This window comes from Vombatus ursinus, unplaced genomic scaffold (genome assembly GCF_900497805.2).
Source record: "Vombatus ursinus unplaced genomic scaffold, bare-nosed wombat genome assembly UNPS02014852.1, whole genome shotgun sequence".
Classification (NCBI taxonomy): Eukaryota; Metazoa; Chordata; class Mammalia; order Diprotodontia; family Vombatidae; genus Vombatus; species Vombatus ursinus.
Genome location: NW_020954630.1, coordinates 2,022,810 through 2,166,988, shown reverse-complemented (window position 1 = coordinate 2,166,988; position 144,179 = coordinate 2,022,810). Strand labels below are relative to the sequence as shown.

General features: G+C 37.9%; 2 protein-coding genes across 9 annotated transcripts in view; both read left to right on the top strand.

The window, feature by feature from the left end:
* Positions 1-14,816, top strand: part of PRKAG2 (protein kinase AMP-activated non-catalytic subunit gamma 2) — a 452,810-nt gene extending 437,994 nt beyond the window's left edge. For 4 of the 8 annotated variants that reach the window (XM_027840942.1, XM_027840944.1, XM_027840943.1 and 1 more), the window contains 5 exons: positions 2,225-2,390; positions 3,216-3,253; positions 4,337-4,483; positions 10,224-10,317; positions 13,637-14,815. In XM_027840942.1, the coding sequence (XP_027696743.1) occupies positions 2,225-2,390; positions 3,216-3,253; positions 4,337-4,483; positions 10,224-10,317; positions 13,637-13,668 (477 nt within the window). In that variant the 3' untranslated portion in view covers positions 13,669-14,815. Of the gene's footprint in view, positions 1-2,224; positions 2,391-3,215; positions 3,254-4,336; positions 4,484-10,223; positions 10,318-13,636 lie in introns of all 8 variants that reach the window. The other 4 variants (XM_027840948.1, XM_027840949.1, XM_027840946.1 and 1 more) reach the window with 3 other exon arrangements.
* A 38,439-nt stretch (positions 14,817-53,255) lies between these two features.
* RHEB (Ras homolog, mTORC1 binding) lies at positions 53,256-116,521 on the top strand. Its single transcript, XM_027841067.1, has 8 exons — positions 53,256-53,397; positions 79,896-79,967; positions 95,649-95,716; positions 102,706-102,788; positions 112,753-112,809; positions 112,924-112,971; positions 113,647-113,728; positions 116,018-116,521. The coding sequence occupies exons 1-8, from the start codon at positions 53,346-53,348 to the stop codon at positions 116,108-116,110; spliced, it is 555 nt and encodes a 184-aa protein (XP_027696868.1). The 5' UTR covers positions 53,256-53,345; the 3' UTR covers positions 116,111-116,521.
* The last annotated feature ends 27,658 nt before the right edge of the window (positions 116,522-144,179 follow it).

Sequence of the window (144,179 nt, the reverse complement as noted above, 5' to 3'; positions counted from 1 at the left end):
AATTTAGGGGTGTAAATTTGTGGGCTACATTTGGTGGCCTTTGAAATGAGATGATCTCAGTTATAGATACATGCCCACTACTTAAACTCCTTCAAAATTATCACTAAGTGGTGGTTTGGCAATCAGAAGAAAAACACAGAAATAATTCGGGAGCTTGACTAGTTATGAGTGATTTTTTTGAAAACCTTCTATCATTAAATTTGAAAATATAAGCAATATGGTAAGCATAAATAGTGAGAGTCTTAGTGATAGTTCAGAAGAGTTAATGTAAGTCATGAGATATTAATCTGCTACAAAAATGCTTTTCTAGTCTTTTTCACCTGAGCTCCATTTTAGAAAAAAAGTCCATCAAGCCAGTGTGAAACGCCCCTCTCACTGGGATCTTTCTGGTTACCCGTTATCATCAGGATTGGAGGCTTAGTGCTTGAGAGAATTGCTGGAAAAGACATTTTGTTATTGTTCATAATGATAATGGCTCTCACTTAACTAACACTTGTCTGTTCACAAAGCTCTTTCCTCACATCCATGTGAGGTGATGCAAGCACATACCCCTTTTACATATAAGGATGCTGACGGTCCTAGAGTTTAAATGACTTGCCCAAATTCACAATGGTATCATGCGACAGCTCTGCAGTTTGATCTGATCTTCTGACTCCAAGGCCAGTGCTTTTTCTCCTTTTTTCCATGGAGCCTTTTTGATTTGCTTGTGTTTCAAACCAAGCTTGGGACCAAAACCTTCCTTGACTTTTGCCATGACTTGACTAAAAGCTCAATATGCAAATTTTGCTTTTTATATTTAAATGGATGCTAAAGAGGAAAATGAGAAGGATTAGAGAGATTTGTAGAACATTAAGCTTAATAAAGAAATGTGATATTAAAAAAAATTATACAAGGAAAGTAGATTACTCAGTATTCCTAAAAGAGAGTGCCTGTCTCCTGGTAAGCAAAGACTTTATTCTAAGTCATTTTCTAAGGAACACAGTAGAGCTTAGTAGTTGAAGTTTAATCAGATGGCCAGGTTATAAAGTGTTTTGGGTGCTGTAGTACTGTGAAAGGAGCAAATCAAAGTTTAAAAATCATTTTATATGACATACTTATACCACATTGTATTTGGGCTAATTTGGTAATTAGGTAATCATGGTTTTTGAATTAAAATTAGGAGTTAGATAAAATTCAAAAAAAAAAAAGAAAATATAAATCTAATGAAACATTTTGAGCCTAATCTTTACCAAATTAAAAGATAATTTTCTTTAGGTGATATTGCCCCTTTGTATATTTACCCAAAAAAGCCCAAGATATCATATAGTGTACGGAACAATTCCTATACTAAGATGGACTAGATGACCTAATAGGTCTTTCTTTTTTCTCTAAATTTCTAGGATTCTCATGCTTTGAATATTGATGAACTCTTTGACTTGAACATTTTGTTTCTTCTAATTGTTCATCTTTTCCTGATAATTATAAGGTACACCAGGAGGATGGAATCAACTGTACCCTTTCTAAAAGGTGGATTTTTCAAACAGTAGACCTTGTTTTGTTATAGTCAAAAATGCCCCTAGGTCTTTCTCTTCTGATTTCTCCCTCCTCCTATTACTCCTTTAAAAATAGCCCACCTTGAAAGAAAAGTTATTTTTTTAAGTCTAAGTCCTGTTTTATTCTCTGAGGTAACTAGCTCATCCATGTAAGCTGATAGCATTCAGAAGAGAATTCAGTGTATAGAGGTGGAGTGGTATGAAGATTAATTTAGTTTATGCCTAGAATAGCCACCAACAGATGCTTTGAGTAGTAGGTATGTGGGCCCTTACTAAGTAATATTTGATGCTGACAGCAGGATCAAAATAGAATTCTTAGCAACAAAGGAAAATTGGTGGCCTACAGGTCTTAATTTCCTAAATAAAGCTGTTGCTTCCTTCTTCTACCCACCATTTTTTAGCCAACTAAGAGAGAGGGGAGAAAACAATATTAAACACCTGATTTTATTCAATATTTTATAAAAATGTAACAGTACCAAATATCAGTATTTAATATCTTAACGTAAATTTGTTTGAAGAAATGATAACATTTTTATGTGTAACTTTTTCATGTTAATTCAGACATACAGTTAGATTGTTAGAAAAGACTAACTTCAATTTGCTTATACCTACTTTTTCACTCAAATCTGGGCATTTGAACACAAAGGTGTATTTTGGTTTGCTGGAGCATCTACATTTATCTTCCTGTCTAGGTGTCTGAGATGCCAAAGCCTGCCTTCATGAAACAGAACCTAGATGAACTTGGAATAGGAACATACCACAACATTGCCTTTATACATCCAGACACTCCTATCATTAAAGCCTTGAATATATTTGTAGAAAGACGGATATCAGCTTTGCCTGTTGTGGATGAGTCAGGTTTGTATATTTAACCATGGCAATGTGAATAGAAAAAACTTTATTATCTACAAATGGAAAACAAATGTTTAATTATAGGCCACTTAGTCCTAAGCATCCTTAGGTACTTAGTACATCAAATAAAGATTTATTAAATATATGTAGAACATGAAATCTGTCAAGTATCAAATGAAAGGTGTTCACTCCCTTCTCATATTATATTGTATTTATGTGCACATCGCATTCCCCACAGTGGAATGTAAGCTCTTTCAGGGCAGAGCTTAGGATAGTGTTTTATACATAAGGAGTTTGGGGGTTCTTTTGGTCTAGACATGTAATTTCATTGGCACAGGGAACTCCAATGAAGAAATCCCCTCTACCAAAGCAGATTGGCCTCTGCTTTTTAACTTGTGGTCTTAAAATGTTGTCCAAGGTCCTGAGTGGTTAAATTGACTTGCCCAACCAAGGTCTTACAACTCATATGTATCCGGAGAAAACCTTGAACCCAGGTGTAAATGATTCCGAGGCAGTTCTCTATCTACTATCCCATGACTTCACTGCCTTATGGGTATTAAATAAATGTTTAAGTAAATTGAGTTAAATTTTTCAATTTAATTTGTATGTGGTAAGTAAACCCTGAATCCAAATAAGATGACCAGGAAAATAATCATATTATCTCCTTATTTCCATATTCTCTACTAAGATATGTAATTTCATGACCATTTAAACATATTTAATTTTTTATTCCTAGTGATCCTATTTTGACGTATCATATGAAGACTATTAGGAAAATGAGCTTCTGATTTGTGTCTAATACATTTTTCTAATGTGCATTTTCACTTCTAGGAAAAGTTGTAGATATTTATTCCAAATTTGATGTTATAGTAAGTATTTTTTATTTTCTCACAACTCAGATCTAGAATGCATTTTAAAACCTAATCTAGTCACTAATTTATGCTTTTTGCTGCTATTCACTTCTTTTATAAATGAAAATAGCCAATTTTATTAAATGAAATAATGTTAAAGCCCATTTATTTAAAACTCCTATGTTTTGATAATCCATTTCTCCATGCGTTCTTTCTTTATGTTTTTTATGAAAAGGGGGGGCTCGGATATATGTATTCCATAAGATGCTATAATGGCATACCATTTTTAGTTGCATTGTTGGCTCTGTTTAACCAATAGAAGGTTATTGAAAATACCTTAGCAGTTTTGTAACTGTAGGCCTTTCTGGCTTAACTCTGAGACAAGCCTTCATTGGTATGTATTTGAACCAAGGACCCTTAAAGACCACAGGGAACTGCCTCCAGGGGCTCTATTCTTGATTAGTCTAGGAAACCCCAGGGTGGTTATAGGCAAGTTTGTCCCCATTCCATTGTACTCCCACCACTAAAGTTTTAATCCATTCTTTTGCTAGGAGCTTTCTGGAATTCATTAGAAGCCTCCAAGGTCATTCAGATCTCCAGGAATTTCCTCCTGCCCTTAGCATTATTGTTGGCTGCATATGGTTCCCCAAGCCTTCCACAATATAAACCAGCACCCTTAGAACAGTTAAAATTACTCCTAAGCAAGTGAATGATCATTTGGCACTCTGGCCCCCTGACAGCTTTCTGGCTAGTTAAGTTAATCCTGTGTATACCTATTGGTCCACTGGTCCATATTCCATCAGAGTATGATACTTTACTAGCAGCCAAAAAAAGGAAACATTAATTTTGGGGTAGAGGAAACAGTTGCATTAGTATTAGACACAAAATAATATATATTCTCTAGTTATTATTGATCACAGCTATGCAGTAACAATAATTTTGGCTGTATTATAAATTGGTAGAAACATTTTGTTCTACTTTGGTACTTAATCATCAAAAAAACTGTTGCATGTGTAGTTTAGGTTTTTTAAGTTACTAATTTTTTTTATCATTAGAGTGATTTGAAATCATAGGATTTGACTCTTAATTACTTTTTCATAGAACCTTGCTGCTGAAAAAACATATAATAACCTAGATATCACAGTGACGCAAGCCCTTCAGCACCGTTCCCAATATTTTGAAGGTGTTGTGAAGTGCAGCAAGCTGGAAACACTGGAGACCATCGTGGATAGGATAGTAAGAGCTGAGGTGAGATCACTTTGTATCTTTCTGTAAAACCTTTTTTCAGGTCAGCATGCAGGAGGCAGTGCTAAATAGTACTTCAATTCCTTCTGAAACAATACAGACTATGGAAGGTAATCTTCAAAGTCAGTTTGGGACAAATCTCTTTTCTTCTCATAGCAGAGTTGAATCCACAATATTTAAAAGATTCTTTTCACAGTTTAAAAAAAAGTCCTTGAGAAAAATAGTTACAGCACATATACATTGCATCAGGATATTTAAAAAACTTAAAGATATAAAATCTCAGAATTGGAAGAGACCTCTGAATCTGGCTCCCACCTAAAGCATAAGTGCCCAACAAGTATTCATTCAAATTCTGCTCAGAAACCTCCAGTGGTAGTGAGATATAATGTGTGTGACATTAACTAAGTAAAGCATGACCCTAATCATCTCCCAACAGTTTCTTCACCTCTAAATCTGGTGTAGTATATACTCCTGCAACTTATAAATTCTACAACACTTAGCAACTGCCTATGAATATAGAGAACATTTTGAATGTTCTTTTCACTTAAGGGACTTTCAAAACACCACTCTTTTCATGTCAAACCTGAGAAGAAATTATTTTTCAATGTATCATAATTCTAAAATATTCTTAAAACATAGTGCTCAGGAGATAAGACCTTATTATCAGCCATTGGAGGAGGGAGAAAAGTATGTCTCATCTCCAGCAATTCATTAATTAGACAAAACAAATAATAATAAATGATGTAGTATGCTGTTTAGTCTGCTTTGATATCCCACTGTAAATGCCTTCCATCACCACAATAGAATGAGACTAAATGGAAAATTTCTAAATGGAAAAGTAGCTAATTATTTTTCATGCTAGTAGCTTTACATGGAGCTAACTTTTAAAATCTGTCTCTAAAAATGAAACAGAATATATGCTTCAGACAAAATTCAGTCATATCTTTTAGGAGTCTTTTGCAATCCATCTAAAAACCTTCCACCACACTTAGGAATTTTCATGAGTTAACAAATGAATGAAGACATTTTTTATCAATGTACTGTGTGCCAAGCACTTGCATGTCTTTAAGAACTTTAGTCCAGATTTTCTTAGTTTGAAGTAATTTCTATAGTCTTAAGTTCATCTTCTTGAATGTATTTAATGATAAATGGTATGTGATTTTTGCCTTTACCAACTTGAATCCAGTACCCAGAGCTACTTATTTTCCATTAATTTTTAACTGACTAGGGTTGTGTTTTAATTTTTCATTAATGTCCTCAGAGATAATTGCATTAATCTGAAGAGAATAAGGCATCTCCAACTGAAAGCAATAGCTCATTCACAGATTCTCAGAGTTTGAAGAGACCTCAGAAAACATCTAGGCCAGCCTCAGTTACCAGAGCAGTCACCCACATCTGCAAAACACTCAACAAGTGGTCATCCATCTTTGCTTGCTTGAGGACCTCCCGAAGTAGCCCATCACTGCCCACGGCAACCCAGTCCACGTTTAGACACCTCAAATTGTTTGGAAGTTTTTCCTTACATCCAGCCTCCATTTATCTCTTTACAATTTCTACCTGTTGCTCTGAGTTCTGTCCTCTAGTGCCCAGCAAAACAGATCTGTCCTGTCTTCCATGTGGCAGCCCTTCAGATTCTTAACCTCTTACCCCTCTAAGTCTTCTCTTTATTAATGTTAAGTGTCCTCTGTTCCTTCAAACAGTCCTCCTGTGGCATGAACTGAAGGTCTTCCACTATTCTGATCACACTCGTCTTCAGTTTAATATTGCCCTTCCTAAACTGTGGTGCCCAGAATTGAACATGGTATTCTAGAGGTGACTTTACCACGGTGGCACTATCATCTCCCTACTCATTGACAATATATCGTACTTGTTTTCTTGCCTGCAAGATCAAACCATTGACTCATGGAGCTTGCAGTCCACTAAAACCCCAGGATCTTTTTCAGACCAACTGTCTACACACACCTCCCCCATATTATACTTCTGAAGTTATTTTCTGAGCTCTAAAACTTTGTATTTTTCGTATTTAATTTAATCCTGTTAGATTTATCCCAGTGTTCTACCCCATCAAGATCTTTTTGAATCTTGACTCCATAATATTAATAGGTTATATTAATATAATACTTTAAGGATTTCAAAATGTTTTTCCTATATCATCTTGTTTGATCTTCACAACCCTTTGAGATAGGGGCTATTATACTCATCTTAATAGATGAGGAAACAGACTTAGAGAGGTTAAACAACCTCCTTCATTTCCAAAGCTAGTAAGCATCTGAGACAAGATTTGAACCCATGTCTGAGACTCCAGGTTGAGTGCTCTGGCAATTATACTATGCTATCTATTGTCCAGTGTGTTAGCTGTCCCTCTCAGTTTTGAGTCATTTGTAGATTTGATAAGTATGCCACCTATACCTTTAAGTCCCACAGAATTAGCATAAAAAACTTTTTTAAATGCTTTGCTAAGGTCTAGGTAAATTGTATTTTCAACATTCCCCTGATCTATAAGTTGAGTAACCCTGCAATAAAGGACATTATATTAGCTTGGCATGACCTGTTCCCATCAAAGCCATGATAGCACTTTATAATCCCTGCTTCCTTTTCTAGATGTTCCTTTTGTTATATTCCAAAAATTTGCCAAAAATCAAAGTCAAACCCATTGGCCTTTACTTTGCAGATTCTAATCATCTTCCCTTTTTTTTTTGAAAATCAAGTTCATTTACTTTTCCACAGTGCTGTGGAACCTACACATTTCTCCAGGGGTTTTCAAGGATCAACTTCTACCAGTCCGTTCACTGCCCTGGAATGTAGTTCATCTGGGTCACATGACTTGAGCTCATCAAGGGCAGCTAGCAGCTCTTTTTATCTCCTTTCTTCTCCTGGGTATAAAGAGATGAGTCGCTCTGTCTCTTCTTTCTTGTCCATTCTCATTCCATCTACCCTGAGCAACAGCAGCTTCTTTTGAATGTCCTTTGTGTCCAGAGTGAACTGAAACATTCTTCAGTTTTGCCATTCCTCTCATGCCATATTTTTTGCACTCATCCTTAGTTAGCTTGTTTCCATATTCTGTACATCTTTAAAATCTCCGTTGGTGAGAAAAGATAAATGTTTGGTAGTTGGGAAAATTTTAATTTAAAAAAAAATCTAATTTGGTAGTTGAATTTCTTGTGTATGCATATTACTCTCTTTCGACTTTTTTTTCCTCATGAGAGTTGTTGCTCTTTGTGTCTTGAGAGCTTCCCACCCTTCCAGGGCTTCTGTAATCCCTATAGAATTTTTATCTATGGGATTCTACCTTTCCTTTGAATATTTTGAAATCTCTCCCAAAATAGCAGACTAAAGCTGACTTTTCTCTATTACAAATTCTAAGATGAAATAGTCAATTTTCCACAAGATTGCCATCATTATCACTGCAGCAACCAATTTCTCCTTATTAGTGAAGACTAGAATTGGATTTCCCCTTGTTGTTTCCTCTACCTTTTGAAGTATGAAATGATCATCAAGGCAAGTTAAGGAATTATTAGCTGCTCTATTTTGGTCAAAAGCTCTGGCAGCTCTCCAGATAATTAAAGACACCTCTATGCCCAGCTTGTGATCTGTTTTCTAAACTCATGTATTTCCTCTTTCTGCCCAGATAGTCTATAATGTACACTGATGACAGTATCACTTCTTGATCTTCACCTAAATGCTCTCTCTCATGCTTTTCCAGCTCTGACTGTTGGATTTTCTTACAAGTATATCTCTGTAATATACAATATTTTTTTCCACTCTCCCCCCCCATTGTTTCCTTTGAATGAGGTGTGCCTTTCCAGAACTGTATTCTAAGAGTTGTGAGCCTCATCCTACCTAGTCTCAGTGACACCCACTAGATCAGATTTGCTTATTACCTGCATTGAGATCTTTAGTTCACATTGTTACCTGTTGATCGAGTTCCTGGCTCCTCTTCTGGCTTTTATCTGCTGTGAATTTCTGGATATCTCTAATGCTTTGTCTTCCTAGGTTGTTGCTAATCTCTGTGGTATCTAGTTTGGAAGACATATTCATAGATATTTTTCTCCATTTTCCTTTCCTTTTCAGTTTAAAGTCTCTTTTGATAAGATTTGCAAGACTCTAGGAAAATGCATTTTTACTAGCCTTTGTTCCCTGGCCAAGAACCTGTGTTAAGCATATTAAGCTCTTCACTTGATGATTTTTTTTCTGTGGAGTTTTAGACTTTCTGCAAGATAAAATTGACCAGGAATAAGATATCTTAATAAACTTAATAAGAAAGAATTGAATTTTTGCCTAAAGTTATCAACAATCTTGTCTTTTAGTGCTTAAGAATCTTTTCTTCACTCTTTTGATGAGCTAGAAAAAGTAACTTTGCAACAGTAATTTAATTTCTAAGTAAAGTTGCTTGATTTCCACAATTTGAAATACTACATTTCAACCGAGTAATTTACATTCTTAGATGTCTATGCTGACATTGAATATTTGGCCAATCAGTGAATATTGCATACATGTGAATCTAATATAAACATGGAAAATTTCTAGCTTGGATAAAAATAGGAAATATATTTTGCAGTCAGCTTTAATTGGTGACATAATAAATTCTCTAACTGGGACACTTACCTAGGACTCTTCAACTCCACTAATTCAAAGGATAATTACTCTAAATAATTATAATAATTATAGAATCTTCAAATAGTCTACTATGGGGAAACAATTTAAAGTTTTCCTACAGCTCTTCTGTCCTGTCTTATGGTTATTGAAGAACTTCTTACTTTTGAGATAAACTTGAGAGAAATTTTGTGGTATTTGGCAGGAGAATGATCACCAAGTGATTAAGTATATTTTACCCCCCCCAAAAAAAACCTATTATATCAAAAGCGTCACCAACATCATATTATTAGAGAGAAATATGTAAAAAAAAAAAAGAATTTCCCCATTTCTTTCTGTCTCTTCCTGTGTCCCCCATTTTGTATCAGGTGGGTATGACTGTTCAAATACAAGAGAAGAGGATCTCTAAGGTACCCTGACTAATGCCTAGTTACCTCAGTCCTAAAGTATTAACAGTTCTTTGAGTCAGAACAGAGTTAGTGTTTTGTACTCCTGTCCTCATTGGTAAGGATTTCTTTATTTTGGGTAGTGCTTCAGAATATTGTCCAGAACTGGGAAAGATTTTTGTAGGTAGTTTTTTTTTTGTTGTTGTTTGTTTTCTTAAGGCATAAAAATGACGGTCATTATAAACCATTTCACTTCATAATGGTTAATCAAACATCTAAACAACAAATATCAGAGAACTTATTCTCAATATGTGAGTTTCTTGATAGAAAGGCAATGTAAAATCAAGTAATGTAAGATATTTGATACCTCTTTCCCATGTAAAAGGGTATACTGTTGAAGCAAGATACCATTTCGTGGAAATTAATAGAGGAACACATGCACTTCAAAGGAAGACAACTATATCTTTTTTGTTCTGTGTATTAAATTATAATGTTTATCTCCTTTGAAGTTTCAAGACATCTCAAATATAAATGTCAACTACATACTCCTAGCTAATTTTCTTACAAATGAATTCAAGTAATCAATCACCATTACCCTTAGACCTGAAGCCCTTTCTTGTTCTGTGAGTTATTATATTCCTGAGTTGGTGGGAATGTGTTCACCAGACTACACTGAACTAAAGAATTTCTTTTCATTAGTGCACATTTTAAAATAAAAAATAAAGCCCCAGTACCCACAAACCTTTTTTTTTTCTTGTTTACAGGTTCATCGGCTGGTGGTAGTAAATGAAGCAGATAGTATCGTGGGTATCATCTCACTCTCAGACATTCTACAAGCCCTGGTACTCACACCAGCAGGTAGAGATGCTGACTTTTGCCTTTTCTCCTAAGTTTACAGGTGTGACTGAATGTAGCGTACCATGGTGTTCTCATATTGTTGTAGCAAATAACTTTCCCATAAATCCCACCACCTATAGTTGTTGCTTTACTTTGACAAAACCCCAAGTTTTTTCTCATTTTTTTTGAGTTCCATGCTTTATATAGATGTAAAAGAAAGACTTACACAAAAATTCTAATTTTCAAGTATTAGGTTGATACCCAGAAATTCCTAAGTGGCCTAAAGTATTTTTAAGATTTCTGTCATACTTGTTCCCATTAATAATAACTCACCTTTATATAGCAAATTCAGGTTTACAAAACACTTTCATTGCAACAACCCAGTGACATGTGTGGTATAAGTATCATTGTCCCCATTTCACAGATGAGACTAAGGTGAAATGATTCATCCAAAGTCACATACTTGTGATATAATTGTCAGCGCTCAGGTCTCTACCTCACACTGACTTTCACCATGCCATGGAGTCTTAGGTCTCTTCAGTTTTATTTCACTTAGGAATGAATGCTAGTCGGAAAACATGAAAACCAACCCTATTTTTACAAGAAAAAATGGCTTGGTATATAATCAGAATGTCTACTCACATTTTTTTCCATAATAAAATTTAAGGTACCCACCAGACCAGAGATAATTATTACTTATCTCAGGAATCAGTCTCATTTTCTGGAGTAGCAAATAAATAGAAGGGAAGTGTTAGAAGAGAGCTGGTTTTGTCTTGTTCCCATAAATTTAAAAGCAGGAGAATTATTTTAGAGATCAAAAGACCAGCAGATCTTTCTATCCCCCACTTTCACCACCACTGTATCAAACTAAAAATAATTCTAAGACCATAATATGTCCACATTAGTTGGAATTGTAAAACAGAACAGAACAAAACAAAAAAACAGTAACATCATAAGAACTTCATAAAAGTCAAGGATTTCTGTGTATTTTTATAGCATTGGTTACCATTTGTTAAGAAGTCAGTAGTAAACTCACTCAAGAAAAATAGACTCCTACTTGTGAACAGCCCTTATGTGCAAATGGATGGCAAGGGAGTCCCAAATCTAAAGCCCTATTCTTAGTGGAGGCAGCTGCCTTTTTGTTGCCCAGTTCATAACAACTGGAGAGTGAATGACCCAGAAAGGTAGAAAGTTAACAAGTTGGTGACTTTCACCTGAAATTATTTACCATCCTTCCCATTTGGTAGCACCCAAAACCAAGGAGAATCATGTGCCAGTAGCTGGACCTTGACGGTATTTATCTCTAAGAAACAGTGTTATGAAAAGTGTTTAAGTAAAGGTAAAATGGTATTATTAATATTATTACTTCAGGTACATTATGGATTAATTAAGCTTTTGTGGGCTTAACTGGAAGCCATGTATAACATTTCTATAGGAAAATGAGTTCCATGTTCCAAACCAATCTACTTAGAATTTAACTTAGAGAGTAAGAACCATGTGTAAGTTGTGCGTTGCCCATGATGAACCAGCAGTGACTAAAGTGTTTTTGCATGCCCTTTGGTGATAATTATGGTTGTAAATTTTTTGAAGAATATCAAGTACTCTGCTCATATAAGGTAGTATTTGGTGCAGGTACAGCACCCTGACACATAGTAAATACTTAATTAAGGTCTGTCAAATTGAAAGGAAAAGTATAAAATTGATAACTGTGTGTAAATTACATACTTTTCACTAGACAAAATACACAACACTCCAACCTAGCCAGGTTTTCTTTTCAGTTTTAAATAGAATATTCAAAAGTAGGCTAGGGAAGAGAAGCTATTTGTCAAGCTCCTTTTAAGAAGTCAAGTCTTTTTGCCAAAAGATGTTGTACATTGTAATAGCACCTTTACAACATCACCAAAAATCTCCATTTGAATGATAAGAAACCTAACTCCTGAGGCTGTCCAGTCTGCTTTTGGACAACTCTACTTGTTTGGAAGGGTTTTTTTTTTCCCCTTTCATCCTATCAAAATGTACCTCAATGTTGCTCCCCACTATTCCTAGTTCTTCTCCGTGGGGCCAAATCAAGTAAGTTTAAACCCTGTTCCACTTAACAGCTTTTCAAATTGCATGACAGAGTCAGAATCCAAAAAGATCTTCACAGGCTAGAATATCTCAGTGCAAAGGACAGATCCCTGGGGCATTCTGCTAGAGACTTCTCAACAGTGTGACAATAAACTATTAATAACTAATCATTGGATCCATTCATGTAAACAGTTCTAAATCCACCAATCTATAATATTATCTATATCACATTTCTGCATTTTGTTCACAAAGATGTTATGAGATATTTTTGTTGAATATTTTGCCTAAATACAGGTATACTATGTCTATGGCATTGTTATCTACTAGCGAGACTAGCCTCATTTATGTACTTTTTGTACAGTTATTAGATATAATTTGTTCTTGAAGAATATATTTATACTTACATATAACTGCTTCCCTTTCTAAATGGTCAGAAACCATCTCTTTATAATATGTTCTTTAATTTTTCCAGGAACCAAAGTCAAGTTCACTGGTCTATGGTTACCACTCTTTACTTTTCTGAAAATCAGGACTGTATTTTATACATATATGTGATACATATGTTACATATAAATAATTTAAATACATAATTATAATACCAGATAGAATGTGAAAGTACAGTAAGAGAGTACAGAGTCCTATGGTAATTCAAAAGAGGGAAACATTACTTTCAGCTGGAGGGATCAAAAAAAGTTTCAGGGAGAAGACAATTTTGAACTGAAAAAAGAAAATTAGATGGATGGAGCTGAAGTTAGTGGGGGCATGAAGGAGACATCATTCCAAATAGAGAGAACCATGTAAGCAAAATTATAAACATAAGAAAACAAAGTTTTATTTTACAAAAATGGGTGGAGAATAGAGTTGGAAAGGGAGTCTGGGCCCAACTATGGAAGGCCTTGAGGATCAGGCTTAGAAGTTAGTACAGTATTTGGTGGTAGTGGGGAGCCATTGAAAGTTTTTGAGCATAGATTGATGTGACGAGAGCCATATTTTGAGAAAGCTAAATTTTGTAGAGAAAGCATTTTGGAGCCTATTTGAAATATCCCAGGTGAAAAATAATGGGAGCTTAAATGCATATGTTGTCAGTGGGGAATATGGGGGGGGGGGTTGAGAGAGAGGAGGGAGATGGAAAGAGCTCCAAGGTTTGAGCCTGAGTGCCTGAGAGGCTAGAAGTGACATAAATAAATATGTGTGTTCACATTACTTAAGACAGTCAAGTCATCAGAGACGTTCACAAAATACCATAAAACTCATTTTCCCTGTATAATAACAGGTGCCAAACAAAAGGAAAGTGAAACAGAATGACCACAGTGAACATAGAAGCCTTCAGTGAATGTAGGAGAACGTGAACAAAGTTTCTGGGTCAAGTTTTTGCCTCATGAACACTGACTGCAATAGAAGAGAGTAATGGTTATGAGAATGTTGATCGCGGTAGAGTGATGGGTAATGAATCTTTATTTTCCCCAGTGATGTCTAAACTAAGCATGACAAAGAGAGCTTGATAGGTTTAAAGATTGTCTTCTGTTAAAAAAATATATGCATATATATATTTCCAGACCTTTTCTGAAAGATTTAATATGCTGTCATCCTTTAAATTGTACTATGTCCTGAAATTCTATCATTTTTTGCAATCAAAAGAGCTCATTGATAGCTAAGAACGTGACATAAGGTGAGTGTATGGCATATTCCTAACCTAGTGCCTTATGTCAGAATACAGCAATATGTCATCACTGTTGCCCATCACTGTTGGAGAAAGTATTTGTGTGAAGAGAAAACTGTGTTTGAATGTGAAAGTCTTTGAACCTATTACCAAATCAGTTTAAGTTTTCAATAGATTTGTCATAAAAGCTGTACTTTGAATATAAATAGATTTACTTTAAAACTTTAGTTTTGTGTTTAAATGTTGCATTCTGGACTAAGATGTAAAACAAGACTGATTTTAAAAACAGCTTTATTTATTTTTACTTTCATGGCAATTTTTTACACATCTTTTGGTGGATAGTTAAAACTTCACCATATCCATTAATAAACTGTTGATTGTTATACAAAAAAATGGCAGATTTCTCGTTATTTGTTTGGACCTGAAGAGGATATGGCTTCCTGAATAGCCCTTATTAGACTTAAAAGTTAAAAGTTTCTAAAAGCATGCATTGAAACTTATTATTCTGTACTGTATGGTAAATAGGCAGCAGTTATTGAGGAAATGAAGTGCCAGAGAAATGTCTATTTTTTTCTTGTGTATTGCAATGTAAAATCATGATGTTTGTATGACTGCTGATACAACTTTTTTTTTTTGTAAATTTTATTGTGGCATATACAGTATTGTCATACAGTTGCAAGGAGAGGAACATTTCCTAATGTAAATGCTCTGAAAATGTTGAGACTATATAATTGTAGATTTTCCTTTGCAGATTGAAGAAATTAAAACAAGTCCTACTATGTCATTTTGTTAGAGAAGTTCTTAAAAAATAATCACGTATTTCTGCATGTATTGAATAAGATTCTACGTGCCTTTTTTCACTCAAGTATTTATCTCCATTTAAAGCAGAATTAGTCCTTTTGTCCTCCCTCCCTCCATCAAAAGAACCTTTTATTGATTCCTTAATTCACAGTTTCTTTACCTTCCCATTATAAAACATGATTATGTTTAGTTTGAAATTGGCAAGAAAATTTTCTTGTAATAAGGTGCCATTTTTTCTTTTCTTAGTAGAACAAATCTTCTGTTTGCGTCTCTGTTCTCAGTGTTGTGTTTGTCTGTGCACATGAGTCTATGTGCATGTTTGCTCTCACCTACACATTAATGCTTTGAAAAATAATCATAGCTATTTAGGCTGAACAGCACTTGCATCACTTACTCAACTTGTGGATCACAGAATACCCATGCCACTCTTTGTGAAGAGTAACATTTTTGTTTGTACAATCTGGCAGAGACTGTATGGTCCATCATTTAAATGTTGACTTTCCTTCTATGAGAAATGTTAGAACTATGGTGGTTTTTTTATTAGCTTTTTTTTTAGCTTTTTTTTTTTTTTGGAGAGAGGAAGCAAGAAAGCCAGGAAGCTGACACTGAACAACATGGTCTTGAAGCCTGGACAGTGCCTTAATCCAGATTTACTTCTGTGACAGCGTTACAGTGTCCCTCTCCCCCACCTCATGCCCCTAAATTGATATTACTCAAAACCTATAGTTCTTGTTTTTTTAGGAAAGAACTGAAGATTTCCCACTGCTGCTGAAGTAGAGAAAAGTCTCCACCTCAGAAAACTGAAGTTTGAGCCATCTAAAAAGAAATCTATTAGCACTGACACTTTCCTTACCTTCCACATGGAAGTCACAGTCAGCAGAGGGCTCTTAGTTTCTCTATGTTTAAAGTAGTCATTCGATCTAGTAGTTAACAATATCAGGCTCACATAAAAGTATAATGAAGATTTGCAGAAGTTATTGAGAATTGTCTTTAAAGTGAAGCATTTTTTTTTCCATTAAGGTCCATGTTACAAATAGCTATTACCTTTTTTCTCCAAGAAAAGTAATAAGGTGTACCACATAAATGGTAAGGACAACACATTTTATTCATCTTGTTTAGTTGTGCATCTCTGGAAGATGGATGAGTTTGTAAATATTTGTGCCGCCTCCTCCCCAAGATTGTTTTGAGTTATTTGGGTTTATGTGCAGGCCTATGCCCTTAGCATGGCTAAAATTATGTTTGTGTGTTGTAAACAATAGTTTCCTCCAGGTTTTAATTTTTTATTCTGTCATCATCACCTTAAGTGACTAGGACAAGAGTTCAAAACCTTTCTTTGTGTCATAGGTCCTTTTGGCAGTCTCATGAGGCCTATGGACCCCTTCTCAGAACCATGTTTTTAAATGCATAAAATAATACAAATTTACAAAGGAAACCAATTACACTGAAATTCAGTTATTCAGATTTTTTTATTTGATTTGATTTTATTTTTTTGGCTAGGCAATGGTGTTAAGTGACTTGCCTAAGGTCACACAGTTAGTTAGTATTATGTGTCTAAGGCCAAGTTTGAACTCAGGTCCTACTGACTCCAGAGCCAGTGCTGTATCCACTGTGCCACCTAGCTGCCCCTTATTCAGATTTTTTTAAACAAGTTCATGGACTCCAGGCTAAAAACCCTTGGTCTGGAGTCTTAAAGTGCATATTTTTGAAGACTTGTACAAAACAAGTTCCCTGTATATCAAATACATTTTTAACAACTCCACAAAGCCAGGCCTAGACAGAGCAGTTGGAAGCCAAGTGGTACAGTTCCCCAGTGAAGCAGGGCTCTAGAGAGGGTCATCCACGTTCTTTACCTACCCTGAAAGATGAAGTGCTGAGTCGAAAACAAAAGTTCTCACCATCACCTTTAGCAGCAGAGCATAAAGAAACAGGCATGGAATCTGTGCTAAACAAAGATCAGGTTACTCCCATGTCTTCTTGCACCTCCAAAAATAATTTTTCCTCTTCATCTCTCTGAGCCTCAGTTTTCTCATCTATGAAATGAGCAGGTTGTACTAGATAACCTCTTATGTCCCTTCCTTCTAAAGAAGTCTGTGAATCCTGTGAATTAATGTTGTGTTAAACTTTAGTGAGCTAGGCATAGTGTTGATAATACACATCAAATCAAAATGTTCTGAAAAAAACAATATAGGGACACTTGCAAACCATGGCTTATCAATACAAAAATCACCAGGCAGTCTCTGGGGACGTTACATCCTAACTACTTAACTAAAAAAATTCACTTCCCCCTGGAGGGAGAAAGCTATCAGAGAGCCTCTAGAGGAAATGGAGTCATTGTGGGAACAGGCCAGAGATGAACTCTTTGGGTCCACAGGGCCATAACCTCTTATATGCTTTCCTGTTCTCTAAGCTTTTTCACAGGATTTCTACCCTTTGCATTTCTATATAGAGACAAATCTTTCCCTCTAGTGTGGACACGCTCTTAAGAGAAAAGTTCCATCTGCAGCCAAATCCTTTGGGAAATATCTGGAAACCAGATAACAAAATCCACTCTACAATATTTTTGTCTTCATGGAATACTATAAAACAGACACAAAGATCGTTCTTTTTCACAAGAGATTACATTGCAAGAGTTCAATTTGCTGATTTTTAAACAAAGTAGACTCGTACTTATATAGCATACTTTTAAAAAATTCCCTTTAAGTTTTTTTTTCTTTTGCATAGTAAAGTGATAAGTATAGTGCCCTTTAATAAAGGATGTTCATATTTTCTTCTTGGTTATGTCATTTTTTTTCTTGCACAAAACAGTATATTAATTTTTTTTTATCTTTTGATGGCCCCATTATTGTGATAATTGCTCCAAAATTATGTTGTACAAATATTCACTAATAAAGTGGAATGAATTAAAATTATGGTAAAGCTTGTTTGGATTGATAAGTGTCAACAAATATATTGAATTGAACCCAAAGAGGATATCAGGTTCCTAGAGAGATGATCTCAGTAAACAGGAGGGGGCTTCAGAAGGCTTTTAAAAGGTCTGACATCAATAGTAAAAGGATTCTCCCTAGGTGCTGCTGAAAAAAAGGAAGCATGGAAGAGTATCAGCCTTGGATACTTATAACCTCCACGTAGAACATTTTTGTAGGTAAAAGTCATATACTGGTCACCTATTAAATGAAGTGTATTCTTCTGGTGGACATCACCTGGCTACTGCCTAATGGTATTTTACAAAGTTTAGGTCCATTTCCTATCCAAAATACTTTTCACTTTCTCTCAAAAGGTAACATTTTTCAAAGATCCCTCAGATTTTTCCTTAGGTTCCCACTGTGAATGCTAAACATTGCCAAAGAAAGGAGTATAAGAGGTAATGTGATGATGATGAAAATCAAAACTTCCTCGTGAATTGGTACCAGCTACACAGAACCACTTTCCCAGGAAGCTTTTCATCTGAAATTAGAGGTGTAAAAAAACAAAAACAAACAAACAAACATGGAAATCTCAGAGACTATACCAGAATGATACATTCAATGAAAAATTTACCAGGCCTTATCAGAGCCAGAACCAATTAGGGATACGCTTCCTGCCCCAGCACTAGCTGCTGGATTGCTGGATACCCATCCCAGAGCTGTCATCTCCTCCTACCGCTAGTCACTGATAGGACTCCACCACCCCTACTACATTCCCCTGATGCGGAATGCCTAAATCAAGTTCAGAGATCACAAAGAGGGCATGTACTAGCTATACCAGAAGGTGCCACCTTTCTCCCCATGGCCCTAATAATAAACTCATTACTACTCTGCCCTAATCCTACTGTTTCCCCAACACCCCCTGTGTTGGTGCAATGGAAAGATGCCTGGATTTAGGGTCAGAGAATCTGAATTCACTTACTATCTTAGGCAAATAATCTTTTGGGGACTTGCTTTCTTCCTTTATATAGCAAGAGGATTAGGCTAGGTAACCTCTATAATCCCTTCAGCCTTTGAATCTGTGACCCTGGAATCCATGATCCTTCTTTGTTCCTTCCATATTCTGGTGCTCAATGAAACTTGGCTTTCTTCTAAAGATAGCCCATTTTATAGCGCTGCCCCCTTGTCCATTCTACCTCCACAAGGCCTCCCATTTGTCCCCTTATCTCCACTCACACCACAACCCCCACAGTGCAGGCCCTCATCACCTCTCCCCTGAGCTACTATAATAACTTCTGGTCTCCATGCTTCAGTTTCCAATCTACCCTCCATACAGCACAGGCCATGCCTACTATATCACCCCCTCGCTCAGAAAGTTCTAGGCACTCCTCTGTTCGGCGATTTCTCTTCTGCTTAACTGCCCAAGATGTTATACATTGACAGTCTGTGCCATCGTCCACCTTGGTGCTTTTGCACAGACTTTTGATTGTGAATAGAATGTACTCTTTCCTTACCTCCACCCTCTTAGAATCCCTACCCTTTTTCAAAACTCAGCTTGTTCCGTTCACCCTCCCAGATGACCTTGGATCGACTGTGTATTTATTTTGTGTTCACTAACGTGTACGTGTTGTCTCTTCCTGTATAATGTAAAGTCCTAGAGGACAGGATTATTTTATTTTATGCCTTTTATCTCCAGCAAGAAGTACAGGGCCTAGCTATATGTTTAAAACACCCAATAGCTGATTTTGAAATGATTCTTGATTGATTGATCCACTGCTAATTGCTCCTTTTCTCACACACCCCTGATAGCCTGGGTCAAGAGGAAAAGCTGACATATTCCTTGTTTCTCCCCTATGACATTTTCAGATCCTCTGGCACCATCACCCAGCAAGCACCTCTTTTCCTTTAATATTTGTTCTTTCTAATCCAGATCTTGTTACTTTTATTTGTGAACTACTAGATCATGGTTCTACCAATCTACCTCAACCCAGGGGTATGCCGGAACCAGTTCAAACCAGCTCTAGACAGCCAATTGTTAAATTTTCAGTATGAACATTTATAACTTGGGAATTGGCAAATGCTGCAAATCAGGACTTGATGTATTGTTTTGTTGATTTCTAGACTTAAAGTGATGGAAAAGATGTTAATAATGCAAATTAAACTTAAAAGTATGTCATGTGTACTTTTTTTTGATAGCCAGTAGTTAAATATTTACCAACATACCCTTGTTTCAACCACACACAGTAGTTAGTCATACTTAGGCACTACCACCACCACTTCCAACTCCCTTACCTGAATTTGCCCCAACTTCCAGAATTTCCTAATTACAACCCTGAGCCTCTAACATAAGAAGTCTCAGACATGCCATTTACACAGATTAACTGTGTATCGTCAAGGTAAGAAAGAAAATCATAGACTCAGAAATCATAACACATAACACATGTAAGTAACCTTTTTATGTGGGGGAAGAAGGCCTTTACAATTAAGCTCAAAGAGATTTGGGGTCTGTTAAGTTCCTGAGACCTACTTCATCTTTCCTTATCAAAGTCTGGGGTCAGATTAGAAGTACAGTGGGATGGGATGCATATCTACCAATTCTGCTCCACCTTCCTGAGGGAAGGGGGAATGAATACCGCCCCCCCCCCCATGCCAGGTGAAAAAGTAAAAAAAAATAGGGTTGGGTTTGGAAGCCAGGAAAACTTGAAGGCATAAATAGAACTCCAAAGCTCCAACAAAGAGTGGAAGATTCCAAATGGCATAATTCATTTATAATCCTCTAGGTTTTCTAGGAAAATATTAGCATGTATGCACTTCCCTTTGGTTTTATTCTCCTTTTAGTCCTACTTTTTTTCTTCCTAGCCCTCCTAGATATCTGCTTTAAGGATAGCATCATAAGAAACACATTAGCTATGGAAATACATTCTCATCAGAAGCATGAAGAAGGGGGGGGCCAGAGGTAGAAAGGGAAAAGTTTCTGAGGTGCTCAAGAGAAAAAGAGTGTTCTGGTGAGCTGATTGTGTTTTCCTGGATAAATTCCTTAATTGTCCCCAGGCAGTTCTCTAAAATGGACCAATTGCAATGGCATTGGGGAAACAAAGATGAAAATAAAATAGTTATTGCCCTCAGGAAACTTTAACTTTCTATCAAGGATGCACATATAAAAGAATATACGAAATATATATATAATATAAATACAAGGTATTTTGGGAGGGAGGGCGTGGACAGCTGAGGGGACCAGGAATGTCCTCATGTCGAAGGGGTCATCTGATCCCACCAGATTCTCTTCAAAAACCTACTTATTCTTTGAGCATGTTTAAGAAGGAGGAAGTATGAACTATTGCATCAATCCAAATTATGCCTCACCACTCTCTTCTTCCAGCAACTTCAATAGAAATATAAATTCTGGCAATAAAGATCAAGAAAAAAAACAAAGGAAGAAGCATGGTTGGGTCTGAATGTAGTATTTGGAGAGCAGGATAACACAAGTTTCCCAATAAACCTAACCTCACCTCCCAAAAAAATGTTCGTAAAATAGGCCTGAGATAGTAATTAATAACTGACTAAAGGAGAGTTAAGACTCAAGACTTTCATGTGGTAGTGACCATTTCTTCCTTTTGTAGAACCACGCAATACTAACCCACATTTATATAAACTTCTAAAGGTTTAAAAAGTGTTTGCCTATACAACATACCTGTGAGTTAAGTAGTGTTATAATTCCTGTTTTGCAGATGGCAAACAGTCTCAGAAGAGGGCATATCACTTAGCCAGGCTCATGCAGCTGTAGGTTTCAGAACTAGGACTCAAGCCCAGGTCTTATGTCTGACCAGCAGATAAATTATTACTTTTTAACACCTTGAAAGGTAAGTTGTTTATTTCACTATTTTTCAAATTCTTATTATGCTGCTGCATTACACCAAGTCAGGGACAGACCCATATCCTCAAGAATTACATAACTGAGGTTCATTCAAAGCAAATACATCATACATTGAAACACTTTTTTAATGAGGGATAATGGATACATTATAAGACAGTGCACCTGGAAATTCTATTTATTGTCCTATAAATTAGGTGTCCAGTTTGTTTTTTAGAAGAAGGGTGTGTAGGGGTTTACAAGTATTATTTTTGAAATGGGTGTAGGATGTACTTTCTCCTAGGATTTGCAACAGGCCTGGGAAAAAGGACATTGCTTTCTTCCAACTGTGGTAATAAAATTATAGTCTTAGTTACTAGGGAACAGACTTTGGATAAGATAATGAGATGCTGTTCTAGACAATAGTTCCCTCAATAACTGTTTCCTCCTGCTACTGAGATTGCTGCCAAAGCTGCAGCTTGCTTTCAATTGAGTAATTATTTTAAAATGTGAGCTCTGCTCATCTCCTTGGGTATAATTCATTTAAAAATAAAATTAGCACTATCACTTTGTGTGACCTTGGACAAGTCACTTCACATCTCTAGACCTCAGTTTCCTCATCTGTAAAATGAGGAGGATGGACAAGATAACTTCTAAGGTTCTCTTTAACTCATGTATTTAGAATTGAAAGGGGCTTGTACCTGAATCCTATGTACATGGCAACAAGTCAAAAGGCATTGGGCATAGTGGATAGAGTGATAACCTCAGAATCAGGAAGTCTTGGGTTTAAGTCCTTTGTCCCACACACATTGACTGTGTTTCTAAGTCCTTTAATTGTCCTGAGGCAATTCTCTGAAATGGAACAAATGCTAATCTACATGGGTAGATTTCCTCACTAGGAATTCTATACCATGAAATCACAGGGCTGGACCAAAATATAAAATGCATAAGACTAAATATCTGGAGGGAAGGTAAACAGGAGCACCCAGACATGGCCCCTGCCCTTAAGGAGTCTATAAGCTAGTAGGGAAATAGGTCAAATGCACAAATGATTATAATTCAAAATAAAGCTTGGTACATGCATATGAGAGAGAAGGGAACAAGGATCCTCAAACGCTGAGGAGGAAGAAATCATTTCTGACTAATAAGATCAGAGAAGGCTTCAAAGATGATATGATTTTGAGCTAGGATTGGAAGGATGGGTGAGATTTCAACAGGCAGAAATAGGAGTAAGGACAACATACCAGGTGGAGGTAAGGACATGAGCAAAGAGAAGTAGGTGGGAAAGCATAGGCCATGTTTGGTGTGTGGCAAATAGTTTAGCTTTGCTGAGATAGAGTCTATGTGTAGGAAAGTTAGAAGAGAAAAGACTAGAAAAATCGGTTGGAACCAAATTATGGACAATTTCAAAAGCCAGCCTGTTAGCATTTGGACCTTATTCAGTAGACAAATGGAAAATATTAAATGCTTTTAAATAAAAGGGTAATAGGATAAAATTGTGCATTAGGAAGATTAATCTGGCAGTACTGCATAGAGCTTGAAAGATTTGTTAGGAGGTATTATAATAGTTTAGGCAACTAGGTAGCGCAATGGATAGAGCACTGGGTCTGGAGTCAGGAAAACCTGAGTTAAAATCTGGTCTTTACTTACTTTACAGCTTACTAGCTGTGTGACCCTGGGTAAGTCACTTAACCCTGTTTGCCTCACTTTCCTCATCTGTAAAATGAGCTGGAGAAGGAAATGGCAAACTACTCCAGTATCTTTGCCAAAAACAAAAAACAAACAAAAAAAAAAAAGACACAACCCTATTACAGCAATGGCAATAGCGAAAAGGAAGAGATTTCAGAAACATTTCAGGCAAGTAATTGACAAGGTTTGATGGCTGGATGTGAGGAATGAAGTAAGAGTCAAAAATGATTCTGGAGTTTTAAGCCTGGGTAACTGGGCAAATGACACAATCCACAGAAATAGGGAAGTCAAGAAGAGGCACACAGACTTTGGAGGAAAGATGAAGAGCTTTGTCTCATAATATACTGAGAATGAGGTGTCAGTGGGACTCTCAGGTAGAAGTGTCCAGGAGACAGTTGGAAATGAAGGCCTGGAGCTTTGGGAGAAAATTAGAACTAGAGGTATCAGTTTGGAAATCAGCCATTTAGAGGAATTAACTAAAGCCATGAGAGTAGATGAGATCACCAAGAAAGAGGATATGAAGAGACCAGTTGGGAGGTTAAGGTCATAACCTCAGGGAGTATCCACAATAAGGGGACAGGAGGAGAAAGAGGATATAGGGCAAGGGGTGGGAAAGCAGTCAGGGAGGTCAAAGGTGAACCAGGAGAATACAGTGTCACAGAAGCCAAAAGAATAGATGGTATTCAGGAGGTACTTATCCGTAATGTCAAATACTATCAGATGTGAAAGAGAACAAAGAATGAAAAAGGGCTGTTGGATAAGGTTGGTGCCTCGGAAGTCATTTTTGATCTTCAAGAAAGCAGATTCAGTAAAATGGCAGTGAAAGAAGCTAGATTACAAAGGGTTGAGAAATGAGTTGAAGAGTGAAGAGGTGGAGGCAGTGTAGCCATGCAGTGTCTAGTACTCTCACAAGACATTGGGGGGTGAAAGGAAGGAGTGTTGGACAGTGGTTTAAGGGAGTAGCAGAGTCAAGGACGGATGTTTTTAAAATGTTATAGTTATGTGAACATGCTATCATGGAAGGGAAAGAGATCATGGAGAAGGAATGAAGATACAGGAAGAAGGGATATTGATCAGACAAGGCCCTTGATGAAGCCAGGTCCCAAAGGAGCTAAAAGGAGATGCATTCAAGGGGACAGTTAAAGGAGAGGGATAGAAGACAAAGAAGATAGGATGGGTGAAAACAAAAAAAGCAACTTTGGAGAAGAGGACAGAGGAATGATTTTGATCTCAGTAAAGGAGGAGAAGCCTCATAATAAAAGTTAACATTTTACAGATGAGGAAACAGAGGCAGACAGAGGTTAAGTGACTTGTCTAGGGTAACACAGCTGGTGACACAGAGGCTGGATTTGACCTCCGGTTTCCTTAACTCTTGGTCCAGGGCTCTATCCACTGCACCACTCAGCTGCCCTAGTGATGTTTCAGCTCATCTGCTGAAATTGCAGGGGGCAGGGTTAGGATTGGGGATTTTAAGATAGAAGAAAAGGTTTGGAATGACACTGTGGGGAAGGCTAGAACCAGAGACTTAGGTTACAGCAAATTTCCTTTCAGACCACAAGGGTAAAAGCCACTACATCAAGTTAGACATTGACTCCACTCAAGTTTGATTCTAATACCTCATCAAAGCAAACAAATAATCCCAGATTATATGAGCAGAACATAAATTCTGGCAGGTTTATAGTATGGGCACAGTAGTGGTGGGCATTCCCATTATCCAAGGGCCAGCCTAGCTAAGTTCAGAAGTTTTGCCAGGAAGCCAATTTTTTTTAACCCTAGCACTTCATGAATCTATTTCCTAAGGCATGTCATCTGTTTCTGTAGAGAGAGGGATTCACACAGATGAAGCCACATGTCCTTGAATTATCAATATTTTTAAAAATTCTTAATATCTTATGTGCCTAGGAAGTCCTCCTCCTGTCCCCAGCTCAGCTGATGAAATAACAGAAGAGAGTAAGCAAGAGAGCCGAGGTTTCAATGTGCTAAACAAAGTATAAAGATATGTCTGTACTATTACCCCTTTCCCAAATGTAAAGGAATTTTCCCTGGTGGAATTAGAGGATTGGCTTGCCATTGGCTAGCAAAAAGATTAGTCATTCCCCTGGTGATCTTAAAAAGCAATCTTGGTCAGCCCTGAGATTCAGTAGAGGCAGGAAGCAGCTTTGTGGATGGTAACCTCTGTGCCTCTATCAGAGGGCAACAGTGGGGACAGGGATTTCTCTTTTTTCCTTTCATCTCATAAAAATGGTGTAGGAGACATCATATCCAACTCTGAAGTCGGAGGGAAAGGGGGGGGTAGGTGGGGGAAAGAAGCAAATTTAAGGAGTATGATTCCTGTCAGCAGAGTATTCAAGAGAGAACTAGTCCTAGCAGATGGCAGCAGTCACAGAAGATGCTGTAACCTACAGGGAACAGTCCCAAGGAGCAGAGGAGATGGCTCCAAGACATGCAACCATTGGCATCAGGGGAGAGAATCAGTTATAGAAGAAGGAAATCAGCTTTGTGAGCTGTGGAGAGGAGAGGTCCATGGAGCGCAGCTGAGTGACCTGTCTACCCAAGATGCTACACCCAAGGGGGAGCCGCATGAAGACCCCACAAGATCAGAAAGAGCCCTGGGGCCCTACAGTGCCATAGCACTGTGGCCTTAACCATGTGTGTTTCCACCTCACTACCAGTGTACTCTGCCCACTCATTCCATCCACAGACATGCTGTGCACTTGTGGGACAGCACACCCCAGATTTGTGGGACAGTACACCCCAGATTTGTGGGGAGAATGTTTTGTAGCTATTGTACTTACCACACTATCTTAACAAACTGCCTGTGCTTTGAACTTTGGATCACCTGGCTGTTAAAGGCAGGTGCACTGTTGATGGAGGACACCCAGGCATAAAGACACACAGAGTACCTGAAACCTAAAGGAGCAGCTTCTCTGGGCAACCTGGGAGTGCCATCTTGGGGTGCTGCCCTTCAATTTGAATGTCACTTTATTGTTTTCAGAGCACTTTTCTTCACACCATCCTCACTCCCAACAAGCCGGGAGGCTGGCAATTCATGGATTATACCTGTTTTCTTGGTGAAGAAACTGAGACAGCAAGTGAAGGGAATTGTGCAATATCCCCCAGCATGTTACAACCAGGGTTATAGAATATTAGAGCTGGAAAGGACCTTTGAGATCAGCCACTTTAACACCCTCATCGTACACTTAAGGAAAATGGGGCTCACAAAGGTAAAGTGATTTGCCTAACATCAGTTAATTAATGGCAGAGTCAGGATTAGAACCCAGGTTTCCTGACTCTAAACCTAGTGTTCTTTCTAGTACACAATGATGCCCCTCACATGCCCCAGGTCTTTTCACTCCTAGCTTTCTGTTCTTTTCACTACACCACCCTCAGATCATTTCGACTATAGCTACATATTTTTAAATACTTTCAAAATACTATTTCCAATTTTATGTAGTCAACGTCTTCAACTATTTGGAAAGAACATACCTTCTTTGGACAGTCAACTAGCATGACAAGTTTTTGCTCTGTTCCATTTAAAGGCTTCCAAGCTTAATAAAACCTAAACAGAAGGCACTTATGATAGGAAATGTAAAGACAGTGGAACCACTGTGTCTGTGCACGTGTGTTGGTGGAGGAGGGGAGGGCAAGGAGAGGCTGTTCATGGACTTGAATGTTGTCTCATATAGGCTGACTTCACAACCAGTTGCACTGTGTGCTTCTTCTACCAGTGTGACTTCTTAATACAGCTGGCAGCAGAGAAGAATGTTCAACTTGGATACAGGACAAAGAAGGAGGGGAAATTTAACAACTAATCAGAGAGAAACTAAGAATGGTAGAAGAATTTGCCTAGTGGTGAGTCATTTGAACTCTCTGTGCACGGAAGCTCTCTAACTTTGGTTCCATTGATGAGAGGCCAAATGTGGTATTTCAATACAAACCTAGAGGTAAGAATGTATCATAAAATTGACAGTCAAATAGCTTTTACCAGAACATTTGTAATAATTAGAACAAACTAGTGAGATTAAGGCTTTTCTCCTATTATCCCCACTGACAAATATGTTTAAAAGCTGAGAAATAAAAAAACTGGGGAAAGAAATTTGGGGGTGTTTGAATTCAGGCTATCAGGTCAGGCAGATCTCTTTACTGTTAGTTCATTTACTTTTCATTTATCGTAACTTTAAAAAATATCAACCACACTTGTCCCTCAAAAAGATTTCTTTCTGAAATTTTATCCTGATCATTTAGGAAGAAACTAAAATAACTTTCCCAGGTATCTAGAACATATAGTTTTAGGTATACAGATCACTTTCATTTCCACTCTCATTCCATCCAATGTCAAATTATATCTAACAGCCTGCATTTACATACACTCAATTTTTCCCTGACCTTTGTTGTTGTTGTTCAGTCATTTTGGTCAAGTCTGACTCTTCATGACCCCACTTTGGGGTTTTCTTGGCAAAGATACTGGCATGATTTGCCATTTCCTTCTCCAGTTCATTTTACAGATGAGGAACTGAGGCAAACAAAGTTAAGTGACTTGCCCACAGTCATACAACCAGTAAGTGTCTGAGGTCAGATTTGAACTCAAGAAGATGAGTCTTCTACATTCCAGGCCTGGCACTCCATCCGCTAGGCCCCTAGCTTTCTCATTCCTTGACCTTAAGAAACCTCAACCTCAGTTCTAAGTCTCCTGCTGTAGCACAGGCATGTTAACAGAGTACGCCATTTCTCATCTATTGAGGAAAGCATCATATCGTTTTACAAGGAGTATTGGACTGGTATCCAGGTTTCTAGTCCTGGCTGTCACCAACAAGTCATGTGACCTTAGGTAGATCACTTCAACCCTCTGGGCCTCAGGTCCTTTATAAAATGAGGGGATTGGACTTAAAGAATGTTAATATCCTTTTTCAAAAGATAGAGAGACCATTGTGAAGAATTGCTATGCTTGACCTGATTCTGACCATTGAGGAAGAATGCTCTGCTTCCTCACTTCTGTCTCTATTTTTTCTTGGCTTCTTTAATACTTGGCTCAAATCCCTGCTTCTGTAGATCTTTTTCACTCTCTCCAACTGCTCATACCAACCCCAGATAATTTCCCATCTGCTCTGGATATATCTTGTATGTACCTAATTATTTCCATGTTGTTATTCTATGTTGTTTCCATATTTCCCTTTAGAATACAAGCTCTTTTAGGAAAAGTGTTTTTGCCTTTTGTATCCTCATTGCTTAGCACAGTGCCTTAATAAGCTCTTAATAAATGCTTACTCACTGCCCAAATAGAAAAATGGAAACTTTGGGAAGAATGTCATATGATCATCATAGAATCATAGATTTAGCATTAAAGAGACTTCAGAGATCATTTATTCCAGTTTACAGATGTCATTTTACAGATGAGGAAACTGAGGTCCAGGTACATGAAATGACTTGTCTGAAATCCCACAGGTAGCAAAGCCAGTACTATACCACTTTTATATTCATTTCTAATTACTTTGCTTTTATTGTCTACACTTTCTTTTTGAAATCTCATTTGATCAACGAATTCCTTTTAATATGCATTGTTCTTTTTAGACAATTCTCCCTTTTCTTCCTCACAGAAATTCTTTGTTTATGTTATAAGAATTTTGTTGTTGAGAGCATCTCATCCTTCTTGGGACTACTTTCCCTATAGAATTTTAGGCCATAGGATCCAATCAACATCTCTTAAACTCTTTGAGATTCTTTCTCCCATAGGTTCTCAAAGTAGGCAATACTACCCCCTGAGGGGCTGCTGGACTGATGCAGGCAGGGGTGGGGTGGGGTTTGGGAGTGTGCTAGTAGCCTCGGGTGCAATTGGGGGGTGTTGAATAAAAATAAGGGGGCAGTAGAAACATAAGGAAAGACAAGAAGGTAAGAAAAATTTGAGAAACCATTAGTACATGTTTCATCTGTGTTGCTACAGAGTTAGAGTGGTAGTGATTACATTATTTTCCAAATAAACACAAAATGCAAGTTATAACAGATCAGTGGTCAAGTCCGCTGACATATCTTAACAAGCAAGTGTTGGCAGGCAAGTGTGTCGCATATTGTTGGGAAGTCCAGTATGCACTGGTAGGAATATATGCATGTAATGACTTGTTTATAATACAATACTATATGGTTACATGATGCAATGTTGTGTCATCAAAATTTCAATGCAGAAAAAAACATAAATTATTAATGATTAAATTTATATGCATCATTTTTAAAAAATATTTTATATTTTTAAAATGACACAAATTTCAAAAAAAAATGTTAATGGGCTAAAGAAAGTAGATATCCAGGCTGACACTGAGTAATTTTTTTTAAAGGGCCAAATAAGTTTGGGAACCTCTGATCTAGAGTGTATGTCAGACTATGTCCACCGTTCCTCTCCTTATCTCAAATTCTAAAATAGAGTATCAGTGTAATACAGAAAGAGTGCTAGATTTGGAATTGGAAAAACTAGGTTCTAAACCTGATCCTGTCTCAAAAATCTGTGGAATAACTGAATGAAGCAAAAGATCTATTTATGTGTCAGTTCTGAAAAACAGATATGCGTTCTATTTTCTACTGCCAGGGTCATGAAGTTCTAGTACAAATGAAGACTCAGTAATTCTGAATTGAAATGACTGTCCCACTTATAGATTTAGATTTCATAACAATCATATAATTTCAAAGAACCTCTACTTTTTTGCTCTCCTCCTTTGGTTCATCTTCCTCCTCCCAACCTCTAAGTGAGGGTGAGTCCCAAGGAGAGATCTTCCTCTATACCGTTTCCCTCAGTGATCTTATCTGCTCCCAGGGCTTCAATTAGTGTCTCTAAGGAGGCGATTATAATAATCCAGTCCCATATCTCAAACCACCTGCCAGATGGCTACACCTGAATTTTCTTCCCATATCTCAAATTCAATATGTCCCAAACTGAAGTTATCATAAACTTGTTCCTAACTTGTCTATTTCTGTTGCTGGCATCTGCCACAATCCTTCCTAATCACCCAGATTCAAAATTTTTGAATTATCTTTGACTGTTTCCTCATTTTCACACACTCATGATTATTGACTGATATTCACTAGCCAGCTAGCCTCAATTAGCTTTTAGAAGAGGTGTTTTGGTAAGAGTTGGTACAAAACATTCCCCCAGAAGTCCATGACCTACTCTTCCAATAGGACATAGAGTTCAAGGGAAAGGGGCTCAAGCTTAGAGGGCATATGAAACAAAGGAGTAAACTCACAGCTCCTGAAAGTCCTTTTGCGAGAATATTTAAAAAGTTCCCTTCAAGGATATACAGTGAAGGTTTTCTTTTGGGCTCTTGGGGGAGCTTAGATTCTGTTTTACTCATTTTATGAAGTCTGTATTTAGCTCCCAGTGCAGACACTGCGACCAGCTGTTCTAGGGACACTGCTTAGGGTGCTGGTAGAGAGATGGGAGGCTTAAAATCCTGTGGATCCTTCAGATCTCACAAGATCTTCTTCTGACCAAGGAAGTGTATAGGCGACTCCTTTTCAGGGTAGCTCTCTCTCCTCCCCACCACCAGAAACTTGATTTTAACTGGTTTTTATGCAGGTTCCAGAAAGCATGAACTAGTCCTTCAGCAAATTTTGAACAGATTTCCTATCATAACTAAGGAGATCAGCCATAGTTCACACCTACTGAACATATGAGCTATGTTCTCACTAGGTAAAAATGTATCAAGGCTAAATAGGTTGACTAAACGAGGTAAGCTAGGTGACACAGTGAATAGAGGCTGGACTTGGAGTCAGGAAGACTCCTCTTCCTGGGTTCAAATCTGACCTCAGACACTTACTAGTTGTGACCCTGGACAAGTCACTTAACCCTATTTGCCTCAGTTTCCTCATCTTTAAAATGAGCTGGAGAAGGAAATGGCAAACCACCCTAGTATCTTTTCCAAGAACACTCTAAATGGGGTCATGAAGAAGAGTCGGACATAACCTAAACAACTGAATGATTTCAACCTCACCCTTACAGAAGTACTGTATAGAGATTCAAGTTATCCCTAGCCAGTGAGGCTTTAGGGGGCACCATAGTGCAAACAGGGATGTGTCAAGTTCAATCGAAGCTCCATCCAGCCTCAAACTCATCCTAGCTGTGTGATCCTGGGCAAGTCACTTAATCTCTGTTTGCCTTAGTTTCCTCATCTATAAAATGGGGAAAATAATAATACTTACCTCCCAAAGGTGTTGTGGATAAAATGAGATATTTGTAAAGCTCTTTGCAAACCTTAAATCACTTTATAAATGCTAGCTATTAATATTACTTCTGGATATGCCAAGGGAACAATCAGATAGGGCTGTTTCTTTTCTTTTTTTAAGTATGACAATGGTATAGGCTGTGGAAGCAAATATGTAGTGGATGTTTCAGGTGACATTTGGGGGACTGCACTAATGAAACTAACTCAGAGAGGCGGGTAACCTGCCTCTGTCAGCCTACAGAAAGAAAGGTTGTTACTTTACCATTAATCACTAAGGGAATGTAGTTTATAATTTTGTCTATCATGGGGCAGCTAGGTGGCGCAGTGGATAGAGCACCAGCCCTGGAGTCAGGAGGACCTGAGTTTAAATCCGGCCTCAGACACTTGACACTAATAGCTGTGTGACCCTGGGCAAGTCACTTAACCCCATTGCCTATCAAAAATTTAAAAAAATTATTTTGTCTATCAGGTGTTATGCCTTGATGTACATGCAAAAGATCCTCTCTAGGCATACTTACAAGCAGTCCTATTTCTCCAAGTCTCTTGTTTTCAAAGAGTTGGGGGAAAAAAGAAACCCTGAATGAGCCAAGTTCTGAATGAATCTAGGGCATCATGTGAAATATGGTTCAGGATTATTAAAATATGGCCATCTCTAAGGCAGTAGCCCCAATTCTGCCTCTGGCAAACCTCCTACTCTTTGTCCATTTCTTTATACTGATGATTCACAAGCAATTCTTCTGTGGCCACATGGTTTACTAAACACTGTGAAGTAAAATTCCAAATAAAATATCAACCACCTTGAAACCTCCTCCTTCTTGCCCTCCCATTTCTTTGGTGTGCTTTAGGGAGCAGTTTCATACCACCTCCTCATATAAGTAATGAAAGGGATAAGGAAGGTATTGCACAGGACCACTCTTGGGGGCAGGAACTGCACTAGAAGTTAGGGAGAAATGCCAGGGGTTGAAATTGTCTCTGAACCTTTGCCCCAGTCACTGAGATTTTTGGGAACTACTCCTGCTCACTATCCAGATTTAGCATTCCACATTCTGGTTCCCTATTGGCTGCTCTAATTCCCAGTCTGATCCAGCTCTCTAACCAAGGCTCTCAGCATGGAGAGAACACAAGTCCCAGTAACCATTCAGGAGGCCAAGAACTCTCAGCTGACTTTGAAATCATAGAGTCCTGATTCCCAACATTAGTTGGGTCCATTCAATGGCTCACCTTCACCCAGCAGCAGCTAAGTACATCCATACCACCACCACCCTCCGCCCCAGCCAGACTCTCTACCCCAAGCAAGGAAGAAAGTACAGTCCAGTCCTGAAGGGGAAACCAGAGGAAGGAGCAAGCATTCAAACCGGGTATACTCACATACAGACTTTGACAGGACTCTACGACCAGCACGCAAATCTCTTACCTCTCTCCTGCTTCATCCTTTCTCAAGATTTTTGCTGGGGCCATTATTAACTCTAAGACTCTTGGGTAGTGGAAAAAAAATGACACCAGTCAGAGATCAGACACCTGATAGGGAAGGGGAGGGAGGCGGGATCCTCGGTAGCATTCTGTCAGTTAGTTATCTGTCTCCCCAAAACTATGATCGCCTCGGGCCCCAGAATAAATGATAACTAGAGAGAAGATAAGGAATCCTGGCAGAGAAACAAATGTACCTTCCCCAGAAAAACTGGGGAAGGAGAGCAGCTGCCAGCAGCTGAGGACAGCACTTGCAAGTGTTTTTAACATGAAGTTGGTCTGAAGTCTCAGGAAGATTTGACTAGAAGATATGATTGAGAGTAAATGAGAAAGGAGCGTTATAATAAAAATCTGGAGTTATAGTGTGTTATAATACAAGCCTGGAGTTAATTAAGTGGTGATTGATAATGATTAAGGCTTAGTGAAAAAGGTATTGAATTGTATTTAAGGGTTCATTTCTTTAAAACGCTTCTGTTATACACAATTACCTATTTGGCTGTTTAATATTGATAAGCTTGTTTCAAATAGTTATATTTTTGTGTAGCACCCCTCCTTTAGACTACTCCCCCAATTCTCCAGTTGGGTCGCAGAGAGCAGCAGCTAAATGCCTTGAATTCTAAGTGTAAACCTTTGGGTCTGCGCTTCTAACACCATTTCCTGAGCCACCACCAGTGTGTTTTCCATTCACAATAAGTCAGCAAACTCAATTAGCTCTTAGCCAAGTAAGAAAAGTAGTTACAAAATATTCTGCTCATCCACACATGCCACCCCCAAACCTGGGATGCACTTCCACAAACGTAGACATCATCCATGGAAAGAGTGAGCTAAAACTTTGAGTTCAACAGTAGTGAGGTTCACACGCAGGATACATGCAGCAAAGGCAAATCACAACTCTTGATACTGCAGCACCTGGACATCCTTTCTCTCCTCAGAGTCAGGGGCTGCTCCTCTCCATAGTCTAACTCTCTTTTCTGCTTCCAGTGATCATGTTCCTTCTAACTGTCACCTCTGTTGAGTGCCTGTCTGTCACTGTATTCATATCGGTCTGGAGTATATGTCTTTGCTCCTTGCTAGATGTGGTGTCTGAAGATGGTCCCTCTTCAAAGTTACACGGCCAAGATACAGGGAGAAAGAGAAGGAGAATTTCCTTCTTCCCCTCACAGGCATCTCAAGACCTCCACAGGTAGCTCTGACTTGCGATCTCTCTCGCTCTCAAACTACTGAACTTAATCCACAGTTTAAATATTTAAAGCCTTCAGAGTTGTAGCTAATGTATTTATCAGTCAATCACATTTCTCCCTTCTTGACTCAATCAGAGAGAATTAACTATCTCATAAATGGATTGTAGGGTATTATTCCTTGTTAAAATCTCAACAGTATGACTATATTCTATGACTACATCAACGAGGGCAGAGGTTGCGGGTCGGTATCAGGGGTAAGAGAATAATCACTTCTTCTCTTACGTTTACAAAAGAAAAACAGTTAAAAAAAAAATCTAGTCGATTTCCGGTAAAACATGCACGTTGAAGTTCTGAGGGCCTAAAAGTAGCCACAAAAGCGACGTTATGATAATCTACTCTAATTTCAGTAAATGTATCTGGAAGGTTGGTATAGGGAAGAAACATCCTCTCAAATGCTAAAACTGCAAATGTAAAATAATGAAGTGATAGCAAATTTCATAATAAACATCCCTTGCTAAATGGAAATTTACTTTAATAGAATTCCAAATTTAAGAAATAAATAAATTAAGGTACAAATTCTAAGAATGAATACTCCTGAAATTCATAGAATTTAACGATCTAATACTGTAGTATCATTCCTGCTACTAACTGCTAGCTAGACTGCCCAGTTCTCCATATTGTATATGTAATGGTTGCAATCTCTCAATGTCAATGAACAACACTACGTCAGGCTTAACAAATAATACTAACAAGGCCCTAATGAGGACATCAGCCATCTGTTAAATAAATAAGCTATTTGGTTGGGAACAAAACCAACAATATGGGTGCAATATAGTAATTTCCAAGCTACTCTCTGACATTAGCCCTTCACAACATGGCTCCAAGACCTACCTTTCCATATTTATTTCACATTAATTCCCTTTCACAGTCATTATGGTCCAGATAAACTGGCCTACTAGCTGTTCCTTGAACAAAGCATTGCACCTAACATCCATATGCTTTTCCAAAGGCTATCTCCCAAGCTGGGTGTGAACTCCCTTCTCCCTTCTCCCTTCTGTATCTTAGAATCCTTAGCTTCCTTCAAGGCAAAGATCAGACACCACCTCCTATGCAAGGCTTTTCCTCTGGCTTCCATTTGTGATTGTTCTCAGGTTCCTAGAATAACTTTGTATTTCATGTTGTGTACATCCAGTAGACCATGAACTGTTGGAGGGCAGGGCCTATTTTATTTTTCTCCTTGTATACGCAGTGCCTAGTACAAGGCCTTGTATATACTAAGTAATCAATAAATGTTTCTTGAGTTGATTTAGTCCTATTCTGAATTAGTCCTATTCACAAAAGTCCTATTCTGAATGACAAATTATGATGTGGAAGCAATGCTAGGTTCTCAAGGACTGATACTTGAACACAGGCTCTAGCAAGTTCTATTAAGCTGGAAACGTTCCTAGTGACAAATTCTCTCTGCTGTATAAGGGCCAAACCAAGCTAAATAAATAGGTTGGCCACTAGGTAAAAAATCTTTGCAACTCAAAAAACAAAGAAAAAATACAGTCCTACCCAGCCCCCATCCCTAAACCTCAAGGAGGTGGCACAGATGAGTGGAAAGAACACCCACCCCAGAGTCAGAGGACCTGGGTTCAAAGCCTGCTTCCCCACTTACTATCTCTATGACCTAGGACGAGTGATTAACCTTCCTGGTTAAGTTCCAGTTTGCTCATCTGTCAAAGGAAGGAGCTAGACTGGATGGTCTCTGAAATGAGGTGTGCCAGTCTTGGGGTCAGGAGAACCTGAGTTCAGATGTGGTATGTGACCATGGGCAAGTCATTTTACCTCAGTTTCCAGCAATGAGTGTGTCAACCTCATCATCCCTGGAAAGTATACTGCTAAAGTAAATGAACTTATCCACAGTATTCAAAATTTCTCCATTTGCTGTAACTGATGGTTCCACATATGGATGGTGTGGTGCTGGCTGATAGAGAACCTATGTTTTCTTGGTGTTCATTGTTAGGCCAAAATTAGCACAAGCAGCAGAGAATCAATCCACACTTTGTTGCATCTCAGCTTCAGAGGCTGCATTGAGTGCACAATCATCTGTAACAAAAAAATCACGCACCAACTCTCCCTCTACTTTAATCTTGGCCTGTAGCCTTTTTGAAGCTCCAAAGGAAAGTGTGGGACAGAAGAGGTATTAGACTGACTACCAAACTGAAGGTCTACAGAGCTGTTGTGCTGACTTCATTGTCGTATGCCTATGAAACCTGGACAGTCTACCAGTGCTACGCCACAGTTGGACACTGTCCCTTGACTCCAACATAGTGATGTCATTTTGGTGACTAATATAGTGATGTCTGAGAATGAAGGACAACAACAAAGCAACCAACTTAGTTTCCTCATCTGTAAAATGGGGGTAACAATAGCATCTACTTACCAGGGTTATTGTGAGGATCAAAGGAGATAATAATTGTGAAGCACTTAACACAGTGCCTGGTACATAGTAAGCACTACATGTATATTCACCAGTATCACTAATTTATTTGTTGTTTATTTTTCCAAGCTCTAAATCTATAATCCTACAAAAGGAGTCAGAATTCCAGTTTTAAAAACCATCTAGACACATACATTTAACTGTTGTACCCCAAATGTGAGCTATCCTTGTCCAATGACCAACAAGTCACACAGCTAGTGTGTGTAAGAGGCAGGACTTGACCTAGGTCTTTCTGACTCCAAGACTGACAAAACGCTACACAGTACAACCCTGGAACTGTGGAGTCAAAAAGTTCAGTAACATCTTTATGAGAATGACCTACGTATAAGTCAAAGACATTCAATGAAAGTATAAGAAGGGAGCAGGCAAATTTTCAAAAATATTTTCTTGAGCAAACCACTCAGTTGCATGATGACTGAAAGGCATAGAGAATATATACAAGAACCCGTTGTGCTTATTATTTGCTAATAACTTGGTATGCTGAAATATAGGCTAAAAGAACCTCCTCTAAAAGTGACTTCCCACGTATATGTTTAAAGAATATAAGATCGTGGAGTGATCAAACCAAATAGATAACTTCTGCTCATCAGTATCAGGCAAGGTATCCAATACAGAGAGGTATGCATGCTAATGGTGTTCACCATTGACATGAAGTATTCCATCACTGAAAGGTCCTCCTGGTGCTGATCTTGAAAGATATTATGTAAGTCCCAGAATACGGCTGGGCCTCTTCAATGGGATTCACTCAACTGAGTTCAACGTAGGAAAAGCCAAATGGATGATGAATGTTTATTGTCTAGATTACAAAATGCAGTTCGATGGGCAGCCCATTGAATTAGGTCATCAGTACATTTATCTTGGGCAGTCACTACCAATGGACCATGGGTTCATAATTGTATAGAGTGAAGAAAGTCACGGATTGCATTTAGGAAATTATACAGCAATCTTAATAATACCAAGATTTTCCCTGACATACGCAAAAAAAAATTTTCAACGCACTTTTTTTAAATCATGGAAAAGTTTCTGAAGAATCAAAACTGCAGATGATTCAAAGGGCCAGAAAAGAATGGTGAGTATAAGTTTCAGTACATTACCAACATTGTCTTGAATGGCAAAAGTGGCTTGAAAAATATTATCTTGGGGCAGCTAGGTGGTGAAGTGGATAGAGCACCAACCCTGAAGTCAAGAGGACCTGAGTTCAAATCCGGCCTCAGACCAAACACTTAACACTTACTAGCTGTGTGACCCTGGGCAAGTCACTTAATCCCAATTGCCTAGAAATGAAAAAAAAAATAAAAAAATTAAAATTAAAAGAAAGATATTATCTAGGAAATATATGATGAGAAAAATAAATGGACTAGTCATTTAACAAGGGTGAACAGAACAACCCAAGTGCCACTTTGATACTCACAGAATATCAAAAAACCAAAAGTAAGGCCTTCAGAAATTGGGTAAATCCTTTACAGAGGATTTCTGGGAGGATATGGACAAGAGTTGTATGGGATGAGCTGCCTGCAGGTGGTTCTAATCTGCATTGTTGCAAGAATTGCCTACCTGGATGAAATCACAGATCCATTGAAGTGCCAACCTATTTGCTGATAACTTCCCAGTACGTTTCTATGTCCAAGCAAACACTGAGCAGCATTTCATTATTGGCTTTAGCAGTACCTATGATATCTAAGATGTCTGTTTCATTTGTTTATTTCTTTGCTTGATTCATTCATTTATGATTTATAACTCTCACTTACTTCCAAAAGGATTTCAGGCAGCAAGTAGAGTTAAAACATATAAAATGGGTAAATTTCAAAACAAAAACACAATAGGACAAAAAATAGTTTAAAAAAAGCCAAGATAAGTATGTCAGACACCTGGAATGCAACTGTACACTGAATGTACTTTTGAGCTTTCTCGAAGCTGAGGCAAGTTAGGTTATATAGTTTTTATTACCTGTTAAGAAGAAAACATACAAGGAAATGCATCTGAGAGAAAAGCTACACACGCTATTGCATTGTTCAATAGGTGACCAAAGTTTAGTAACAAAATTCCCTTGTTCAATTATTTTACAGTTCAGTAATTTATAAAGGTGCTTGTGTGGCACACCAAATTTTCTGGAACTATAAACAATTAGCTAATATTTTACTTGCAATTTATTTTAAAAGTCTAATCCTTTTAGGAATTGACAGCCAAAATCTTTGTTTATACAATGACCAATCTATAACTTCTTATTTGAAGCATATACTTTAAATTAAATTAATTTAAACTAATATTTCATCTCTCCCATTAGTGTATCAGGGCATATCACTACTTTCTATCCCAAACCTTTTCCTTGTTTCACCTTGACATTGGTAATCCTGGCATTTGACTCAGTGAAGGGTTTACAAAGCCAGCTTGGATCTGCTGATTTCAATGGAAGGCTCTTTGTCTAGTACACTGAAGTCACACTGCTTTCTTCCACTTACCTTGTACTGTCTCTAAGACATTTCTTTGGTTTCTCTCCAGTTGGCTGTACCCCTCTCCTCTCTATAGCTGGCTCTCTTTTCTTCTGCGCTGCCTCTTTTAAGGTCAAGGTGGTAGGAAAACTTCTATCTTTAGTAGTATAAGTTGGGACCTACAGTTTTTCCTCTAGAGCCAGAGGAGTGACTGGTATCTGTTTTGTTTTGTTTTGTTTTTTTAAATTATAAAAAAAAAAAAGAAAGAAAGGCTTAGGCAACACTTTCTTTGTCAAAATCAAAGGCATAAGAAACATATAGGAATAAAGCACTGAAACTTGAAAACACATACACATCTTCTCTGTAGACAAACTGATAGGAAATAAGATACTATTGTAAAAGAGAATTAAGTTACATAGAATATTTTGAAAACCAAGTCTAGAAGAGATCTCAAAATCACAGTGTTATAAGATTTACTAAGTCTCACCATTAGGGAGAATTCAAATAGGTAAATCAAATCCTTCTAGCCTTTATTCTAATAACTTCTGGAAAATATCCAGTGAAGAAGTTATGACCTTCCTAATAAAGTGTTTTGTGAACTTAACTGAAATAACTGTCAAACTTTTGCTTCAGTGTTTAAAAACAAATACCTTTTGTTGAAGTTTGAACCATCCATATCTTGTCCTTCCTTCAGACCTGGCAAATAAGTGATATGCTTTAATCCTACCCTGTAAAAGTGAGAGGTGATGCCTGTCTACAGACTTTACAAGAATATTCTCTCCTAACAGTCTTTAACAAAAAATCTTAACAATTGAATTCAGAATGAAAATGAAGAATTCTACTTGATGTTTTTTCCTAATCTCATAACTGCTCTAACCTTGCTTTGTAAATACAAATTTGAAGACAATTGGCTCCACATTCCAATTATTCTGGGGTATAACTATATGAGGAACTTGTTAGCATTGCTAGTTTTATGATCACAGCTGTATTGCTAATTCTAGGTCATTAAAAGGACTAGGTGAGAGGCTATAGAGGATCAGTCCAAATATGGCACTGCTACCAAGAAAACAAATGAAAGGTTGCAGCTGACTCACAAACATCCTACTTGTGTACAAAGGACAGTGTCCATTATTAGAGCAATTTCACTTGTTTTTAATGAATGTATCAGACTTGTTAAAAGTTAAAGTATAGTAAATCTACCACTTCCCTCCAGAATGTGGGGTCAGTTATTTTCTAAAACAAATTAAATTTGACATTATTTCTTTTGACCAACTTGTGTAGGCCATTAATTTAGCACCTTGCTATTCCTCAGTTCCTTGCAAACTGATTTTCCCCAAATTAACTGTTATAGTTCTAGTTATAAAAAAAAATCTGCTATCTCATTTCATATTGTCTTTTTTTTAGAAGTTATATTTAGTTACCACCTGAGATGTAGTCAGTATTCCATAAATCAATTCAATACACACATTTTCATTTCCTCTGTATGTGCTAGGTGCTATGGGGGATGAAAAGAAGCCTTTATGTTCCCTGCTCTCAAGTGACTTAACAACCTAATTAAAAGACAAAAAGTAAAAAGTGAAATAACAAAAAAGAGAGTAAACAATAATTAAGAGCAACAATGGAATAGGGGCTATAAAACAATACAAGATTAATTGCCAAATACATTATATGGCTAATAGTTGTTCTAACTGGCACAGAGTAGGGCTTTGATAAATGCTTTATCAAGAAGAGGTTAGAGAAAGGAAAAGTCACTTCATCCTAGGAAAGGCTTTCCCTAAGAAGAGGTATTTGAGGCATGCATTTTGAGAGATGGGTAGAATTTCGTTAAGGAGGGGAAATGGCATTTCAGGTGGGCAGAAGAGTTATAAACAAAAACAAAGCAGCAGGAAAATGGAAGTCTTTTCAACAGTAAGTGTGGATCAGCCAGGTAAAGAGTTTGGGCAGGGGAGAGTTGGAGAGAAATATAAAGAAGGCAAGGTGGAAACAGGCTAGGCAGTACTTTGCTATGATTTAATGAACCCATTTTTAAAAAAATAACATTTTATTGATATCTTTTGTTTTCACATCTCTTGCATTTTTCAAGTAGCTATCAGTTCTTTCCCCTTTGTGTCCCTTATAACAAAGAATAAAAAACGGGGGGAAAAGGTTAAATGAAACTAACATGTTAAAAAAAAAGTCTAACATTACACATTATTAAACCAATTCTTATTAACACCACTGCATAAATTTCACTAGGCCTACCTGGATTAAAAGAAATTGTTAATCATGCTTACCAGGAAAAACCAGAAGAAAAAAAACTAAACATTATTTTGCAAAATAAAAGATTGAGATAAAAAAAAAAGTAAAGCTTTTTAATTGAGTGAGGAGGGAAAGGGTCCTAAGAAAAGTAGGTTTAGGAAGAGACTCCCTTCATAGGGTATCTTTTTAATATAGGGCTAAGGCGTAGTTATCTATCATGGGTCACAGATTCACCAGAAGAAGAAAAAACACTCAGGGGCCCACATATGTACTAAGCAACATTGACTTTCAGTAACTATTTTTAAAAATAAACATATAACATTTTTAAAGCACATAGCATTTGGAACACATATCTTTAAACAACTTGAAGAATCATGTATAAAATAGAAGATAAGATAAAGAACAAAAAAAAGAGCATTACTATAGGCAATGTAAAACTTTGTTCAATAAATACAAAATGTAACATATATATGTTTGTTCATGATTTATACAAGTCTTTAAGGGAAAGATAAACAAAGATAGAGAAGGAAAGGGTGCAGTAATTACCCTGGTTAAGAATAGCTATTATAAATGTCTTAATCAAGCTAGTAATTATTAAACATCAACTGTATGTTAGGCACAATACTCAAGTCTGGGTTAGAAACACAATTAGGGTTAGAAATTTGTTTTTAGAATCCACAGGAATTTTTCAATATTTTTTCTCATTCAACCTCTTCTCTCCTTCCCCTTTGAACTATCCTTTGTAACAAAGAAAATAAAATGACTAACAAAGCAACCAAGTGTGACATTTGATACATTCTATATCTCTAACCTTCTACCTATCTATAAAGAAGAAAAAAGTATGTTACATCCTCTGTTCTTCAGAACAAGATTGTTGCAATTAATTTAGTTGTCTTGTAGTGATGTTGTCACTTACTGCCGCAATTGTTTATATTGTCTTCTTGATTCTATATTTTTTAATTTGCTTTGCTTCAAACAAACCTTCCCATGCTTCTGTGAATTCCTTGCATTTGTAGTTACTTATGGTGCAATAATATTTCATTATGTTCATTATATCACAATTTCACAGAATCATAGAATTTCAGAGCTGGATCTCCATGGCCATCTCGTCTAGCCCATACCTGACAAAGAAACTACACTGAAGTCCTCCTAACAAGTGGTCATCCAACCATTACTTAAAACCCTCCATTTAGGGAGAAATTCATTATCTCCTAAGGTATCCTATTTCACTTTTGAACACTCTTTAAAGTAAACTAGTACAGAATGCTAGTAGGACTCCACAATGTCCTCCTTCAACACCCTGTTGTGACACGGAAATGACCCTGAGTTCTCAAAGGCAACAAGAGGCTGTGTCTGCTGCCTGATGTCCAGGATAGCTAAAGATGTGGTGGCTCATCTCCAGCAGGTCAGCTACTAGGAGATGAATTATTTGGCCATAATGACCCTTGAAACAAAGCAAAATAAAAAAAAAATCAGCTCTTCGCAAACTCCTTATACTTTCACAGCAACAGTGGTAGACTCATGGAAAAGGAAGAGGTGAGTAATAAGGAGGGCATAACTTTGACACTGTCTCTAAAAGTTAGTTTAACTGTTGCTACATCAAATGTGAGACCTTAGTCCCCACAGTAAACAGGTTGGCACACTGATGAAAGAACTTAAATACATTTGTATCAACATTCTCATTATGAATGAAACTAGAAGACAATAAAGAAGCTGCAACTAAATAGAAGGTAGAGTTTGTTTCATCGAGCACTTAAAGGCAAAGAGAAACCCATGAAATGATACTTTTGGTCATCTTTGATGATGAAAGTAAGTGAAAAGGTCACTATGAAAACAATCGCAACTTATGTGCCAACATCTATTGCAGGAGTTGAAAGAGTAGATATACTCTACAAAGCACTCAACCTACAAGTCTAGCTCTCTCTCTAGTTACTTAGTAACTTCAAAACAAAGGTGGGCACAGGATGTGCACCACAGTGAAAAAACAGGAATATGTGTGTGTGTGTATATTTGTATGCATGTATGTATATGTGTATATATATATATATATGCATATAAGTATATGAGGTTAAGTGCAGAAAGGAAAGGCCAAAGATTTATAGACTAAGAAGTTTCATGCCTGCATATCCTGAATATTTTCTTCAAGAAGACAGTAAGAAAGTGCTGGACACGGCAAACATCTTATTACTAATATAGGAATCGTTTCCCAATTATCTGTCTAGGTGAAGTCAGATCATCAACTAGTAGAAACAAAGGTCAAATACTTACATCACATTAGAAGAACGGATAAAGGTATGAACACAAGGTACCATTGTTATCTCAGGTTCAGTATATGGTGTTTTGGTTAATCACATTTATTTAACAGTGGAACAATTAACAAGGAGCTCACAGAATAGTCTGCCTCTATCTGTAAAAATAAACAAATAAACAAACATAAATAAAATAGGTAAGGATAAAGAAGACAGAAGATTGCTGATATTAATTACTGATCAGGTCTAGAACTAAATTATGAGTCAAATGTAACAGAAAATGAACTAGTTTCTTAAGTGAGAATTATGCAATGGAAAGCCCCTCAGGGAGAATGGTAGTATCTAAAGTTAAGAAAATAAAAACGCAAGAATTTAAGAAAAAATTGATTCCAGAAATCTCCAGACTAATATAGGAATCAAACTCCCTTAAAGGAAATTTATCAAAGTTGAGAAAAACTGTAGTAACCAGCAGTCAGGGGTCTGTGAATATGAAGACATAAGGGTGATTTTAGTGTGTGATGATGATATTTTTCTGGCTCCTGGTTTCAGCTTAATGCTCAGGTGCTGATGTATCAAGTAATGAAGATAATTCTAATGATCTCTAATGTCACCAATCTTTATTAATCATTCAACAAGCATTTATTAAATATCTATGCTGTGCCAGGCACTATTATGAACTGGGAGTGGGGGGAGGTAAAGCAAAATAGTCCCAAGAGAACAAATAGCTTAATATTGTACTCAAATTTAGGTCTCTCTAACATTCAGATCTGGATGAAATTTAGTGTAATTTCTGTACCAGCTCCCTATTCTCCTTCCTCCACCCCTTTTTCCTTTCCCGCCCCAAAATATAATATTTCATTATCCAAAAAATAATCCAACTCTAAGTTAGAAATAAACCAAAAAAAGTTAGCTGCTTCCTTCAAATGTTTCACTTGTTTAGATATGCTGCAAAAATTGATGGACTAAGGTCTCTTTCAGTTCTAAAGGGTTATAATTCTATATCCTCCAAAGAATGATTTTACTAAGCAGTTTTTCAAGTAAGAATGGGGATGGCAATGATTATAGATTCTTCTTTCTCATTTTAATCCAGTAAAATAAAGAAAGTTCAGAGAACTAACTCTTGGATTCAGGAGAACAATATCTTGAAGCACAATTTGTACACATTACAAGAAAATTTCAGAGAAAATTAACAAAATTTCTTTTCTGCTGATGGCTCCTTCCCACCCCAAGGGTATATAATTACTCTGAAAGTAGTCTCTTAAACACTTAGTGCCCAAGACAATGAGAGGTCCAAAGGAAATCAGCCAAAAAGTGATAGGAGTAAAATAGTTTCTGCATATCCCAAAGTTCTGTTAGTCCAACAAAGTACATTTAAAGACTGGTATCTAAGTGTTTATGAGATATTGCATTATATAATACCTATTTATTGAAGATCAACTATTAGCTTGTTGAGGATGTATTACTTATTTTCAACTATAACAACTATAATAACTCTGGTCTGCATGGAGGAAAAGCAAAAGTGGAAAATTAAAAGTGTCTAAGTAAAGGGGACAATCTCTTCTAGTTATGTGTTGTTTTTCTTGTCTCAGGGGTAAATATTGCCCAGCTAACCTCTGACCTGCATGGGCGATATGTGGTAATATAGGGTAAAGAATAAATATGTGAATGTTGCATCTGACAATGGTTAACTTCTGAAAGTTTTAGTTTGTATGTGTGTGTGTGTGTGTGTTTATATAGACTTTCCACTACCCTGAAAAAGTCTCTACAACTAAAGACATACTGCCTCTGATTTCTGACAGTTGTGAACCTATTCAATTAAACAAGTATTAATTAAGTATATGTGCCAGGCACTATGTGAGGCACTAGAAACACAAAGACAAAAACAAAACAGATAGTGCCCTCAAGAAGCTTATATTCTATTGGGGAAAAACAACATGTATACATAAAGTTAAATACAAATACAAAGTAATTTCCAGGTAGAAGGCATAGGTCTAATGTTAAAGGCCAGTTTACTGACAATAGAATTGATGTTACAGAAAGCATAATGAAAGGGTGAAGAGGGATAGGGATGTGGGAGGGAGGTGGATAATATAGATGAATATGAGGTAGTGGGGAGGTATAACCAGGAAAAAGTTTTCGACCTAAGTGGTAGACTATAAATAATCAGAATTACCAAGAGTCTAAGTAGAGTCATAGCAACAATGGTAATGGCGAGAAATTTTGTTGTATAAATGAAGAAATTACAGCACCCTGACCTAATTAAACAAACTTTTGACAGTAAAAAAAATATACATTTATATATATATATATATATATATCTGAAATGGATAAAAGTTCATACATTGATTGAAAGTCATCATTTCCTAAGAAAATCTACCTAATGAAAATCAATAACCACAATGGGAAAACCAAAAAGTCTAGAAACCATCTGACCCAGCACACATTTAATGTGCCAGTTGATGAGATGTGGTAGCCAAGGATAATATTGGCATAGTACCCCAAGGTGGGTCCCGTGAAAGACAATCTTGTGATGCTACATCCTGCATACTTGGAGAAACATATGATTCTAAAGTGGCTGAAACACATTAGAGAGGAGAAAAGTGTAGCAAGGAACAAACTTTAACTGGCTAACAGGTACTTGGAAGAGGCTGGTATCCCAACATATCCTAGTGCCTATATGCCCAGACCATGAGAACAGATATCTTGGGTGAGATTGTTCTCTCCTCAGTTGAGCTGAGACTTCATCTTTCTCTTGAGTCACAGAGCCCCTTCACTCCTATGTATTTTATTGTCTAAACTAATCTATATAATAATTTCCCCAATTACTGTTTCACTTCTTTTTAATTTTCTTGCTATCCTTGAATATCTTTTATGTAATAAGTATTTGGTTGGAGGGGAGCTAAATGGGCCAAGATTAAACTAACTGTTCTTACCCTCCTGGCCTAGAGTGGGACTATTTCCCACCAATCCTTAGCGCAATGTCTGCTAGATAGCACCTGAAAACTGTTTATTGATTGATCAATCTGAAGAATCATATCCTTATACTGAAAATACCTGATATGTAATTTTGTTGTTGTTCATTTCAGTTGTGTCCAACTCTTCATAACCTATCTGGGGTGTTCTTGGCAAAGATAAAAATAGCCATTTCCTTCTCTGGCTCATTTTATAGAAGAGGAAACTTGAGGCAAACAAGGTTAAGTGACTTGTCCAGGGTCACACAGCTCGTAACTGTCTGAGGCTAGGATTGAATTCGGGAAGATGAGTCTTCCTGCTTCCAAGCCTGGCACTCTATCTACTTTATCACCAACCTGCCCTCTGATTTATTATGGATAGATATAACTCTGGTCTTGAAATGCCCCTCTTAAAAACAGAAGAAAAAAGCAACAGTCATAACCCTCTTACTACTCTCTATAAGGATGAAAATTGCAGTCTCCCTTGGGGAGACGAAGTGGGGCATTCCAGAACATATTTAACTAAACAAATCCCAGCAACATAGGCTTGTCTGATCTCTATGGCCTTGTTTAAACTTTCACACTGGTTTAGAATATAAACTCATTGTAACAATCTTTGGGCTTTAGCTAAAGTAGCCCTAAGAGAAAAAAATGTTTTATCTGAAAACATGTAGCAACAAAAAAGGAAAAAAGGAAACTAAGTATTGGGAATACAATTTAAAAATAGAAAATCAACAAATCAACAAACCTAAAAGAAGCACAAAATAAGAATATTTTTAAAATATGTAAATAGATAAAAATTAAAAATTAAAAAATCCAGAGAAATAACTAAAACCAAGAGCAAATTTTTAGATTAACAAAATTCATAAAATGTTAGCTAATAAAAAAGAAAGAGGGAAGTCAAATTATTTAAGTAAAAAAAGTGAACAAGACAAATCTACAAAAGAGGAAATTAAAATAAATATCAAATACTATCATATACAATTTATGCCAGTAAAATTGATAATTTAAAAGGAAATCTATGATTATGTACAAAAATATGAAATACTAAATTAACAAAACAAGAGAAATTTTAACTCAATTTAAGAAAGAAAAATCAATTAAATCATAGGCTAACTACTAAAGAAAATTCCTCTAGACCATATGGACTTCACAAATGATTTCTATATATAAAGCCTTCAAAGAATAATTAATACTTGTACTACACAAGTCATTCTCAATAACTGAGAAAGAAGGTACTCTACCAAACCCCTGTTTATGGGACAAAAATAGTCCTGACAGTAAAACTAAGGAGAAAACTACAAATCAATTTAGCTACTGAATTTTTTTTATTTTAAATATAATCTCACTCATTTCCCAAATATGTAGAGAACTGAGTCAAATTTATAAGAATACAAGCCATTCCCCCAATTGATAAATGATCAAAAGATATAAACAGGCAGTTTTCAGATGAAGAAATAAAAGCTATCTATAGGCATATGAAGAAGTGTTCTAAATCACTTTTGATTAGGGAAATGCAAATTAAAACAACTCTAAAGTACCACCTTACACCTATCAGATTGGCTAAAATGACAAAAGAGGAAAATGATAAATGTTGTAGAAAATGTGGGAAAACTGGGACACTAATACACTGTTGGTGTAGTTGTGAACTGATTCAATCATTCTGGAGAACAATTTGGAACTATTCCCAAAGGGCTATAAAAACTGCACCCTTTGATCCAGCAACCACTGCTAGGTCTGTATCCCAAAGAGATCATAAAAACAGGAAAAGGACCGACACGTATAAAAATATTTATAGCAGCCCTTTTTGCGGTGGCAAAATATTGAAAATTGAGGGGATACCCATCAATTGAGGAATGGCTGAATAAGCTGTGGTATATGAATGTAATGGAATACTATTATGCAATAAGAAATGATGAACAGACAGATTTTAGAAAAACCAGGAAAGACTTGTAAGAACTGATGAAAAGTGAAATGAACAGAACCGGGAAAACATTATACACAGTTAACAGCCACATTGTATGATGATCAACTATGAATGACTCAGCTCTTCTCTCTAAGCAACACAATGATCTAAGATAAGTACAAAGGACTCCCGAATAAAAATGCTATGCATACCCAGATAAAGACTTGATGGACTCTGAATGCAGATTGAAGTATATTTTTTCATTTTATTCTTTCTCACGTTTTTTTCTCCTTTTGATCTGTTTCTTCTTTCAAAACTATGACTAATATGGAAATATTTTTACATGATAGCACATGTATAAAATATAACAAACTGCCCACCGTTTTCAGAAGAGGGGAGGGGAGGGAAGGAGAAAAATTTGAAATTCAAAATCTTGTAAAAATGAGTGCCAAAAATTTTTCTTGATATGTAACTGGGGAAAATACTATTTAAAAAATAAAGACAATCTCAGCATAAAGATTATAGAAATTTTTAAAAGCTCACAGAGAAAAGTTGTTGAAGATTATAAATATTATACCCTCATAAAACATTAAGAAAATGGAAAAATTGAATAAAGGGGAAAGTGTTCAAAGAAAGCATGGCAAGTGACCCAATTAAGCAAAATCATTTAACAATGAAACTAGGAGGCCAAAAAATAGATTAAAAAGTGGAAATGATCCATCAAGATGACTATAACAAACTATTTTCTCTGTCAATTACAATGGATCTATCACCACATGTGAACTATAACATCATTCTCTGACATACTGCAAGAAGTAGAAATAGCAGCAAAGGAAAAAAAAAGATGGTAAGAATAGCTGACTGGAGCAAATATAAACATAGGAGGTCCATGCTGGAGGCAACACAATTTTGAGGACATTGAAGGATCAGTTCTCTATATCTTTAAAAGAAGAGGGGATACCAAAGGTTTGGGGAAAATCTCAGACTTTTTGGTGGGGGGGTGGGCAAGACAATCAGAGTTAAGTGACTTGCCCAAGGTCACACTGCTAGTGAGTATCATGTGCCTGAGGCCAGATCTGAGCTTAGGTCCTCCTGACTCCAGGTCCACTGCTTTATCCACTGTGTCACCTAGCTGCCCCCAGCTCATTTTATAGATGAGGACACTGAGGCAAACAAGGCTAAGTGACTTGCCCAGAGTTACCAGCTAGTAAGTATCTGAGGCTAGATTTGAACTCAGGGCCCAGCACTTTATCTACTTTGCCATCTAGCTACCTCAATAATTGTTTAGCCACATGCTTATTTTCCCATTTCTATAAAATCTTTATAAAAATAAAAACATTTAGAGGGCATCCTTGATGAAGAAATAAGAATAAGAATAGCATTTATGTGGTGTTTTAAGGTTTGCAAAGTGCTTTACAAATATTATCTAATTTTATCCTCACAATAACCCTGGGAAGTAGGTGCTATTACTATCCCTGTTTTACATAGGAGGAAACTGAGGTAAACAGAGGTTAATTGATTTGTTCAGAACCACACAGATCATAAGTATTTAAGATTGGATTTGAACTTAGGTTTTCCTGACATAGACTTTTATAAATGATATTTTATCAGTTCACATCTCTATATTCACTCAATTGACTGAAAGGTGCAAAGAAGACAAACTTTCACTGTGCTCATTTGTTTGCATTGAGTAGAGCAAAAAAAAAAATCTCTCCTACAACAAATTTTCACTGATGCATATGCAGGCTATGGCATATTACCAACAAAGATCTATGCAGGGGAAGTGGTGTGAAGGTTATGGTCAGATTGCTGTATGACCAGATGAGAAGGATGTAAAGAGAACAGAAGATAACTGATAGAAAACCTGTGTGGTTCATTAGTATCTATAACATTAACAGATCCAGAGGAAACCTTCTTTTTTGTGAACACATGAACAAAAATTGCACAGGATGAGAAAATGTGCCTGTATTTACAAACTATGATTGGAGGGAGTACCCACATCAACAAATCACAGATCCATTGAGGTATCAGACAGTATTCTTATTTTAGGACAGTGGCTCTTTTTGGTCTCAGGACACCTTTATACTTTTAAAAATTGTTGAGGACCCCAAAGGGCTCTAGTTAAATGGGTTATATCTAGCAATATTAACTGTATTAAATTTAAAACCAATAAAATTTAAAAATATTTATTTGTTTAAATAATACTCATATTTTAATGTAAACATTTTAATGAAAAATTTATTTTCAAAAATTCATGAGCTCAGTGGCATTGTTTACATATTTTTCAAAATCTCTTCAATGTCTGGATTAATAGAAGATAGCTAGATTTTCATATCCACTTCTGCATTCATTCAATCTGTTGTGATTATGTTGTTTTGGTATATGAAAAGAAATCTGGCCTTACAGCAATATGTAACTGAAAAAGAGAAGAGTATTTCAATAGGCAAATATGTCTTAATATTATTGTGAAAATAGTTTTAAATTCAAGGACCCCCTGAAAAGTCTTGGGGATACCATATATCTACACTTTAAGAATCACTGTTTTAGGATAAAACTTTACACTTCTCTATTGCTCTTATGACTTCACATTTTTGGCTTCTCTTTTTTTATTCTTTATTTGAATTATGTACTTCTGACTCATTCTCACCTGTGCTACATGAGAAAATTCAGTTCAATTTAATTCCACAAACATTGAGTATATACAGAATGCAAAATATTCTGGTAATGTCTAGTTTGATACAACAACTAGCACTGCTATAACTCTGTGGTTTGCAAAGCACTTTATGATGTCCTGAAAAAGATTATAATCTAGTTGGAAGGGGGGAATGGAAAGGTATGATGGAGGGGGCTGAGAAAAGAGAAGTACATAAATATTTACATGCAGAATATCATAAATGCCATGAGAGGTACAAAATGCTTAAGAAGTCTCATAGAAGGGAGAGATGATTTGTGGCTGCAGCTACCATGGAAGATTCATGGAGCAAGTAGTACTTGAACTGGACTAGATAGGATTTTAACACCTGAAACTTCCAAGAGAGTGTTGAGTACTCCAATCCAAGGGAATAGCAGGAAGAAAAGTATAGAGATTGAAAAATGTTTGGGAACAAAGAGAAGCCTGATTTAGTTTTATAATTCTGGAATACACTTAGCATGTAATAGTGCATATAATATTAACTACCTTGAGGATGAACACTGTTTCCCACCTCAATTCCCTACTCCTCCCAGGGCCTAAACGGGAGGTTCGTACAAAGCAGGTGGCATAGCGGATAGAGTGCTAGGCTTAGAGTCAGACAGAGTCATCCTACTGAGATCAAATCTGGCCTCAGATACTTATTAGCTGTGTGACTCTAGGCAAGTCACTTCATCCTGTTTGCCTCAGTTTCCTCATCTGTAAAATGAGCTGAAGAAGGAAGTGGCAAACTATTCCAGTATCTTTGCCAAGAAAACCCCAAATGGGATCTCAAAGAGTCAGACACAACTGAACGAGGTGTTTAATAATTTTTCTTTAATTGCATGTGAGGGGTGGGGGACATAAATTTAACCCAGGGCTATCTCTTGAAGGTTCTTGAATGGCAGGTGGAAGCTCAATTTCGAGTTTATTCGATGAGAAGTTTACAAGAGAGACACAGCTGGAATTCTTGTTTCAGGAAGCTTGATCTGGCAGAGTTGTGCTCGGGTTATTAGGGGTAAATGGAATGAAGGCCCAGGGAGACTGGAGAGGCTCGAGTTAGGGAGGGCTCTAACTGGGGAATGGTCCAGCTTCTTTATATGCATTTGCCCCACATCCTGGAAGACAAGGTTTGGAGGGGACTTTCCGCTCAGAACGAGGTGACTACATAAGAAGCTAGTTCCAGATAGGCGTCCTAATAAGCCTGATGTGGCCTACGCTAAGATCCACGTTTGTCGCCATTGGTATTGGTAAAATTACTAAACAGCACCATCGCATCTCCTCCCACTCCCCTACAGCCAAGTCTGGCTTCCACACGTAAACCAGCTATTTTTACAAGACACCGAGCAAGCGAACGCCCAACGATCGAAAGCGTCCTCATCGTAGGAGCCGCGCGCCGGGAGCCTTTTATGGACTCACCTGGCGCGCGCCGAACCAACCGCCCAACATTCCTCTCCAACCACCGTCGCGCTCGCTCCTCTTTGCCCCGCCCCCTCTGCTCTCCTTTCGCCAATCCCAGAGGAGCTCTTTTTTACCCCGCCCTTCCCTCTCGCTTTTCAAAGCCTACTAACGCCACCGGCGCCCCACCGCGCGGCTGATGCCAGGAATTTATTTTTAGCTCGGAGGTGTCGAGACCAACTCACCGCCCAGTCCTCCGACACCGCCTCCTTTCCGCTTGGCTTCCCCTAGCCCAATGGGAGAAGGAGTTTCCGTCGCGTCATTGCTCAAGTGGGCGGAAGGATGCCCAATCAGCGCTCGGAAAGAAGAAGCGTAATTAATAAGCGGCGGAGAGGAGGAGGGGGGTTGATGACGCAGCGAGTTTTAGTCGTGACTTTTTCTAGAAAATCTTAAGCAGCTTTTTTTTTTTCTTTTAAACCCAGCCCACCTTCCATTTGGTGGAAAAAGGAGCGGGCAGGGGAAGAACGTTTGAGTTGGGGTGTGTGTGTATCTGCGTGCGGCAGTGGTGGTGGGGGAAGCCTGACACTCGGGTCACGTAGGGGAGGGGCCTAACCGGGAGGGAGAGGGTGGTGTCACGTGTGTGTGTTGTGGGGGGAGGGGGGTCGGTGTCTCGCGGTCGGTTCCGGGCGGTTGGGGGGGGAAGAGAAGCGGGGGGAACTCAGGAGCGGGGGAGAGAGACCCAGCCCGAGCCCGCGCCAGCCCGCCCGCCGTCGCCGCCGCTTTTCCTCTGTATGTCGCTCTCCCCGGCCGCCGCTGCCGCCGCCGCCGCCTCCAGCACCAGCAGCAGCCGCCGCCGCCGCGGTTGATGTGGTTTGGGCCGGGGCTGTGGAGTGTGAGAAGATGCCGCAGTCCAAGTCCCGGAAGATCGCTATCCTGGGGTACCGGTCCGTGGGTGAGTCGGTCACCGATCTTGCCCCCTCCCGCCTCCCGCTATCTATCCCGCCCCCGGCCCAGTGTGTGTGGGGTGTCGGTGGGGGCTTCTTCTCTTGGCACTCCCGGCGCCCTCCTCCTGTCCCCGATCCCTCCGGAGGCGGCGTTGGCGGCCCCCGGGAAGTTTGCAGCCGCGGCGTGTCCATGTGCAGGGCGGGAGGGTGGGAGCTGAGGCCGCCTCCTGCCTCCACCCCCGGGCGGGGGCTGCAGCGCGTGTTTCATAACCAGGCGGCCACGGCAACCACCATTTTGAGGGGAGAGTGGCCGCGGCGGCCCCGGCTCGGGGGGAAGAGCTGGATCCAGCCCCCGTGCCTCGGGTCTCCTGCACTTCCTCCCCGTCCCAGGGCTGTGGTAGCTGGGCAGCCCTAGGCTCCTTCCGCCTTTCCTCGCGTCTGGCCAGACAGGTGGCGGGGCCGCCCCGGGTCGGCCTCGGGAGGCGGGGTGGGAGGAGGAAGAGGATGTGTCCGAGGAAGGGGTGGGTGTGGAAGAGGAAGCTGCGGGGGGTGGGGGGGAGGCGAGTGGTTGGTTAGGGAGGGCCGGTGGAGGCACTCGGGCTCGAGCTGTCTTAGGGTCGCTAGGATTTCCACCCCTCACCCCCCCCATCCCCCAGCTGCTACTGAGTTTTGGTGTTTCCCAAAAGGAAGAAATCACTCTTATGTTCTACAGATCCCTTCTTCTGGACCCCACTCTAAAATCCTTTCATCCCTGGCGACTGCTAATAAGTTTTGAGTTACAGAAACCCGAAGGATTTTAACAAAGATTTTTGTAAGTTGTTGAAGAAAGGGACATATGTCCATTGTACATTTAACAAATTAAGTGACCTGAGACTTTTCTTATATTAAATGGCCCTTGGCCCATTGTGCTGGTTTAGAGTGGTTTTTTTGCAGGCCCCCAAAACCCTTGCTAGATTTAAAAAAATTTTTTTTTAACCTGGGAGCTACTTGGATGCTACCAGATTTAAAATCTGTATAATATATAAACATTTGAATAGGAAAAAAAAAATTCTGGTATCTGCAATAATTAAAAGGTAAAATCTATAATTCCTCGACAATAAAATTATTTTTTCCTTAGGCATACTTTAATAAGGTCAGATGATTGTAACCAGGTTGACTTGAAATATTTAGAAAGTTATTTTTAAAAAAGAAGTTGACATATATTTGAATCTAGTTCTGGAAGTTGCCATCTTTCTCAGTGAAGCTACTTTGTGCTTAGGTGCTGAAGATCAGAAACCAAACACGTTTTCTACCTTTGTGAAACTGGTGTTTTAAAGTCAAAATTTTAGCATGGTTTGTATAAAAAGTATTCTCTGGCTTAAAAAAACAACTTTATTTACTTGAGCACAGTTTATGTTCTTTAGTTTACAACAGTAACATTCTCAGAAGAAAGCATGTAACTGGTTCACTTCTTCATTGGATGAACTTATCTTGGAGACAACTTCATACTAATTTCTCTCCCCCTTTTTTTACTCTGCTCTCTCTCCATAGCTTTCTGGGTTCTTTGGCTAAGATATACTCTTCATAGTTATTCATGCCTCTCATCTTTCAATGAATGTGCCCCCCCCCCAAAAAAATCATGGTGGTGTGGTATGTCATTGGGACTCAAGAGGAATTGATTCTACAAACCTTCAGGTTTTCTTTCACTCCTACGAGTGACTTTGAAGGTGATGCATTGCCTAATCATGGAAGGGAGTCTTTTAAGTTGCAGCCTTAATGAATCCCGAAGAAAATCTTTTAGTACTCTTACTACAATTGAGTCAGTCAGTAAACATTTATTAAGCACTACCAGGTGCAGGGTAGTGTGCTAAGCCCTGAAAATACAAAAAGAGCTCAGGGTTTAATGGGAGAGATAGTAGTGCTGACAACTATGTACAGTCCACTCTGAATTCTGTGAGAACTGGGGGTTCTAAATTTCAGCAACCTGAAACACTTGGATACCTAAAACATCCTTCTTTGAACTTTTTCATTTTCATCTTCCCTTCTCTCCTGTTCTCTCTTTCTCCACGCCTTCCATCTGAGCAGTGATTCTACATTCTGTAAGTTGTGTTACTATTACTTGTGAAGTGGCTTCTGGCTAACTCCCCGTGTTCCATTTAACAGTAATGGTCCACAATTAGATGTATAGTCTATCTTGAGAACCACCTGAAGGTGACATCAAAGAATCATGAAGTTAGAAGAGAACTCAAGCTTTTGTGACCCATCCAGCTCTTTATCCTAAAGCAAATCAGTGTCTGAATGATGTGTTGTTGATGCTTCCCTTCCCCCTCTTTGGAGCACAAAGTACTGGAGCTTCTACAATATCTCTCTGGAGGCCATTTCAGGGTTTCCGCATGCTGCTGCTTAAGTACTTTATATTCAAGGGCAATATCTTCACTTTCAATTTATACTCTTTCCTCTTACTTAGTTTTTAGTGAATATGTAAAGCCAATTTCCATAAAAACCCAGATGGTTTTTCATTCTCTATTCATGGCATTTGAGAGTCTACTTTTTTGTACAGTACATGGCACTGTGAAGAATACAATAGGAACTGTTAGACCTGTTTTCTGTCCCTTTTCGTTTTTGTCACGTATCTTGGGACAATCTCCAGTTTCTATCTTTTTTCAAGTTTGATGACTGAAACTGGTTTCACTGTTCTAATAAAGTTCTGACTAATCCCAGTCCTTGCATTCAACTAGTATGTTTACGTCAGATATACACTGCCATCCCAAGTAGCTATACTTGACCGTGACCAAAAAAAAAAAAAATGTGATTATAACAAATGTAATTTTCATGTGGCGGCTATACCAAAAATAGTTAATAGCTATGAACTTTTGGGGATTCACTGACATTATTTGCTAATGACTTTATACTAGAGAATTAACAATAATATTGATTAACTGTTCTGTAATACAACAGTACTAGCAGTAACGTAACATTGATTAGAAGTATTGCTTTAGGAATACAGGTCTCCTTTTTAAAGGTCCCAGGTTAAACTAGGCAAGTTAATTTCTATATAGTTAGTAATGACTTTGCTTTTAAGTTCTAAATATTATTTCTTAAATTGATTGTTACTAATTATAAGGTACATAGGTAATTTAAACATTGCCTTTTTTCTCTCCAAAGCTAACAGTCATGTCTTAATTATTATATTTGATGTCTTTTTCTTAATCCTTATCCTTTTCTACTTAACTGTAGCATTTGATTCTCTTGGCCACCTTCTCCTAGATGGATACTCAATCCTCTGGGTTTTTATAACATTGCTCTCACTTGGTTCTCTTAGCTGTCAATACCACTGTCTTGACAAAGTCTACTTTACTGTATCATTAGCCACATCACGTCCCCTAACTATGGGTATACCTCATGACTCTGTCTTGGGTTGACTTTTTTTTATATTCTCTGTGATGTTATCAGCTTCCATGGCTTCAATTATAATTTCTATGCTAACGGCTCCCATATTTATATATTTAATATTGGTCTCTCTTCCGAGCTCTTGTTGGACATTTCAAAGTGATTTTCCTGTAGACATTTCAAACTCATTATGTCTAGAGTAGAATCCCATTTCACAACTTCCCATGTTTCTGTGTAAGTCACTAATATCCTTCTAGTCATCCAGGTTTACAGTTTGTCATCCTTGAATCTTTACTCTCATACAACCCACATATCCATTCGTTTGCCAAATCTTGTTATTTCTGTCTCTCCAATATCTCTTAAATTTGTCCTTTTCTCCACATTAACACCATAGTTCAGGCCCTCAGCTGAGGAGCATGGTGCTTGCTACTAGTGCTTGGTGTTGCTACTGTTACAAGCTAAGATTTCATTTTAATGACCTATGTGGTTACCACCATAATTCAGGCCATGATCATCTCTTGGCTTGTCTTTTGAGATGATATCATCTCTGTCTTCCCCCAGTCTGTCCTCACGTAGCTCCCAAAGTGGTTTTTCTAAAGCATGGATCTGACCAAGTGTCCTCTCTATTCAATAAATTCCAGTAGCTTCTTACTGCCTCTAGGATTAAATTCTTTTGTATAGTGTTTAAAGCCTTTCACAACTTAGTCTTAACCTATCGTTCCAGCCTTATTGTACATTATTATAAAAAAGTCTTCTTGCTGGTCTTGACACAGTGTACTCTGTCTCCCATCTCCACTTGGATTGTCTCCTTTGGCTGCAGTGTACTCCCTTTCTCTCTTCCCATGTCTTAAAATTCCCTTTCATGCCTTTTCATACTTTTTTCATACCAAGACTTTTCTGACCTCCACCCCCAGTTGCTTTTCATCCAGCCTTCCTAGTATTATGTATGTTGTATATACACTTAAATGAACATATTGTCTCTCCAAATAGACTGTTAAGTGCCTTGAGAGCAGGGACTATTTCATTTCCGTCTTTGTATCCATAGTGCCTGGCAAGTAAGTAATAGGGACTTAATAAATGCTTCTTCATTGACATGTAAAGTTAGTTTTGAGGTCACCTAAAATTGTGGCTTTTATCCTGTGCTTAATTAGTAGTTGGCAAATTTACCAACTATCTTTTACTACACACAAGTATTCTAGTATCCTTAAATAGTTGACATCCTTCTAGGATGTTATAAAGAATGAGTAGAAACAAAGCTTAACTCATTCTTCAAATTTGTGATATCCCTTATGTAGGTACTCCAATCTCTGTGGAAATCATTTCCCAGCTTTCCCTCCTTAACTCTTCCTGTATTAAAGAAAAATAAGTAAAACAAATGGATAAAGCGTATTTATGTTTTTACATAACTCATCCATAGAGGTTTCACCTAATATCATCAGGACTTAAGAGGAATTGATTCTACAAACCTCCAGGTTTTCTTTCACTCCTAGGAGTGACTTTGAAGGTGATGCATTGCCTAATCATAGAAAAGAGTTTAACTTACAATGTGGTTTATTAGAGGAAATAGTTCACAGAAATGTGAAAGATAGGGGATCAAATGTAGTGAAATCCTTTTGTGCTTAATTCAGTTCCATAAACATTAAGTGCCTACTATGTGCCAGGCACTGTGCTTAGAGCTGGGAATTTAAAAAGAGGCAAAAGACAGGCCCTGGCCTCAAGTAGCTTATGATCTAATGAAAAATTACCACTTTCTCCCTCCAAATTACTAAAATTATTAGCTTGCAAAGAAGACCAAAATCAGATGGTGGGGGAAGCTGGTAGCACTGACTCATTGGGTATTTTAATAGGGTCAATATTTTACATAATATAGACTCTTCTGAAGTTACTAGGTGATTGAAGAGTACTATAATCTAAACTAACAGCTTCTTCTTATCATGGAAAAGATGCAATAACTTGAAAGTAGGTGTTTTTAGAATCTCTTCAAAGTGTCTCATTTTTCATGTTATTCCAAACCTTTAGGTTACATTTAAAGTTATTATTAAGTTATTAAAATTAATCCTTAATATTTTTTTTCCAAAGTGTAGTATGCTGTGATAGCAGTTATCTCATAGTTTCTTTGTTTCTCCCATAATTTTTTTGGGGGGGGGCTAGCCAATGGGGTTTGACTTGCCCAAGGTCACACAGCTAGTAAGTGTTAAGTGCCTGAGGCCCAGTTTGAACTCAGGTCCTCCTGACTCCAGGACTGGTGCTCTATCCACTGCACCACCTAGCTGCCCCCTATAATTTCTTGATACTGTCATTTATGGGACAGCTCTTGGGATTGCCAATTTTCCTTTTGTCATAAGGAATGTAGGCTTCCCTCCTCCCTTATTGACAAAAGATGTGACTTTGGTACTAGATCTTAGATTTGCTCAAGGTCTAATCAGACAAATAGAAATACAGGTGATCATTTGGAGGTTTGTTTTTTGTTTGTTTTTTTTACTGAAAAGTTGCTCTTAACTCTGCTAGCAAAATATTCTTTATATTGGTTGGTTGGATTTTTAGTGTTTTATTAGATAGTTAGCAATCATCTGATGGTTTTTGTCACTACCTTAGTGTCTTAATGGGGAACTGAGAAGAAAACTGGTATTATGCTGCTGAGTATATTTACCTTAATACAACAGTTCATACAATCAGAAATCCGTCCTAGCTGACCTTTTTATGTTAAAAACTGGTCAGACTTAGTGTTTTTTGTTATCTGCTTATGTGTATCTGCCTAACTTCCTTGTTGGTATCTGCCAAGCTTCCTTTGCCCTGATTGTTTCCCTCCTACCCTTCTGGGATAGTAATTATACCCCTCTTCCTTCACCTCCAGAGTATCCCCAACCCTCTGGAGGAGCCTTATAGCAGTGTGCTAGAACTTTAGCAGCATCTCAGCCTAAAGTGCTTAAACTCCAAATATTAAACTAGAAAAAGAACTTCAAAATAAATATACTGCCTCTTAAATAATTGTAAGTCATTTCTCTCTCAGATGGTAACTTCGTGTTCATTCTGAATAGCAAGAAGAAATAGCCAAAGAAAGGGAAAGAATTGTTGTGTCTAAATTTTAGCAAACTTTAATTTTACCTCTCACTTCAGGGTAACTCTTGACGAGTTACTCTTCTTGGGGAAATGGGAGTAATAATTTCAGACTAATAAAAATTTTCAAGGGTAGCACCAAGGTAAGACTCAATATAATCTTCCTCTCCCAAGTTTAGAGTGAGAGTCTGGTGGAAAAAAGTGGTAAGTGAGGAGTTTACTCTTTACCATGCAAAGAGAGCTTAATTTAGAATCTAAACATCTGAGTTCTAATCCTAGTCCTGCCATTTACTGTGTGACATTGGGTGATTACCTTCATCTCTCTGGGCCTCACTTTCTTCATCTGTAAAATTAGGGGGTTGGACTGACCTCTGAGGTCTTTTTCAGTTCCAAAATCTGTATGAGAGTCGTTGAGTACAGTAACTTAATCCACACTTGAAAAGTGGGTGCATCTGGCTAGGTCCTAGATGTAATTTGTGACTTCTTCCCGCCAAGAATATCTAGCTCTTTCTACTTGGTCACCAGAAATAGTCTCCTTTCTTCAAGTTAATCCACTGAGATCTAGGTTGCTACTTTGTAAATTCATAGAGGAATATGAAAGAATAAAAAGTATGCTGTGTTGTATTAACTGTGAAATCAGAATAATTTTCTAGGACTTGTAGATTTTGTTGTTCAGTTGTGTTTGACTCTTCATGACCCCATTTCGGGTTTTCTAGGCAAAGGTACTGGAGTGGTTTGCCATTTCCTTCTCCAACTCATTTTTATAGAAGAGGAACTGAGGCAAACTGGTTAAGTGACTTGCCCAGGGTCACAGAGCTAGTGTTTGAGGCTGGATTTAAACTCATTAATATGAGTCTTCCTAATTCCAAGCCCAGTGTTCTGTTCTGGCCACCTAGCTGCCAGGATTTGTAGGTGGATCTTCTTAAATGTCTTCAAAATATATTTAAAAATTGGTTAGGTTTTAAACCCAGAAATATACCAGGGCCAATATATGAATAACTCAGGTCGTATTCTTATATTCTGTGCACAGGGTGCACATTTAATAGTGTTATATTCTGTGCAACTTTAATAGATGTTTATTGAATGGAATTTTTTATAAATGACCTAGATTAAGATGTAGAAGACATGTTTATAAGTTTGTGGCTTTGTTGGAGGGAGGAGAGTGGCAGATAGGTAGCCCAAAGGCTGCTGATGATCCAATTTTAAAATTTCAGCATGTTGGAATAAAGCAGTTCCACCAAGAAAATGGCCTTTAATAGATATAAATGTAAAGGCCTGCATTTGGATTTAAGAAAATGGGACTAAATAAGGGAGAACTTTCTTGGTTCGTGAGAAAGATAGGTGATTTCAGTTAATAAAAACTATTTAATTCATTATGTATTTGATAAAGTGCCTCACTGTTCTGTTTACTTGGAATGTAAAAGAGAATAGTCCTTGTTCTCAAGAAACTTAGATTCTGCTACCATTTGGATAGTGCTTTACATTTTGCAAAGCACTTTCATATATAATTTTCATTTGAGCCTTGCCACAACCTTGTGAGATAGGCAGAGGTATGTAAAAGTACTAACAACTTAGTTCACAAAGTACTTGAAGGTTTACAAAGCACTTACCTTATGAAAGCATTTTTTTTTTTTTAAGGCAATTAGGGTTACATGACTTGCCCAGAGTCACACAGCTAGTAAGTGACAAGTGTTTGGTCTGAGGCCAGATTTTAACTCAGGTCCTCCTGACTTCAGGACCAATGCTCTATCCACTGCACCACCTAGCTGCCCCATATAAAAGCATTTATTAAGCACCTATTATGTACCAGGGATTAAAAAAAAATGTTTTAACTTACATGGGGGAAGGAGGAGGAGAAGATAAAGATATTCACAAATAAATACAGCCTGTATATAAAGTAATTAAGTGGTAAATTGGTGGGTGATCTGGGGAAGAGCTGGGAATCAGGAAAGGCTTTTTGAAAGAGTTGAGCTGAGCTTTGAAGGGAGCAAGGGGTTCCAAGTGAGGACAGTGCATTCCAGGCCCCATGTGTGGGCCATTTCTGACGGTCTGGAGGAAGGAAATAGCGTGTAGCGTAAAGGGAACAACAGGTTGATTGGTACGTGGAGTAACTGGGTATAATGGACAATAAGTCGAAAACAAAAGCTTCACCAGGATACAGATAAAAAATGAAGACAGTTGCTTCTGTTGAGCAGCTCACACACTTAATTGTATGGACAGCACATGAGAGAATTCAGCTGCAGGGTAGATGAATAGGCTAGGAATGAAGCCAGATTCTCAGCAACTTTAACCTTGGTCAAACCAAAGAATTTGTGTGTGCGTGTACATACACATACATACATAGTGGCAGTGGAGTGCCACTGAACTTTCTTGAGCAAGGTCTGACTTGTCCTTTAGGAATATCACTTCAGCAGCTGTGTGGAGGAAGGATTGAGAGTTGTCAAAGAAAAAAATGTATTAATATTTTTCTCTTACAGCATAGGCACAAACCAGCTAAAAACTTTTTATTAATTTAACTTTCTGTGAAATGTGAAGAAATGTGAAGAAAAATCATGTTAAAATAAAGTTTTGAATTAATATTTTAGAACAGTAGTTGCTAACAACAATCACTTATCTTCAGCTAGAACTATTAAATTCTTTGTTTGACCACTCCCCTCAGGAATTGAAAGGGTCTCCTCCTTGGAATACTCTGAACAAAAAAAGGTTTTTTGGCGGGGGAATCTTCCCTCTGAATGGAAAAGAGGGTACTTCCCTACTTCCTTCTCTCTAGGTTTTCATGACATTGCTCTCTCTGGTTCTTGCTCATTTTGGTGGTTCTTCCTTTGACCACCCCTTCTCAAGTCTCCTTTGTTGGATCTTCAGTATCCAAGTTATAGCTCCAGCCTTAGTGCCTCAAAAGGCTTTGCCTTGGGTCATCATCTTTTCCCCTCCTTTCCTTTTTGGCTTGGTGATTTCTTCAGCTGCATAGATTCAGCTAACTTGGCCTTTTTGCATTCTAAATGGATAATAGTGTCAAATTTGTTGACTTGGGTAAGTCACAGGCAGAGGCAAGGTTCTTAACAATGTAAGGGTTGCTTTTTTTCCCTCTAAGTTTGGTTTCCAACCTTAATCCATTTTCCTTAATCCTTTTGTTCTTGACCTAACCCCATCTTCTTAAGGGGAAGTGTCTGGAAAGGGTTTTTAATTAGAGAATTTATTTCTTGATGATTTATAGAGAAACTGAACAAGAGGTTTCCACAGAGAGGATATTGAGTGTGGGAAGACCAATTAAGAGGCTATGATGTTGAGAAGGTAGAATTGCCAACAGATAAGTAGTATGAACATCACTGTCATGATTTTTAAGATGAGGAAGTTGAAACTTAGAAATTGTGGCCTGCACATTGCTGCCTCACTTGGTTATTGTTAGAGCCAAGAGTCAAACACAGGTTTTCTGACTCCAAGTCTTGCGTTCTTTCCACAAAACTCATACTGACTTACGTTTCTCTACAGGTGAGGGAACTGAGGCTCCAATCTGTCAAGAAACTTACCTGAGATAAGATTGCCAGTATGTGTCAAAATTGGGACTCAGTCCTGGGCCCTCTTCTTCCTCAGTACTACTTGGTGATATCATCAGTTTCCATTGTTTTAATTATAATTTCTGTACAGGTGATTCTCAGATCTATTTATCCAGCCCTAACCTCTCTCAGCTTCGAGTCTCACATCTTGAACTGCTTATTGGACATTGAACTGGAGGTGCCATAGATATCTTAAACTCAACATACCCAAAACGAAACTCATTGTCTTTCCCTCCAAACCAGCCCTTCCCTCTTTCCAGCTTTCCTGTTACTGTTTAGGTTACCACCAGTCACCCAGGCTTGAAATCTAGGTGTCATCTTCAATTCCTCTTTCCCACCCCCTCCATATCCAACCTATTGCCAAACCCTTTCGATTTATCTTCATAATATTTCTCATGTATACCGCCTTGTCTCCTCTCACACTGCCATCACCCTGGTGCAGGCTCTCATTCCCTCACACCTGGACCGTGGCAATTTTAATAGTGCCTACTTATTGATTTCCCTGCCACAAGTTTCTCTCCACAAACATGCAGGTCTGATTATGTTACCCTGCTACTCAGTAAACTCCAGTGGCCCCCTATTATCTCCGGGATCAAATATAAAATCCTTTGGCATTCAGAGCCCTTGAGGACCTAGTCCCTTCCTATCTTTCCAGTCTTCTTACACCTCTTTTCCTTCCCCCTACCTGCTCTTTAATCCAGTAACACTGGCCTCCTTGCTATTCCTTGAACAAGACACTCATCTCAACTGGGAATTTTTGCTGGCTATTGCCCATGACTGGAATTTTCACTTTTCTCCTCTTTGCCTCCTGGCTTCCATCAAGTCTCAGCTACAATCCCACCTTCTGTAGGAAGCCTTTCCTGATCCACCTTGATTCTAGTGCCTTACCTCTGGTGTTTATTTTCAGTTTATCCTGTATGTCTCTTATTTATTCATAGTTGTTTGCATGTCGTCTCATCCATTAGATTGTGATCTCCTTGAGGGGGAGGACAGTCTTCCCTTTTATTTTCATTGCTTAGCACAGTGTCCAGCATATAATAGGTACTTGCTAAGTACTATTTGGTAAATTTTTACTTAAATTCCAGTGTTCTTTCTACTTATGATTCCTCATTTGTTGTTTCAGGCTCAGTTAATAGATGTATTAACCTCCAGAATAAGAGTTCTTAATTTTTTTTTTTCTGTCATGGACCCATTCATCAATCTTTTGAAACATGGATGCCTTCTCAGAATATTTTTTTAGAAATTTCACAATTGAAGAAAATACAAAGTTTAATTAGAGGTCAGTGAAAATAAAAATGTAACTCTTTTCCCATCCAAGTTCACGAATTCTCCCTCTGCCAAATCTGTTTATGGATATTTGTGGACCCTAGTTACAAACTCATGATATAGATCATCCTCCTGTGCATCACCATTTCCCTCATCCTTGGCTGCCCCAGTCATGAGATGGCTGGACAGGAAGTGTTTGCTACACAGCAGTTCTATAGTCCTTCTAGTAAGGTGGAGGACCACCAGCGGTCCTGTCACTAGGTTCATTCAGCAGCTGTCATCTGTCCCACTGCTGCAGCCTTAGGACTGACTGGCCTTTCCATCCACCCTGCAGGTGAAATCTCTTATTTGTTGTCCTCTTTTACACAGACACAGACACAGACACACACACACACAAAATTAGGGTGTGAGCTCCTTTAGAGATAGGAACTGACTCACTTTTTTCTCTGTGTTCTCTCTCCCTCCTCCCCCTTTAGACAGTGCTTAGTATGTAGTAAGCACTTAATACATGCTATTTTACTCATTCTTTGGATTCTCATTGTCATGTCTCTAGTTTTCAATCATAGGCTTTCCTTTTGAGGGTGCTAGTGTGCACTTGAGATACTATCTTGTTGTTTCATTCTCCTTTCATGACTAGTCCATTTAATGAGAAGAGAAGACATGGAGTGATTTTGGTCTGTATTGGTGTGTGCTAATGCTAATGAAATCAGGGATGCTTGGAAATACTAACGAATTTTGAACTGTTGTGAAAGTCCATGCTTTTATGATAGTAATAATTAAAATTCACATAGTGCAGTGTAATGGAGAAGAATTTATTAAGTACTGAGGTATCAAGCATTGTACCGGGCACTGAGAATACACATAGGAAAAAATAAGACAGTCTCTGTTCTCAAAGACTCACATTATATTTGGAAGAGACACCCCATTGGAAAGTTCAACTGCAGATTACCTGGAAGGGCCTGGTGATCTTTAGACCACAGGTGACAAGGCCCAATGGTTTTTGGGGCTTAGATTTATAACCTGTTCTCCTCGCAGTAGGTATATGGTAAAGATGATTGGGTAAGGACCCCTAGAGCCTAACACAATACTGTATACAGTAGGTATTTAATAGAAATGTTGGTTGAATTGAACGACATAATTTGAAGACCCCCTTGTTCTTTTCTCTCTCTTTACTCTTTCAATCCAGCAAATGTCATTCTTTATTGTAACTAAAATGTTTAATTTTTAGAATAATGGAGCTGGGAGAAATCTACAGAGATTATCTTGTCCATATTCTTGGCAAGCATTCATCTTTATTATCTTAGATGACTATCTTATTTTAAAGGCTCTGGGAGACAATTCCACATTCTTTCTTGGTAATCTTTTTTCACTGTTTAACATGATTGACAGTAAAATTCTTCTCTGATCTAACCTAAATTCTTCATGCCTCGGTGTAAACTCATTTCCTTTTATTTTCCCCTGAGGAATATAGTATACTGGGTCTGCTTATGTCAACAGGAATTTGGAGGTACTTCACTATGATGCCTCGGGTTTTTCTTCATCTCTGATTATCGGAGCTCTTTTAATGTTTACCTGTCATCGTATTTTTCAGCCTTTAATAATTTTTCTTTTGCCTTGTGGACAGATTCTTCACATTCTTTTAGGAATAAAATAGCTTTTGTTTTCACATTCCTCTTCAGTTCATAAAAATGGAGTATTGTAGAGCTGGAATTCACCTTAGAAATGCCCTTTATTTTAGAGATGAAGAAATTGAGGTATACCTAGATAACATTTATATTGTGCTTTAAGAATCACAAAGCATTCCTTACAAGTACTTTGGTTTTTTGTTTTTGTTTTTTTAACATTTTTTTTCCTTTTTGGGCAATTGGGGTTAAGTGACTGCTCAGGGTCACGCAGCTAGTCCGTGTCAAGTGTTTGGTCTGAGGCCAGATTTGAACTCAGGTCCTCCTGACTTCAGGGCTGGTGCTCTATCCACTGCGACACCTAACTGCCCCTACAAGTAGTTTGTGAAGTAGGTTTTATTATTATCCTCATTTTACAGTTGAAGAAACAAGCTGAGAGAAGTTAGGTGACTTGTCCAGGGCCACCAAAACGAGACAGTATTTGAACCCAGATCTTCTTAATTCCAAGTTCAACATTGTGTCTGCTATGTTACCTAACTACCTCAAGTGCAGGGAAGTTTATTAAGCAAGTGATGTGTAGCTGTTTCCCATCAAGTTCCAAGCAGATTAGTATTTTAATTAAGGGCTTTATAGACATTGAGTGTAGTGAATTACCTCATCATTCATCTGTTTACATAACCTATTGTTGCTTTTTTAAAAAATACAGTAGGATTCCTTCTTATGTAGGCTTATGTAGCTGTCTCCAAAGAAACCCTATCTCTCCTCAGTTCCCTGCAATTTCCCCCATTGGCCCATCATCTTTTGGGTCATCTGTTACTCTGATTACATCCTGTATTCCTGTATGTGTTGTAGCTTCCTCACACTCACCATACACTTCCCTCTTGCCCTCTGAGTTATCTTTAGCTTATTCTTCAAAGACTGAAATGGGCTAGTCATTTATAAAACATAGCAGAAGAATATTGGTATTAATAAGATGCTCCAAATATCACCTTATTTCATAGAAAAGAAAAAGAGGCTCAGAGGTTGTGATGTGAACTTGCCCGTTGCCACAGTCAGTGTCAGAGGAGGGGCTTCCTCATTACAAAGTCAGCCATCTAAACTCTGAATAATAGCTAAGTGGTAGGCAATTCTAAAATATATTTGGACTGAACAATTGGCTTTTCAGATTCTTTGTCTATTTTGTAAAATTTAATTTTGAAAGCCTGCTTTTTGTTTGCGTTACATGCATACTCTTGATTATCAGGACCTAGAGGAGGTATAGATACTCAATAATTGATGAATATGAAAATGTAAGTGGTTATCAGCAATACTTTCTCCTCCTCTTTGCTTTTGTCTCAGCGCTTTGGAGAAACATCTGCCTTTAGGTCCCACTCTTCTAATTGGTAATTTTCTAATTGGACCACCATTTCTTTCATTTCACTAAAGCTTGGACTTGTTCTCCAGACTTTTCTTTCTCCTTGCCCTTTGAAAGCTCTCTTATATGTGTTGTCTTTCCCTGTTAGAATATAAGCTCCTTAAGGGTTGGCATTAGCCCGTTTGATTGTAAGTTCATTATCTGCTTTTTAGAAACTAGTATAAGGAACCCTTGGAAGACAAAAAGATATTAAAAATTGTGCTGTTGAGTTATGAGAACGTCGTCTTATCCACTTCAATTGATTATAAATCATTAAGATAACAGACTTAGAACTCATTGATGAAATTTCAGATTCTTTAAATTTTTCCTGGTCACTTAAGATGATTGCTTTGGTAATGCTAAAAATGCAATTATTTACAGAATGACCACATTTTAAAATGTTCCCTTTTTGGCCTTTAATTACTGGGACTAATATATTTGATGTTTTAATTAGCTTTGTTGGGGAGTGGTAGAAAACATTCATTATGACCCAGACTAAATTATAAAACTATTTTCAGTTCTGACAATGCCAGGAACCATACCTTCTGAACTAGCAACCGAATATTTGGGATGTTTTTCAGGTTGTCAGTTTAAAGATGAGTGATTAAGCATGTTTTTCTTTACTCGTAGTACACATTAGAAAAACTTTGTAATTGTTTGATATGAACAACTTGAGTCTCTTTTTAAAAAAAAATTTTTTTAGTGTTCTTTTTTATTTTTAAATTTTGTTTCAGATTCTCTCCCTCCTTCCAGCTCTTCCTATACCCATTGAGAAGGCAAGCAATATGATATCAGTTATACATGTGAAATCATGTAAAATACATTTCCCTGTTAGCCATCTTGCAAAGCAAGAAAAATAAAGTGAAAACATTGTACTTCAATTTATACTCAGATCTCATTAATTCTCTCTCTGGCAGCAGATAACATTTTTTCATCATTAGTCCTTCAGAATTGTATAGATCAGAGTAGCTAAGTCTTTCAGAGTGGATCATCATTACCATATTGTTGTTACTGTGTACAGTGTTCTCCTGGTTTTGTTCACTTCACTCTGCATCAGTTCATATAAGTCTTCCCAGGTTTTTCTGAAACCATCCTTTCTTACAGCATTTCTTATAACACATTATTATTCCATCACAATCATATACCACAACTTGATCAGCCATTCCCCAGTTGGTGGTTATCCCCACAATTTCTGATTTTTTTTTTATCACAAAGAGCTGCTATAAATATTTTTGTACATAGTCCTTTTAGAGTTCCTTTTCCTTAAAAATAGATCTATAATTCTACTGTTTGGCTTCTTTACTTCATTAGTTTTTAGCGTATCAGATACTTATTTGGAGGTAGTGTGATAAGCTAGTAGCTAGTAAAATTAAAAAAAAACAACAAAAATCCATACTCAAAATGCTAGGTAACATATCGTCTCTGGTTACTTGCTATTGTTAGGAGAAAGCATGGTATTAGGGATATCACAATAAATTTGGAGTTGGAGGATCTCATTCAAATACTAGCCTTTTTGTTTACTATATCTGTGACTTTGGACAAAGAATTTAACCTCTGGTCCTCAGTTTTGTTTTCTATCAAACGAAGATTGGGCTAAGTAATCCTGCTTTCTAGCTCTAAATCCTATGAAAGCTTTAAAAAATAAGTACATTTGAGATTCATCTTAAAGGTCCTAGTAGTATCACTGTTATTGTCAGCAGTAGTTTTACTGAATGTTTTCACTGCTTCCTGAATATTACAGAATTTGTAACTAGTGTTTTTTCCCACATTTAATAGCATTTTATTTTGTCCAGTTATGTGTAAGGATAGTTTTCAACACTCCCTTTTATAAAATTTTGAGTTCCAAATTTTTTTCTCCCTCATATTTCCCCTCCCCAAGATGGTAAGCAATCTGATATAGATTATACATGTACAGTCATATTAAACATTTCCACATTAGTCATGTGGTGAAAGAAGAATCATAACAAAAAGAAAAACAAGGAGAAAGAAAAAAAAATGAAACAAAACAAAATCAGTGTTCAGACTCCATTCTTCTTTCTCTGAATGTGGATAGCATTTTCCATCATGAGTCATTTGGAATTGTCTTAAATCATTGTATTGCTGAGAAGAGCTAAGTCTATCGTAGTTGATCATCACACAATGTTGCTGTTACTGTGCACAGTGTTCTCCTGGTTCTGCTTACTTCACTCAGAATCAGTTCATGGAAGTCTTTCCAGGTTTTTCTGAAATCTGCTTGCTCATCATTTTTATAGTACAATAGTATTCCATGACATTCACATACCACAACTTGTTCAGCCATTCCTCAATTGATTCATCTCAATTTCTAATTGGTTGACTTGCCAAGGGTCATACAGCTAATATATGTCAAGTGTATGATCTGAGGCCGGATTTGAACTCAGGTCCTCCTGACTTCAGGGCCAGTGCTCTAGCCACTCAATTTCCAATTCTTTGCCACCACAAAAAGAGCTGCTATAAATATTTTTGTACGTGTCAGTCCTTTTCCTGTTTTTATGATCTCTTTAGGATACAGACCTAGTCATGGTATTGCTGGATAAAAGGGTATGTGCAGTTTTATAGTCCTTTGGGCATAGTTCCAAATTGCTTTCCAGAATGGTTGAATCAGTTCACAATTCCACCAACAATGCATTAGTTTTCCAGTTTTCCCACGTCTTCTCCAACATTTATCATTTTCCTTTTCTGTCATATTAGCCAATGTGATAGGTGTGATGTGGTACCTCAGAGTTTTGATTTGCATTTCTCTAATTAAGTTTCATATGACTATAGGTAGCTTTAATTTCTTCATCTGAAAACTGCCTGTTCATATCCTTTGATCATTTATCAATTGTGAAATGACTTATAATCTTATAAATTTGATTCAGTTCTCTATATATTTGAGAAATGAGGCCTTTATCAGAGACACTTGCTGTAAAAATTGTTTCCCAGCTTTCTGTTTTCTCTCTAATCTTGGTTGCATTGGCATTGTTTGTGCAAAAACTTTAATATCATGCAATCAAAATTATCCATTTTGCATTTCATAGTGTTCTCTGTCTCTTGTTTGGTCATAAATTCTTCTGCATGGATCTAACAGGTAAACTATCCCTTGCTCTCCTAATTTGCTTGTGGTATCACTCTTTGTCTAAATCATGTACCCATTTTGACCTTATCTTGGTATAGTGTGAGATGTTGGTCTGTGCCTAGTTTCTGCCATATTATTTTTCAGTTTTCCCAGAAGTTTTTGTCAAATAGTGAGTTCTTATCCCAGAAGCTATAGTCTTTGGGTTTATCAAAGAGTAGATTACTATAGTCATTTACTACTATGTCTTGTGTCCCTAACTTATTCCACTAATCCAGAATTTATAACTAGTAAAGACATGTTCTTTAATCGAAGGTAACTGAAATCATGAAAATTCTGTTTGGACAGGACTCAAAGGAGGGAGGAAATTCTGAGAACGTTTTTAAAAATAGTAATAAAATAGCTCCCATAAATCACTGCTATAGTTGTGATTTCCTTGTATTATTTCAAATGGCTCCTTTGTTAATTAGTCTTGATTTTTAAAAAAATCAGAATATTATGTTAACTATTGAATGTCCCTCAATTATGTAATTTCTTTGGTCACTTTATCACTTAAGAAATGTCATTCACATAGTATTCTGGTATCTGATGTATAGCTTTTTGTTGTGGTTCGTGGAAGATCTTAAAAGCAAACTTATTTTTAATAAATGCTTTTCTTGGTCTAATATTATAAAATATATGTGATGCTTTACATTACTTTTAAAAACTGCTGTTTTGCTTGAATTAAGTAACTGAGTTCAGTCTCCTGTGATATATTTTTGGCAATGATTTTCTTGATTTGAATGTGGTTTGGTGGATAAAAACACTGAACTGAAAGTAGAGAGACTGGGTACTTCTATATCATCTGTAGTATAACATTCAGAGAGAAAGTGTCTAGTCTGATTTCTTCCATCTGTAAAATAGACATTTCCTATAGCTGTGCTATGAAGAATTAATTAGTTAAAATACAAAGTACTTGGTATGCTTAAAGAGGTAGAACATACTCTTTTACTTTATTATTAAGCTGTATCTTCGTTACAAGTCACTTCCAAGAAGTCTCAGTTAAACATACTTGGAGAAGATAAAACCTCGGGTCAAATACCCCAGACACTTAATAGTTGTATAATCCTGGGCAAGTAACTTGGCTCTTTGTGCCTCAGTTTCCTCATATATAAAATGAGAGGGTTGGACTAGGTGGTCTCTGAGGTATTTTTCAGCTTTCAAATTTTATTTCTGTAAGACAGATCAGCTATATACACATCCTTGGACTTTGACATCTTTCTTTAAATAAAATATCACTTGAAATGAGTTATGTGATGAGTCCATGTTAAATTATCATTAGTATATTCATGGAAAGGGAAGCTACAGAGGTGTACGTTAAATATGCAATCATATTGGTGAGATACCGAGTTATTCCTAAATCAAGATTTGACCATTTCAAGAAGTCTTAGCATAAAAAGGAGGTACAAAAATTGGTGATGTAGTGTTGGCATAGATAGGAACACCTGAGTCAAGCTCCACTTCTTACACAGACTAGTTGAAGGATCTTGTACAAGTCATTTAACATCTGAATGTCCCAGACTCTGAAACTTCTAAAAAAAAGTTCCAAATCTGCAATAAGAGAGGTTGTTCCCACACTCGAGACTTCACAGATCTGGACCAATTGAAGAAGTCTTGACTGATGGAAATTCGTATTTGAATTACTTGTGATTTGATGAACTTTATGGACTATGGACAGTTAGTTTCCGGTTCTTTTTCTGAAAAATGAAAAACTTGCCCCAGTTAACTAACTCAGAGAGTGGTTGTGAGGAAAGCATTATAAGCCTTAATGTGATATTTAAGTAAGTTGATGATAAATCTTCAGTTGAGGTGACTTTTGAAGGAAACTTTGGTTTCCATGAGGCTTTGGTATGGAGAGAAGGCGATTCCCAAATCTTAACCAGAACCAGGAGGACTTCTGACTCCTAGTCCAGTGTTCTTTCTATTTTATAAAGATGCTTGTTAAATGATGAACATCTTCCATAGAGACATAGCATAAAGGAGACACATTCCTTTAGATTCAAGATTAATTATAGTCACAACTGATAAGACTTACTCTCCCAACACTATCTAAGCAAATAATTGTCCTGCATACAGACTCTGGAGAGGAATCTACTTTTATTTCCATTGAGCAGAACCAAAATTGGTTAATATTTCTTCATTTGTTAAAGGGGACTAACAAAAATGTCCTGTGGATTCTTGAAGGCCAGTAGTATTAAATTTGGCTCACTCTGCCTATTGGATGTCCATCACTGTTCCTCTACTTCTGAAGCGTAACAACTCAATCCCAGAAAGAGCAAACATTCTCACAAAAATTTGTACTGAATTTTTCAATTGATTGCTATGCTCAATACTTGGGACAATAGTCTTATTTTTAAAGCCAAGTCTGAATGAATATGTAGCTAGAATAACATTATTAGGGTCATCTCTATATTTTCCTGGTCCAAAATTCCCCTTCCTCTAATCTACTTAGACAGAGGCTTGGAAAGACTTTGTTGATTTATCCACCTATTTCTGGGTCACTGAGAACTCTTTTGAGTTCTAGAAGTTCCTGGAAAACCAGTTGGACCAGTATGTGCCTTTTCACTACATAGTGCTGATAGATCCTTCTCTCCCAAGAAGTATAACATGAAACATGAAACAAAATAGGTCATTCTGGGATATCAGAAATTGTTGATTTTATACATATGTGTAATGCAATAGTTAACTGCTTTTTAAATATGCCGGGAGTTAATGACAGCTGTTGTTATTAGTTTGATATTTTGAAAGATTGATGATTTCATTAGTGTGGACTCCTTCCATTCATTCAGTTAGCAACCTCTCCACATTTCTTGAATACTGTGACCAAAAATATTTTTTATGGTTGCTGACTTTTGATGACCCTTTCTGTACTTGTCTGGAGCAGCCCTCCAACTCACAGTGTGTCACTGGCCCCGTATTTTAAGTTTGGTAAAATTAGTACTAAATATTATTATACCTACCAGAGCTTTTGCTCCTCTACCTTAGCCTTTGAGTAACTAGAGTCATTTCCACACCATGAGGTAACACTCTTTGGAATTTAGAACAGGTGTTCTTAATCTTTTTTGTGTATTTAGCAGTTTGAGGCTCATGACTTCCTTCTCAGAAGAATGTTGTCTATTGCCATTATTGAAGAAATCCTAAATTTAAGTCAGTTAGTGAAATCCAAGTTCACAGACCATCTGAAAATCTATCTGTGGACACCCTTTAAGATACCCTGCTTTAAAGGATGAGTATTTGCCCATGGGAGGATACATTGATTCAAGTGATCGCTGCTGCTGTTCAAAATGTTTCAGACTTGCCTTTAGAGCCTGTTGCATGTTTTTAGAAATCTCTTCAGTGGTGGCAAATTTTTATCCTTTGGAAGTGAATATTATTTTTGTAAATAACCAAAAGTTATTCTTAGTATTTGTAGATAAGATAATTAATCAAGCCATTTTTAGTTTAAAAGAAAAAGTTACAAGGATCAATTGGATACTTAATTTTCTTCTGGTTCTGATGCCAGATCCAAAAGTGTAGAGTTCCAGGGGCAAGCAGTGGCAAAGTTAATAGAATAACTGTTTATTATCCCAAGGAGGTTATACTGTATTTTGAAATAAATGACACTTGGTAAAATAGGTTGCTAGTGTATTTGTTTAAATGAAAAATAATCTTTATATGACTACTGCATGGAGAATACATATTATGCTCTTGAAAAACCTTATTTTAAAATTTTTTATGAACTTAATCTTCAGTCATAAATAAATATACAAAGAACAAAAAAAGATTGCATCTGAAGCTTTACCTACAATTTGTTTCAGAAAGTGTATATTATATTTAACAAGATTGTAACAAAATTGCCCTGTTTGCACTGTTGTTTGGATTTTTGCTTTCTTCTGTGTATTTGCATTGATGTTTTTACTTTATTTTTTCTCTATCATCCCATGAACTTGTCTGTTCAAATCCCAGTAGAAGCCACCTTTCTTTCTACCAAATGGGTATAGTCAAGCAAAAAAATAAGACTTTGTGCCAAAGATGGTGTTTGAGCTGCGGCTTAAAGGGAGGGAGGAACTCTACTCTGTAAGGAGGAGGTAAGGAGAGAGTGCATTCCAGGCATGTGAGGCAGCCAGTAGTACATGGTCGCAGAGGTGGGAGGTGTAGTGTCCTGTATGAGGAACAAAGAAAAGACCAGCTTGGTTTACTGAATATGAGAGAGAGCATAATGTCCAGTGAAGTCTCCCCCTCCCCCCCCCCAAAATAGTTTGGGGCCAGGTTATGGAGTTTAAAGCTAAACAGGTTGTTTTATTCTAGAAGCAATAGGCTGAAGTTACCAGAGTTGATTGAATAAAGGAAGTCATGTAGTCAGATCCATACTTTAAGGAAGATCATTTGTCAGCAGTGCCTCTTTGTATAGCAGTGTATGTATAGATTGACTGCAGTAATGAGAGACTGGAGGCAAGTAGATTTTAGGAGTCTCTTAAGAGTAATCTAGGGGCAGCTAGGTAGTGCAGGGAATAGAGTAAAGCCCTGGAATCAAGAGGACCTGAGTTCAAATCTGGCCTCAGACACTCGACACTTACTAGCAGTGTGACCCTGGGCAAGTCACTTAACTCCATTGCCTAGCCAAAAAACAAACAAACAAAAAAGAGTAATCTAGGCTGAAAGTAATGAAGGCCAGAAGTAAGGTGGTAGCTTGTGAATAGAGGCAAGGGGTCTTATGCTTTGATGTTGTGGAGGGAGAAAGGGCAAGATATGGCAACTGAATATGTAACCTCATGCTGTGCAGTTTTGTTGTTGTTCTGTCGTTTCAGTTGTGCCTAACTCCTCTTTATGATCCCATTTGGAGTTTTCTTGTCAAAGATACTGGAGTATTATGCCATTTTCTTCTCTGGCTCATTTTGTAGATGAGGAAACTGAGTCAAACAGGGTTAAGTGACTTGCTCAGGGTCACACAGCTAGTAAGTGTCTGAAGCTGCATTTGAACTCCAAGTCTAGTGCTTTATCTACTGTGCCACTTAGCTGCCCTTGTGCAATTTTTACTTTTATCCTTTTGTAATTCTTCCAGAGAGCACGTCCTTATTATACTGAAGGTCTTCTTCTGATTCCTTTTAGTGTTTTGAAAGTATCAACGTAGCAATCAGGAAAGTGATCTCTTCTCTTCTTATACATGAGCTTGCTATCGTTTATGCCATTTTTTATTCACAAGACATCATTGGTATGTGCTACAATCTACTTTAACTCACTGTGTCTTTTTCTTGTCCTTTGGATCACTTGCAATTTGATTTCTTCTGAGATTGTACTATTATATGATTTGTAGCCATACAGGCATCATTAGAAGAGTAAGTGTCAGAGGCTATTACAGCGGGGGACCTTTGAAAGCACTGTCCAGTTTCTAAGTATTATCCAGCTGGATCCTGGCAACTGTTTTCTCTGGGTACAGTTCATATTATAGTCTAGCCATAGACTTAGTCCAAAACATGTGTTTGTTTATTTTGATGGACTGAGTGGGTTTTCTATCCAGCTCAGATTTCCTTTGTAATAATGTATATTTTATTTTATACATCTAAAGACATTATTCGGAAAAGGTCTGTTGGTTGCACCAGACTGCCAAAAGGGGTACATGACACAAAAAAAGTTTAAGAATACCTGATCTAGTTGCATCACTTGACAATTTATAAAAGATGAAGAACACAAGGAACCCAGTTTCTTTATATCTTTCCCAGAATTGGTGACACTAAAGCCTAGGAGTCATAAGAATAATTTAAAATCCTTTAATAGTAACTGAGTTTATTCATTAGGGCACTAATTATCAGCTGACACTGAATTTAGAAGGTTTCAATCCCATTTCCATCCATGAAGGACTAACAGTTCTCTCTTTTAGTGGAGGTGGGGTAGAGGTGATGTACAGCAGAAAATAGACATTCTCTATCAGCTCCTGTCTCTGCTGAAATGTTGGAATGAGCAAGTGTAGCCTTCATTTCTACTTTTAGTTAAATGTGTAGTGCTAGCTCCTTGGAGGAAAGACCAAAGAAAGAGACTAAAATCTCATTCTATATCATCTGGACTCAAATTGGTATTGAGAAATTTAGGTCACTCTCAAGAAAAGATCTTGTGTTCTAGTGATCAGATTCATTCATGAGAAATTCTCATTAGCTCATCATAACAACATGATCTGTGTTAGGGCAGATTATCTCTTGTGGCTAGTATTGCTGCTTATTATTTTCATGTTACATATTTGATTTTTGCTTCTTGAGATCTAAATGGGCATTAGAACCTTCATCTTTCATAGGTTCATACTTAAAAGGATTATGTAGTGAACTTGTCTCATTTTGGCACTTAATCATTTGCAGATTTTCATTACTTTTTCACTGTTTTGTGTTTGTATACCTTGTATACCAAAGTATACTCAAATTGGAGTATACTTTTCTAAGGGTAGATAATGTTTTATTGAGAAACTCGCCAAATACTGAACTTGTGACAGGTAAGTAACTCCTTTGTAGTAATGACTAATATATACACTATTTCCTCTTACCTGCTGAAAGGGTTCTCTCTTCACCACCCTAACTTAACAGGGCTAATGGCTAGTCTTGTGAATTCTTCAGTCTTATATTTCTTCTCTACCACCTTCTGTCCCTTCAAGATAATCTCATGTATGTTAGGTTCTCTTCCTTCTTTCCTCTGTGCCTTTGCTACTTAAAGTTTAACTCTGCCTAATGAATTCCTTCTTGTACATATACTATTATTTAATTCCTTCATCGCTTTTCTTATTTCTTACCCAGGTTTACCACATCAAAATCTATTCTCTGTCTCCATCACTCATTCCTTTCCCTGACCTTCCATTTTGTGGGCAGGTAAATCATAATCTTGATTCTGTGGTGTATTCTTATAAGGAAGCTGAAAGTTTTTAAAAGTGAAATTCGACATAACAAAAACCAGGGCCAGTAGCCTAAATTAGGCCTTTCAAAGTGGCTACAAGTGACAGAAGTCTGCCTACTGGTCATTTTAATTTTTTTCCCTCAGTGGAAAAAATTTAAATGCAAACTATTCAGCTTTATTTTGGTTTTCTTCTCTTTTTCACTGAAAAGCCATCAATCAACAAGCATTTATTATGTTCTGGGCACTGTGCTGAGTGATTGGGCATACAGTAAAGAATAACAACAGCCTCTCCCCTCAAGGAGATTACATTCTAATAGGTGAAGACAGCATATATAAATTAATACATGCAAGATAAATACAGAATAGCTTAATGGTAATTTTAATGAGATTTTTTTGCCAGAAACTGGAGCTGGGAGAGAGACGGGGGCCTTCTTGAAGAAGGAGGTGACTGGAATTAAAGGAAATTACGGATTCTAAAAGTTAGAGGTTGGGAACGAGAGAGCATTCCAAGTATGGGGAATGCCATGCAAAGGCATGGAGATGAAACACCTAGATTCCTGTCCTGGACTCCTCCTCTCACCCCGCCCCCCCATAGACCAGTAAGTTGTTGAATTCTGTTGTTTCTCTTTCCACAGCATCTTTTTCCTCTGTTAACTTGTCTTCACTCACACAGCTACCACTCTAAGTTCAGTCCCTCATCACATCTTACTTGTACTGTTGCAGTAACATCTTCATTGGTCTTATTTCTCCAGTCCATCTTGCGCACAGCTGCCAGGGTGATTTTCTTCAGTATAGGTCCGATTATGTTCCCCCCTTCTCAAACTGCAGTGGCTCTCTGATACCTCTAACATCAAGTATAAACTTCTATCTTTGACATTTAAAGGTCTTCACAACCTGGCCCTGTCATACCTTTCCACATTATTACATTTACTCTTCTACAGGCACTCTGCCACGACAGCCTTATCGCACTTGTTCACATTCAATATTCTATCTCCAGGTTCTTTATTGGCACTGGCAGTGCTTTGCTTTGTGCCTTCTTCCTCACTTTGACATATTGGAATCTCTGGTTTCTCAAAGATGTTAGCTGAAGTACTGCCTTCTGCTTAAGGCATGTTCTTGTTTGCCAAAAGAATAGGGCCTTTCCTCCTAAGGCTATCTTGTATCCATTTTGTGAGTGTTTTTTATATACATATACGTACACACAGACATGCTATATACATATGTCTCCTTATATAGAATATAAACTCCTTGAGGGTAGGAATTGTCTCCTTTTTGTTCTCTCCCCCCCACTGGCACTTAAGTCACTTAATAAATGCTTGTTGATTGAATGATGCTTATTTCTGGGTAGGATATTGAGGCACTTTATGATGGAGTTTCACTATATTTTAATTTCCAAATTCATGTAATTTGTCCAAAACATTTCTATCACAGTTATATAAAATTGATCTGTTTTTTTACAGCTATTAAATTCTAACATATAACCTTTTAACAGGGAACTTGTAACCACAAGAGGAAATTTCACTTTTATAAATGTGTTTTGAAAACATGAACAAAGTTCTAATTCTGTTCATCCTTAACACTTAATGTTGGAATTGTTACAGGAACTAAATGTGTTCAGTTAAATTTGGCTCTCAACTATTGCCCATATAAGCTGACTCATGAAGGAAATGGCACAAGTTATAGCTGAAATTTCCAGTGAAAATGTGAAGTAGAACCTAATATGCAAGAATTTAAATTACAGTTACAAGATACTAATGAATAGTTAAGGCTTTTACAATATGTATTTGGTTTTATTTCAAAACATAAGGAATCCTAGCGTTTTTCTCTCAACAGCCATCTTAAAAACTAGACCTTATTGATTTTAAAAAAAACTCATATTCATAAGAGTGATGTTTAATGCTGTACAGTCAAAATAAATAGATAATGATGTGCAAGATTTTAGACACGCTCCTCAGATTGTAATTTAGACCTAAAAAGCTGGTTTATATTTCATGTAGGGTATTTGTAATGCCTGTCAGTCAGAATTCTTCAACTTTATCTAAGTTGTGTAACTGATACATTTTTAAAAGGTTTTTTTGTTACATTAGGACCAAAAGGTAAGAAGTGTAATTATTTATGTTATTATTTGTTTGCATGGAGTTATTCAATAAATAATAGTAGAATCTTCTGATTACCTTACTAATAAAAAGATGAAGATAAGTTAATGCTAGGCTAAGTGAAAAACAGTAAAATATAACTCACAGCATTTTTTTAAAATAATGAATTCTATTTTCTTTTATAGGGAAATCTTCATTGACAATTCAGTTTGTTGAAGGCCAGTTTGTTGACTCTTACGATCCAACCATAGAAAACAGTAAGTAGTATTTGTAAGTATTTATAAAATGGGAAGCCTTTTTTTTGGTACACAATTCTGAAAAGAGCCATTGTTTTCTGGAATCCTAGAATCTTAGTTGACTAAGTATGAACATCTTAACCTGAGCATGAAACCCCTCACTAACACTTGAAGTAAGATGCCATCTCCAGTGATAGGGAATTCATTACCTACTAAAGCCACTCTCTTCATTTTTCTCTTATAGTAAATTGTACGTTTCTGTCCTAATAAATGAAAATTTCTTACTTACTGATAACTTCACCCCATTGTTTCTGGTTTCACCTTGTGAGGCAAAGTAGATTGACTTCAGTTTAATAAACCTTAAAATATATGAAGGAAAAAACCATGCTGTCCATATCCAGTAGATCTTCTCTAAGCTAAATCTCTTCCAATTTCTTGAACTGACCTTGACATCACAGTTTTGAGTCTCATTATCATTCTGTCTACGTTCTTTGCTGTAGACACTGTGCTTCTATGAATATAGTCTAAGATCACATTCACTATTTTTAGTTGATGTGTTCCATTGTTGATTTTCATTACGCTTGTAGTCCACTAAAATTTCCCATGTCTCTTACTTTTTTTTTCAATTTTTGAAAAATTATTGATAAATCTTGTTTTGTCATAGCAAATACTTCCATAAAAACCCCCCACAAACAAACAACTCCCTGGAAAGGTTATTTTCTTGGTTTTTAACAAAATCAAGGGAGATATCCCTTAATAGTATGGTACTAACTCTGGCCATTATTTGAACAAAACTTTATCCTTTTTCCATGTTGTCTCTTGTTTACATTGTTGTAATCTTGTATATTATTTTGCTTGTGCTTTGTTAACTCTCTGTTGCTCCATACAAATCTCCCCATATGTCTTTATTGTTCCTTTGGATACAGTACTATTCCCTTATGCTCATATGGTAAATTGTGCCCTCCAGGAGGCCACATGAGTCCTCGAGGCCAAAGGTTCCCCACCCCTAGAGGGCCGTGGATTTGTTCTGTGAAGTTTGGATTCAGTCAAAGGGCTGCACTTGAGGACCTAGAGGGCCTCGAGGTCACAGGTTCCCCACCCCTGGTAGCTGCTCCCCACATTTAAGAATTCTTCATGTTTTAGCCACTTGGGTTCACATTTTTCCCCTAGCTTTTTATAATCACAAATAATGTTATAAATATTTGTATATAGTAATCTCTTCCTACTGTTAACTTTCTTGGGAGTAGTGCCTTAATAGTAGGCTGGTCAATGAAACAGTTTAGTAATCTTTCACACATAATCTTCAGTTTTGGCAGAACAATTTAAGTATTTCACGGCTCTTCCACGAGTGAATTAACTCAATTCGACAGTACGTCTAGCATTGAGTATGTGTGAGACACTGCTAGCTTCTGGGATGCAAACATAAAACTGAAGGTGTCATGAGGGCTCTTTGTCCTCAAATGGCTTATATTCTAGTGGGATGGGGAGAGATACGATATGCACACAGTTAATAGAGAACCCCTGGAGTTAATCGAGCAGAGGGATGACTCAGTCAGTCTTAAGATTTAGAAATACCACTTTGGCAGCTATATGGACAATGGATTGAGGAGTGAGACTGAATTAAGGGAGAACAATCAGGAAGGTGTTGCAGCACTACAGTATTACAGATGAGATGTGATGAGATCCCAAACTAGATAGTAGAAATACAATATGGCAAGAAAGGGATAGACATGTCATGTTTTAGAGATAGAAATAATTATTTTGAAACTTATTGTATGTGGAAGGTGAGGGAAAATGAGCTTTGAGGATGACTCCAAAGTTGTGAAACTTGGTAATTGGAAGGATAGTGGTGTCCTTAACAGAAATAAGGAGGCGAGGAAGAGAGGCAGGATTAGAGGAGAAGATGAGTTTTCTTTTTGGGTGTGTTGAAATTGAGATGCCTATAAAGTTGGTGTTGAAGGAGTAGAGTTCTGGAGAGAAATGAAGGCTGTATATGTGAATTTGGGGGTCATCATATAGTGATAATTGAATCCCTATGAGGATGATGAGATCACTGAGACAAAAGAGACCAGGATAGAGCCATACAGCCATACATGATGATCCTACAAAAGAGACTGAAGAAAGCAATCAGAAAAGTTAGGCACGAGTCAGGAAAGAAATGTCATGAAATCTGGGGGAGGAAAGAATGTTCTGGAAAGGAGGGTGAGTGGAAGAAGTGAATAAGAAGGATTGTGATTGAGAAACGGCCTTTGGATTTAACTTTGTGTACCTACTTACCTTCTCATAGCCCCAGAATGCATTTTTCTACCAGATAGCAGCTTTGTTAATTCAATGTTAGTTACCACAAGGTTGTTTTAATTTGTATCTGTCTGATCGGTAGTGATTTTGACCATTTAGAAATTAACTAAATTTCTGTTTCTTCTTTTGAAGATTATTCGTATCTCCTGGGACTTTGTCATTTTCGTATGACCTGCTTATCAAAGCACCATATGCCTCACCCTCTACTTAATGCTGTTGACTATTTTTTTTAATTCAGGACTTCTGCATTTATCATTTCTAAATTTCATATCCTGTTAAGATCTTTTCCTGTCTCTGTTATTCAATGTATTAGCTGTCTTTCCTAGCTTCATCCTGTTTTCTGACATTTGATAAGCATCCCATCTAGATCTCCATCCCTGTCATTGATGAAAAAGTTGATGGTAACAGGGGTAGCCTTCTCTCCTTTGCAGTGTGGGAGAACTGTGGGGGTGGAACTCTGCACATCATGTCAGACATGGTGGATATGTTGCTTAGCTGTGCTGCGCTGCTTCCCCCCTCCTTTTTTTATCTTTTGTATAAAGTGGTGGAGGGGGAGGGATTGTGTATTGAAAAAGGAATGTGATATAAAAACAAAAGATGATAATACCTTTTTTGAAGCATCTAATGCAGATATGAATTTATAATCAAACTAGGGGGATCAGAGATTCCAAAAGGAATCCAAATATTCCCCACTGATACTGTGGTGCAGTGGAAAGAACACTGGATTTTGAATTGGAGAATCTGGGTTTGAGACCTGACACTTCTTATACTTGTGTGATCTTAGGTCAGTCACTTAGCCACTCTTGGACTCAATTTTCTTATCTATACACTGAGGAGGTTGAGTTAAATAAACACTAAAGGCCCTGCCAATTCCAAATCTATAATCTTGTGATCATCTTCTACTGGACCGGATTCCAACACTTGAATTGAATGTAGGAGTTCATACACCTAAGGCCTGCATTGGCTCCTTTATGATACTAGTGTGCTTCAGGTCAAAGAATAGTAGTAGGGGCATTCCCAGACGTTTCCTGGACCTGGTTTCCTTTTGAACCATTGAAGTGAGGTGGAATAAATGCTGTAGAAATTGAGATTTACGTCCCGCTTTTGATACTTCCTGGCTTTGTGCCCACAAGTAAATCATTTAGGATCAAAGACCTAGCGCTGCGTTTGTTACCTCCTCTGTAAAATGGGAATTATAATACCTGTAATACCTATCTTATAGGGTTGCTAGAATCAAATATGATCTGTAATACTAAATGGCAGCATTAATTAGGCATAAGGGAGTAAGAGTAGGCCCAAGCTTAGGCAGAAAAGACCATATGGGGTTCCTTGGTTTATTTCCTTCCTTTTGCACCTCAGCTTCTCCATATTAGTCTTGTTTATCTTTTCTTTCTTAGAACATAGTACTATTCCATTACATTTGTGACTCGCAATTTGTTTAACTACTCCCCCAGTTGATGGATATCAACTAAACTTTGTTTTCAGTTCTTTGCTCCTATAAATATTTTGGTATATATAGAGCTTTTCTTTTTTTGTCAATGACTTTCTTGGAGTTATGCCTAGTAATGGAATCTCCAGGTCAAATAATATAAACATTTTAGATACTTTATTTGCATAATTCCAAATTGCTTTCCAAAATGGTTATACTCATTTACTGTTCCATCAATAAAGCATTTGTTACTTGAAGTGAAACCTCAGGGTTGTTTTGATATATGTTTCTTATATTATTAGTCATTTGGAACAGTCTTTCATAAGGTTATTAGTAATTTGCAATTCTTCTTTTGAGAACTGTTCATTTACATCCTTTGACTACTTACCTACTGGGGAATGGCTTTTGGTCTTAGATATTTTTATTAGGTGTCTATGTAGCTTGTATAACAAGCCATTACCCGAGAAATTTCATACAAAGATTTTTTTCTAGTCATTACCTCCTTATCCTATATGTATTATTTTATGTGTGGGCAAAAGTTTTTCAATTTCATGTTATCAAAAATCTTCTCTTTAATTTGTTTTTGATAATGATCTTTTACATCTCGATCATAAATCTGTCGTGAATCTTTTTGCAGTATTTATACGGCATGAGATGTTGATCTAGACATAATTTCTGCCAAATTGCCTCAGATTTTTTTTACTTGTTTTAGTCAAATAATGAGCCTTACCCGTCTGGTTAGAGTCCTTGGGTTTATCATACCCTGTGCTACTAAGATAGATTGCTTCTGGATCGTATGTGCTTAATTTGTCCAACTAATTAACACAACTAGTACTAGATAGTTTTGTTGACAACTGCTTTGTTCAATAATTGGACAGTTTGTAATGCTGGGCTCCATTCCTTTCAATTTTTTTTTTCATCATTTCCCTTGAGATTCTTGACCTTTTTTTCCTCCAGATGAATTTTTTATTTCTGGACTAGTGCAGAAGTTTTTCCACTGCCAACATCTTGGCATAGGAGACGCATTTTAATTGTATTGACCACTGTACTGTTTCTCTCCTACAAACTTGGAGAAATTTGGGAGTGGGATGGGGAATTATTGAGGTGTTAGAGTGGAAGCAGTTACATATCTTTTAGGTAGATTTTTTTAAGCTATTTTTTTCCTACCTAATTCTTTTTAATACAAAATGAACCAGTTGGGGTAGGAATGGGGTATCCACAGATTCTCTAGTTAAAAAATATTTTCTAGCACTATTTTTTTTGTTTTGTTTTGTTTTGTTTTGTTTTGTTTTGCTACGCAATGTGGTTAAGTGACTTGCCCAGGGTCATACAGCTATTAAGTGTCAAGTGTCTGAGGCTGGATTTGAACTCAGGTCTTCCTTGACTTCAGGGCTGGTGCTCTATCTACTGCACCCTCTAGCTGTCCCCATAGCACTATTGCTTTTTGAAAATAAAAGGAGCCTTGAGGCAGTTAGGTGGTGCAGTGACTAGAGCTCTGGCTTTGGAGTCAGGAGGACCTGAGTTCAAATCTGGCCTCAGACATTTGACACTTACTAGCTGTGTGATCCTGGACAAGTCACTTAACCCTGATTGCCTCATCAAAAAAAAAAAAGAAAGAAAAGAAAAGGAACCATATCTTACTTTTGAAGTTTCATGGGCATAGCACGATGTATAGTCAACTGAAAATATTCTGTTGTCTAATAACAGTAGTGATAATACTTAAAAAATAGATGATTTACCTTTTTCTGTTGTGCAGATTGAAAAATTTTGTGATGAGTACATTAAGGATCTCTGAATCCACAACTCTCTTTCTTAAAAATAGGATTAAGCCAACATCTTCCTCAAAGGAAATGTATCTATTGAAAACACAACTGAATCCTATCCCTCAAATTGCTAATTGGTTTGGGAAAATTATTTTTCCCAAAAATCATTATGCCCAGAAAATTCTGTTTCTTGTATAAAATTTGTACCTTTCATATATTTGTCAGTTCCCTTCCTAGTTAGTCCCACTTACTGAGGTTTCTGTTCTGCTTCCAACAAAAGTATTCCTCAAAGATTCTCATTTTTTATATGTGAGGATCATGTAACCCTTACAACTCATAGGGGGTTAGAGGAGATTGGCTTTGGAATCACTGCTCTAAAATTCTTTCTGTCACCACACTATCTGTGTGACCAGGGACAAGTCACTTAACCTATTGGTTAATTCTGTCAGACTATAATGATGAGTTGCTTAACTGCATTAGTAGAGAGAATTTCTACCCAGGGAGTTCCCTACCCTGATGTAATCATAGATCTAAACCAAAAACCCGTTTTACTGATGAGGAAAGAGTCATTTTTCTATTGATATTGTGGATAACACTGAAGCATAGCACTATGCATTTAGTTATTTTTTGAACTCCCTAATGCCCTATTTTTCATCATATATTTCTTTAATAACAAAAATTTACACTACTTCTTGTAAATTCTTTATTGTCAGTTATTGTGGCCCTCTTATGCCTGCATAGACCTTTTCATTGCCCTTTGGATGATCCTCAGCATCACTTCTTAGGAAACTGAAGCATTCTGTGTCTCACATATATTATAATATCAGTAAATTTGGAGTTTAAAAGATGGGCCTTTCAGTGAGAAGCTTTTGGCCATTAATGCAGTTTCCCAAGGGCAATCCAAGGATGTCATCATTCAAGAGACAGTGGTACTCAAACAGTAAATTTAAAACTGAGACTTGAACCTTAGGCATTCTGACTCTGAGGTAAACCTGACTAGCCTTTTGTATTGAGGTGTACAAGTCAACATAATTTTATGTTCCACAAATACTGTGCTTTGGTGGAATGGGAAGATGGAGTAGGACACAAAGTTTTGTGTTTTGTTTTGTTTTTTCCCCCTTTTTTTTTTTTGGCTAGGGTTAAGTGACTTGCCCAGGGTCACACAGCTAGGAAGTGTCTGAGGCTTGATTTGAACTCAGGTCTTTCTGAGTCCAAGACCAGAGCTTTATCCACTGCACCACCTATCTGCCCCTCTAAAGGCGATTTTTAACATTCATTTTTTAAAGTTTTTAAGTTCCACATTTTCTTCCCCCTTCCCTAAGATGGTAAGCAATCTGATATAGGTTATGTATGTTATATATATCATGTAAAACATATCCATATTAGTCATGTTGTGAAAGAAGAAACAGTCCAAAAGAAAAAAACACACACAAAAAAATTAAAGAGAAAATAGTTTGCTTCAATCTGCGTACATACTCTCATTAGTTTTTTCTCTGGATGTGGATAGCATTTTCCATCATGAGTGCTTTGGAATTGTCTTGGATCATTGTATTGCTGAGGAGAGCTACGTCATTTATAGGTGATTATTCACAATGTTGCTAATAGTGTATGCAGTACTGTATACAATATTCTCCTGGTTCTGCTCACTTCACTTTGCATGGATAGATCCATTCCCCTTTTTTATGATCTCTTTGGGCTACAGACCTAGTTGTGGTATTCCTGGATCAAAGGTACAGACAGTTTGATTGCTCTCCAGAATGGTTGGATTAGTTCACAACTTTACCAACAGTGCATTAGTGACCCAATTTTCCCCCCATCCTCTCCAACATTTTTCATTTTCCTTTTTTGTCCTATTAGCCAACCTGTTAGGTGTGAGGTGGTGCCTCAGAGTTATTTTAATTTGCATTTCTCTAATCAGTCGTGCTTTAGAGCACTTTTTCATATGACCATAGATGCTTTTGATTTCTTCATTTGAAAACTCTCTGTTCATATCCTTTGACCATTTATCAGTTGGGGAATGACTTATATTCTTATAAATTTGACTCAGTTATCTATATATTTGAGAAGTGAGGCCTTTCTCAGAGACACTGGAGGTAAAAATTGTTTCCCAGCTTTCTGCTTTTCTTCTAATCTTGGTTGCATTGGTTTTGTTAGTGGAAAATCTTTATAATTTAATATAATCAAAATTGTCCATTTTACATCTCCTAATGCTCTGTGTCTCATGTTGGGTTATAAATGTTTTTTGTTTCTTGGTTTTTTTTTTTAGGCAGTTGGGGTTAAGTGACTTGCCCAGGGTCACACAGCTAGTAAGTGTTAAGTGTTTTTGGTCTGAGGCCAGATTTGAACTCAGGTCCTCCTGACTTCAGGGCCGTGCTGTATCCACTGCGCCACCCCTTATGAATTTAATTTCTAGTTGGGGAACTTACGGGTACATTGGCCTCTAGTTAGAACATGATAATTGTCATGGGAGGTATTTGTCACAAAGTTTGGGGATTTCAGAGGTGAAAAAGTTTTTAGATTAGGCACTTAACCGGAGATAGTATCATGGAGGAGTTATAATTTCAATTGGACCTTGAAGGATGACTAAGCTTTCAGAAAATGGTTAGGGTTGAGGAGAGGAAGGGAATTCATTCCAGGAAAAGAAGGAGAGAGAGAGAGAGACAGGAAAGCATGGAGTATATTAGGGTATGGTGCCTCATTTAGTTGTTTTTGGAAGGTACTGTTTAAGTTAATGAATGGTAGGAAATTAATGTTAAAAATTTGAAGACCAGATGGTGGAGTGTCTTGAGTACCAGGTTAAAGAGTTTTGGCTTGATTCACCAGCGGGTAAGCAGTAAACATTTTTTGTTGTTGAGCTTACATTGTGTTATTCTGTTGTTGTATTTGAGCATAGAAATGACAATTATGCTGTAATACAACATTGTATGATAGTTTGAAAAGAGGAGAGACAACTAGATCCTTAGGTCATTTGGTGGTTAGGAAGTGACTGATGACACTTTTCAGGAAGCAGAGTAATGGGAGCAGACACCAAATTGTAAAGGCTTCGAGATAGATAGTCAGGTGAGAAAGTGGAGGCAGCTAGTGCTGATGTTTCTTTTCAAGTTCCTGTAGCACTCAAGTGGACAAAACAGGGACTTGAGAATCATTGTTACTTTGCCACTAACTAGCCTTGTGACCTTGAGTGAGACATGTGGATCCATCTCCTTCACTTTATTCATCTGTAAAATGAAGGATTTTTTTTTTTTAAGAAAAAAAAAATTAATACTGTACTCTGTTTTAGGCACAAATCTGCGAGAAACAATTATTAATTTAAAAAGTCTATGTTCCTTAGAGAGAGAAGTGTCTAAATTGATGTGGTTCTCCCATGCTGCCAACATTTCTCTACCTCAGGACAATTTGAGGTAACATAAGAATCTTGAATAATAAAAAGGTCCCAATATATTAAAATCTAGTCTGGGGTTAACATTTTACTTTGTAGAACAATAGTCACTTAAAAATTACTCACTATCCACTAAAAACTACTTGTTGACCATACTCCCATCAAAGATTGAAAGGCCTTGCTTCCCTGAGATCAGTCTTATTTAGCCCTATCACTTTGGGAATAGGGAAGGCTGTGATCTTAATCAAAGAAGAATTAAATTGGGTTACCACCTTTAATCCCTAATCCTGGAACCTTAGCTCTTGTTAGTGACCTTTTACACATTTTCCTAAAGGCAAAAATCTGGAAAGAACTTTAGGTTAAAGAAATATTTCTTAATATTTTCAGTTGAACTAAAAAGGAAATTTTAGAGTATGCTTCTATAAGGGTTTGAACTAAAGTAGCCCTTTCCAGCTTGGAAACTCTAGGTCTGAGATTCAGAGTTTTTGGTACATCTTTTACAAGACGTATAGTTTTGAAAAAAATCTTAAGCATGTTTTGAAGATAGAGGGCAGCTAGGTGGCACAGTGTATAGAGCACCAACCCTGGATTCAGGAGGACCTGAGTTCAAATCCAGCTTCAGACATATAACACTAGTGGTGTGACCTTGGGCACGTCACTTCACCCCATTGCCTAACCAAAAACAAAACAAAAACAAAGCATATTTTGAAGATAGATGTTGATGAGAGAGATGATAAAAATATTTAAATATATAAATACATTTATTTAATATTTAAATAGAAAGATTAGATGATATCATGTAGGAGACAAGGTTAACTTTAGAAAACACATGCTTCCTTTGAGTCGGGAGAACAGGCAGGGATGGGTAGAAAGAAATTTTGAGGAGTGCAGGAAAGGAACTTGAACTTCTCACTTGGTGATCTTGTTCTCCGTAAGTACAAGAAGAATCCATCCTGTTTACCTTCTGAGTTCAAGGAAGACTGGGGAATATGGTTCGGGGATTTGAGGAAAACAGGAAAGGAATGTGAAGAATGCCAGTAGGATGCCAGTGAAATGAATAAGGAGATTGCCTAGTAGCCATGAAGACCCGGCTGAGGTTCACATGAATTAGAAGTGAACACCATCAGCACAGTTTTTCTTTAATGGCACGTGGAAATTTGAATAGAGCCAATAAATGGTAGGATTTTTTTTCAGGGTTGGTGATTGGCAAGGCAGGTGATAGACGAAGAAAATGATAGACTCTTGGGGTGCAGATTAAACATCATTGCAGTGATTGGCCTTGGGGTCTAGGCTGGGTAAGAAGGCTTAGGAAATCAGAAAGGGAATGATGGAGTGGGAGAATAGGTAGGAGTTTGGAACTTTGAAGGTCATGAGGAAGGTCAAAAGTGGGTTTGATAGGAATGAACAAAGTGGGAGAGATGGAAAGTAAAGACAATGAGGTCAGGGAAGGCAATCTTAGATTTTGGAGGTGGAACTATTCTACGTGATGACAAGGTCCAAGGTACAGTATGACTACTAGTTGGGAGTGGGAGAAGGAGCTGCAGTTGCCAGAGAGGGTTTAAGAAGACATTAGTAATAAAGGGAAAGCCAGTTTTCAGCTGAAGTGAAGTGGAATGAATGCTTATAGAAAAAAAATGTACAGAAATTGGATGAGCTTGCTCACAAAAGATTAGGGAGTTTTATCTATGACATTCATAATTTGGCTCTTCATTTACTTAAGAGACAGTTTATTAGTGTAGATCAGCAAAGCATCTAAAGCTATTCTGAGTAGATTTGAACTCAGGACTCCAGACTGGATACTTACTTTGATGTCAGCAAGAAGTTATTCATAAGTTATTAATTTTGCTTTCCATCTTGTTACTGAAGCAATAAGAATGAGGTCTGTCCTCATGATATGGAAAATTCCATCTTCCTGTTTTATGAAGGAGAAATTCTAAACTGTTTATTTGCAAAAATATCAAGATGTTATTAATATTTTATATTTTAGGTTGTATAATGTACATTTCCATCTCTGAAATCATGTGACAGCTGACCTGACTTCTGAATGTTGCTTTAAAAGATCACTTTGTTCCTTTTTAAATAAACTATGATTAAACAAAAAAAAAATGCAAGCATATTTGTTTATATTTTTTTCCTCTTCTTTTGATTAAGTAAACACTTCTCGCCCCTTTCCTATTTCAGGAATAGAGTTAATAAACCTTTTTTAAGCTCCTACTATGTGCCAGGCATTATGCTTAGTGCTGGGGATACTAAGAGGCAAAAGACAGGTCCTACCTTCAAGGAACTCACAATCTAATGGGAGGAACAACGTACAAACAAATGTATGTCAGAGGAGACAGGATGGAATGGAAGTGCTTGAGCAGATAGAGGGCTTAGACAAAGAGTAAAGCCACATCATTATGTGACATAGAGATTGAAGGAGGAGATAGTGGCAGAAGGCAAATGAATGATAGGAGATAAAGAAGAAGGAAGACGAAAGAGTTCACTTCAAATGGCTTGTTCAGATGGATCATTTTTTTTCCTGTAGAAAAGTGGTTCTCAGCTGAGAGGATAGGGCAGAAGGGGAGCCACGGGAAGTATAAGGAGGGATGTAAAGGTTTGGAACAAACACTGGAATTAAGGAAGTATATAGTAGGATCGCCTAGCAGCAGAAAGGGCCTAATTGAGGTTATGTAACATAAATTTGTAGAGGACTGGATCAGAACAGTTACATGATTTTCTCCACATTGCATTCCGCAGCACATGTGTAGGATCAAAGACAGCAAGTGGTGAAAGTGATAAAAGGCTGAGGCTTGGTAGGGTGCAATTGGTGATATGATAAGGGGGCCAAGGACTCAAGAGGAAAGGACAGTGTAGAATTGAATTGGTTCACCAAGGGAATGAGATGGGGAAAATAGGACAAAGTGAGTGGCTAGCGCAAAAGAGATGACCTGGGAGAGAACTGAGGGGTCAAAGACCTACGACCATTTGTATAACCTTTTTTAAAAAATTAATTTACTTTGATTTATCAGCAATCACTTTCATATGCTTTTGAGGTTTAAATTTTTCTCCCCCCCCCAAGACGGCATGCAGTCTGATAATAGGCTGTACATATACATTCCTATTAAACATATTGTCACATTAGTGATGTTTTAAGTAAGAATTAGAACCAATAGGAGGAACCATCAGAAGGAGGAAACAACTAAACAGAAGAGAAAAAAAATAGCAAATAGTATGCTTCAATCTGCATTCAAATTCCATAGTTCTTTCTTTGGATGTGGATAACATTTTCCATCACGAGACCTTTGGAGATATCTTAGATTCTTGTATTGCTGGGAAGGGTTAAGTTTATCAATATTAGTCATCGCACACCAAACCACTTGTGTAACCTTAAGGATCCGTACTCATCCTTTAATCCTTCGTTGAAGTACTGCAAAGATCTTGTTGAAAATGAGAATGATTCTGCCATGTGCTGAAAAATGTAAAGAAACTTTAAATTGGTGCTGTCTTCACCTTTTCCTGTTGAGTTCATTTTCTTTGTCGGCTTTGGGTTATAAATTAACCATGTAAGGCTAATATATAAGTTCATGAACCATGACTATCGTTGCAACTTTCTCACTCTGTACATATACCATTTTGCTACTGGAAGATTCTTTTACTCTTGCTGATGGTTCCCACATTTCCTTGAAGTGTTGAAAGGTTGGGGTACTTTGTAGAATCAGTTCTATTGGGACACTGCTAGCTTGCTGGCTTTGGTTGGTTATCACTTTAAAGTCAAGACATTATGGCCTGGCTCAAGGCTCTTATTGTTAGTTGGAGCTTACCTAACACTAAAGTCTCTCATTCCTTAGAAATCATAGCTCTATCTTTACCACTGTATCAATGAACTGTTTTGCTGTTTGTGATATTTCATACAGCTAAAATGGCAGTTTCTAAGCACTTTACAAACATTACCTCATTTTATTTTCATAACAACCCTGGGTAGGAGAGTGTGCTATTTTTATTCCCATTTTACACATGAAAATATTGAGGCAGCAGAGGTTAAATGACTTGTGCAGGGTCACAATCTATGAACTAAATTACCCCTTGAGGTTATACTGTATACCTCATAGCACAATACTAGGCATATAGTAAAGACTTCATAAATATTTGGTTCTTTTCTTGCTGTTAAATATCATGCTTTTTGTCTGAGGTATGAACCCCAATTAAGCTACAATTTTTTTTAATCCTAATTTTAGTTCTGCCATAAAAGGACTCGATACATAACCATGGAGCAATTTATTTTGCTTCATTATTTTATCTGTAAATAGCTTAAAATAAGGTTCTGGTTAATTGAATGTTTTATTAAGGTTTCAGTCTGGTTGAAATACTTAACAAAATATTGGTGAAAATTCCCTTTCTTATTTTAATTGAATTCTTCTCCTGGGGATAATTTTGTATTACTTAGGAATCCTCATTATGAAGATCTGTTTTAAAGTTTTACTTGCAGATATAGGTGTATACTGTTGGACTAAGGGCTCCTGTTAGGTTCTGATTAACTGAATTTTGCAGTATATTGATCATAGCCTTGTGGGTTTAAAAACTGTGTATATTGTTAAAACTATATTGGAATGCAAGGTGGCAAATAAAACAGACCTTGACTTAAAGAACGACTTAACCTGTAATTGAACTGGGAATAGCAGTTCAAAAGTCTCTATGTTACAGTACCACCTTATTGCTTCTGGAATAAAATAGAAACTCCAGCCTGGCATTTCAAGCTTTCCATTATCTGGCTCCTTTTCAGATTTATTTCATGTTCCCCTCCTTAAGGTACTCTCTGTTCAGCCAAATTGGCATTCTATCTCCAGCCTTCAAACCTTCACACATACTATCCCTCCATGTGAGGAATCTTTGAGCAGGTAGGCGAGTTAGGCAAGGAGTAAGGCCATTTTCATTCCCTTCATTTCATGTCCTTTTCCACCTTGGCCCCTTAGACTGTCTAGTCCCCTTCCGGATTTAGCTTAGACAAACTCAAGCTTCCTTCTGGAAGCCCTTCTTCTTGCCCTGCCTCCTCAGTCCTATTAGTGCCCTCTTCCTCATGTTCCCTCGTATTTGTTTTTTCTGTCTGGGTTGTCTCCTCTGTCCCCACCCCCAACCCCCACAAAAAAACCCAACAGCAACAACAAACAAACCTCTTTGAGAGCAGCGACTGTGTTCATTTTGGCTTGTTCCCTGTACCTAGTACAGTACTTGCCCCTGGTAAAGACTGAGTAAATGTTTTGATTGCACGTTGCCATTTTTTGAAGTAAAAGGCACAGTAGTAATAATTCAATTCTGAAGAATAAAGGTTATGAAAATAACCTCTGATTAGTCATCTTCATTAACATGTATTGAGTGTCTATATTGAATGGTGCCTAAAAGTATCAGTTTTGGTAATCTCCATTTTTCTTAATCATTTGATAATACTATACCTTTATATTATTAGCATTCTTAACCCATCATTTTAAAAATCATTTGTTCCACCCTTACAAATTAATGTTGAAATCTGATTGTCCTTTGTATTCTTGCTCATTTCATTACTTGGTGAATACTGGTTTCCTGTCCAATTTTTTCTCTATATTATCTTTTCACTGTGAAAGCTAGTGTGCTGTTTTAGCGTTAGAAGGAATTCCATGCAACACGCAAATTTCTTAGGCATATAATGGAAGTTTTGAGTGTAACAGTAAACACTTATTAAGTACCTATTGTCTTCCAGGCACTGCTCTTTTCTAATGAATTATTAACAAGTGAAAAGTGTACTGAGTAGAGGAAATAACTCCTCTTCCTCTAGTGTCTTAGTTCTCCCCTCCTTACCCTTATTTTCTTCTTTCTAGGTATTAGGTCTTTTAGTTTTGTTGTAGGAGGTAGGGGATTGAGTTGTCATTTGTTAACAGAATGAAGCAACTATTAAATAGCTCATATATCCCTTTTCAGCTTACTAACCTTAAATGTAACCACATTTCCAAAATAATTATTTTCAGTTTCTGTCTGGAAGCTCTGATTATCTAAAAATGTAGCCCTTCTTTGAACTGATTTTACATCAATTTTTATTTGAAAATCAAAATGGAACTATAGGATCATAGTTTAATTATAGTAGAACAAGAATTAAAATCTAACTCCAAATCCAGCACTTTCCCCGCTATATATTCCCAACATGATAATGAAACTTTAAATATTTAATAAATGCAGACAAAAAAGTAGAGAAGTTACCAGTTGGTATTTCTCTAGAATTCTTGATTTTAAAAAGTGTTACACGTATTTTAATAAATATTCTGATTTTTTTTCCTTGATAAAGAGCTGTGACAGAGTGCTTGCTGCCATTAAGTTGAGAGGAAATGATGGCCGTAACTCAGAATTTTAATTCTTTTTGCAGTTTTCTCATACAGTGAAAATTTTTAATCCTTTTATTTTGTACTAAATGTTCTTAGTGCTTCAATTAACATAGAACTTTGTGCTTGGAAACCAGACTTGCTATTAATGAGGAGTTTTTAGCTTTCTGAATTAAAATCAAATTTTTTCTTTTATATAAAAAAGAATGCCCATAAGTAACTCTTTAATGCTTTTATGGGTTAGCATTGGCCCATAATTTGCAAACCTTGAAAAAAATTCAAGGTTTTTACGAGTTCATTGATGACTTGATGTGTGAAAATGTCTTCATGGTAAATAGAGCTAAATGATGAAAACTGGGAGAAAGGATGGTTTTCTTTTTGTTGGGCTCTTTTAGGTACTTTATGCTCAATTATTCATCAGTGGTGAAGCTTTAATAAAGTAAGTGTTCTGGGTGGAATTTTTTTTTAACTGTAGATTAACATTTAATTCCTTTTGGTTTTTTGTAGCATTTACAAAATTGATCACAGTAAATGGACAAGAATATCATCTTCAGCTGGTAGACACAGCTGGGCAAGTAAGTAATCTCTAGTGGCTTAAAGATCCACACGGTAAATTTGTCCATTTTGGCACTAGCTTTGATTGTTTAATGCTCAAGAATTTGGAAGCTCTTTATGTTGAACACATATTAATTGTACAGTATAAATTTTTATATTCCATTTTAAAGAAATTAAGGTTAGTTTTTCCAAAGTATGGATTTTTTGTGCCTTTCGATATCTAACTTATCCACATGGTACTACATTTTAAACCTTGTGATAGTCTCAATACCTATATTAATCAGTTAGTCTTATTTAAATGCATGTAGAGAGTGATCTATCCAAATGGATCCTAATTGTGATAATCATACAGTTCATGTGCTTCCTTCATAGTTAGATATGTAATTGTTCAGTTAATTGAATATATATAGCTTTAAAAGAGTTTATATTTACTATGAAATTTTGGCTCTCTGTTAAAGAATTCTACTTGCTCATTGTTCACTAAAAGTACTTCCTGTGTAATAGTGGAAAAAGTTCTACTTGTTTACTGTTTCCATTGAAAATGCAATACAGGAATAGTGACTTAAATTGTATGATGATTCTGTGAAGTCAGATTTGAGTTAAAAGTTATCCTTTGGGGCCAGTAAAATAAAAAGACAGAAGAAAGCTTCCAAGTATCATCTGTCCTTTAAAATTCTTTTAAGCAGACTTGGTGTATTCATTCTGCTTAAGGGTTGTTGGTTGATAATGGTTTTTCTTTTAGGGGAGGGGCGAAATAGATTTCAACCTGTCATAATTAGTATGACTAAGATTGTTAAAGGAACAGGAGCAAAAAGTCTACCTCTCCGTAGGTGTGCAGTTTCCATTTTTTAGTCCATTTGTGAGCATCCAAATTTAAAGGCTCCCTTCCTGTCCATACATTTGATTTGAGTTTCTTGGCCCTATGACCTGGCCAGGGCATAGTATCAGTATCATCTAGATCCAAACTCTCATTTTTTAAATGAGGAAACTGGAGCCCATGGAGGTTGTGACTTCTTCAAGGTTCCACAGGTGGTGGAGTCAGAATTTGAACTTGGGGCCTGTGACTCCAGGTTCAGATGGTGCTCTTTCCACTGAACCATTGAGAAAAACTTTTATTTTTAATTTTGTACCAAATTGGACTGTATTTGTTTTTTGTTTGTGGGTTTTTTTTTGGAGAGGCATTTGGGGTTAAGTGACTTGCCTGGGGTCACTCAGCTAGGAAGTGTCAAGTGTCTGAGGCTGGATTTGAACTCAGGCTCTCCTGACTCCAGGGTGAGTTCTCTATCCACTGCACCACCTAGCTGCCCCTTGTATTTTTTTTTTTTAATTAATGTGTTAGTGTCCTTTGCCTTAGGAGTTAGGCCTTAGCAATACCACCCATAGTACATAAGACATATGTCCGTCCTTCCAATTAGTCTCTCTCTTCTCCATTCTTCTAATCCCCTACCCTCCCAGAAAATGTCAGGTATTATAACTAGTTTTACTATTAGTGATAATTTTTAAAAAGCTCCTATGAGTAGCCTTCATGGGGTACTGATCTTCTGTAAATTACATGATCTTTTTAAGATTTGAGAAACCTACTCTAAAAGTGATACTCGCAGCCTTTTACTAAGAGTACTATTCAAGAATATTAAATCTGAGGGTCACAAAAGAAATTTGTCTGTGCTTTTGCTTTATATTTGGGTTAACATTTTGTAATTATGATTGATACTTAACTCTTTAGGTTGAACATTCACTCATCAAATCTTCAGTAAATGTCCTCTGTGTGCACAACCCAGTACGTGGTATGGGTAGCCTTATTACATGAATTTTCATTTATTCCCCATAGCAGCCTCTCACTGTGCTTCCCATCCATTACTGTAGGCTCCGTGCCCCCTGTGTGTGTGGCATACTCTCCCATTCTTTGCTTCTTTCCACCTCTTGCTCTAGAAACAGTTATCAAATCAATACTGCCATTGCTTCTAGAAAGAGATTCTTGGAATCCTTGAAGGCAGAGCCTATTTGACTTTGGTATTTGTATCCTTTCCATCTAGCACAGTTTCTTACATGATGTAGATGCTTAATAAAAGCTTCTTCACTTGCTTACATAACAAATAAGATGTCATCCCTCTCATAGGAAGAGTAGATACAAATAACAGAAGAAACATAAATTGCAAAACAGCAGGAAATAACATGCAAGACAACGTGGTTAAAAAAAAAACTATAAGGGGAATGATCAGAGTAGGGTATTGATAAACATTTATTAAATGCTATCCATCTTCAGAGTGCTTTACTAGGTGTGTTGGAAGAGGTAGAAGGTTTATACAAAACAGTCCCTACTCTCAAAAGTGTCCAGTCTAGTAGGAGATTAGACAGCAGAGATAGCTATGGTAAACAATCTGACATGATAGCTACATTAGGAAATATATGAAGTCTGAGGGGTGGAAGGGTTAATAGTTTGGCCGGCAGTATATCAGGGAAGAAGGTATCATTTGAGTTGAACTTTAAAGGATTTATAGGAAGGGTCTTAAAGGAGCTCGAAGTAGTGGAGAGAGCCTGTTAGATAAGGGAAGAAACATGGAAGCAAGGATACAGTTGGGGTATCTTGGTTGAAAACATAGACTATGAGCAAAACTATAGCAGAGAATCCAGTTTAAATGCCAAGTTTTATGAGTGAATAAGTGTGGTGTATCAATTGAAGTAGATCTTAAATACTAACGCTTTAAGAACTTGTGATACTAACTGTTCTTGTGACAGTATAAAACTGAGCAGAGCTCAGTGGAAAAAGATAAGTATGGTATGGGTGACCAGAGGTGTAGGATTAAGGGAATATTGAATGCTGGAAGCATAGGAGTAAATCCTTTTGACCTCTTGAATTTCCCACTATAATGAAGAGTAGCTGCTACCGTTCCAATGAGAACCACAGCGTTGACCTAAATTAAATTAATTACAAGATGTAATACCTAGAGATAAATAGAAGGGCTGAGGTTTTATTAGACTCCCAACTATCTGATTCTTACGAGAGAATCAGGTAAGCAGATTAAGTCTGATTTGGATGTAAACTGGAGGTTTTCCTTATTTCACTTTTTGTTTTAGACTGAAAGATCAGAATTGATTGTGCCAAATGTCTTACTGATTTAAAGTCATAGTGGCTGATTTTGTTGGTCAGTTGTGTCTGACTCCTCATGACCCCTTTTGGGGTTTTCATGGCAGAAACATTGAAGTGGTTTGCCATTTACTTCTTCAGCTCATTTTCCAGATGAGGAAATTGAGACAGTCAAAGTTTACGTGACTTGCCCAGGATCACATAACTAATAAGAATCTTGAGGACAGATTTGAATGCAGGAAGATAAGTCTTCCTGATTTCAGGCCCAGTATTCTGTCCACTGTGCCACCTAGCCGTCCTCTGGCTGATTAATATGATGCTATTAATATAAACCTAAAGTCTGCTATTACTCCCTTCCTCTCTGCTTTAAGGTTTAAAATGAATGTGGAATGAGGGGATAATTTATAGTGGCACCAGGTCAGTGGCCATTTTGAGTTTCCTCCAAAACTAGATTGAGCATTGGGGAAGAAGGGAGAAAAGAGAAGATTTTAAAACTTGGAGCTCTTTTTCTAGGAAGTCATGGAAATAGCAAAAGTTTAGTTCCATGCATATGTGTGTTTGCACACATATGCCCTTGTCACTTATTCATACCCAGTATGACCTCCCCCACACATATTACCTAAGTTATCATGTTATTATATTGAGAAAACCATTTTTATTGATTCATGCTGAGTAGGTCACCTCATTTCTCTGTATTTCTAGTGAGTGAGAGTTTTGGTTCAAAGAGCATGAGCAATGTCTCTGCAAGGGAATGAATATATACAAAATTTAGAAGACTGCTGAAGATGCATCTTTTTCTTTGGAACAAAGCATTTAAGATTTTTGTGTCATATTTTAAGAATTTTAATGTTACTGGGGACTGTATACATTTCTCATTTTTGTTTTCTACTGCAATGTATTCATTAACCATACAAGAGGACGGGGGAAAACCTTTTTGGTAACACTGGGTTATGAGTTTTGCTGTGGAGGGTAGAGTTGACCATCTAGTACTGGCTTTTTTCTGCTCTCTACTTCCTGCTGGATAGGATCAGAGTTCCGTCTTTCCTAGGCCTTTCCTCTTTTCCTCCCTTTATTTCTGGAGAGTTAATCAGCCATGCCCTGTTACGTCAGTTTGCTTTTTAGCTTGGGGGCAATAAAATGGCCCTCAGGGGCCCAGTCTCTCCTGTTTTATGGAGTTTATCAGACCAAAAAAATAGGAGTATAATCTCAATAACTGATCCCCCAGTCAGGACTACTCTTAACATTCAGGCAAAGGTTTGGCTGTCTGCTCAAATTAAAATTTTTGTTTATCTCTAGGTAGCCCTTGGCCTCTTTATATTTGAAGCAAAAATCAAGCTGTAGGAAAGGTTTGGGTAAAAGAAGCAAGCAGAATATATTATAGTGTCTGTTCTTAAACAGGCAGAGAGAAAGGAAGTTAGGAGGAGAAAAACAGAACTTTTATTGGAACTCATTGGGTAGAGCTAGTAGTTTCAGCCTGAGTCATCTGTGCCAAGATGCCTGTGTAAGGACCTGATGGCCCTCCACTTTCTCTCTTTGCCACAGCTTAGCTCTCCTTTCAGTGTTACCTTTTGTCTGCTGCCCCGTTGCTTTGGTTCTTTAAATCCTGGGCTGAATGGGTTAGTTTGAAGAAAGAATGATAGCTGAGGGTGCCATGTCCCCACTGCTGCTGCTGATCAGCTCTTGAAGACCCCATTCATCCCTTTTAGTGTGTGTCTGCCAAATTGTGCCCCTTCCAAGAACTCCCAGATGTGACTCTACCTTCTGCCTCAAAGATCAAGATAGTCCCTTGTTCTCATAACCAAAAGGAAATGCTTGTGCCCCTGAACTGCATAAATTCTCAAATCTCTCTTCTTCTCCTGTCGGGCAAGGACTAACTAACTTTTTATATTTGTGTTCCCATTGCCAGGAATAGTGGCACTTAGAATGTTTGTTCGTTGAAGTTTTCCTTACATTCTAGATAGATATTTTCATATTCTTTCCTTTTTTGTTCTCATAGATATCTGTCTCTTTCTGGAAAACATCATCTCTGGATATATCTTTCATGTCCCATGGCCTGGCTCTTAAGGCTCTCCACCTAATTTTTCTGGCCTTATTTCTCATTTTCTTTCTATTCTTATCCTTTAACTCCCACTCCAGCTAAATTGGACTAATAACTATTTCCTGACCTGAACACAACCTCCTGCTTCCATTCATTCCCACAAGCAATTTCCTATACCTGGAATATCTCTCCATTTCAGAATTTTTTATCTTCCTTCAAGCCTTATCTTACCTCCGTTCAGGTTTTACTTCTGGGAATTCATTCTCCCCGTAGTATATTAATGTGCTATCTGTCCTCAGATTATCTTGTATTTACTTATCTGTGTTTATGTTGTAAAATGCAGGCTCCTTGCCAGTAACTAGTTCATTTTTGTATTTGGATTCCTAGCACCTAACTGGTATTTAATAACTCTGTACTGAACTCTTGAAATGGTACCCTTAAAATATTACTTTGTAAGTGTCTGTAATACAGTATTACATTGATATATAGACTAGTATTTCTAAAAAATTCTATCACAAATTTCTGCATGTTTCTCTTACAAAAATGGGAGCTGAATTTATATAGAAATGGCTTTTAAGACATCATAAAGTTATTTGCATATTGAATTCTAAAAAAATAGGTCATAAAAAGGAAAACACCAGAAATGGCAGTGATTATCATATGTGGTGATAGTAAAGTGAGGTGTGATAAGGAGTACAATATGTTTACCTACCCTTCGCATCTTAATACTTTTTTTCTGTTTACCAGTGGTGAAATACTTAGATTTAGTAGGTGTATATATAATATTATGTATGTTGTCAGTATATTGGCTATATATAAACACCATGTACTAAGCACTATATTAAGCACTGACAATACAAAAGCAAAGAAAATCTCAGGCCTCAAGGAGCCTACATTCTGATGGGAGGGGAGGGGCACAGCACACATGGGGAAGTAGAGTCTGAAGGGATATTTTGGTTCAGGGATGGTGAGGGGGGCCATAGAGTATGCACCCCATCCAAGAATAATAGCAGAATTGATTTGATCATGGTTCTAAAACTTGAGGGAGTATGGCTACAAGACTGCTAGTTAGGCAGTTGAGAAAAAAGCTCAGGGGTAGGGAGTGAATTAAAGCTGGCTGGGGTCTATTTGAAGTAATGAGTGAGTGCTGCAGTTGCCATTCAGGACAGTGGGGCCCCAAGGCAAATGTAACTTGCTCGAGATCATTCAGCTAATTAATGACAGAGCTGAGACTAGAAATGATAGTCTTCTGCCCCCCGATCTGATTTGTTTTCCGTTATACAATTGTCAGCTCTTTCCTTATAGAACTTATGTGTTTTTTATTACTTCCTTCCACTTAGAAATTTGGGGAGAAGTCAACAATTAACTCATCTTAACCAGTTAACAAAAACCAGTTTTGTAAGATAGGATGTAGTGGTGGTCAGAGTAGTGATTTTGGAATAGAGATGATCTGGGTTAGAATACTGTGGTCATTGGGCAAGTCACTTAACTTCCAAGTCTTAGTTTCCTCTAATATGAAATGGAAGCATTACCTCTGGTGAATATGTTGCAGAATTATTGTGAAACTTAGATGGTCATTATGCAAAGCACTTTGCAAACCTAAAGATGCTGTATAAATGTCAATTATTTATTATTAATTTTCTACCCAGGCTAAGGGTACTTGCTTTTAAAATATGTCTTTCCTCACTCTCCACACACATTCCTGCTCTAGCCTACTCTAGATGTATTTGGTGAGTAGAAATGTAATAGCATAGTTTAGTAGTCTTGATTTAGAGTGTTTATTTCAGTGTAACAGTTGATATCCTTTGGAGAAATGTTGATGATGATTGCTTTTTATGTTACATAACTTCCTTGAATATAATTGTGGTTTTTTTTTCCCCCCACAGGATGAGTACTCCATCTTTCCTCAGACGTACTCCATAGACATTAATGGTTATATTCTTGTGTACTCAGTTACATCAATCAAAAGGTAATAAGTACTCATTGCTATTATGTTCAGCCCTGCTTGATAAACATAGCTGCTATTAATCTTTTAGAAAGAATTCAATTTAAAGGTTATCCCCCCAAAAAACTTAGGTGGGACTAACACTAAGGAACCATTAGAATGATCAGATGCAACACTTTTTTTGTCCTCTGAGTCAGATGGGCCATTAAGCAAAAAAGATAGATAGTTTGTTGTTCATATATTCAATTTGAATCATAGAATTAATAAAAAAGATTTGTCTTGTTGATTCTTCATATCATTTGCCTTTCTAGTCTCTTGGACCAGAATAAATGAATACTGATTAGACAAGTTCTGTGCTGCTTTGCTAGTTTCAACAGAAGAAATTTAAATATAAATTTTCTGTTTTTGTACTTAATGGTACAGAAAGTCTTACAAGTTCTATTTACACACCTTATTTTTTAAATTATGTTTTTATTATTTTAAAATATTTTGCAGCACACAAAAAGGAATACCATTGGCCCATCAGAAAGTGTAGGGCTTGTAAGTTGGAGTTAGGATGTAATAGTGTGTAGATGAAGAATGGAATAAAATTAAATGGTCCATAGAAGGATCCAGTCCAGTACCTTAGCTTTGTTGTCATGGTCTTCTAACAAGCAAAAAAGACCTGAGTTTATCTTACTGTAAAGACATATATTATAGTCATATTTCAGTTAGTAGTACTAGTGGAGGGAAACATGAGTGAGAATAACAAAAATTGCAAATGCTCTCCTAACTTATTGGAGTGTGTAGCTTTGTTTACTTGGCACAGGGTAGCATTCTTGCTATAAGGAATAGAGTTTTGACCTTCATATCATCTTAAGGGCCTGGCAGCTTGGGCCAAAGGAACTCCTTGGCAGACTTTCTCCTCCCTAGATCACCCTGAAAGTTCTTATAACTCTTTTTGTTAGGTAACAACTGAATTTGAAGATGAGGGTTCCCAGTGAGTTAGCCTATGTTTCAGGGTCCAAAGAGCTTCTTATCCTCTAGATATTGAGAGGGGCATTGAAAACAATTATTTTAAGATTACTTTTGAGTTAAAAAAAAAACTTAAAAGTTACTATTTTTATCAGTGCTAGCCCAGCATCTGAGAGGCAAGTCCACATTAAAACATTGTCATTTGATTTGGAACTTTGGCACTACAATCTTGCCAAGTATTACAAATTTTTTTTAAAATAACTGTCCTCTCTTCCTAATCCATGGAAAATTGTTACCAATATGCCCTTCAAGCCAATATCAGTCTCCTTTGAAAGGCAGCATGGTGGTAAAAATTTTTCCAGGGATTCCTATTGTTAACTTAAGTAAAGCTCAAACTCTTTAGCCTAATACTTAAGGCCTTCTGTTTTCCATCCTGCAAACCTATCTTTACGCAACCTCATTCTCCAGCCCAATAAGACTATGCACTGTTGTCCAACAAGCCTAGTGCTTTTCCATCTCTGTGCCTTTGGCCTAGAATACTCTTCTCACTTCCCCCCAGATCTGCCTGTCTGATTTTCACCTTCTTTTCAAGTCCCAATTTGGATGCCTTTTCTGAGTGTTCCTCATCCACCTTCTAATCTTTCTTCTTCTTTTGAATTACCATAACATCCTTTTTTTCTTTTTACCTTTCATATTCTTTTTTAGATCGTTTTTGCTTTATATACGTATCATGTCTTCTCTGCTGTGAGCTCCATGAATGCAGTCTGTCTCGTTTGTTTTTTTTTTTATTCTCCACCTAACCTTGAACATTAGAGCCACTCAAATATTTGTTGAGTTAATGAAAGGTGACCATACCAGCAAAATATCAAGGACCACTTCATCCTAAGCTGACCATAGACAAATTTGCAAACTAGGAAGTATTTGTTTTCTGGTGCCCACAGCTTCCTTTTATTGTGGACCCCTTTTCATTCCCTTTCCATCTTCTTCTCTCTCAACTTTTTTCCATTGGTATAGAATTTATCCACGTTTGAAATATAAATTACTATGGACAGCTGAAATTGTTTTTTAAACAGATTGTACAAAGCCCATAAGTGAGATGAAGCTTTAACTGGAATTTCTTTTAACCAATGTGATGGTTACAGGGTTTTTGGGGGGAGGGGAGAGAAAAGAGAATCTTGAAATACCATGTAGATGATGGAAGGCAGGTGGCGTAATAGCACTGGACTGGGAATCAGAAAGTCCCAGGATCATAGAGAGTTGGAAAAGACCCTAAACATCATCTAGTCCATTGCCCTCGATTTGATGATGAGAAAACTTGGACTTAAAGGTTGTGATCCACATAGCAATTAAGTGGCAGACCCACAATTTGAACCATCCTAGCTAACTTCAATCCCTAGTTCTTCTGCTTCTTACTGATTTTAGAAGTGGTACCCTGGGCAAGTCGTTTAATTTCACTGGGCCTAGTTTTCTTGAGTCATCTCTAGGGCCTATCTGACTGACAATCTGTGAATCTGGTTGCCAACATTTATGGGTATCACTAAGTCTTACTGTAATAATAAATTCTGAGAATGTTTTCAGTTTAATTTGTGTCTGCCGAAAAACTGTTCAGAATTTACTTAATCTAATATGGATAGTAATAGAAGACCAGATGACTTTCTTGCTGTTATTTAATACCATATTTGTTTGGAAAACTATCATTTTCAGATGTCATTGCATCACATGTTAAATCTGTTTTGTATATTTTCCCCTTCTTCCTTTATGTTAATTACTGTACAAGTTATAGCCCGAGAGAACTGAAATGTTGGGTAGGGCATTCTTTCTTCTTGATCAGCAGTTCCCTTTTCTGGAAGCTTCGTATTGTCAAGCCTATATTAAATAGGACTTGGGAATCAAGCTGGAAATGGTTGTGTTTTTTGTTTCTGGGAAAACCTTAAGAAATTGAGCGACAGCTAAACTAGATTTGAAAACGTGGATAGGCAATTGCCTAGGGAAACTAGGGCCTAATAGCTAGTATAGCTGTGGGTTTGGCAGCTCTGTGTCACGGACTTAGGTGCTGTCTTGGATAGGCACATTCTATTCCTGTATCTCCATAAGCAAAATAGTTAACAATTCTATAAAGATAGTTTTTCTTTCATCTGTATAATTCTGAGGCTTTATGGGCATGTTTAGTAGCAAAATATCTTGGAGTCCAAGAAGCAGCAGGTGGTATTATTATTGTTTTATCTGTGTAAATTGACATGCAAGCTGTAGTAGGTCTGAAGATTACCTGTGAGTATCTGCAAGACTCTCTGTGGGAATGTTTCTAAGTTGTCAACCTATGGTCTTTTTTCATGACTCAAAGAAATTGGTTGAAATTATTCTCAGCCAGAATCATAACCACTGATCATTATTTTGTGAAATGACACAGTAGTGCCAGAATGGTATAATTTAAACAATCAAACAGGAGTGCTATAAAAGCCATCCAACTTCAACATCTCATTCTCTGGGACTTAATTTCAAATGTGGGGTGACAAATGAAGGTACTCCAACATTCACAGGATCTCTGATTTCACTGGGGGGGGTATTCCCTCCACTGACAAGGGAGATCACACCTCTTCTATCATTTAGCAACTCTCAAAGACCAAAATGCTAAACATTTTGTCACAAAGTTAGCCGGGCTTGTCTTTAGTTGGCAAGCATTTGTTAAGTGCTGACTATGTTCCAGGCACCGTGCTAAGTGCAAGGGATACAGAGAAGCCCATATTCAGCCTTAGCCGCCTGGTAGGACTCGCCAGAGCCTGTGCAGCTTAATAGGGGCACTTCCTCACCAATGACCAGGCTTCTAAACTGAGTGCCCAAGTCCAAATGTGGTCGCTCAGTTGTCTTTGGTGAAAAAAGTGTTCTAGAGAAATCTTTTCTCTTTTGTCATTCGCCTTCCAATTTCATTCGTTTTTGTTTGTTTGTTTTTAGGCAATTGGGGTTAAGTGACTTGTCCAGGGTCACACCACTAATAAGTGTCAAGTGCTTGGTCTGAGGCCAGATTTGAACTCAGGTCCTCCTGACTTCAGGGCCGGTGCTCTGTCCACTGCACCTCCTAGCTGCCCCCTTCCAATTTCATTCTTAAATGTCTTTGGCATGTCTTGGTTGTGTGTCTCACCAAGTTTACTTTAAACCAAGTTTTCCTTCCATTGCTTCTGGTTTTTGAAGTGTTATTACTTATGTTATTCCATATTTCTCTGTAATATTTCATAAATGAGTTTATATGCTAAACATGTGCTACCCTTGCTGTCTTTCTCTGCTTAGAAGGTATTTCATGACTAAGACAATTTTGAGGGGCAGCTAGGTGGCGCAGTGGATAGAGCACCGGCCCTGAAGTCAGGAGGACCTGAGTTCAAATGTGGCCTCGGACCAAACACTTGACACGTACTGGCTGTGTGACCTTGGGCAAGTCACTTAACCCTGATCGCCTCACCAAAACAAAACAAAACAAAAAAAACCCCAATTTTGATGTGACATCCAGTGTTTGGGTCTCTGTGGCAATTGAATTACATTGGTAAAACTTCTGTTTTCCTGATGAAATTGCTGTAATTGGTGTTACTGATTTATTTAAATAGATCAGGGTACAGTTGTTTTAAATGTATGCCATGCCTTTCACGTCTGTTCTTTTGCCTTTGTTTAATCTTTATCTTTGCTCTGACAAGCTGGTGATTTGACTAGATACAGATAACCAATTCAGAACTATCATATCAGGCTCTAGTTATTTCCCAACTGTTAAAATAAAGGCTTTGGCAGTTGTGAGATATTGATCATACAGGGTTATCTTGATTCATTCATGGTTTTCTGTAGCCAAAGAGTTCATCTCAAAAAAAAAAAAAAAAAGACAACAACCAAAAGAATTCATCTCCATACGTTGGTCCTTGGAAAATAATCTATTGCTAGAACCACGTCAGAAACCTTTCCAGCATAATAGAATCTGCTCAGGATCATCTCCACATTTTGAGGCATCAGAAGAGGAATCTCTGAAGATGGTCAGGTAGTTTTTGGTTGTGAGTTTTTTTTTCCTTTTCAATTTAGCAAACATCAACAGAAGCAAATAAACAACTATAACAAATTATTGTACAAAAAACCATAAACTTTGAGTTATTTACAATTTGTTCTTTGAAAAGTTTGATTCATGCCCTTTGGTGGTGTGTGTTTGGTTTTTTTTTTTTTTTAAACATCAGTGACTTAATATGTACCAGGCCTCCTTCCCCCTGTAAAATGCTCCCTGTTTTACTTATTTTTCTTTCATTAAAAAAAGTCAACAAAGCAACTACTTCTTATACCTCATACTAGTAATCCCCCTGCTCTCTGAAAAGAAGGGAAATGGGGCTTGCTTCATCTTTTTTTTGAAACTGAGACAGATCATTACAGTTAATTTAAGTTTAGTTACTTTTTAGTGTTATCATTTACATTAATGTAGTTTTATATTTTTTTTGGCTCTGCCTTTGATTCGCGTAAGTTGATACCGGTTTTACAAATGATGGTTTCATTTTTGTATGTGTATCTCCAGAGTCCAGCACAGTGCCTAGCACATAATAGGGGCTAACTTGTAGCCTAAGCATATTTGTCACCTTTTATAGAACCAATAATATTCCATTATATTTACATACCATAAATTTTCTAGTCTATGAGCAATTTCAGGTTTTTTTCTTTACCACAAAAAGTGCTGCTACTACATTTATTTATTTGCTTTTCTTACTTATTTTGCTGGACCTGTGATTTTATTAGTGTAGGGAATTCCAGGAGAAGTTCCCCTTGCCAGTGCAAATGGACACTGCTCTGTCCCTTCAGATTTTAGTGTTTCCTGGATTACTGAGTAGTGAAGTGCCTTGTCTCAGGGTCTCAAAGGCAGGACTTGAGCTCAGGTTGTCCTGATTTTGAGGGTACTTTGCTATGAATATTTTAGTATATATGGTATCTTTATTTCTACCTTTGTCCTTCTTGCAGAGATCTGTATGTCTAATCTAAACCAAAGTGTTTTTCTGGAAAGTTGTAGCAGATAACATCTCTACCAATAGTATATCCCTTACTATATACTGTGCCTTTCTACCACTGACTATCCTCCCCTTGTATCATCTCTGCCATTTTGATGACTGATGTGTGGCAAAATGTCAGTCTTTTTGAATTTGCATTTGTGGGTCATCTGTTTTAGGGAATATTGGGCAGAATTATTCTTAGGCACTTGGAAGTAGTAAAGTTGCCAATATAACAACAAAATACTCTTTATTGTACTGTAAAGTAAAAGTTTTTAAATTATGTTGAAAATATTTTAAAATTTAGGGCAGTTTGGTCTTATCCTGTCAATATCAAAAGTTGAAAGGAAATGCTATCTTCTATTACATTTGGTGACCAGGTGCTTGTTAACTTAAGAAAAAAAATTAAATACACATCTAGCTTTACACAGTTATTTCCTAAACACTGTCAGTTTTACCTTTTTAAAATTAAATCACAATTTAAGTGAACTGCAATGATTTGCATTTTAAAAGATCTCACAGTTAATTTTTTTAAGCAATCCATTAAAACAGTAACTAGGCTTTATTTTGAATATTGGATGTATGTTCTTCATATCATTTAGTTTCTCGTTTGTTTATTAAGACTGCTTGGTTTCTTAATGCCTCTGTTAAAAACAAGTCAGAGAATACTCAAAAACAAGCATTTATCAATTGATCGATAAATTAGTGTCTACCATGTACAAGCACTGTGCTAAATGCTGGGGCAAAAGACAATGCCAGCCCTCAAGGAGCTCACAGTCTCGATGGGGACACAACAAGCAAACAGATCTGTACAAACAAGCTATATACAGGATAAATGGGAAATAATTGACAGAAGGTACTAGAATTAGGAGGGGTTGGGAAAAGCTTCCTGTAGAAGATGAGATTTTAGTTGGGATTTTAGGAAAGTCATCAGGCAGAGGTGAGGAGGGTGAACCTACCAGGCATGAAGGACAACCAGAGAAAATGCTCAGAGCTGAGAGATGGAGGGTCTTGTTGTTGGAACAGCCAGGAGGCCAGTGTCACTGGATAGAAGAGTCCATGTCAGGGAGTAAGGGGTGAGAGGACTGGAAAGGTAGGAGAGGGTGAGGTTATGAAGGACTTTGAACCCAAACTAGATTTTGTATTTGATCCTCGAGGCTATAGGAAGGCATTAGAGTTTGAGTAGGGAAGTAGCAAGGTTGAATGAATCTGGGCTTCTGGAAAATCACTTTGATTGCAGAATGGAGTGTAGATTAGAGTAAGGAGAGACGAGGCAAGGAGACCCACCAGCAGGCTATTGCAATAATCAGGGGCCTACACTAGAGTGGTAACAGTGTCAGAAGAGAGAAGGGGGGCATATTTGAGAGGTGTTGCAAAGGTGAAATCAACAGGACTTGGCAACTGCTTCGATGGGCATAGAGGAGGGCAGTGAGAGATAGTGAAGAGTCAGAGTTGTATTATTAAGCATTTGCTGTATGCCAGGCAATATGTAAGTTCTGGGGATACAAATATAAGTAAAAACAAAAATGGCCCCTGCCCTCAAGGTGCTTATTTCTAATGGGGGAAGACAACATTGAAAAGGGTGGGGAAGGCATAGAGGCAGAAATTAACCTGAATGTGGAGAGGCATGGTGGCTAAGTCTGGGCAGTGAGTTGGTTTGAACCCTTCTCAAAAATGGAAGTTCCAGGAAAAACTAAAAAATGGGACTATCTACCTTATTTCCAGATGTTATGTCCATTCTAGTTTATCATGAATCAACAACTATTTACTGAGCAACTGTTCTTTTAGGGGGGTTAAAAGGGGGGAAGGATGAGTAAGAGAACTTACAAAGTTTCAGATATTATCTCTGTTCTTTTATATATTTATTTTTAAATTTATATATTTATTTTTTAAAAAAAATTATTATCTCTGTTCTTATAGAGTTTACAATCACCTATGTTTGGAAAAAGACATAATAACAATAGATGGTATTTATATAGTGCTTTAAGGTTTGCAAAGCATTGTCTATATGTTATCTCATTTGATCTTCACAACTTTGGGAGGCAGGTGCTACTATTATCCTCATTTTACAGGTGAAGAAACTGAGGCTAACAGAGGCAGAATGACTTGCCTAGGGTCACACAGCCAATAAGTGTCAGAGGCCAATTTGGGTTTGAGAACTTTCTTACCTGCTGTACTTCCTAGCTGCCTCAGAAAAACCAACCCCTTCATTTTCCAGATGAGGGAACTGAAGCTGGGGTGTTAAATGCTTTGTTGATGATCACAGAGAGCCACCTGACTGCTGTGACGTACTGTTTATGGCTCTAGATGATATGTGTCAACTTCTGTTACTGTTGTTGTGCTTTATTGAGGCTTACAACACACTTTACAGACATTCTCTCTGTCTTTACAATATCCCTGAGAGGTAGGTACTTTCAGGTTTTATTGGCCCCATTTTACAGATAAAAAAGCTGAGGCTTTAAGAAGAATCTTACCCCGTGGTCACACACACAGAGCTAGTGTCAGAAGCAAGATTTGAACCTAGTTCAGGTACTCTTTACATGATCCCTTGAAAGCATACTACCTCTTTTTTTAGATTTTCCAATCTTACCTAACTTCTTTTGCAGTGATTTGTTAGGTACCTCTATTTTCAAAACAACAAAAAAAGCCTTTGTGTAAAGACACATTTCCTTCGTTAACCACATCAAAAGCAAGATGAAGTTGCTGTGTTAATATATTCTTGATTCAGGAATCACAAAGTCCTTTCCAGTAAATTAATGTTGATTAATTAAATGTTTGATTGATTGAACTCAGTGGTTTTTCATTTATCTCTTGTTACTTTCCACAATAGGAAGTCTGCACTTCTGAATAAGTTTAGTGACTTTACCAAGCTAGGAAAAATACCTAATCTCATTACAGCTAATCTTAGCTTCCTAAAGAATGGTTTTTTGTGGTGATTTTCTTAATTATGACAGCTTCTAGGGTGTCCTGGTATGCTGTGAGTAGAATAGCTCAAAGACAAAGGGGGAGGAAAGATGGCTTTGCCTTCCAGGAAATCACCAGAAAGAGAATGAGTGGTATTATAGGAGATAGTTTGCATCATTTTCTTCTTTATTTTCTTTTTGTTGTGTTTAGTGTCTTTCTTTGTCTTATGAACTATTTGCCTTTTATTTGCTGTTTTGACTTTTGAAATTTGGAATACAAATCACTGGTGCTTCTTTTTGCCTCCTAGTACATAAATATCTTATTTTTAAGACAACCTCTGACTTTGAAATGTCAAAGTAAGGTCTATTAAATTACTAAAAGGTTCCTTTCCTCTCCTCAAAACATTGAGAAAAGTTTTGGGGCTTTACAAGAGGATTTTATGTCTCCATATAACTTAGGAGAGAGGCACTGTGGAGCTTTAAAAAGGAGCCTTATAATCTGCAGAATAATTAATGGTAATCCTGTACATTACCAAATAATGTTGCTTAGTGTTCTATTGTCCTCCCTGTGGTACCTTTACTACTGGACTGAGATTTCAGATAATTGTGGTGAAAGAAAATCAGTTGTTCTCCCAAGGTACATCAGAGCTTTCTCCTGTTTGTTGCAGGAGTCTATAGATTGTGTACTCAAAAAACAGTGAGCTCATTAGTTCAAATATGGCTCATTAGTCATATTTGCCTTTTGTTTGGGAAGACGAAAAACTTGTTTCATGTTATCTTTAAGGAAGAATGGGAAGTATAACTTTGGGAAACTACACTTTTGGAAAACAGGATGCAATTTTTGTTCTGCCACTGTTCTGCTTTTTCCTAATCTTATATAAATTACTTTTCTCAAGTTTTCTATCAGAATTATTTGATTAACTTATCTTATTTAACATGCACATATCAAAGTGCTCAGGGGAAGGAAAAACTGTTCCAAGGATAATGCTATAGATATCGATTTAAGTGGTTTCCAAGTGATTTGGGTTTTTTCTGGCTGGATTTGGAGTTTAAAATGTAAACTGCTTTATAGCATGTCTTTTAAATACTACAACCCTAATACAATGAATATGTGCTTTCATCTTTTTTATTTTGTAGTTTTGAAGTGATTAAAGTTATCCATGGCAAGTTGTTGGATATGGTGGGGAAAGTCCAGTAAGTAGTAAATTTATTCCTGTCTCAACTTAAATCTTCAAAGTAGTATGTATTTTCAAGGTAAAATTTACAACTTCAATAAGTTTTGCCTTCTTTTTTTTCCCTCTTTAATAGGATACCTATTATGTTGGTCGGGAATAAGAAAGACCTACATATGGAACGGTATGTAATTAACATTGCTTTATGAATTGCACATTAGATATTAATTTCTGAAACATTTGTACTTTCTGTTCTCAGGTCAAGGAATTGTACTGTTATTTTTGTAACAGTTGTGTTTTTAAAATTCTAAATTTCTAAATTTAGGGAACTGTACAGAGAAGTAGGATCTAAATTAAAATTTACAAAGTACAATTACAGTAAGCCTACCTTTCCTTGATTATTCATAAACACTTGATAGGGTGTTCAGATCACACATTACTGGAAACCATTTTTCCTGTGTTCTTTAATTTTGTCTTAAACTAATAAAATATTGTGGAACTATCTTATAGATATTGGTACGACAAAATTTTATCACAGGAAAATAGTTGGAAATTTTGCCTTTTATTGTACTTACAATAAAATTTGCCTTGGGTATGGCTGGCAAATACCATTGTGTAAATATGTTCCCTGTTGAAATGTAAGTTTAAAATATTAAAATGTAAAAATACAAAATTCTTGGCTTCATTAATGTATTAGTTCTGACTACTAACTAGTATAAGAGTTTATACCTAAACTTAATGGTGTTGAATATTAAAACTGTTCTGCTTTTTAAAAGAATGTTGGCTCCCTAACTCATTGGCAGATATTATATCTGTATCACTTGCTGTCTTTTCTCTCTTCCATCCTTCACCCATCTAGAGTGATCAGTTACGAAGAAGGGAAAGCTTTAGCAGAATCTTGGAATGCAGCTTTTTTGGAATCTTCTGCTAAAGAAAATCAGGTATGTATCTTTTTTAAGTATACTGACAATTTCAGATTTTATTGTAAATAAAATCATAATCACCATAATCAGTTTTCATCCTGTAATATGAATTTATAAGTTTTTCTCACACTTTAATGTGACATTCCTTGAGTGGAAAAAAAAAAAAAGAAAAACTTTGTTTTCAAAGTCATTATTTCTGCTAATGTAACAATACATTGCACACAAAGGCATCTAATAGGTACAAACTCCTAATGTAGACACTTTACATCCTTGACAAGAAATCTGCTTTTCTAAGCTTACTGTACATGACTCCCCTTCTTGTATTCTCTGGTTCAGCCAAACTGGCCTCTTGCTCTTCCTCATACACCACATTCTCCTGTCTCTGTATCTTTGGACAGTCTCTTTCCCATGCTTGGAAAGCACTCACCTGTGTGTTTTCAAATTCCTAATTTCCTTCAAAGTTCAGTGTAAGTACCACCTCTTATATGCCTTTCCGGATCTCCCCTCCTCCTAGCCAGTAGTGCCTTCCCTCCAATCTCATTACCTGGTAGTTATTTTGCGTATGCTTTTCTGTATACATATTGTCTCTCTGAATAAAATGTAAAGTTCCGTCAAGGCAGAGATTTTTTACTTTGGTCCTTGTGTACAAGTTGCTGACTCAAACTAAATACTGTTCTAGTGGCCCAAAGTAGTTTAATCTTCCTTAAGTCTCCAACATAATACAAAGTAGTACAGGCTTTGGGTTGGGAGGGGAAAGGAAGGGAACAAGCATTTACTAAGCATGTACTATGTGCCACGCATTGTGTTAACTACTTTACAAATAGATCATTTGGAGAGAGTGGAACCTAAGTGTAATTAATGAACTATTATTCTAAGCACAGCTCTTTGTTTTGTTTTGTTTTTTTATTTAAAAGAAAAGAAGTATACTTAGTTATTCTTTTACTGTTGGGTGTTCCCCCTGAATACTTGAGTGGATGGAAGTTTAGTTTATATCTATACCTGTCATTAAAATAACCATTTTAAACTTTCATTTGTATTAGAGGTGTAATAGAATCCATTGAGCTCTCACGCCTTTCATAATTGAGTAGTTTCCTAGAGAAAATATATTTTTATAAAATTGAAGATCAGGTGGCTTGAATGAATCAATGGCTTATATTCTTACATATTCCTTTGAAATCCAACATCTTCTATTGAATTTTTGACCTCTTTGAAAAGAGTAGTAAAATCATGGCTTTTTACTGTGAGCAGTTAATATTGGGACTGTGAGATCATGGAATATATATATCTTTAGAAATACATTGGTGAAGGTGTTGAAAACGAGGACTTTTTTCAGAGGCAGCAGTGGAAACAGTGGAAAAGTTACTAGATTTGAAGTCGAAGGGCATGGGTTCAACTCTCAGCTCTACTACTTGATACCTGTGTGGCCTTGGGAAAATTACCACAGTGTGCTTCAGTTCCTCATCTGTGAAGTTAAGGGCCTGAACTACATGGCTTCTAAGGTTCCTTTCAGCTCCCAATCTCCAGTGACCCTTAGCACAGTCCTGCCTGCCTACCTGAAATGGGAAGAAAAGGAGAAATCAGATGTGATCTCTGAATCCTTTTCAATATTGAACATAAGCCCGCATTGTTAAGTGTGGGACATTTATCAGTGATGGTTCCATTTGTAATATTGAAAAGGAGATATGTTTTAATTTAACTCAAAAATAAGTAAAGCTAAGTTATGAGAGCTACCCTTAAAGAAAACCAAAGCTGTGATGAATGACCCTAGGTTTGGAGCTAGAAGGAACCTTGAAGATCATCAAGCCCGGTCCCTTCATTTTGTGGATGAGGACACTGAGGCCAGTCCTCTCAGAGCCTTTTAACCATGGTAGGAAAAGATGAAGCAGACTGAACCGCTGAAAGATTTCAGATGGAAAAATGTATGCCCACTTCATTATTAATGCTTCCTCTCCGGTAATGGAATGTTAGGTGATTCTTTAAAGGAATATTAATATAGCAAGATTTAAAGAAAGGAAAACCATCTGGATACTCACTTTAATCTAACATCCTTCATTATACATAAACTCAAAAGTGCCAACTTAAATCCATCTGTATAATTAATGAAATTTTTTTACCTAGAAAACTGGAGTTTAAAAACATCTGCTATTTATGCGTGATTTTTATTCATTTCTATGCTTTTCCATATACCACTTTGCTCACTTCTCAGTAAGCTAATAGCTACTAAATTTGGCTATACCTGTAAGCAATAGATGTGTATTTATCAGAATTCTACTTAAAATTAATGGTCATTGCTTTCCTCTTTTCCAGACTGCTGTTGATGTTTTTAGGAGGATAATTTTGGAGGCAGAAAAAATTGATGGGGCAGCTTCACAAGGGAAGTCTTCATGCTCAGTAATGTAAATTCCACTGTAAAACCTGAGGACACTGGGAATATAGTCTACCTGAAGAAGCAAACTGCCCATTATCCTTTAAGATAAACTATGCTTCTTTTTTTCTTCTGTTAACCTTGGGTCAGAGGTTTTTTTTTTTTTCCCTTCCCTTCAGATTATGTTCAACTCTGACTTATGTCCAAATGGCTTCACTTCCACTTTCAAATTTTAAGCAATCATATTTTCAATTTATATATTGTATTTCTTAATATTATGACCAAGAATTTTACTGGCATTAATTTTTCAGTGTAGTTTGTTGGTTAAAATAATGTAATCATCAAAATGATACATATTGTTACACTACTCTTAACTAGGCTTGGATATCAGTGTTTCTTTCATTGTGTTAAATGTATACTTGTAAATAAAATAGCTGCAAACCTTATATGTTTTGTTGCTTGATGTGATTTTTAAAGATAAAAGCTACCGTACTCAATTCCTACTCTTGACCTCTATGAAGTACTTGGGTTTGTTTTCTAAGAACCTATTAGGAAGAATGAAGAAAACTGAAAAAAGGAAAAACCTATCCTGACCATAGCACTGGAAGGCATCACAGACAGCTTGATGAATGTTTGGTGGCAAACTATAGAGGAAGAACAATTTCTGTTGACAACTGGATAATTTGAGAAAATTTAGAAAATTGGAATGAGTAACTTAAAGCTTATTAGTTTGTGTTAAAATAGTATTTGCCATATTTTCTCCTCTTAATCTATAAAAACCAGAAAGTTGATTTTAGACATTTAATTAATATTGTTGTGGTTGTCACTTTCAGATGATACTGAATAGACTTTTTTTTTCCCTTCCTAATAAGATTTATTGAAGATTATATTGACCCTTCACATACTAAATGTTTTCTGCCAGTGAGTTAGGTAGGGGGTCATATTGATTGATTTGACGTAGAAGATTTTTCATTTATTTCAGTAGTCAAAAATTGTTCATTTGGACATGGAAGGAGTAACTAATGATAATTTCTTGGTGATAAGGGATTCTTTAACTGTTATGTTGGGTATTACTTTCCTATCACCCAAGAGGGCCAGGCTCTAGGAATGAATATATATAGAGAGAGTACTTTTTCTAGAGGTGGTTAATCCATAAACATTTTTCATGAAGTTGGATTTTCAGAATAGTATCCTTTCACTTAAGAGCACAGCACATACCTGATTTGTTACTGTATGAACAGCTAGTTTCTCACTGAGAGTATCTAATTTAACATGAGAATTGTGACTTTAGTTCATATGGATATTTTGGATCTTAGTATTTTTGTCTCCAGTTATAAAATGAAACTATTCTTTACAAGATAAAAATTAAGTACTTAAAAGACCTCTTGTGTTATAAAATCTCAAAATATTGGGCACAGCAATCTAAACTATGTAGAGCATGTTGATATTGTGAAAAATGTGTCATTATCCCACGCCCCCTCCCGCACCCAACAAATTTAAACTTATTTCAAAAAGTTTGAGTATTTTTCAACTGTTTGCTTGCCTTTACTTTCTGAACCTTATTAGAAAAACTCACCATTTATTTTCTCAAATGTTAGGTTTAGATCATAGCTTACATTTTTTAAAATCTTATTTTCTTTTATGGGAAGAGAAAAAAGTGGTATATACTGTAACTTATTACACCACACAAGATGACCAGATTGAATCAGAATCAGTTTGAACCAATGTACTCAATCTATATTAGACCATTTACAATCAAATTAATTTTCAGCAGTCTGTCATTAGTACAGAAATTCCATTTGCTGATTTGACCCATGACTTGTAGAACTTTAGTTGAAGTGGAATCACATGGTCATTTAGGCTAATTTCTCACTGAGTCCAAATCAGTTCTACAGCATTCTTTATTAATTTCTCTAATTTGTGCTCCAACACTCATAGTAACGACAGCTTTCCTTTTCTGCATTTTTGAAGTCACACTTTTAAAGCGAATTTTTTCCCCCATAATGGATACCATTAGGCTTCCATTCAGAGTATACGAGAAAGAGAAAGGCATATGAATGGTCATTTTTGTGTGTCCTTTATAATGACATAAAATGCTTTTAACAAAGTGCTTTGACATCTAATCTCAATATATCACAAAAGTGAAGTAAGTGCTTAAAGATGTGTGATCTTATTCATGGTTTCTTCTTCTAACCTCCTCTTATAAAGTCTCTTTAGAGAATCAGTCCAATACTCTGGAGGTTTTTAATCTATCTCTTATTTCTCACTGAGTGATAACCCATCATTTCAAGTAGATACAGGGCAGGTCTATTTATTGTTTGGTCACAGACAGGTTAAGTGACTCCTGAATGTACCTATCAGACTAGTAGGCTATAAATGAATTCAAAAGCACTCCCTCTTTTCTGCTCCTTAGTTATCACCTCCACTGCAAAGCCTTTTCTAGTCTCTTTCTTCTTCTTAACCAAGCAACCAACCTCCCTTTCTTCCAAAATTGTTCTTTTTTTAAAGCCATTTGGATGTTTCCTTTGTCCTCATCACGTTTTACCTAGCATCAGACTTATCTATGCAGATAGCACATCCTCTTCCCCCCACTCTGCCTCATTCCTCTCCTTGAAGGCAAGTATTGTCTTTAAATGTTGATTTCCCTATCCCCCTGGCACAATGCCTTTCGAGTCTTTTATAAATGTATTTTGAACTTGGAAAACATTCTTAATTTGGGTATGCTTTTTCTTCTATGCCATGTAGCTTTTTGTATCCACATATACAAGTCAGTCAACAAGCATTTATGAAGCACTTCCCATGGACTAGGCATGCAAGTGCTGGGTATACAAAGAAAGGCAAAAACACCATCCTTGCACTCAAGGAGTTCATTCCAGCAGAGAATAAATATTAATTTATATTTATAAATAACTGTAAATAACTATGTACATACAAGATGTGTGTAGAGTACATAGAAGGTCATCTCTTTAAAGGGAAAAGGGAGAGGGGTGGGGCTCCAGAAAATGGGATTTGACCTGAGACTTGAAACCAGGGAAGCTGTGGAGGGGAGGAGGCATAGTGTTCTAGGTGTGAGGGATAGTCATGTGCAAAATTGGGAGATAGACTAGTAGTGTGTGTCAAGGAACAGGAGGGAGGCCAGTGAAGCTAATCACTGGATGGAGAGGAGGAAAGGCAGGAAGGGACCAGATGGTGAGGAACTTTAAATACCAGAGATCTTTATTTGGTCTTGGAGATAGGAGGGAGCCAAACCACTGGAGTCTTGAGTAGTGGGTGACGTGAACAGATCTATACTTTTAGGAAAATCCTTTTGGCAGGCGAAATAGAAAGGGACTTAAAACAAGGGAACCCATTAAAAGGTTATTACAATAGTCTAGGTGAGAGGTGATAAGGGGCTATACTAGGGTAGTGCCTGTCTGAACAGAGAAGGGGATGTTTACAAGATGTGAAGACCGAACCAACTTAACAGATTGAAGGGATATAGATGAGGTATGTAAAGACAGATATGACATAATTTGACAGAAGATTGGATATGTGGATTCAGTGAGGGTAAGGAATTGAGGATAACACTAAAGTGTAGGGCCTAGAAGACTAGGATGAGGTGCACTGCAGAGTAATGGGAGAGTTTGGGAGGGAAAAATAGTGAGTTATGGACATTGTGTATGAGACGTCCAAAAGCAATCAGTGCTGTGAGATTGAAGGACAGGTGGGAGGTTAGGGCTGGAACTGTAGATTGAGAGGTAGGATGTTCTGAAGGAGGGAGGTTGCAATCCTCATCTACACTGGCCTGGTCATTTCTGAGTGCCATGTTTTAGGAAGGATATTAAGCTAGACTGTATATGTGATGATGAGAGGACCAGAGTGGTAAGGAGATACAAACCATGTCATACAAAGGTCACTTGGAGGAACTGGGATTGTTTTACTTAGAGAAGAATACGATCACTGTTTTAAAATGTTAAGACTCACGGAAGAGGGACAGTCCATTCTGCTGGGCTCCAGAATAGTTTTAAAGGTATGAGATATCTTTATAAGATATATAAGAAACACTTTAATGATTAGTTGTCCAAAAGTGGGATGGACTGTTTTTTATAGAAAGTTGGTTCCCCCGTTACAGGAAGTCTTAAAATAATCACTTGGTCCAACTCTTTCATTGTATTAGAGAACTGAAAGATGCAATGACTTGCACAAAGTCACACTGGTAGTGATTAACAGGGCTGGGATTTGAACCAGTTTTCTGGCCCCACTTCTACTGGTCTTTCTACTACATCATAAAACACAGTGGTCCAATGAATGCAACCTGTTAGAGACAGAGTTTTCCAATATATTTGCGCCTGTGAGAATATGTATTCTGAATTTGAGTTCAGTGACTGCTCCACTTAATGCAGCTTGCCAGGTGTGTGTGCTTCAGTGGGCCTGTAATCTCATATAGTTATCCCTGACATTGGTGCAGATAACAGCCGATCCACACCTTTTTGTCCTTTATGATTCCTTTATGTTCACCCCTAAAGCTTCTATAGACAGTGTGCTGTATTCTAGTCAAAGTACAATAAGCTTGTGAAATAAGCCCTTTAAAAGAGGATCAAGAGAAGTAATACATATTCAAGTACTTTGTAAACATTAAGGAATTCCATGCACAGCAATTCAAGAATGAAAAGTTGGAGAGATTTCAGAAGGAGACTAGGATGGGGAAGTACCTCAGTACCATGCCATGAGGATCAGTTGAAGGAAATGGAGATGTTTAATCTGGAGAAGCCTTAGGGGAACCTGATAGCTGTCCATCTTTTAAGCATTTTAGGAGTTTTCATGTGGAAGGGCAGTTAACTTGTTCTACTTAGCCCCCAAGGGCAGAATTGGCATCAGTGAGAGAGAGAAACAGATTTAGGCTTGATAAAAGGAAAAACTTTTCCTAGGTGATATCTATGATCACTCAAGAGTTTAATCCAATTGTCTACACAGGAAAAATCAAGCCAATGAAAAATGCCTAGTGTCCAAAATTCTCTGTAGCTGAATGGAAAACCCAGAGAATTGGTCCACCAGCATATATATCTTCAACAGACTCTGCAGATAGACATTGAACTGGATCCAGATGAACTGAGAGAACAGGCTGAATTATCTTTTGAAAATTACGTAGTAATTCCTTAACTTTTCTCTACAACAAAGGCTTAACATCACTGATTTTCTGTTGATGCTATATGACTGAAACATGGAATAATCAGTCTCTGAAGAATTAAAGTTTCAGGTCTCTCAAAGGAAAATTGATAAGGGAATGATGGGCATGAGTATTACCAAGTCAAATGCACATTACAAGTGTTATGAAAGATATCAGAGAAATATATTCCCGGAAAAGGAGGTACATCAGTCATGTATAGGATGAAAAGACTATGATGTGTTATAATCTGCGTTGTTGAAGTATCCAGATAAATGAAATCACAGAGCCATCAAAGTATGCAAAACTCCCCATCGTTAGAGCTTTCCAAAAGTGAAATGGATTCCTTTGGAAGGTAGCAGGTTCCCCACTCACCAAGGTCTTCAAGCAGTGGTAGGATGACCACTCCTCAGATATGAAGTAGACAGAAAGATATGAAGCAGACAGAATTCTTGGTCAAGTAAGACTAGATGACCTTCAAGGTCCTCTATATGTAAAAAACCAGTTCCTATCCAAAAAATGCTTACACACTACTGGGGAAATGCAGCATATAAAAAGGTAGTTATAAACATGCCTATTTTCAGAGGGGAAGAGCACTAGCAATTGGAGGGATCATTAAAAGGCTTCCTGGTAGAGACAGCACCTACCTTGAAGGGAAGTAAAGTATTCTAAAAGGTGACAATGAGGAAAGAGTGTATTCTAGGCTTGAGGGACAGCCTGTACAAAGGCAGAGGTGGAATGCTAGTTTGGCAAAACAGGAAATGGTCTAGATGAACGGCAATGTAAACTGTATGCAACACAGTAATATAAAATAGGCCTGGAAAGGTAGGCTGGAGCCAGGCTGCTAAGGGCTTTAAATGCCAGGCTTAGGGGTTCGTATTTTATCCTAAAGGCAATAGGAAGATCCTGAAAGTTCTTTTTTTTTTGCTTTTTGATGAGGCAGTTGGGGTTAAGTGACTTGCCCAGGGTCACACAGCTAGTAAGAGTTATGTGTCTGAGCCACATTTGAACTCAGGTCCTCCCGACTCCAGGACCGGTACTCTATCCACTGCCCTGATCCTGAAAGTTCTGGGCAGCAGCACAGGCAGACTTGAGCTTTTAGTAAAATTAATTTCGTGACTGTATAGAAGCTGGATTGGAGAAGGGAGAGGATGACGGGCATCCAATTGAAAAGCTATTGCAATAATCTACTTAGGAGGTGAGAAGAGCCTGCCCAGCCTGGAAGGTTGCAAACAGAAGAGATGCTTTATGGAGGTAGACCCAACAAGACTTGGTTGTGTGGAGGGAGGTGGTTCCTTCCAACTATGAGATTATCACAAGCTCTCTATAAATGTCAGCCGCTATTATTAGAAACACAGGATCACAGCTAGAAGGCACTTCAGGGGCTATCTAATCCAACCCACTTATTTTACAGATGAAACTGCCACTCAGTCGTTTGCCATTCATAGAATGAGGGAATTGGGTTTATCAAATTCAGGCTCAGCTCTAAATCGTCCCTTACGGTGGTAGTGATGGGGACAGATCTATGCCAGAACACCTGCCAAAAAAAAAAAAAGAAAAAGAAAGAACCTTACAGTAGGAGTCGGGAAAAACATTTCTCTTTAACTAGCTGTATGATTTTGAAAAGGTCATGTCAACATTCTTTCAGTGTCTTTAACCTTAGGAGGTGAGCTAAAAGATCTCAGAATCCCCTTTCAATAGGATCAAAGGTCAAGAGTGTAGAGGCCGTCTCGTCCAACGTTCCCCCTTATACAGTTCAGAAAACTAAGGCACTAGGAAATTAAATGACTATTTTCCCAGGGTCAAAGGATTAGGAAGCATTAGAGGTGTCCTGTGAACTCAGGTCCTCCAATTCCACTGTCAATGCTCTTCGCACGTTGCCACAGTCCAGCTTTAAGAGTGTATGGTAAGCTATGAAGTATTCTTCGATTTTTTTTTAAAAGACATTTTAGTTTTATGAGAAGTAGCTCAGAATCCTGAAAAGACCGTGACTGGTTATCATGACCTTTCACCCAGTTCTTGCTGTTGCCCAAGTAAGGCAGAGAACCGGGCCTACAAGAAGAAAACAAGAGGCAATTGCTAGCCTCCTATCTGTCACGACAGGGAGGGTAGCATTTATTTTGTGCTCATTCTCACTTCCTGGTGCTTTGCTTTGGCCTTTTATTACACTCCGGCACCCTCCCCCATCCCCAAATGACACATTACTATTAGACTGGAAAAGGGCTCAGACAAAGCAAAGCAAGCCGTGAGTTCTGTGCATCCATCTCACTGCTAGTGAGGTTAATAACACTCTGGAGTTGACTTTAAAGGTCCAGAGCAAATGGGTGATTGGCTATGAACAGCTGCAAATAGCTAGAAAGGTTACGTTCTTTAGTTCTGACTGAAATTTTCATCCTAGCCTACAACAGAAATGATTGCTAAGGCATCTATCTATCTGTCCCTGTTCGGTTTCTGGGAACCAGCTTATATAACCACAAAATTGCATTCAATTGTTTAAAAAAAAAAAGAAAAGAAAAGATGATTCTGATGATAGCCGGGAATAAACAATGCATGACTAGCATTCTTCCAGTTATTTAACGTCCCTCAAGAAGATCTGTCTCTGAACTGCAGGAAGCTCCCTTGGAGGCAACTGTGGTCTAGGGGCAAGAACCCTGCACCCAGAATCTGAAGTGGGGCCTGGGTTCCAGTTCTTCGAGATTCTGCGCTAACTTTAGACTTCCCTGGGACTGTTTCCTTACCTCTTAAAATGAGGGGGCTGGCCTAGGTGGCCTCTGGGGTCCTTTCTAGCCCTATATCTCTGATCCTATTAGCCTGTCACCCTAGGTGAGTCAAACTTTCTGGACTTAGCTGCCTCCTGTGTAAGGCTTTTCAGGTCAGTGTGCCTTAAGCTCCCTTTCAGCTTTCACGATCCCACAACCCAGATCCAATTCTTGTTAGTCACGTGACTGTGGGCAAGTCACTTCACCTTTGGAATGGAGGTGTAAATGCAATAATAATAACGATATCTATCACTTACCTAGCAAATTCTATGCACCAGGCACTATGCTGAATACTTTACAAATATCTCATCTGACATATTATTATTGCATTTGCACCTCCATAGTTCCCCCCTTGTGCAAAGAGGGAAGTGAATTCTCATATTTCTTTCTGGTACCACGCATGGTCATTAAATTATATAGTATTTTGTTTCAGTTGTTATCTCAATTTTACAGAAAATTGAAGATTCCATTCTCATTTTATTTTGTTATTTCATGACTACTATCTTTGCAGCCCCAGTAATCTTGCTAGATTTTAAAGAGCTAAATTAGAGATAAAGAGGGTTCTAGGCAAGAGGCCTATCAGTTCCCAATTCCCCATCAGGTATTTAAGTGGTGCACTTGGAGGCTTCCTGAATGATGCCCAGCGCAAGGCAGGTGCTCAGTGAATGCTGACTTATTCCTGCTATACTCAGTGACTGTTCACTGTAATTCCTGCTCTCAGATCTCTTCATTCACTTTTCTAGGTTTCCAGATTCAGGAGGGAAAAAAAAAAAGGTTAATCTGTCAGCCTGAATTCTAAAATCCTACGCTTCTGGAGCTCCCAAGAGGGAGATGAACTAGGAAAAAACAATAGAAGCACCTCCCACAATCGTTATGGGCACTGAGACACAGTGCCAGCTGATGAGATGTAGGTCATAGCTGGGCTGGGCTAGGCAAAGCTGGTGAGAAGTCTTTGTTACCTTGGGGCCTGCAATCAGGCTCTAGGAAAAGACTGCCGAAGGCTGGGGATGTGGCCCTGGGAGGCAGGGAGAGAATCAAGCATTAGGCTCGAGCGGGAAGCAACTTGTGAAGCTTGAACTTAGCACATTGCTCAGCACATTGCGGAGGCTCAATAAATTCGTGTTAAATTGAACTGAATTAAGGAAGGGTCTGATAATTGGGGGCATAGTTTTCAATTCCATAATGGGGGAATCCATGGATTTCATCCTTTCCCTCCCTCCCCAAATCAAATCAATATGTACTTATTAAGTATCTACTGTGTGCCATGCCCTGGGGAGTTTACATAACGGAGAAAGCAACTCAAAAATAATTCTGTACAAACAAGATATCTATCTATGTGTATGTATATGTATATATATGTGTGTGTGTGTGTGTGTGTGTGTATGTACATATACATATATAGACAGATGAGTGGGAGGCACCACTAACAGTTAGGGGTATTGGGTATTGGGAAAGTCTTCTTATAGAATTGAATGACCTACAGAAGCAAGGAGATTTTACTCACAGAGGCAGCTGGGTGGCATAGCAGATGGAACTCAGGAAGACCTGAATTCAAATTCTGCCTCAGTTTACCTAGTTACGTGATCCTCAGCCAGTCATTTAATCTCTGCCTCAGTTTTCTCATCTGTAAAATAGAGATAATAGCATCTCCCTCCCAGGGTTATGAGGGTCAAATGAGATGGCACATAATGTGCTTGCAAACCTTAAAATGTTATTTAAATGCTAGCTATTTTTATTATTCAGTTCAACAAATGTTGACTCATCTTCACCTATTACTTCCTAGCAAAGAAGAGACTGCATTGCAGTATTGACTGGCTTTGCAGGTAGAAACAATGAATTAAACGAAGTGCTCTCCTGGAAATTTATGCCAGAGAATTATCCCCAAAGTGATCAGTCTTCTCTCTCATATCTATTGTCACAGCATTTGTTGCTGAATGTTTGCAAAACTTCCCGAGATCCTTGGGAAGATAAGCTTTTCCAATAACAACCTTAACGCTTTGGTTATGAATCCATGAATCTTTCAGAGCTCTCTGGCCAAATATCATAATGATTTATTCCCCAAGTCTGCCCATGTAGTGCTTTCTACAGCACCAAAAATCCCCAGAGCAACTTACTAAAAGTAATAAGTTTTTGAAGCTGTGGTTGTTAGAGACATAGCAGATAAATTAAACTGGGTCTCTGGCCTTAAGGAGCTGAAAGCATACTAAGAAGACTTTCATCTAATAGAAGGTAGTTACAAGAAGCAGGGTCTGCCCATGACAAAATTGTAAGGCTATTAAAGCATCCTCCCATGTTCCTTTTCTATGTCATCTTCCTTTCTTCTTGGTCCCCTTCCTCCCCAAGGTGCTTTGTGCCCTTAAGCAACCCCATTGTAACATTACACATCTAGGCCATTGCAAAAAATAGCAATAGTGATAATAACTCATATTTCTATATCACTTTAAGGCATATAAAACATTGCTGCTAGAAAGGTCTTGATAATCTACTGCCTTAGTCACAATCCCAATGACTTCCCAGATAAAGCTCCCTTCTCTGTATTGGACCCCTCATCTGTGTTGTCTCCCCCCATTAGAATGTAAGCTCCTTGAGGGCAAGGACTTGTGATGACATGTTGTCATCCCCAGTGCTAAGTATAGTATTTGTCACATCATAGATGCTTCAAAAATGCTTATTCATTCATCTAATAACATTTTACTCCCCAGTACAGTGTAAGTTCCTTGAGGAGGAACTGTTTTTGTTTTGGTTTGGTTTTTTTTGTATCCTCAGTGCCTAGCCAGTGCTTAATGAATGTTTGCTGAATTGATCATTATTGTAAATCTGACCCTAAAAAATGGCTCTATCCCTTGGGTCCCTTCAGTTGTTGAGCTCCTCCCAAAACCTTCATTTTGAGGAAATGCCCAGGCTAGCCATATTCACAACACATCTCTTCTTACTCTACTTCTAATTCTCTGGCCTTCTTCATTCCCCAGCAGCCATCTCATCCTGGAAGATGCCTCCACCTCTGACTCTCTCCTTCAGTTAGTGAGTTCCTCATGGAACTTTCACTTTGAGAAAGTACTCAGGCCAGCCATACTCCTTCCTTCCTCTTCATCACGCCTACCCCGTGGGTACCTTCTCCCCACCTCACTCTCTTTCCCTTTTATGTTTTGTCTCCCCTATTTGAATGCAAACTTGTTTAGCTCATTTAGGCCTGACACATAGCATTCAATGCTTGTGGACTTGATTTGTTGGATTAGATAGTATTTAACCTCCTTCCTCATCTGTAAAATTGCTTCTCATAGCTTTTTTGGGAAGAAAACACTTTGCAAACCTTAAAGCTTTTATGTGAACTAACTTATTCCTATTAGTATTTCCAGCTGCTAGTTAGTTCTAAACTCAGAACCTAGAGATCCCGCATCCCTAGTCCAGGGTCCTTTCCACTGACATCTCCTGTTTGGGTTCATGAACTTTTTTTTTAAGCTTCCTTGTCATCTTAGGAAATCATGGCATCTTCATATACTCCAGACATGCAATGAAAACTTTCCAAGTAGTCCACACACTGCTGTCCCTCAGTGTCGATGTTTATGATATTATAGGAGAGAACTAGGCAGACACTGCAGGCACCTCCTCACAGGATGCCCAGATCATTTGGACCTCGAAATATCAGGGCCCTGGGCAATTTCATTATGGGATAATTGTTTGTCTAAGATCAGGAAGGAACAAACACAAAGAAACAAGAGTTCCATCACCACTGACCATCTTTCCCCCACCTAGCTAAAGAGGCAACTCATAGTAATCCTACCTCATTTGAACTCTCAAAGGAAAGAGACTGATGCAGGGGGTGGGTTACCCTTTGTATGCCCACTGAGTTCTGGTTCAGTAACCCCTGAATTTCAGTTCAGTGACCCTTAAATCATCAGTTCTTTTGGCTCAGCAGTCAATTAAAAGAACTCTTCATCATCTCCCACTGCAAACCCGTGAGTCATCAGGGCCAGAAGTGGGTGAACCCAAGCTTCCATGCAGTTGTTTGGATGGGAGCCAGGCAGGAAATATGCGTGACTACCATGAGGACTAGGTCCCATAGGCAGTCCACCTAAGTTCCAATCATATGGCCTCGGCACAGATATATAGGTCCTGCTTTATTCAAACCAATACAATTCCTTACGTACCAATGACCACTTAGGAATGGCTACCCCCACCAGGAATTCCCCCTCCCTTCCCAACTGCTGACATCTCTTTTCTCTTCTCTTCAAGGACTTTCTCCTACATTAGATCCCCACTTCTTACTCTTCTAGTACCATCTTGGCTGGGGACAAGAAGATGAGTTGATTAGTATATAGCTACAGCTAGTCTCATCCAGGTGTTGCTGCTTCCCCAACTCCAGTGCTGGGCAGTAACCCCAGCGCTCTTCCTCACTCAAACCTTCCTTAGAGTCCCATTCTTGTTACTTATCCCAGAGCCTACGCCCTAGCCCTTGTGATAAGATATCCTTATAGAGAACCCTGTTTTCCTCTGAAATGACTGTAATCCTACTTCTCTACAACCTGGGGCAGGTTATGTGAGAGTGCCCTAAAGGTGTAGTGCTGCAAATGTATAAGCAGATATTATTCCTGATTGGCAGAGAGAGTGCTGAGCCTTTGACCTAGCAATACCACTATATTGATCCCAAAGATATCAACAAAAAAGGAAAAGGATACATATATACAAAAATATACGGGTTTTTTTGTGGTGGCAAAGAATTAGAAATTGAGGGAATACCCATCAATTAAGAAATGGCTGAAGGAAATGTGGTAAATGATTGTTTGTTCTGTTTTTGTTTTTTAGGCAATTGGGGTTAAGTGATTTGCCCAGGGTCACCCAGCTTGGTAAATGATTGTGACAGAATACTACTGAGGGTGATGGTACCCAAAAAACCTGGGAAGACTTATATTAAATGATGCAAAGTAAGGTGAGCAGAACCAGGAGAACATTGTACACAGAAACAGTAGTATTGTAAGCATAAGCAACCATGAAAGACTTAACTGCTCTGATCAAGACAATAAGACAATTCCAAAGGACTCATGATGAAAATTACTGTCCACTTCCAAAGAAAGAACTGATGAACTCTGAGTGCAGATTGAAACATACTTATTTTTAACTTTTTTTCTTGCTTTTTTGGGTTATAAGGCTAACATGGAAATGTTTTCTATGGCTTCACATATTTAATTGAGTATCATATTGCTTGCATTCTCAATGGGTGGGGGAGAGGCTGGAAGGAGGAAGAGAATTTGGAACTGAAAATTTTAAAAAACCCTTTTTTTTAAGATTTAGAAGAATGGAATGTCAACCATCCGCATTTTCACAAACTCAGACTAAAAATATAATTCCTTTTTCCTTAAAGATAGAGAAAGGGGGGCACCTAGGGGGTACAGTGGATAAAGCTCCTGCCTTGGAGTTAGGAGGACCTGAGTTCAAATCCGACCTCAGACACTTGACAGTTACTAGCTGTGTGACCTTGGGCAAGTCATTTAACTCCAATTGCCTCATCGAAAAAAAAAAAAGGGAGAGAGAGAGAGAGAATGCTGAGCCTTGATACTTCATGAGTAGAAGAGAGACTTACTTCAGGTTGTTGGACTTAAAGATAGGTCAAGAGAGAGGCAAGAAGTTTTTTGAATTTCAGACTGCAGCCCCAGTGCTGCAGGCATGCATGGCTCTTGACTTCCAAGGCTTGTAACCCTAGAGATTGCTGACTGTGGACTCTTCTTAGTAAGGTGATTCTCTTTTGTGGGTTGAGATAATGTGTTTTAACTCATTCCTAACAAAAGAGCTCCTTTCCTATTCTGTATTCTCTGGTCTCTTCTCTGACATTTGTTAACTATTTTACTTGGATAAATGGGCTTATTTGTTCAATATTTGTGATGGTCTTTTATGTAGCTGGCATTTGGTGGGAGGGAGTTAAGCTAGTGAGTGTGAGCTAAAGGCTACCATCCCATCCCCCTTTGAGAGTAATCAGAGAAGCTGCTTTCATTCTGAACCCAGACTCATACCTATAAACTATAGATATTTGACTTGTGGTAGACAGCTATGTCTAAGTTGCTATTGCTCTTGGAAACTGGAGAAGAGGTTGCCCAACCATGAAAGTCCTAGATCCTGCTTACCTCTTCCCCAACTAGACTGTTGGCCATGCCAAAAAGGAAGGCCAAATCCCAGATCCATGCCACCTGTGAGCTACATATTTATACATGCTAGACAACAAACACACACACACACACACACACACACACACACTCCTTTTTACATGGAAAGACCTAACAATTACAGGTCATAATAGCTCATTTATGTAGAATAGAGTCTTTCCTCACAACAATCTGGTGAAATAAGTAATGAAAGCATTAGAGCAGTAGTATACCCATTTTTTAAATTTTTATTTATTTATTTGTTTAGGCAACAGGGGTTAAGTGACTTGCCCAGGGTCACACAGCTAGTAAGTGTCAAGTGTTTGGTCTGAGGCCAGATTTGAACTCAGGTCCTCCTGACTTCAGGGCCAGTGCTCTATCTACTGGGCCACCTAGCTGCTCCAATAGTATACCCATTTTACAGATGAGAAAATTGAAGCTCAGAGGGCTTAAGTGGAAAGAGAGCATGGTATAATAGAGGAATCATGGAATTTGGACCCAAGAAAGCTTTGGTCAGGTTTTCTACTTAAATTAAAATCAGTAAGCATTTACTGAACCCTTACTATGAACTTTACTGGTCACAGAGGATATAAAGACAAAGATGAAATAGACCTTGTCATCCAGAAGCTTACATCGTACTGAGGAGACTCACCATGTACACAGAATGGTAAATGCAAAGTCGTTTTCAGAAGGAAAGAGCACCAGTAAGCGGCAGGAGTCAGCAAAACAGGGAAGGGTGGGGCAGGATAACTGAGCTGAGCCTTGAAGAAAGCCCATAATTCTAAGAGGCAGAGGGGAAGAGAGAGGGAGCGCATTCCTGGCAAGGGAAACAGCCTGCACAAAAGCACCCAAGTAGGAGCTGGAATAATAAGCTCGGGCAACAGCTAATGGACCAGTTTGGCTGGAATGTAGAGTATGTGAAGACAAGCAATAGGAAGTGCATGGAAAAGTAGGTGGGGCACAGATTAGAGAGGACTTTAAGTGCCAGGCTAAGGAGGTGGCATTTTATTCTAGGGGCCATGGGGAGCCACTGAAGATTTTTGAGCACCAGAGGAACATGGACAGGCTTGTGCAATACTAACTTGGTAACTGTGTGGATTGGGGAGAAGAGACACTGGAAGCAGGTAGGAGACTTGAGCTACAAAAGAGCCCAGGCAAAAGCAGAGGGCCAGGAACAGGGTAGAGGCTATGTGAGTGCTAGAGTATTGGATTTGGAGTCAAAAGATCTGGGTTTGAATCCTGGCTCTTCCACTTACTGATTGATATGGAACAAGTCACTTAACCTTTCTGGGCCTCAGTTTCCTCATTTGTTAAAAAAATGAAGAAGTTAGTCTAGAAAATCTTTATAGTTCCTTCCAGCTCTAAACCTATGAGCTTATGATCAGGCAATCAAATAGGCATTTATTAAGTACCTACTATGTACTAGGTGCCATGCCAGGCACAAGTATAAAAATGAGGCAGTTCCTGTCCTTAAGGAACTTACATTCTTTTAGGAGGCTATAACACCTATCAAGAAGTGATGCCTAGGGAAAGGCACTTTGGTCTAGGTAGCCACAAGGATGTTACCCGGAGGGATAGGGCAGTATATTATTATGCCTTTTACAGGAGAAATGGTCATACTGATAAAATTAGTTTAATAATCTAGGTCAGGGCTTCTTTTTCCACTCTCTACCCCTTTTGGAGTTCCAGCAGTGTTCGTTGGTGTTGTGTGGTGTGACAGCATGAGCAGTGCAAAGTGCGCATGCTTTGTGTTCAGAACTAAGGCTTCAATGAAGTTTTGAGATGCAACACAGGCAAGTGCTGCCTCTTTCCCAATTCCTGGATTCATTACGTGTTTGATTTTTAATTAATTTTTGGTCATTGTGCATTCATAAACCTTTTACTGTTGCCAAATTTTTGGGGTTGAGACCCACAGTTTAAGAAGCACTGATCTAGGTGATAAAATAAGTGATGGGTTATTTTTATTATGTTTTAAGTATTTATTACTAGACACAAATCTTTTGGGTTTTAAGCATTCATTTTATGGCAGAGGAAATATATAATTATTATATACCAGATGCCTATTTTGTCCATGCATGGAGTAACTGTCTTAGAGAAACTCTGTTAATCCTTTTTGAGAGATCATAGACATGAGAGATGCCCTATGCTTTGTTAGAGATTTTCCCCTAGAATTCTACTTTGGGATATGGGCAGAACAAGCCAGAAAGAAAGACAGTAAGAAAAGCTTGACTCCAGTCTTTGGGGTCAGTTCACACCAAGGATGAATCTGGGCTTCATGTGAATCCAGTGCTGGGACCTCTTGTGAGAGGAGACTGACTGCCTTGGGTCATAGATGATAGTATAGATGACTCTTTCCAGAAGTTTGGCAGTGAAAGTCAAACTGGCTGTGTGACACTGGGCAAGTCCCTTAACCTCTCAGGGTCTTAGGCAGCCCTCTAAGACTAAATCTCAGAGAAGATGCATTATGGAGAAAGTTTCCTTCCTATACAAGGGTGAACAAAAAAATAAAACAACAACAAAAATCTTGATGTTTACTTATTTGTCTTAATGTTACATTTCTTCCAAAAAAATGACAGCTCCTTAAGAGTATTATATCGTCTTTGTAGTCCTAGTACTCAGCAGAGTGCCTTGCCAACAGTAGGTAATTAATAAATATTTGTTATTTCACCTCTAAGGAACATTGCGTTCGGTCACTTGACCCTATTGTGTAGTAGGGACCAGGTGCTGTCCATCAAATGTTCATCCTCCATCTGCTGTTTCTGACCAGAGGACTCTCTGGGGCAACTACCAAGCCCTTTCTTTCTTTCTTTTTTTTTAGGCATTTGGGGTTAAGTGACTTGCCCAGGGTCACACAGCTAGTAAGTGTCAAGTGTTTGGTCTGAGGCCGGATGTGAACTCAGGTCCTCCTGACTTCAGGGCTGGTGCTCTATCTACTGCACCACCTCGCTGCCCCACCAAGCCCTTTCTGAATCCCAGAAAAATGGCTACCTCTTACTCCTTGGCACTGCCCCTTTGTGGATGGTGATCCTTGCCTTATTAGACTCTGGGGTTAGCATGGATTTACACAACTAGATCTTGTCTAATCCCCCAACCAGCTATATTTTCTACCTTGTTACATTACTGCCCGTGTACCTTATTTATTCACTTATAAAGCATATTACATAACAATTTTAATCAGAATGAATAAATGAATGAATAGGAATGAATAAAGAAGGCAACATTAATGTTCCCAGCTCCAACCTGAAATCCTCTTCACACCATTCATCAACTTTCCTTTTGGCAGGCAAGACAAAGAAACAAGCAAATTTAAAAAAACAAAACAAAACACTAGTAAACTCTGCTCTTCCCAGCTGTCTCCAGACAGAACCAGCAAGGAATCCACCCTGGAGGGTTTTTCATTAATGGCAAACTCTCCTGAAAAGTCAGTATCCAGTCTGTTGGGGGAATCTCAGGAACTCTGTGCATTTCTGCAAGTCCCTTTCCAGGCACTATGGGCTCCTCAGGCAAATGAAATTTATCACTATGCTCACGTCTGCACATAGGCTGTAGGACATGGGCTGGGAGATCAAGGAGATGAGGGTGAAGATGGTGACCCCAGAAGCCTAGAGGGTGGAGAGTGATGGGGAGCCAGTATCTCCTGATGCTGACTGACATTCATGGAGAGACTTATGTTTATTTCGGGCTGGTGTGTGTTGTCAAATAAGTACAAATCCAGCCAAGGCATTTGAATTAACTCTGGGTGCAATATCTGAGTTAACCTCTAGGTGACACTCTATTCAAGCTATTCCTCCCTGTGCTGTTTGGGTCCAACCACTTTTAACCAGATGCAACATTCCCCAGAAGCCACCAGAGTCTACTCAGCACCTGAACAAGTCTGGGCTGCTTCCCTTTCCGTTCCCATCTCTCCTCTCAAATGGCGCCAGTTTTGATGGAGGAAATATTTCCCTCTTCCCCCCCCCAGGTCCTACCCTAGGAAATCAAATGAAATATTAAATTATTAAAATGTTATAATTCTTTGTCTCTGCCCCCATCCCTCAGCATATTTCAGTCCTTCAGTTTTCTTCCCTCAAGACCCATAGATTTAAACACACAGTATAGAGGCTTACTGCTGCTTTAAAGGAAATAAAAGGAAATTATAAAGGAAAGCATATAAATTCTCCATATCAATAGAGATAATCATAAATATCTTTTCCTTTCGTAAGATATACACGTGATTTTCACCTAAATAAAAGGATGACCAGGCTCCCCTGTGACATGGATAGATATGAGATCTAGTCCACCATGACCTAATGTCTGGCCCACCTCTCTCCAAGGGAGACTATAACTTCCATCTTTGTGGGGAGCAGGAAGAAAATGGTGGTTGGGCACTTGCTTCCTCCCTCACCTGTCTCCAAGATGGTACTGGGCTAGAATTATATTCATCTGTCACCCATCAGATATCTGTTAGTCTAGGGGTAGGACAGGTTCTAAATAAAAGGCACTATATCTGATTGCTCTTAAGAGGAGCATGATAATTTACCATGGCCAGCTTCATTTCCTCCCACCAAGCAATGGATACAAAATAAGAGCATCATGAAAATTGAAAACAAGCTTATTTAACCTAGCAAAATAGTCAACAGAAATTGGGGAAGTTAGACAGATTAGAAGAGATGAAAAAATACTCAATAGTAAAGGAGATCTTTAGCTGGAGAGAGCAAAACCATCTGAGTTCAATTCAAGGAGAGAAAGAACCATCTCACCAAGGGGAATCTGTTCTTAGCAGTCTCTATGGTTGTAACCACTGGAAATCAAAGGGCATGTTGCTGGAGATGTGGTGGGGGAGGGCAGCTTCCTCTCCATGTCAGTGGTTCTTATGGTCTGGTCGCCATTTGATAGTTTGTGCTTCAGCATGACTAGTGTGGAAATATGTTTAACATAATTGCACATGTATAACCTATATCACATTGCTTGCTGTCTTGGGTGGGGAAGAGGGGAGGGAGGGAGAAAAATTTGGACCTCAAAATCTTACAAAAATGAATGTTGAAAACTATTTTTACATGTAATTGGAAAAAATACTACTAAGTGCAAAAAAATTTAAAAAAATTTAAAGTTTGTGCTTGCAAACTGGCTAGCTCTCCAGAATTCCTACTTCGCAGTCTACCTCCATCTATCACCATGTCTCCCTCACTACGCCCACCATTCCCAGCATCAGCACTGAGGGTTCAGAGGTCTCTCAGGCAATCAGGAGTCATATCTCACACATGTCACACCAAGCCTGGGAAGGGAATTGTTATAATTTCATGCCTCTCTCGTTCCCCCAATCTTCAGCATTGACAGAGCAATTCTCCAAGCACAAACCTTAGAGGCTTATAAATGAAGAGCTCTCTCTCTTCCCAAAGGTAAAGAAATTTGGGGAGAGAGAAGGCTCCCCAAGGCTCTCCAGGGTGGCAAACATGATTGATAGGAGTTCAAAGTCCTCGGCAGACTTCAAATGCCTCAACCAATGGCTTCTTCTCTCCATAAAGTCCCAGGTGATTCCAGCTTGTCTTCCAATCCCCAAAAGTTCCATTGAAGAGAGGCTACAAAGCAAAACGGCATTCATTTTATCCTGTCTTCTCTGTCTCACACTGGTTAGCGCAACTTAACAGTGGTTAGTGCAACTTAACAGGCAAGCTCACATTCTTCAGAAGTGTCTCTGCATCTGCTCCATCTGGCCTCCTCTGTGAATTATCCTGGGCCCATGTGCATTTCATAGAGGCCTAGAAACCAGGGCTAATATTTATAACAAAAACAATTAAATAAGCATACGAAACAGTGAGGTACAATATTGCCTCAAATCCTAACCTTTAACAGGGCAAAATTAAAAAGTTGGTGAAGAAAGAGAGCAAATGCTTTATTTCTTTGCAGCTAGGTGGCCGAGCAGATAGAACATCAGACTTGCAGTCAGGAAGACCAGAATTCATTCATTTCCTGCCTCAGCTAATTACTAACTGTGGGATCCTGGGCAAGTCAACCAACCTTTCTCAGTCTTAACCTGTTTTCTCATCTGTGAAAGGAGGGTGTTGGACTTGGTGGTATCTGAGACCTAAGGTTCTGGCTCTAAATCGATGATTATTCCAGGCCTGTGGGAAGGTCTTCCCGTCTTTCTAAGTATTTTTTTAAAGAATCAGAGAGAAGAAAAATGGCTTATTCCAAGTCCCACAGTTAATGAGGAAAGGGTTCAAAATCATACCTTCTGATGTCCTCAAACAGCTCCCTTTCTACTGTACCACCCTACCCTGGCTCTTTTGCTGCTGTGACTTACTTGAGAGGCTCTGCACATGAGATTTCATCAGTGTAGGGCACTACCCATAGGGAAACTGTGATGTATTTTCTATTTGACTATAAACTCCTTGAGGACAGGCACTGGCTTTCTTTCTGCTTCTATTTGTATCGCTAGTACTTAGCACAGTGCTTGGCACATAGTAAGTGCCTAATAACTGCTGGTTGACTGATTGACTGACTGATCCCCCGCCCATGTTACCATCAGTGACTTAGAGCTAGGCAGCCCAACTCCCAGTGTTTGGCAGGCATGGAGGTGGGAGGTGGGAATTCAGAGATGTGATGCTGATATCCCAAGTGGTAGCTCAAGACCCATTTTCCCTTAGAAACATTGTTTTACACATTCAACAGAGTCTATGATAGGACTAAGTAGTATTATTCTATGCTTCAGGTCCGTAATGGGTTAAACTAGGCATGTGTAGGTGAATGAAACTTCTATTTATAACCTTGTGTCTCTGGGGAATGTGTTCCCAGCACCAACCAATTAAAAAACAAATTTTTGGAATACAAATTGTTCCTAAGCTGAGGGACTGCCTGTATTTGAAGATCTCCAAGACATAAATTAGGGGTTGATGAAGCAAAGGAATTTACCCAAGAATTCTTTCAAATAGCAAGCTTGCCTGGGACATTTAAAATTGGATTTGATTTGCAGAAATTCAGTTTGCATACAATTGGTTTCAAGCACATCTGTGGGGTAAAGGAAAGTTGTCCTGTCCTTCTGTGTCCGACGCTCTATAATAATTTCTGTATAGTACTGAGTCTGATGTCATCTTCCTGAGTTGTCAGGTCAAAAAACCCAAACAAAGAAACAAAAGAGCCCTCCAAAATAAATGCCATCAGGTCTAATTCCCTCATTTTATAGAAAAGGAAAATGAGACATGGGTTAAGTGACTTGCCCAGGATAACACAGTTTAATGAGTATCTGAGGCAGGATTTGAACTCAGGTCCTCCTGATTCCAATTCTAGCCCTCTAATATGCCTACCTAGCAGCTTCTAAAGTTGGCCTTTTCGCCACAGATGTGCACTGTTTCTTCCCTGGAACTGAAGTCAGGAAGACCCGAGTTCAAATACACCGTAAGACACTTAGTAGCTGTTTGACCCTGGAAAGTCACTTAACCTCTGTTTGCCCTGATTTTGTCATTGGTAAGATGAGGGAGTTGGCCTTTATGCCCTCCGAGGTCCATTTCGGCACTAAGTCTATGGTCCTATGACCTTTTTGCCAAGAGGCAGGAGGTATATGCATGTACACATGTATGTGTGCATATATTTCTTTAAAAAAAACAAAACTGCACCCAACAGGAGGGCATAATCTTTTTTCTAGTATTTCTCTGTATATTGAAATGTATTTCCTCAAATCATCATGGTATAGCTGCGGTCACACAACATAGTGAAAGAGCCCTGCCCTGGCAATCTTCATTTTGGTTTACCACTCGTTCACTGTGTCCTTGACAACTCGTGTCCCCTCCTAGGTCTGGGTTTTCTCTTTGGTAAAATGAAGGGGTTGGAGATGATCTCTAACGTCCCTTCTAGTTCTGACACTCTAAATTCTATTACAAAGCCAGAACTAGGGTGGAGCAATTGGGGCTTTTTTCAAGGGTGCCAAATTTGGAGGGGGCACTAACAGCCCTTGCCGTTCTTGCTTGAGTGAGCTCCTCGCTGGAGTTGTGACTTCTCTGGAAGCGACAATGGAGGTGCTTTCTTTCTCTTCCACACAAGGAGGTGGTACCTGCCTTCCAACTAAGGACATCTTTAATGCCTCCTGTCTCAGTTATGGCTTTATTCTAGTCCAGGGGTAGGGAACCGGCGGCCCTCAAGGCCATGTGTGACCTTGTCCTTGGGTGTGGCCTTTTGACTAAGTCCAAGTTTTATAGAACAAATCTTTTTATTAAGGGGATTTGTTCTGTGAAGTTTGGATTCACACTTGGGTCACACTTGAGGACCTAGAGGGCCGCATGTGGTCTCAAGGCCACAAGTTTCCCACCCCCATTCTAGTCTACGCCAAGTCTCAACTACAAAGTTAGGTTACATCTGTGCACAAAGCCAGTCCTATATCTATTTTCAAGATGGTAGACACCTAAATGTTGCTCCCTGCTCTGTGTCCTTGGTACTTAGATCCTGGCCATCTACTGTCTCAAACTTGGCACTCAGACATGAAGAAACCTTAAGAGAGAATTTTAAGGGAAGATGGCAGGTAGTGATGTTGAATTGCATGGGTGGGGAGTGGGAGTCGGAGAAGAGAATCTGATTGCTACTTCATTTCCTCTGCTTTTCCTGGGATAATCCTGTTCCCCTATTTTCCCTGCGATAGAAAACCTAGTTTTATTTCCCCTGCATATGACTGCTGGGAAAACTGCCCTAAAATAACCTGCATTTTTCTTTTTTTTTCTTTTTTGAGACAGATTCATCTCAAAAGCCCAGAATGCTGTTTTTGAAAATGAAGTCAGAGGTGTGACCCAGATAATAGGCCTAAGGGCTCCCAGAGGGCTTTTCATGGAGATGGTGGTGGGGTGTGTGTGTGTGTGTATCATAGATAGTTCTTAATAACAGCTTAGATGCCTGCCTTTCCCCAGGCATATTTCCCTGAGTACTCTTCGATGGGGAGCAATCTGTACTTCTAAATCTGATAGAATTTCTTGAACAAGGCCAGCCAAGACAACCTTCCATTCAGATAGCCTCATATTGGCTCATCCACCAAGTGCAGGGGAAACTAGCAAGGTCCAGGTGGGAGAGGTCAGTCTCCAATTAAGGGACTGCAAAAGTATCAGACTTCAGGATCAAGCTCCCTGTCATGCTTCTGGGGCCTCAGACACAAAGTTCCCCATAGAAGTGACTGAGCCAAATAAGAAACCAGAGTTTATCCGTTAAAAAAAAAAAACAAAAAAACGAAAAACTTAGAGATGATCAAGCCAGGCCACTTTATTCTCCATTCATCTGGGGATGAATCATCGTGTCTATCTTGGTAACACAGTGCTGCCTTCAGGGACTGGCATATTGTCACAGGATACAAGTTCAAAGCCCAGCTTCTAAGAAACATCCTCTGAAAATTGAGTTCGAGTTGGAAAACTTCTGGATACTTAAATTGGAAGTTACTGAAAATAGATTCAGGCCTTTGCCAGGATGCCCTTCCCACCCCCACCCCCCCCAAAATACCAAAATCAATCAAACAAAAAGCAACACCTTCCTATGAGATGTTGGGAAAGTGCTGGAAAGAATTTTGAACTGAAGTCAGGAGATCTGGATTCTAGTTCTGGCTCTGACACTAACTGAATGATAGTGGACAGCCTCTCTGGGACTCAGTTTCATCATCTGCAGGATGAAGAGAAAACCCACCTGTCCAACCTACCTCACAAGGCTATTGTGAGGGTCAGACTAGATAATGAATGGAAAAACATGATGCCTTATTTTCAGAATGTAGTTCAGTCCACCTTGAAACAAAATGGCGGTCTAGAAAATTTTTAAATGGGTATCTCTTCTTTCATTATAAACTGATAAAGAATGATATATGAACAGAACCAGGACAACAATTTATAGACCAACTACAACACTGTAAAATACCAACAACTTTGAAAACTATAATAACTATGATCAATACAGTGACCATTCATGATTCTAGACCAATGATGAAATATACTATCCATTACTGAGAGGTGATGGACTGAAGGTGCAGAGGGAGATATATTTGTATACAGCCATTGAGAGAATTTGTTTTGCTCTACTATGCATATTTGTTAACAAGAAATTTGTTTTTCTTTTCTTTTCTAATGGAATAAGAAATGGGTGAAAAAAGATATCTTTTTTTTAATAGAGAGGTATGTGTGTGTGTGTAGGAGGGGCTATATGTGAAATGTTGCAATATATCATGCATTTTCAGATGAGGTTACTATATTCTTAGTGTTAATTAACTGTTTTGTTTTTCTTATGAGACCTTTTTCCAACTGAGAGTTATCTTCAGATGTTTGCTATGTCAAAATAAGATATCAATAAAACTATTTTAAAAATCATATATTTAAAGGAAAAAATGTTTTACAAAAAGAAAAAGTTTTAAGGTATTAAAATACCATACATTATTTTAATATATAATATGTGATACATAATATAAGATATAATATATACAATATATTATATAATAAAGTAAAGTATTATAGAATTATATATTCTTAATAATGTTATTATAAACCATGTACGTACATATAGAATGTTAGTGCTAGAGAGAACCTTTGAGTAAAATCATCTAACTCTCTCCTTTCTGTAGTTGAGAACACTGAAGGCCAGAGAGGGGTCCCACAATAGGCCCCAGAACTCCTGACATCCAGGCCAGTGCTCTTTCCAGTAGAGCCCAGGAGAGAGTGTTTCTAACTTCCCTTGCCTTTTTGCATCAGCCTTTTCCTGTGCCCTGCCTCCTTCCTCAGGAAAACATAGGCAGAGAATTTCCATTGTCAAGCCCTGGCCCTGCTGTGTTCTGCTATAACTGTAAGATCTTTAGCAAATGACTCGTTTTTTTCTGTATATCCACATAGGTAAAATACGGTCCAGTCAAATGGACCTTTTTGCTGTCCCTTACACGTGACACTTTGGTTTGTTTGTTTGTTTGTTTTTATTTTTATTTTTTTTGCGAGGCAATTGGGGTGAAGTGACTTACCCAGAGTCGCACAGCTAGTAAGTATCATGTGTCTGAGGCTGAATTTGAAGTCAGGTCCTCCTGACTCCAGGGCCGGTGCTCTATCCACTGTGCCACCTCGCTGCCCCACACATGATACTTTGTATCCTGACTCCATGCCTTTGCCATGGCTGTGCCTCATGCATGAAACACCCTCCTGCCCCCTTTTTACCTCTTAGAAGCTCCAGTTTACTTAGAAGCTTAACTAAAATGCCACTTTCTACTATAGTCTCCTCCCCTCAGCTTCTAGTGGCTCCCCTCCAATTATCTTGTATTTGTTTTGTGTGTATACATGTATGTGTACATATACATAACAGATATTTTATATGTAAGTATATATGTACACATATGTACGTGCATGCATGCATACACATAATTTTCCCCTATAAAATGTAAGCTCCTTGAAGATGGAGACTTTTTCATTTTAGTCTTTTTTATCTTTTGCACCCCTCACAATGCCCCACATTCCTCTCTTATAAAACTGAACAAGAACAGCCTTTTCCCCTTTAATTTAGTTGGTTTGTTCCTGAGCATCCTAGCTCCTGAGTTTACCTATCCCTCTCTTGAAGGGCTTGGGGGAGAGAGTCTATGCTACATTTGTGGTCAGGGAGGGTTTCATTGAAAGAGAGGAATTTCTTTTGGGCCTTAAAGAATGGTCAGGATTTGGATATGTGAAAGGAGTCAGGAATAAGCATGGCATGTCTAGGACAGTGGAATTTGTAGACAAAATTTCCCCGGGTATTCACAGTTCCCTGCTCAAATACCACGCTCAGAAGTGGCTAAAACTTCCAGAACCCTACAGTAACACTGTACTACTACTACTACTACTACTACTACTATCACTATTGCTACTACTAATACTGCTACTACCACCACTACTGTTTCTACTACTACTACCATGATTACTACCACAGCCAAAGGTCTCTTATAAGAAAAACAAAACAGTTAATTAAAACTAAGAATATAGTAACCTCATCTGAAAATGCATGATATATTGCAACATTTCACATACAGCCCCTCCCACACACATACACACACACACACACATCTCTCTATTAAAAAAAAGATATCTTTTTTCACCCATTTCTTACTCCATTGGAAAAGAAAAGAAAAATAATATTACTATTATTACTACTATTGCTACTACTATTAGTACCAGTACTATTAGTACCAGTACTATTACTACTACTGCTATTATTACTTCTACCACCACTACCTCTACTCTTCATTAATAATAACAACAATAATAATAGCTAGCATTTATAAAGCACTTTCAGGTTTGCAAAGTACTTTATAAATATTACATCATTTTAGCTTCAACATAACCGTGTGAGGTAGATGCCATTATTCTCCCCATTTTACAGATGAGGAAACTGAAGTACCCTATTACTTGTGAGGGTTTACACAGCTAATAAGCATGATCGTATTTTGACTCAGGTCTTCCTGACTCCAGGCCAGTGCTCTAGTCACTTAATGTTCATAGTAAGGAAGTAAAGTCAGAGGCACAGCCAAAGGCCATGATGCCCAAGGAAGATTCTATCACTCTTACTCGGGGCTGTCATGGACTCCCTATAATTTGTACCCAGGTCGTGGACACCCATTCAATGCAGAGCACAGATGTGTTCTACTGTCCATTTGATGCCCATGTGATAAACTTTGCTACCTGCCATTTTGTTTCAAGGCGGTGGATTCAGTCACAAATTATAAGAAAGGGATTCATGTTGCTAATTGTTTTAAACATGTCTGTGGTTCATATCCCCCCGCCATATTGTTAGCCTCATGAGGTCAAAGGTTATATCTTATATGTTTATATTACTTCTGCCCCCTTGTCCTCATATAACACAGTGTTTTTCATATATGAGGTGATCAATGACATCTTACTAGTTGTGTGATGCTAAGCAAATCATTCATATTCTCCGTGCTTTGGTTTCCTCATGTATAGAACAGTAGCAATACTGCTTATGGCAACAACCTCACAGATTTGTTGTGAGATTCAAATGAGATACTATAAGTGTAAAGCACTTTGCCCACCTTCAGGTAGTCTATTAATGTTAGTATTATTGGTATTGAAAAATTGGTACCTTTCTAATAATAATTCTCTGTTTGGCTTTTAAAGCCCTTCACAACTGACCCCTTCCCCCCTTCTTTCCCTTTATTCCCCTCCATGAACTCTGCAGTCTAGTGACCCTGACTTCTTTGTGATGCCTTATTCGAGACACTATCTCCTGACTCCCAAGAGTGCATTTTCACTGGCTGTCCCCCAGGCCTGGAATGCTCTTCCTCCTCAACTCTGCCTTCTGGATTCTTCAAAAGGCTTTTCCTCGTCCTCCTCCTCCACTCCTCACCTGCCCATCTAGTGGCCTACCTATGAGATTACCTCCAATTTGCTCCATACAGATTGTTGTTTGTGTATTCTCTCCAAGAGTTTAATGTGAACTCCTTGAGAACGGGGACTATTTTTGCTTTTCTTTGCATCCCCAGCCCTCAGAATAGTGTTTGGCAAATAAGTAAAGACTTAATACCTGCTTTTAAACTTGACTTGAAGAAGAAGAATAATGATAGATGCCTTCCTTTCAGGAGAGCTCCAATCTTTCCAAACCATGTGGCATCTTCAAAAGAGGTCATGGAGGCAGATCACTGCAAAATACTGAGTGGTCTTAAGTGAACCTGAGAACCTCGCTTTATTTGGTTGATCCCAATCATGAAGAACAGACATTCCCTTGGCCACTTTGCCATCACAGTTAACTCATTGCTGAGATCTGATGCTCTTTCAATGCAGTAACAGCAAGTCAAACTTGCCTGCCAATACCCCATCCCCCTTTACCACTCTGACTCCATGCCACTGTCAAGAAATACTTTTGGTAGTCAGCTCAAAGTGATCTGAGATTCATCATGGAAAGAGGGCTGGATTTTTTATGTCCTGAGTCCTAGGGTCAAATGTGGGCTCTTCTACCTAATACCCATGTGACCTTGAACAAATCACTTTGCTCCTCCTTAAAATAAGAGGGTTAGGCCAGATGACCTCAAAGGTCCATTTCCCCTATAGGCCTATGATTCTGCTCTTTTTTTTTTTTTTTTTTTTTTTTTTTTGGTGAGGGCAATTGGGGTTAA

Coding starts and splice junctions, on each gene's coding strand:
- RHEB (XM_027841067.1), top strand. CDS start 53,346: ATGCCGCAGTCCAAGTCCCGGAAGATCGCTATCCTGGGGTACCGGTCC. Junction 53,398..79,895: donor CCTGGGGTACCGGTCCGTGG/GTGAGTCGGTCA, acceptor TTTCTTTTATAG/GGAAATCTTCATTGACAATT. Junction 102,789..112,752: donor TCAGTTACATCAATCAAAAG/GTAATAAGTACT, acceptor TTTATTTTGTAG/TTTTGAAGTGATTAAAGTTA.